This window comes from Hoplias malabaricus, chromosome X1 (assembly GCF_029633855.1).
Source record: "Hoplias malabaricus isolate fHopMal1 chromosome X1, fHopMal1.hap1, whole genome shotgun sequence".
Classification (NCBI taxonomy): Eukaryota; Metazoa; Chordata; class Actinopteri; order Characiformes; family Erythrinidae; genus Hoplias; species Hoplias malabaricus.
Genome location: NC_089818.1, coordinates 13,433,262 through 13,577,440, shown reverse-complemented (window position 1 = coordinate 13,577,440; position 144,179 = coordinate 13,433,262). Strand labels below are relative to the sequence as shown.

Genomic DNA, 144,179 nt, shown 5'->3' with positions numbered 1-144,179 from the left:
AAATCAATATCGCAAGGGTAAAACACATACACACACACCCACTCACCCACACACACACACACACACACACACACAAAGAAAAAAGTTCGAAAAATTGGTGCCAAAATACAGCAAGACCAACACAGAAAACAGAAGGTGAACTGGTGGAGGAATAGTAATCTCTCTCTTTTTACTTTCCAGCCCTTGCCTCTCTCTCTCTCTCTCTCTCTCTTTCTCTCTCTCTCTCTCTCTGCTGTAGCTGTCAGGGCTGACAAATGTCTCAATCTCAGCTCCAAAACATCAGTAGACAGAGGACAAACAATCACCCCCTCCAGGACGTTCCGGCTCCATACAAACAGCAGAAGCGGAGGTCCGGCCCGGCCTCGAACGTGTAGAAGTGTAATAATCAAAATGTTATTGATGAGCCTCGGGCCCCAGGACCCTGTCGCACGTCAGTGGTCGTCCTTTAGTCCACTGTGCCTCGTATTTCACAGAGATTCTGTTATTTTACCAGGAGGGTAGCAAATGGCAAACAGGAGAGAAAACATCTTCTGAATTTCATAAACAGTGTTTTTGATCACAATCGTGAAGGTTGCCTTTAGCAAAGGAGACCAATGCAGAGGAGCACAGCAGTGGAATTTTTCAGCTGTATGTAGTTTATCCTTCCTCCTCTTTATATAAGAATGATATGTTTGGGCTTCCTATGTACCCCAGTTGTTTCCCTGAATTTCCATTACCTGAATTTTAATCCCTGACTTGGATTTGTACCAGGGTGGCACGGTGGTGGTGCGCAGCAGGTAGTGTCGCAGTCACACAGCTCCAGGGACCTGGAAGTTGTGGGTTCAATTCCCGCTCCGGGTGACTCTCTGTGAGGAGTTGGTGTGTTCTCCCCGTGTCCGCGTGGGTTTCCTCCGGGTGCTCCGGTTTCCTTCCACAGTCCAAAAACACACGTTGTTATGTGGATTGGTGGCTCAAAATTGTACGTGAATGTGTGTGTATGTCTGTGCTGCCCTGTGAAGGACTAGTGCCCCCTCCAGGGTGTATTCTCGCCTTGCGCCCAATGATTCCAGGTAGGCTCTGGACCCACCGCGACCCTGAACTGGATAAGCGCTTACAGATAATGAATGAATGAATGGATTTGTACCAAAATCATTTTTACCTGAAAATGTAGTCACAAGAATTTTTAAAACAAAAAATTATATAAAATTTGGATAATGCTAAATTGCACACACTTTTTTTCCCCAGACATCATTGTTCCAGGTTTGGGTTCTAATGGCACTGACCGTTCATTCACTGCTGATATATTCCCCCACTCTCAACAGGGGGCGCTGTAACCAGAACGTTAGTGTTACTCACTTCATCTGTCACTCTTCTCCCCATTGTCCAATCATATTACAGGGCGTGGCCTCTGATGTGAAAACTGGAATCAATTTACCTGTCTCTATAAAAGCAGTCCTGCCCCCTGGTGACTGGAGGGCCCACTTTCTGAAGAAACCGATGACCCATCACTGGCACACAGGCCTGTTGTTGGGGGAAGTGGACGCTGTGATTTCAGAGCGACCATAAAAAGAAAATGAAGAGCCCATCCTCTGAGCTCAGTGCAAAAACTAATCCAGCCCTAAATGGAGCTCTGAAATTGGACATAGAGCAAGCGATTGATTTTTTGGCACCTCAAACGCCTCCTCAACAGCACTTCGAACACCCGCATTGCCTCTGAACGGCAGCAGTTAAACAAGCCCATCGTTTAATCGCGTGGAGAACTGCAGAGTCCTGCCCTATCCACAGTTAATTATAGCCGAGATGGATATGTCTCTCTGTAAACGATGTCCTCTTTGAATAATTGATTAAACAAATAGAGGCTAATGAGGGTCAGATTAAGAGCAAGGTCCAGTTCAGCGCAAAGAAATCTTCACTTCCACCTTAAACAGAAAATAAGCAAAAGGTACATCAAACGTCTGCTTTTGTCATTTTAAATATATCTGAATTCCACTCTTTCGCCGTAATATTCACTCACTCACAACACACACGAACCCGACATCACGGACTGGACCGTTCCCCTTCAGGAGTTAAAGCCCCTCTGTTTGTAAATTGTTATTTGTTTTTGTGTAGCTCTGCTCTTGTTTTATGATTATTTATTTTTATGATTGTCATCCATTAGAGATGGAAGTGAATCATGATGAACACATGAATGTGGAACTAGATCCTAAATGACCTCCATTTTGAGGGCTGTGGTCCTGATGGGGGGAAATGTCCCGAATATATCTCAGAAATGTCTCAAAAACGTACTGGAAATGATTTTGCTGGAGAGAGCCATTATATCCTCAGTGTCTATAAAGCAGAGTGAATGAGTCAGGCCCCTGTGTGTGTGTGTGTGTGTGTGTGTATGGAAAACAAGCCCAGTTCAGTACCAGATTGCTTTTGATTACAGGTGCTATGTCGTTGCTGTTACCGTTATCATACACGGAGGTAAATGCAGTGCGCTGTAGGGGATTGTGGGAAAATAGAGTTCTATCCATTCTAAAGCATATGCGGAAAAAAGGAAGACTGAGAAAATGACACTTTCATCTTCCCTTCATCCCTCACTCCACCAGCAGCGCTCCGGAGGTAACCAGACGGCTCAGCTCCTTCTGCAAATAAGGAAATAACTGCTAGAAACTGGACACATTCTGGAGCAGCTGCGCACACACTGCCTGAGCTCACCAAGCATCGGGTAGGGTGTATTTCACCAAGGAGATGTGGAACAGTGGAACGGTCTTCTCTATAGGGGAGAAACCTCCATCCGTTACTTTTGGGATGAGTTGGAGTGGTGTTTCTGATCCAGAACTAATCACCAATATCAGTGTATTAGCTGTGGCTGAATACCATCAAACCCTCACAGGAATGTTCCAACAACAAGTGCAAAACATACTTTTAAGAACAAGATGAAAGGGAGATAACAACACTCCGGACCTCCACAGAGAAGGTATGATTTGGGTGGTGGATCATTCTGAGTGCTGCAGTGACACAGGCGTGGTGGTGGTGGTGTGTTAGTGTGCCTTGTGCCGGTGGATCAGACACAGCAGTGGATGCTGGAGTTTTTAAACCCTGTTCACACACTCTCCACTCTGTTAAACACTCCTACCATGTTGGTCCACCTTGTAGATGTAAAGTCAGAGACAGTAGCTCTGTCCAGTGTTGTTTGTCCTCTAGTCCTTCATCAGTGGACACTATGACGGGCCCTATAGGACGCCATCCACAGGACGCTGCAAAAATCTAATTCGATGTGACAGACACAGTTTTTTCCCCATATTCATAAAATTCGTCCTCAGCTGAAAACCCAGTCCACTGATCCCACTCATGCACTGAAGCCTGCTGTGTGTAGTGTGGTTCATTAATGTCTCTCACACACACACACAAACTCGTCTGCCACCCGCTGCTCACAGATAACTCTGTACCAGTCGTCTGCTCTAATTCCGAGCTGAAAGGAAGTGGTTTGTTCATCATTTTAATTGGGTCGTAATGAAGGCCGCGTCTGTTAATAAAACTCGGTGCTGTACCTTCGAGCTAATGAACCTCCGGAGGAAGTGATTAAATTTGTTATTAAACAAGTAGAAGCTCAAAAAATAAAAAAGGCTTTGGTGATTAATTCCCCGCAATAATACATTTACTAAGGCACGCTCCCAAAAATAATACAAGTCACGATTTAGCAAACGTTACGCCCCCGCCGGACCTGTGTACCTTTTGGCCGTCAATCAAACTGTAAAGCAAAGGCAAAACAAAAGCATGTATTTATAAATAATTATTCCACCCGACAGCCAATCACATCAGGTTTTGTTCCAGAAGACTGAGCTCAGGTTCAAACAAACCTCTGATTTCTAACTCTCTCCTGCTGCTCCACTGCTCAAACCGTGGAACAAATAAACGTCCTTCAGTACTTTTTTTTTTCACTTTAAAGGGGACATGCTATAAACAAATCCTGTGTTCAGTGCATGTGCACATTAATGTGTAGATCTGGAGCCCACCAACCTGCACACTGTGAAACAAGCCCACTCAGTCAGTTTTCTGTATGCTCCAAGTCAGAAACGAGCTGTTCTGGTTCTGCTCTGCTACTGACATCAAGTGCAGAGACATTTTATAATTGCCCTGCACCCTCATCTGAGTCTGTCCAATCACGGCACTGGATCAGCGTTTATGTGAGAGTGCAAAAACAAGGTTAAACGCAGCAAAACAGACACAATGAGTGCAGAGAAATAAGAGCACTGAGTAAAAACTGACAAAACGAGAACGAAGAAGAAAGAGATCTGAGTGAAAATGTCTAAAATCCAGAACTTCTGCTCCTCACTCCTCACTGCTGTGTGCTTGGGGTCGGGGTGAACAGTGAGAGGCTCATTATCATTTAAAGGAACAGGTGCTGAAAGCGGGTGTTCTACACAGAGCTGTTTAGACGGGGGGGAGAACGCTGCTGTGAGGCTTGTGGGGTTTTAACACGGCCAAAAGGAACCAAGAACATTAATCAGGGACGCGTTCCTCATCTGCTGCACTCTTCTGGAGGTGGGATTTGATGGCATTCAGCAAAGAGAGAAAGAATCACAGACACAAGAGAGAGAGAATCACCTCATGCCAAAGTTATGACAAGGCACTAAAATATTTCTACCCGAGAAACTTATGGCACATTTCCACTGAATGGTTTCTACTCTACTGGACTCTACCTTCTGTTTGGTCCCTTGTTGGTTTTCCACGCTGGTGGAAATGTATCAGGTGTCGTCTTAAAACCATAACAACGGCAGCCGTAACGTTAAGCGTTGTTTACTCATCGTTGTATGAAAAATGGGACGTCTCTCATAAATAAATGAAAAATGGAAAACCTTTATTACAGCAAGCAGTAGCAAGATACAAGGATGTACCGTGGATTCAGTGGATCCAGTGGAAATTGAGTTCTGTCACCTTCTTGTTTAGACTAGTTCCCTTTGTCTTTGATGGTTGTTGACATTGATTAGGTGTTCTGGTCCTACACAGAGCTTCCTGCTTTGCCTGTTCATGTGCTAAATATGTCAAACGGTCACCCTAACTCTGGGAAGACACACTGGTGTGGAACATTTATTATGATATTAATATTGTTGATTGTAGCGAGGTAAGCCAGTCACATTTGGGTCCATGCTGTAATTTCTTACATTGTGTATGTAGAGTTTGCTCTTTCCTTGTTTTCCATGTTGCAGTGTATAGCTCTCACTGGATTCTTTCATCAGCCACCGATCCAAGTAATGTTTCATGGTGTAATTTTACGAGATGCCTTTGTGAGTCGTATTAAAACAAATGTGATTTCTGCTGTCGCTGGAGATTTTAGAGATGGTGAGTTTGTGCTGGACGTCTGCACTGCGTGGCGTAGAGTGATGTCTCTTTCAGGACGATCAGTGCTCTGCAATGTTTACACCCCACGGTTTAGTCCCTACTCGACTCGCTCTGAATCATGAGAGAACAGGGACTAAAAAAGAACCCGGTTCCAGGACCACATCCAAATTTACCTGATGGAGAAGAGTCGAATAAGGACTTTGCAGTCATTAAGTTTCCTAGGTCACACTTTAGTATGGATTCAGGACGATCTACACACCTCCGACTACAGCAGAGTGTGGCATGTGGAGTGGGTTGTGAGTGGGTTGTATTCTCATCTCTACGAGGTTTGCATTGATCTTGCTCAGGTTTCTGCGGTGAGGTGTAATTAATTGTGATGCAGGAGAAGCTTGTCTTGGCCAGTGCTGAAGGTCAGGAGATTATCCTGCCTGTTTAATCTACTGGAGGGAGGCAGACTCATTAGTTAGCATAGCAGCGGAGTGGCAGGGTGGTGTCCTACAGCAATAAAACTGGGCTTTAATTGTGCTCACACTTTCGTCTGGGGCAGGGAGGAGATGACAAGCTCCGATAGCACCTCTCTACTTAGCAAAGGACAGCACGTCTACATCTATACACTCCTCTACATCACACCTGCAGATCTGTGAAATATAGCCTCAGTTACTTTGTTTCTTTAGAAATGCAAGGTATATATACAGATCTGCAGTGAGGATTTGATGGTATTCAGCTGTACGTTATGATTAGTTCTGGATCCCAAACTCTATTCCTCTTTCTGCCTCTGTCTTTTTTTCTGTCTTTCTCTGTCTTCCTCTTTCTCTCATTCTCTCTGTGTTATTGTTTTTTTCTCTTTCTCTCTGTTCCTGTCTCATTTTCTTTCTTTCTTTCTTTTTGTCCTACAATATTATCCCCCGTAGTGACCACAGGGGCAGATTTAGCCAGACATTGGGGTCACCCCCCAGACTCATCCCCATAAAAATGCCCAGAGGTCTTTACTGACTTACAGTGTCCCTGTCACTGCGCCCAGGCATCGGCCTGTTGGCCACACCACCACATCCAGCATCACCCAAGCTTTCCCAAGAGGAGGAGGTCTCCCATTCTGACCCAGATCTGACCCAGACTTGCTGAGCCTCAGTGAATCTGAAACTCCCTCTATGTACGAAACAACCCATCTTTGTTGTGAATACACATTTAGCCTTTAGCATTTAGCCTTTAGCATTAATCTCTAATCCAGCTCGCTATTTGTCATCTGCCATGGTTCCACAGCTTTGCGTCTCTAAAGGTCACAGAGTTTGATTTCTTTTTCTCGTCCACCGTCCCAGACACAAAGTATCGAGTGAACTTCAGAAAGTGTAAAGATCCAGAAGCCCTAGCCTCATCTCCTGTGGCTAAACCTCGTGTTTCTCGGCTCGTTCCTGAGGAGTGGACAAAGGGAAGGCACGATGGCTGCGGGGTAGAAATGTTTTCGAAGAGTTTTTAAATAAGACCCAACTGAGCGGGCGATTTGATGTCGGAGAAGATTAATATCTGGAGCTGTGGCCTTTCCAGGGCTCGTTCATTACCCCCGGCTCATCTCTTCAGGCCTAAATATAAACTAATGAATGAATGAATCAAGATATCTGCATTTCATTGGCCTTTATTTATTCGTTACTTCCCCTTTGGACAAATTGACAAAGTGTTTACAGGTTTATTTATTTATAAATGTATGTTTGGAGAAGCTCCAGCTGAGAGATCAACAGCATTCTGGTTTAAACTCTGGACGTCCTCGTGCTATAAATATCTCATTGTGTAATTGTTTCAGGGCCTGAGTCATTGCTTTGCTACAGAAGAAGATGATGTGATGTAATTATGATAGCACACACTCTCCGGCTTCATAAGCATCTCTAATCTTTTAATTGCATTGATCTCATAAAAGGCTCTGAGCTTTAAACATACTGCAAATCATAGCATTCATTCATTCATTCATCCTCTATAATCACTTCATCCTGGTCGTGGTGGGTCCAGAACTTACTTAGAATCACACAGGGCAGGAACACACACAGACCAGAGCATCACTCACTCACCCAGTCACTCATATACACCTGCAGACAGTTTCACACACTCACCAAGTCTCTCACACCTGCGGACAGTTTCACATACTCACCCAGTCACTCACACCTGTGTATAACTTTACACACTCACCCAGTCACTCACACATTCACACCTGTGGACAGGTTCACACATTCAACCAGTCTCTCACACCTGTGTATAACTTTACACACTCACCAAGTCTCTCACACCTGCGGACAGTTTCACATATTCACCCAGTCACTCACAACTGTGAACAGGTTCACACACTCACCCAGTCACTCACACACTCACCCAGTCACTCACACACTCACACCTGTGGACAGCTTCACACACTCACCCAGTCACTGACACCTGTGGATAGCTTTACACACTCACCCAGTCACTCACAGTCTCACACCTGTGGACAGCTTCACACACTCACCCAGTCACTCACACACTCACACCTGTGGACAGCTTCACAAATATCTAAAATATCTGGAATGCCACTTCCTGCCATGACAATTAGTACAGAATGATATCACAACTCCAGCAGGTCTAATATAAACAGTGAAGCTAAAACACCTCCAGCTTTCATACCGAGGGATTCAACAGCGCTCAGATCTAATCTTGCTATCACTCACCGCAGTCGGAGGAATAAAACACTGCCACTTCATTCATTAACAAGTTTAAAACAGCTGATAATGTACTGATAACACTCTGTCTCCAAAACACAGAAGAGAAAATTCTCTCTTCCCACCATTTCTGACCTAATTATCATAAAATGTCAAGCAATTCACAGCTGCTTTTAAGCCCAAGTGAGACAAGGGTCTTAAGTGCATCTTCTTGCCAAGAACTCAGCATCAGCTTCCCTTCCCAGTTTCTCTGTAACTATTAGTTTTACAACCTGCTCTGATGTTTAGCGGGGTCTGAAAGGACGTGTAGCTGTCTGCGTAGCCCTTATGGAGAAAAGGAAATAGACACAAAAGAAGAAATCCAACAAAGGAGCTGCTGTTTTTCTTTGTTTATGGGGCTGTGGGTTCAATCCCCGCTCCAGGTAACTGTCTGTGAGGACTTTGGTGTGTTCTCCCCATGTACTCGTGGGTTTCCAATACATGCTCCGGTTTCCGCAGTGAATGTTTGAGTGTGTGTGTGTTGTCCTGCAAAGGACTGGCGCCCCCTCCAGGGTGAGTTCCTGCCTTGCGCCCAGTGATTCCGGATAGGCTCCAAACCCACCATGACTCTGCACTGGATGTGCGGTTACAGATAATGAAGGAATTAGTTTATTTTTGCTGAGATCTAAATGAGATAGTGTCAACTAGGTGTGGCATCAGACTCAGATCACTGGAGCACATGTCCCTGTAAAATGTTACTGTGCCTCACTTAAATCCAGACTGTAAAAAGTCAGTTCATAAATAGGTCATAAATATGTTATCGATAATATGCCTGTGACTTTATCACCAGCACTTTCAGTCAGAGCTTCAGTTTTTGCACAGAGTAAAATTTCTAAATATTTTTTAAAAAGGTGATGAGAGCTAATAGCTATATTTCTTGTTTATAGCTTCTTATAACTGTGTATTCATTCATTATCTGTAACCGCTTTTCAAATTCAGGGTCGTGGTGGGTCTGGTGTCTACCTGGAATCACTGGGCACAAAGCAAGAACACACCCTGAAGGGGGCGCCAGTCCTTCAACACACAGTTACACATTTACTCACACACGAGTTGTCAATCCACATACCAACATGTGCTTTATTTCTTCAAGAAAGAGTATGTAAACCGAATGATGGCAATTAAAAGAAGAAACACTAGGCGACACTAGGTGCTATTTTTACCTTAGAATTGCAGCTTCAAAATAATTGTAATAATCCATGGAGCTGTAATATGGAGAATAGAGCCTCTGCCATTGCTACTCCAGGCTCAGCACTGTAGAAACTGCACTGTGTAACTTCTGAAAGGAGGACAGGTGGAAAAAACCACCAAATAACACAATTTACAGGTTGCTCTGTAATGGCTCAGGATCCATAATGCTGATTCTCCTAAAATTCCTTAGGAGAAAAAAAAAGACAAAAAGGAGACATGAGACATAAGGGAGATATAAAGGAAAGAGTAGGGGTTAGTTCATTTGGGAAATCAGAGCACAGATTATGACTTTACTGAGACCTCCACTAAAACTCCTGTGAGATTACTGAGGTCTTTATCTCAGGACACTTCTAAAGTCTCCTTTGTCTTTTCATTTGATCTTATTGCTGTCTCTGAGAAACTGCTGAGATATTAAGGAGTCATCCTTCTTGATTTTTCTTTCCTCTGGGCATGACTGTTTACACTAACTATATCCACAGCATTAGCATGTAGCTGCTTTATGATCAGCAGAGCCTTACAGAGACTCTTATTTTATAGAAAAGTAGCAGTGCAGATCAAACGTTAGTGGGTAAAACTGCCAGAGGGATGATGTAAGGCTTTGTTTTCAGTAAAAGTCTGGCTAGTGCTCAGCGAGGGTTTCCTTCAGCTGACAGAAGGCACTATGATGAGGAGGTACATTCGATACAGAACGACAGCGTAGCATTTCATCCTTCAGAGCCAAGCAGAGCGAGATCATCCTAATGATCCACCTGCTCCAAGCTCAGCTTTATTTATAGCCCCCAAAATGAATATGCCGTATTTTTCATGCTTTGAGCGGCTGGTCGTACACGCGCTGAAGATCCAGCTTTAATCACTTCCTCCTTACTGCTGACACACTGCTTTATCACCCGCCTTTATCAATCAGGACCCCTGGATCTTGCTGGAGAGCTGCAGGAATGACTCTGAGGCTATAAAAAAGACTTGTTTGTTGCCTTGAACTGTATGAGTCCTTGATAATTTACAATGTCTCGCCCGTCTTCAGCTTTCCAGCTGAAATATAACACATTATAACACAGGAGAGAAATGGGGAGGCTAGTCTCAACCAGGGGTTCCCAGCATACAGTTCCTATCTGTTTCCATGGGAATGTAGTCCTGTAAATAATCTGAGAATAACCATGTAAATGCCTGTATCGAATGAAGAACGTCCTTGTTCAGCGGATGTTCACATTAATGTGGTCGCTCTCGAGCGCACCAACCCACATACTGTGAAACAAGAATGCCCAGTCAAAACAACATGGGCTAAAACGAGCTGTTCTGTTTCTGCTCCGCTTCTGACGTAAAGTGCAGAGAGTTTAGGATTGCCCCGCCCCCTCGTCTGAGTCTGTCCAATCTCGGCGCTGGACTTGTGTTTATGTGAGCACGTAAAGACGAAGTTAAACACAACAAAACAGACACAAGTGCGGAGAAATAAGAGTACTGAATAAAAGCAGAGAACACAAGATCAGAGAATAGAGAACTGAGCGAAAACGGCTAAAAACCAAAGGTTCTGCTAATCGCTCCTCACTGCTGTGTGCTCAGGGTCAGGGTGAACAGCGAGCAGCTCATTATCATTTAAAGGAGCGGAAAGTGGGCGTTTCCTCTTGCCCTTTTTAGTGGATCAGCCACACAAGGTGAACAGTTAGTTTGACTGGCTCATGTGAGAGGAGCTATTACCATATTAACATGTATATTGTGACTGACCAAAACAAATAACAATTGGTGAATGTTATTATTTATTTTTATAAAAGTATCACAATCTGGTCTCAGATCAGAAACGTTACTCTGGCCAGGTCCAGGCATTGATCCAACATTTGTTGATGCCCAATATGAATAATTTCGGAAAACATGGGTCAGTACCTACGTTACTTTACTACATCATTTTGAAAATACATCTCCAACAGAGTCAAATTGTGATGGATTTATGCAGACACGAGCAGACGTGGTAGACACTGTCCATTTCTATAATGGTCTTATTATGAGTTCTGTTTAAAAAAAAAACAACTCGACCCCCTCCTCTACCCCCCTCCTTTTGTAACAGCAGCACCACAGAGAGGAATAATGGACTGTCTGAGTTAGTAATGGTCTATAATTGGTGCCCGATGGGAACCCAAGATCAGCACTGCTTGATTTACTACCCAGAAGGCTTTGCACACTGAGCTAATTGTCTCCTGTATCTGACCCAGCAGTGATGCGCTGCCCATCAAAAGTTTGGGCACACAATATATATATATATATATATATTTCAAACAGTTTTCTGTGCGCTGCCTAAGTCAGAAAACAGGATAAAACGAGACGTTCTGAGTCTGCTCCGCATCTGATGTCAAGGGCTGACTTTAGAATTGCCCCGCCCCCTCGTCTGAGTCTGTGCAATCACAGCTCTGGACCTGCATTTATGTGAGAGCACAGAGACGAACAAAACATACAAAACGAATGCAGAGATATAAGTGCACTACACTTATACAGAAGTACAAACAGAGAAAATGACAACGTAGAAGGAAGAGAAGCAAAAATGGCAAAAAAAAAAAAACAGCTTCTGCTTCTTGCTCCTCACTGCTGTCTGCTCAGGGTCGGGTTGAACAGCGAGCAGCTTGTTTTCATTTAAAGAAACATGCACTGAGAGCAGGCGTTCTGAACAGGGCGGTTTAGACTGGGGAGAACACTGAAGACAGTCACAGATGTTTTATTAAAAACAAGAACTGTTTCCTCGTGGAAATGGGGTATAACTCATCCCCTTTAATATATCCTTCTCCAATCTCACAAGGACAAACATTACAGATATTGACCGGATTTAAGCTGACACACTTGATACACTTTTTCGCAATGAGACAGCGCTCCCCTGTTCTTTCCTATTTTCTCTACGCTGCTTTAAGCCAAGGATGTCCAGAAGTGTCCTTTGCAGAAGCTAGAACTCATGTCCCATAATTCATTGCTCATGTAACGTGCTCAAACATGACCCACATGTCGAGGTTCTCTGAAAGTCAGATGAAGGAAGAATCACTTCTGAGGCCTTACTTTACTCCACATTTACTTTTCCCAGTCTGAATCAATGCATATAAGGAAAACTCCCCAAGGAATTTCTTCCCACTTTGAGGTGTTAAGTCTCTACTCTTTAAAACTAGATGCTGGAACATTGCTGTAAGAATTTGAATGCATTCATATTCCCCCTAAAATGTGTCCTGTCTGGTGCTGATGTTGGGAGATTGGTACTGGATCTCAAACACTTCTCTAACCCGTCCCAAAGTAATGGATGGAGCACAGTGAGCGCCAATCACACAGGGTATCACCCACTCACCCAGTCACTCACTCACACACTCACCCAGTCACTCACTCACACAGTCATTTACCCAGTCACTCACACACACACACACACACACACCCAGTCACTCACACACACACACACTCACCCAGTCACTCACACAGTCATTTACCCAGTCACTCACACACACACAGTCACTCACACACACACACTCACCCAGTCACTCACACACACACTCACCCAGTCACTCACACACACACACTCACCCAGTCACTCACACACACACACTCACCCAGTCACTCGCACACACACACTCACCCAGTCACTCGCACAGACACTCACCCAGTCACTCACTCACACAGTCATTTACCCAGTCACTCACACACACACACACACTCACCCAGTCACTCACACAGTCATTTACCCAGTCACTCACACACACACAGTCACTCACACACACACACTCACCCAGTCACTCACACACACACTCACCCAGTCACTCACACACACACACACTCACCCAGTCACTCACACACACACACTCACCCAGTCACTCGCACAGACACTCACCCAGTCACTCACTCACACAGTCATTTACCCAGTCACTCACACACACACACACACTCACCCAGTCACTCACACACACACTCACCCAGTCACTCACACACACACACACTCACCCAGTCACTCACTCACACAGTCATTTACCCAGTCACTCACACACACACACACCCAGTCACTCACACACACACTCACCCAGTCACTCACACACAGTCATTTACCCAGTCACTCACACACACACACCCAGTCACTCACCCAGTCACTCGCACAGACACACTCATCCAGTCACACACACACACACACTCACCCAGTCACTCACTCACACACTCACCCAGTCACTCACTCACACACACTCACCCAGTCACCCGCACACACACACTCACCCAGTCACTCACACACACTCACCCAGTCACTCACTCACACACACTCACCCAGTCACTCACTCACACACACTGACCCAGTCACTCACATACACACACTCACCCAGTCACTCACTCACACACACTCACCCAGTCACTCACTCACACACACTCACCCAGTCACTCACTCACACACACTCATCCAGTCACTCAAACACACTCATCCTATCACTCACACACACACACTCATCCAGTCACTCGCACACACACACTCATCCAGTCACTCATACACACTCATCCTATCACTCACACACACACACTCACCCAGTCACTCGCACACACACACTCACCCAGTCACTCACTCACACACTCACCCAGTCACTCACACACACACTCACCCAGTCACTCGCACACACACACTCATCCAGTCACTCACACACACTCATCCTATCACTCACACACACACACTCATCCTATCACTCACACACACACTCATCCAGTCACTCACTCACACACTCATCCAGTCACTCGCACACACACTCATCCAGTCACTCACACACACTCATCCTATCACTCACACACACACACTCATCCAGTCACTCACTCACACACTCATCCAGTCACTCGCACACACACTCATCCAGTCACTCACACACACTCATCCTATCACTCACACACACACACTCATCCAGTCACTCGCATACACACACTCATCCAGTTACTCATACACACTCATCCTATCACTCACACACACACACACACACTCATCCAGTCACTCACACACACACACTCATCCAGTCACTCTCACACACACACTCACCCAGTCACTCGCACACACACACTCAACCAGTCACTCACTCACACACACTCACCCAGTCACTCACTCACACACTCATCCAGTCACTCGCACACACACTCATCCAGTCACTCACACACACTCATCCTATCACTCACACACACACACTCATCCAGTCACTCGCACACACACACTCATCCAGTTACTCATACACACTCATCCTATCACTCACACACACACTCATCCAGTCACTCACACACACACACTCATCCAGTCACTCTCACACACACACACACTCATCCAGTCACTCATACTCTCATACCTGTGGACAGTTTCACACAGTCACTCACACACTCAGAAACCCAAGACCCCGCAGCTGTGTATTTGTGATCTTAAATTTAAAAAATTGAACAACTAGCTGCTAAACTAGTGCTGCATTTATTTGGAAAAGTCATAAAATTGATTTTATTTTTTATTTCAAGGTCACTGCATGTACTTAAATTAGCCTGAGCTTCCCTGCATACATCAGGATTTACTGTCTGCTGCATCTGAATTATTTATTTGTGTGTGTGTGTGTATGAGAGAGAGAGAGAGAGAGAGAGAGAGAGAGAGAGAGAGAGAGAGAGAAAGAGAGAGAGAGAGAGAGAGAGAGAGAGAGCTGTAGATGGGACATTGGGATAAAAATAAAATAATGTAATAAATATAAATCAGACCTTTACTGAATAAAATATGTCATAAACACAGACACTGTTTATCTTTGAGTGCAGAGCAACAAATAGACTCCAGTCTGTAACTGTAGAGCTCCACAGTCCTCCCGTGTGGTCAGTGGAGCTGAGAGAGTGGACAGTGAGTGTTGTAATGTTATGGCTGTAGTTCTTATGAATGCATTGACAATGTCCGCTGAATTCAGGATTCATAACCAGCCTCCTCCTGCTCCCCAGGTGTGCTAACGCGCTAATGTTTAACACCAGGGGCCAGAAACAAAGGAAACAAAAAGCACCAGCACATTACAAATTCACTACAGCAAGAGTTTACTTTCCTCATCTCCGCTGTGTTTGTTTTATTATTCCGCTCAGAAGAAACCTGCTGATGCTAATGAGAATGACTCGCAGCGGCGCATAAATAACGTGTAAACTGTGTGGCTCACCTTCGCGCTGTGTTTCTCACTCTGGGGCTTGTGGTAATGAGCGTAAATCTCGTATCTGTCTCTAACTTTTTAATCTGCATCAGTACAGACAGAGTTCAGCAGTCTCTCTGTTCCTGTACCTTTCATTTCTCTGTAGTATCACTTTATTATCTTCTCATTCCACCTTAACATCTCTGTATTTCATAATTAATATTTGTGTAATGTCTCCTTAATATCTGTTAAGTTCCTCCCAAATATCTCTTTAATATCTCTGTAGTTCCTCCTTAATATCTTCCATATTATCTCTGTAGTGTCTCGTAGATGGCCCTGAGGTCAGACAGAGAGAGACAGTAAAGACTGTGGTGCTCAGATGCGTATCCTGGGAGAAAGTCCAGTAATGTCCCCAGTGCTTCCTCCTGAGTTTGTGGGGAGTGGAAGTCTCATTGGTGTCTCACACTACGCTCAGCACTGAGACAATAATGTTTCTCTCCATCTGAACTAAACAAAGAGCTCCAACGTTTCTCACCAGCGCTCAAGTCTGCTGATGCTGTTTTGTCTGAGGGTTATTAGGAGAATCTCCAGAGAATTATGAGACAACAACGAGCAACCTCTGAGCGATAAAATGTCCCTCTTGGGAGGGTGAAGGTAACCCGAGACACAGGAGCACTTCCATGTTGCCCTTTCCTGTTCTCCTCCACTTTTGATTATGGAATTGATTTTTTTCTGAGGTCCTGCCTCGTGTCCTGTAATAACAATTTATCTCAGCCCTGTGCTCCATTACTGCTCGCCACTGCTGGACACCGGGAGACGCACACGGCCCTTGATTTATGGCTGAAATTTGCCCGCTGCTTATTAGAGTGATCTACTCAGGTGATCCAGGGCAAGGAATGAACTGCAGCTCTGCCTTGATCCTACAGGCATCAGTGAAGAGAGAGCGAGAGAGAGCGAGAGAGAGGGAGAGGGAGAGGGAGAGGAAAATAGCAGCACTGCACCATTGCATCATCCTCATTTAATACAGCATTGACTTTTGTCTTTTGAGGGCACTAGGGAGGACTATTTGAGAGGTCATCTGCCTCTGTTCATAGGTCACTTTCATGTTATTCAGAGTCATGAGCTGCTGGGATTTGAGTCTCAGTCGATTCCCATGTCGATTTGATGTGAATCTTGTTCAATCAATTCACTGGAAATTGAGCCCAGCTCCTCTGTCACTTGAATATTATTCAAAGTCTTGAGTCACTGGAATTTGAGTCTGAGTCGACTCCCAGTTTGCTTTGATGTGATTCTGAGCTGTGAGTCACTAGGATTTGAGTCTGAGTCAACATGCATGTCTTTTACATGTGATTCGGAGTCTTGATCGACTCCCAGGTCAATTTTATGTCATTCAGTTCCTTGCAATGACTTCGGTCATTTGGACATCTGATTCTCAGTTGATTTGGGGTTCACCTTAAAATGATTTTGAGTTTGGTTTCACAGGAATCAGAGTTAGGTCAGGTCATTAATGTGATTCTAAGTCTTAATTCACTAGGATCAGAATTTGAGTTGACTCGCGTGTCTCTTTTCATGTGTTTCATGAGTCACTGGGTTTGTCACGCCTTCGTCCTGTCAGTCTGTTGTCCCCGCCATGTGCTTTATTCGCACATGGCTATGTTTTGTTTATATCCTTGTCTCCGCCCTCGTCTGTGTCTTGTGTCAGCCCGTCCTCGTTATCTGTCCAGGTGTGTCTCGTTTGTGTCTGTATTTAAGCCCTCTTGTGTCACGTCCTGTTTGTCGTACATTTCTCATTTCTCCTTTCTCATGTCTAGTCGGTCGTGTTTTCGAGTCTGTCCGTCTGTCTCAACAGTTTCTCCGTGTCTGTTTCCCTAGTCGTTGTTTCGTGTCGTAGTTTCTTTTCCTCTCTCGTTCCTTCGTTTACTCTTTAGTCTGTCAGTCCCGCTTGCCCTGTTTAGCTCCCCTTGTTTAGTTTAGCCTGGTTAGCTCCCTGTTTGTTTTCGTTTTGTTAAGGTCTCTGTTTTGTTGTTTTCCTTTATTAAAAAGCTGTGTTTTAGCGAGTGCGTCCGCCTCCCTCAATCCGCCCCTCGCTCCTGACAGAATGTACGACCACCAGGACGCAGCTAGCACAGACAGTTACTCTCGGAGACTAGAAGTCCAAGCGTCCATAATTCGTGCAATGGTAGCCTCTAGGACTTCAGAGGAGCCGAATTATGGACAGAAGGACTGCTACAGCGGGAGTTGCCGGCTCCAGCTCCTGCCTGGTGCTATTCCGATTCCTAAACCTGAGGAGTCGACTCGTGAATCGAGTAGTTGCGCCAGCGGGAGCCGGCGGAAGAAGCGTGCTGGAGTTCCCCCCTCGACGGTGGATTACCCCCTTAAGTCCGGGGAAATTTTTGGGGGGGCGTTAAGGATAGGGGCTGTTAGCCTCCAACGTCGTGACGACGGAGTTGGGGCTAACAGAGGCGCACCTCTGAGGGATTAAATGGGTGCGCCTGTGAAACCCCCTAAACCCTTTACAGCTCCAGCGCGAGCCAGGCGAGCAGCACGAACTCCTGTCCTTGTAAAAGCAGCACCAACGGCCGCGCCTGTCTTCATTAACGCGGCGCCTCCAGCCGCGCCTGTCCTCGAGAGCGCGGCGCGCGCCTCTCCTGTCTCCTTGGACGACGTCGCAGGTTCCCCTGCCCCCGTGGACGACGTCGCAGGTTCCCCTGCCCCCGTGGACGACGTCGCAGGTTCCCCTGCCCCCGGGGACGACGTCGCAGGTTCCCCTGCCCCCGGGGACGACGTCGCTGCAGGTTCCCCTGCCCCCGGGGACGACGTCGCTGCAGGTTCCCCTGCCCCCGGGGACGACGTCGCTGCAGGTTCCCCTGCCTCTGTGGACGACGTCGCTGCAGGTTCCCCTGCCTCCGTGGACGTCGTCGCAGGGTCTCCAGTGTCCGTGATGGCGGCACCCGCCGCTCCAGTGTCCGTGATGGCGGCACCCGCCGCTCCTGTGTCCGTGATGGCGGCACCCGCCGCTCCTGTGTCCGTGATGGCGGCACCCGCCGCTCCAGTGTCCGTGATTGCGGCACCCGCCGCTCCAGTGTCCGTGATGGCGGCACCCGCCGCTCCAGTGTCCGTGATTGCGGCACCCGCCGCTCCAGTGTCCGTGATTGCGGCACCCGCCGCTCCAGTGTCCGTGATGGCGGCACCCGCCGCTCCAGTGTCCGTGATTGCGGCACCCGCCGCTCCAGTGTCCGTGATGGCGGCACCCGCCGCTCCAGTGTCCGTGATTGCGGCACCCGCCGCTCCAGTGTCCGTGATTGCGGCACCCGCCGCTCCAGTGTCCGTGATGGCGGCACCCGCCGCTCCAGTGTCCGTGATGGCGGCACCCGCCGCTCCAGTGCCCGTGATGGCGGCACCCGCCGCTCCAGTGCCCGTGATGGCGGCACCCGCCGCTCCAGTGCCCGTGATGGCGGCACCCGCCGCTCCAGTGTCCGTGATGGCGGCGCCCGCCGCTCCAGTGTCCGTGACGGCGGCGGCGCCCGCCGCTCCAGTGTCCGTGACGGCGGCGGCGCCCGCCGCTCCTGTGTCCGTGACGGCGGCGGCGCCCGCCGCTCCTGTGTCCGTGACGGCGGCGGCGCCCGCCGCTCCTGTGTCCGTGACTGCGGCGGCGCCCGCCGCTCCTGTGTCCGTGACTGCGGCGGCGCCCGCCGCTCCTGTGTCCGTGACTGCGGCGGCGCCCGCCGCTCCTGTGTCCGTGACTGCGGCGGCGCCCGCCGCTCCTGTGTCCGTGACTGCGGCGGCGCCCGCCGCTCCTGTGTCCGTGACTGCGGCGGCGCCCGCCGCTCCTGTCCCCGTGACTGTGGCTACGGCCTCTCCTGTCCCCGTGACTGTGGCTACGGCCTCTCCTGTCCCCGTGACTGTGGCTACGGCCTCTCCTGTCCCCGTGACTGTGGCTACGGCCTCTCCTGTCCCCGTGACTGTGGCTACGGCCTCTCCTGTCCATGTCCGTAGGTCGGCCCGAAGGACTTCAGGGCCGATCCCCAGAACTGTGCCCAGGCTGGTTCCTCAGACTGCCACACAGACATTAGCCAGTCCTGGGCACCGCCCTGTTATTTTGGTTCCCTTGTCTGTCCCTGTCATGGTTCCCGTCTCTGTCCTTGTCCCAGTACCCGTGTCAGCCTTTGTCTCTGTCCCTGTACCTGTTACTGTATTCATGTCTGTCCCCGTAAACGTCTTGGTCCCTGTTCCCCTACCAAGTCCAGTCCTGCCTCATGTCCAGTCCCCTGTCAGCCCTGTCCAGTCTCTGTTTCAAATCCCTGTCCAGTCTCAAGCCCCGTCTCCGTTTCAACCCTCTGTCTTGTCTCATGTCCAGTCCCCTGTTAGTCCTGTCCAGTCCCCGTTTCAACCCTCTGTCTTGTCTCACGTCCAGTTCCCGTATCCGTCCAATGTCCAGTCACCTGTCTTGTCTCCGGTCCAGTTTCCCTTTCAATCCCCTGTCCAGTCTCCAGTCCCGTCTCCGTTCCAGTCTAGTGTCATGTCACCTGTCCTGTCTTCTGTCCAGTCACGTACCCCTGTCCAGTCTAACGTTCCTATCCTGTCCAGTGTCTTGTCACCAGTCTCCGCTCCCGTCCAGTCCCAGCACCAAGTTCTGTCACCTGTCCCGTCTTCTGTCCAGTCCCTGTTTCCATCCAGTGTCATGTCCAATGTCAAAAACCCTGTCAAGTCCCATGTGTCCACTCCTGTCCTGTCCAGTCCGTTCTCGTCTCTTGCTGCCCCCCTTTGTCAGTCTCCTGTCATGTCCCATGTCCCGTCTCGTATATTCGGTCCTGTCGTGTCCCCAGCTCCTGTGTCTGTTCCCGTCCTGTCCTGAGTCCTGTCACCCGTTGGTTTGTTGTCCTGTCTTGTTTTCCGTGCCCTCTCCAGTGCCAGCTCCTGGGGGGTTTAGGAGTACGCGCCCGGGAGTTGCGCGTTCTTGGGGGGGGCATCTGTCACGCCTTCGTCCTGTCAGTCTGTTGTCCCCGCCATGTGCTTTATTCGCACATGGCTATGTTTTGTTTATATCCTTGTCTCCGCCCTCGTCCGTGTCTTGTGTCAGCCCGTCCTCGTTATCTGTCCAGGTGTGTCTCGTTTGTGTCTGTATTTAAGCCCTCTTGTGTCACGTCCTGTTTGTCGTACATTTCTCATTTCTCTTTTCTCATGTCTAGTCGGTCGTGTTTTCGAGTCTGTCCGTCTGTCTCCACAGTTTCTCCGTGTCTGTTTCCCTAGTCGTTGTTTCGTGTCGTAGTTTCTTTTCCTCTCTCGTTCCTTCGTTTACTCTTTAGTCTGTCAGTCCCGTTTGCCCTGTTTAGCTCTCCTTGTTTAGTTTAGCCTGGTTAGCTCCCTGTTTGTTTTCGTTTTGTTAAGGTCTCTGTTTTGTTGTTTTCCTTTATTAAAAAGCTGTGTTTTAGCGAGTGCGTCCGCCTCCCTCAATCCGCCCCTCGCTCCTGACAGGGTTTTGAGTCTTAGTTAACTCTCACATCATTTCTGAGTCATGAATCACTTGCATTTGAATCTGAGTCGATTCGCAGACCACTTTAAAATGTTTCCATGCTAGATATAACTTCACTATTTTGTGGCTGAATGCCATGATATCCTCACAGCAATGTTCCCACAAAGTAGAGATTGTCTCTGCTGCATGTACCCCACTTCAGGTCTGGAGTGTTAGAAGAGACGTGTACTGGCTTTGTCCAAAGCTGTTTGGCTTTTCTAAGCCTCTCCGGAGCCGAGAACGTGTAGTGACCCGAGCCAGCGGTCAGAAAGCACCAGCTGTGCTGTAAAAGGTGGTGAAGGCGAGTGTGTGACCTGTGTTTCACGCCCCATTGCCTGTGCTCCTGATGGACACAGCCACATGGAAAATGGCAGAAAAGGAACACGTCGATGCTGCCCTCCATTAAACCTGTGCAAAGGACGACAAATGTGAGCAACTCAAGCCTGACTGGAGCTGCGTTGGTAGTTGTATTAGTAAGATCAGGTGCTGATGTGGGAGGTCGATTAGTTTTGGATCACAAACATCACTCCAGAGAACACCGTTCCATTGTTCCACAACCAAGGAGCTTTATACCCCTCTAGCCAGCACTTTACACTGTGTATTGTGAGATTCGACTCAACGGGGATGATCTGGAGCTAATCCTCCAACATCAGCACTTGACATCACTAATGATCTCAATGCTCTGTAAGCCATCAAATCCTCACAGCAATGTTCCAGCATCTTCCCAGAGGAAATGTGGGATGAGCAGGTGTGTCCAAAAGATGAATGCAGCTGGTGAACTCTGAGCATCTGCAGCCTCCAGCACTCACTCTCACACCGATAGCCATCTGTAATAAGGCCTTATTAACATGCCATGTGTGTGTGTGTGTGTGTGTGTGTGTGTGTGTGAGATAAGGGCAGCTGTTAAATGTTATCGTGGGCCACAGGAGAGTGCTCATCTCTACTGGAGGAGGGAGAAGCTGTAAAATAGCTTCATAAACGTCAGTTTTTCAGAATCAACCAAAGTCCCATGAGGAGAGACGTGTGGAGGCTACAAACACTGGAGAGGTGGAGCATGTCCTCCACCAAACGTCCACTCAGGGTGATGTTACTCAGGTAAAAGAGTAACTGGAAAAGAATAAAGGAAGAAAAGAATAAAAGAATATAGTCCCTTTAAGTGACGGGGTTAATGTGTGAAACTGTCCTCAGGTGTGTGTGTGTGTGTGTGTGTGTTTGTGTGTGTATGACGGGATGAATATCCAGATTGAAGTGGATGAGGCCTAACTTTACAAATCTGCCTCCCTCCCCACGACTTGCTCCTCTGCTCCGCTCCTAAACTACGGAGCTTCTGAGACTGGAACTGTTTTGCTCGGCTAGCCTCTAGAATACTAATGAAGCTTTAGCATCTCCGGCACCTGTCTGTTCAGCCTCAGCTCGCTGAGATGAGCCTATCCGAGCCGAGACGAGACAAGCTGAGACGAGTGCTGGGAATTCAGGAGGCTGTGGGGCTCAGAGCTGGCGATATGGATTTCCTCTGTATGTGATCTTGCTTAGGATTTGAATAATTTATCATAACCAGCCCCCGTCTCTATGACAGCCGCTGAGGACAGGCGTGTTTACGTATCTCCTTCCCACTTAACGTAAGAGATGCGAATCCATACGAGCTGCCGGTGAATAGCGGGTGGAAAAACGCTAATGATTTTTTTTTTTTTTGCTTTTTTTTTTTTTTTTGCATTTTCCAATTTTGAAGCGGCCACTCCAGAGCAGGAACGTGTCAAAACCTTGTCACACTATTATCACTGAATTATACTGGAGTGGGAGTGCATGAATTTGGATTACGCCGCTCGGTTACTGCTCCGGAGATAATCAAGCAAATTGGAGGAGGCTTTATGCGCATACAAATGCCCGAGACACAGCTGAATGCTGAATTTATTTTTCAGACGCCATGCAGCAGGGCGTCGCATCAGGAAAGTGAGAATAGTCAAGAACAGAGCTAATACATGGCTGAGTTGCCCTTGGGCAAGGCGCCGAGCCCACAGCTGCCCCTGGGTGTACTGCTATACTGAGTCCATAAGTCCTATTAGCCCCACCCTAACCCTAACATTAACCTGAAATTAATTTCAGGTCATAAGTGCCACACCCACTCATCTGAGTCTGTCCAATCACAGCATTTATGTGGGCATGAAAAGACGAGTTTAAATGCAGCAAAACAGACACAATGAGCGCGGAGAAATAAGAGCACTGAGTAAAAATAGAGAAAACAATAATGGAGAAGAAAGAGAACTGAGCGAAAACAGCTAAAAACCACAGCTTCTTCTCCTCGCCCCTCACTGCTGTGTGCTCAGGGTCGGGGTGAACAGCGAGCGGCTCATTATCATTTAAAGGAACGGGTGCTGAAAGTGGACGTTCTGAACAGGGCTGTTTAGAGACGGGGAGAACACAGTCTGATGGGGTTTCGAACACTGCGGAGAAGAGGGGGGATTTGTTCCTTTTGGGACCTCTCTCTCTACCAAATGTTTGAAATGTGGAAAGAATTCAATATCATTATAATAAAACCATTAAAGTGTATTCACCTCCTGTCAGAATCTGTTCTGAGGAACTACACATCCTTCATTCATTCATTTCTCTGCAAACTTTCCAGCCGCTGTAGACACACTTTGAACTGCACCCAGTGTTTACACAGCTGTATGAAAAGCATGGAATGAAATAGGATGCTCTGGAGCTGCTGCACATGAGCCTAATCTCACTGCACCTAAAAGTCAAGTGTGGTTTAAAGAGAGATAAATTCCCATTCTCTGGAGAAACAGAGTTTTGTCCGATACCTTTGTGGTGTTTATGTTCCTAATCTGATCCTCCAACTGATGATTGTGTGGCTGAATGCCATCAAACCCTTTTCCAAAATAGTGGGGACTGTTAAAGGTAACAACAACACTAGGTAAGACTGGTCATTATTGATCCTGGGCTCCCCCTACAGTTGAATGTAAGTAAGTCAGTGTAAGCGCATAGTGTAGTTTCTGCAGTGCTAAGCCCAGAGCAGCAGTGACAGAGGCTCGATTCTCTGTTACAGCTCAGTGGAGCATCACAATGATTTTAACTGTATATAAACAAATAAACAAATAAACAATAAATGAATAAAAAATAAACAAACAAATAAAAAACAAACAAACAAAAACACTGGAAAGCCAGTCATTTATTTTGAGTTGTGAGGCTTTTTAGTTTACAAGCAGCTCTGTAACAAGTGTTACTCTTAGAACAGTCATTACAAATAGTCTTCTACAGCCAACAGTCATTGCTTATGGCCATAGCACTCTTAGGAATCCCGAGCTTGTGCGCTTAGTTAGTACTTGGAATGGAGACTGCCAGGGAACACTAGGCGCTGTAAGCTTTTTAGCTTAAGGCTCCGATTGTGAAGATTGTAGCTACAGTCATAAAGTAAAAATTCTGCCAAGTGTTACTTTAATGCAGTGACCAGGGGAAGAAGCTTCTGAATAGCGGCCTTATTTCAGAAGAGCATTGTTACGATTGGCTTTCAATATTTATCTTCAGAGCTTTGATTTCTGCTCCAAACATCAAGCTGGAGTTCTGTTCCCGGGTCAAGATCCGGAGATAAACTGTCCATCTTCCCTCGATATCTTCAGACAGAGCGGCAAGAGAGACAGAGAGAATGTGGGAGCAGTCTTAGGTGAATATCTCTCCATGCTGTGTTATTAACTCTCAGCGATATTATCTCAAAGAGCTGAGGGCCTTATCAGAGCTGCCATGAAGCTTCATAATCACACAGCAAAGCGATTTCCGCTCAGACACCCTTCATTTCCACACTGCGAGGTTTCAGCACCGGGACAGAGTTGAGGGAAGGACAGAAACAGGGTGTGTTTTGAGCAGATTTTATTTTACACTAAATTCCTACAAAATGGCTCTGGAATCTCAGCAGTCGCTGGGCACTGAGAACAGCCCACTACATCACTCCATTATCCACTGTCTCTTTAATATCCCCATAGTGCCACATTAATATCTATGTTGTGTCTCCTTAATATCATGTAGTCTTTTTATATCTCTGTAGCCTCCTTCCATTTGTCATCCCACCTTCCTTTACAAAAAAGTTTATTGAAGTGTGCTATTAGTATTCTTTTTAAACTAAAAAAATAAGCACGTATACTTTCAGTCTTCTTTTTGTATGTATTTATCAGTGATACTTGGCTTATACTGACAAGTACAGGGTGGGCCATTTATATGGATACACCTTAATAAAATGGGAATGGTTGGTGATATTAACTTCCTTTTGTGACACATTAGTATATGGGCGGGGGGAAACTTTTCATGATGGGTGGTGACCATGGTGGCCATTTTGAAGTCAGCCATTTTGAAGTCAGCCATTTTGGATCCAACTTTTGTTTTTTCAATGGGAAGAGGGTCATGTAACACATCAAACTTATTGGGAATTTCAGTTATTTACAAGTTTCTGACCACTTATAAAATGTGTTCAAAGTGCTGCCCATTGTGTTGGATTGTCAATGCAACCCTCTTCTCCCACTCTTCACACACCGATAGCAACACCACAGGAGAAATAGCATAGGCTTCCAGTATCCGTAGTTTCAGGTGCTGCACATCTTGTATCTTCACAGCATAGACAATTGCCTTCAGATGACCCCAAAGGGTACTTATTGTACCCTTTGGGGTCATCTGTATATTAATAATATTGTATATAATTAATAATATATAATAATTAATAATATTGTATATTGGAGATATCCTTGCCTTACATACATTATAAATATACTGGGCTTGTACTGTAGTTTGCAGTGGAATAGCTTACAAGGGTGGAACTGAACTTGATCTTTTATGTACAAATTGTACATTGATATATATATATTGGCTACAACACTGGCCATTTGATATAAAACCTACGAGACTAGTACACTGAAAAAAATGGAATATTGAGGGTTTTTTTTCATATTACAAATAAGCAATTTGTTAACTTTTCATATTTTTTTTTATGTTTTATGTTTGTCATGAACACAATTAAATCTTAGGAAATTATTTCAGTCTTGACTGATTTTAATTCTACATCATGTTAGGAAGAATAAAAAGAATGAAAAATGTAATATTTTAAGCAGATGTTCCCGCCTCATTTGGCAAGGCTCCATAAACACCCCCCCACCCCCCACCCCTTGCTTCTGCCGAAAAAATGGACTGGATGTGGATGAGGACTCTGCACGGTGGCTGTGTAACTACAGCCTATCACATATCAGTCATAGTTAGAGGTAGTATGATTTCACGCAATGCTTTAAGAAGTTTGGAATTGTGTTTGCAGGAAAACAAATTCCACCTTTAATGCTAGCACTTAATTAGCTCCACTAATCACACTGGAAAAATATCAAAGTTATATTTATTAATGTAATATTTGCATGTGATTTGTTTAGGAGTTGGATATCAAAGGTCCGCCTTTCTGTCAAATTCACATTAGTTGCTTGAACCATAGTAGTAAACAAGCTAATAGGCGTCGTGGGGAGAGTTAAGCTAAACGTAGCTTTGCTTTGAGCTCGGATGTGTTAAAACATGTCTAAGTCATCAAGTCGGGGAAATGTCCATGACTGTAAACGATTAAATGTAACATTAGACCACCTTTTGGCTGTGTGTGCATATTTCGTCCATACAGGGTAGTCTTGTGAAAATACAGAGTTTACCGATCACAGCAGAGGGGACACCACCCAAACAGGCACAGATATTTAATATCTAGAACAATGTATTTTGAAACTAAATGACAAGGTTCACTGAGATTTTTTTTCACAAAATTATACCTGATGTCAATAGAGCATAAAAAGTCATTAATGGTGAACATTCACTGACCTACATCTTGTATAAATAATACTGGAGCTTAAAAAATAGGAGCGTTTTCATCCCTAATTTTTCTTATGACATTTCAGAATGCATATATTCAGTTTACTATTAACTGTATTAACTGCACATTTTTATAGTTTAATTTTTGTGAACCTGCATTCTGCAAGCACAACAGTGGGAATATACATTATTAAACGCCGAGATGTGGATAAACCAGACAATATCAGGATTGTACTCGACGGTCAAGTGGTGTTGCAGGAGGTAGATAATGTTGCACTGGCTGCTGCCATGTTTTTTGGCATAATGTATGCATTGAACCAAAACAATCCTTATGAACTCAAGTATATATTTGACGTGCTTCAGAAGATTATCATGGAGCTGTATGAAGACACTGTCTAAGAAAGCTCAGGTCCTTAAAAACAGACTTTGAGTGAAATTCATTTGGAAGTGAATCACTGAAGAGTTGATTGGCCTCAGATCTGTCCCTTTAAATGTTTATACTCTTTTTCCCACAGGTTTGAAAAGAGCTACTTCCTAGTTCCTTTTTTTGTATGTATTTATCTTTGTAACTTTTTTGTGCATTCACTTTCTGTAAAATTCATCCCATTCATGGTCACAGTGGTTCTGGAGCCATTTAAGAATCACCTTTTTGATTTTGTGAATATGAAGCACTTGCATGCATGTGCCTTTTTAATTTGAACTATTTCTTATATTTTACCTGGCACAGCATTTTATAACTTTGAGGATTAATTCATGGGTTCTCTTAATTGAATACTGTAATGATGGGAACAAGAAGTAGTTCCAGAGCAATTGCACACCCTTATGGGGAATTAATTAATTTCCTATTTCCAATAGTGCATTATTAATTTCCAACTGGTGCTTTAAACTTGTAGTTTTCAGTTTGAATTGTAAGAGTAATGCTTTGTGGTTATGTTTTGTTGACAGTGGGAATGTTTTATTGTTTTGCTTGTTAAAATTTTACCAGTTGGACATTGTATTTCTGTGCAGCATTCTCCATTGATATCATAATTTCAGCACATTCAGTGTTTTATTAGGTACCAACACGAAGGTGCTATTAATAGTAAGCACTTTCTTGATGTTTTGATGCATTGTTTTTAAGGACAGTGTGTTTTGAATATGATTAGTAAAGGCATATTGTTAATAAATGCAGACTGTATTGTTACAAATACAGATTTTTTTTGCCATTTCTCCATTCTTAAAAAAAAGTTAGTATTGTAGGTAAATGATAAAGCTGGATCAAATAGTGATGAATAATGATGTTCAAAATGTTACTTAAATAAGACATCAGCTTTAACATGTAAAAAAAATATGTCACAATATGTAATAGCTTTATCAGGTATTCCAGTTTAAAAGGTCATAACTGACTATCTTTAAAGCAAAGTCACGTTGATTTAATATAATTAATAAGATACCTTCATGTTGGTTTAAAATAATAATTGATTGTCTAACAAATTATAATGTTGGGTGAACAGATCTTTGAATATTTTTAAAGTCATTTAAAATTAAATTATCATCTTTAGAATACAAAATTAATGTGAATTAACAAATAAATGATTATGCTTAAAAAAACCATGTTGATTTAAAAGAACACTAGTATTTCTACCTTAAAATTACAGCTTCTAAATGATTGTAATGTTCCACGGAGCTGTTATAGAGAGAATAGGGGCTCTGTTGCGGCTACGTCGGGTCCTGTTCTGGTTTACTGCACTAAGCAACTTCTGAATCATGGAAAGGAGGACAGCACATAGCTCACAGGTGGATGATTGCCTGGCTACAAGAAGAATCTAGCTCAGTATTCCCAGTATGGACATTATATGGCAGAAAGCAATAAGGACAACAAGAGAAAAAGAGAGAATGAGCGGTCGTACAAGAGTTAATTCTGGACTGAATTTACACAATAGAGTGAGATGAAACTAGAGGTGGCCAAATATCGATACCAACGCTGGTATTGATATTGAGTGATACTCGTGTAGAAATATCGATACTCAAGCTTTTTTCTCTCCCGCACGCACTGACTGCTGCACACGCGGATTCATCAATCTATTCTCTGTCTGTTAGAGTAACAGTGCACTGTGTCTCACAGCACGGAGCAGTGCACCCTCCCCCCTCTCGTCTTTTGTTTTTATTTTATTTTTGTATTGTGGTTTCTCCTTTCCTACCTAATGTTAAGGCAAACTTTGTTTTGTTACTCTTCCATTGTTTCTGAACAAAAATGTTGATTGTGATAATAAAGTATTTTATTGTTATGTACAATGTTTGGCAAAATTCTATCCTAGGTCTTTTGGATCCCTCGGATCTATAAAGCTTAAATATTAAAATGTATTGGTATCGATATCGATATGGCCCTGCATTTACTTGGTATCGAATTGATACCAAAATCCCCGGTATCGCCCACCTCTAGCTGAAACAGACCTGAGGACACAAGTTGGAGCAGTAAGTATTTGTTGCCCTTTTGTCAGGTGTTGCGGTGCTAATTAGTCATAATTTTGTTGACATAAGCCTTATAATCTGTTTTTGAGAGTTACAGAGCAGTGAGCCAGGGTTTGCAGGTGTTAACTTTAGCTGGATTACCTCACTTTTTAGCATTAGACATTGAGTTTGGTAATAAGTGCTTTTTGCTGGTTACTGTGTGGATTAAATGACTGAAGTTACACTTTGTGTCGGTGGAACCCAAGCTTTGTGGAAGACAGTGTTATAATCCAGTTTTGAGAGTTACTGATGAACGAGGTCAAGTGGTAGCTCCTGCTTACTATAGCTGGATTAGCTCAGTTTTTAGCATTGGACATCGATCCATCGATTAAAAGTATAGTTTATTAATTCATTGTCTGTAACTGCTTATCCAGTTCAGGGTCATGGTGGGTCCGGAGCCTACCCAGAATCATAGGGCGTAAGGTAGGAACGCAACCTGGAGGGAGCGACAGTCCTTCACAGTGTGACACACACGCACACACCCCTACGGACACTTTTGAGTCACCAACCCACATGTGTTTTTGTACTGTGGGAGGAAACCAGAGCACCCGAAGGAAACCCACCCAGGGTCCCACAGGGAGAACACACCAAACTCCCGGAGCAAGATTTGAACCCACAACCTCCAGGTCCCTGGAGATGTGTGACTGCGACACTACCTGCTGCACCAGCGTGCCGCCCTTAAAAGTATAGTTGCAGTACAAATTAAAACTTAGATGTGAACTAGTTGTGTAGTCACAATTTTACTACTCTTACACCTAAAGTATACATTTGTAAACTAAAAAGTGTGCCACTTTTGTTCCAAGAACTGTTGAAATAGTAAATTTACAAGTTTACTACTAGTGCATTGATTATATGTACTACATAAAATGTGCTTTAGATGTAAACTAGTTGTGTGTGAAAAATTTACTTCTAGTTTAAAACTAAAGTATACTTAAAATTATAATTTTATAAACTAAAAAGAGGGCCAATTTAGTCCCAAGAAGCACTGAAGTAGTTCTCTTACAAGTTTACTATTAATACATTGATATTAGTATGCTTAGTACATTAAGTATACTGGGGAAATATACTTGAACTTTACTTAATTTTACTTAACAAAAATAACGTTAAATATTTTTGGTGAGGGTTAATATGTTTGTAACCTCCTTAATATTTATTCTACCTTAATATCTCTTTATCCTCCTTAATATATATTTAGTTCCTCCTATTTATCTCATTTGTGTATCCTTAATATCTATGTAGTTCCACCTTAACATGTGGTGTCTCCTTAAATCTCCTGTTTATGTTCTCCTTAATATTTTTATAGCCTTCAGTAGTTCCATCTTAATTCCTTCTTAATAACAAAGAACCTCTGAGAAAAGTTTTGAGAGCCTCTACCCAAAACCAGCAGGGTCTGATCGCAGAATGTTTGTGTGAGAAAGGCTTTGTCACATTGTTGCTAGGATACTAATGCTAATGTTGTTCCAGAATACAGATATGCTAGGCTAATATGCACTAGTCAGAATACAAATACACCAATATTCACTATTCAGAATACAAATACACTAACATACACTAGACAGATGGTACACTAAGATTCGCTTGTCAGAATACAGATGCACTAACGTTCGCTAATCCTATTACAAATACACTAACATCCACTAGTCAGAATACAGATATGCTAATGTTCATTATCCAGAATAACGATACGCTAATCTTTATGTTAATGTTTACCAGCTAGAATACACATACTTACACTAGTCAGAAAAAGGATGTTCACTATAGGTACTATATAGTATATATATATATACACACTATAAAACTATATCTGCGCTAATGTTCTGTAGTCAGAATACTGATATGTAAAAAGATAGGCTAACATTAACTAGCCAGAATACAGTTATGCTAACTATTACTATACAGAATAATTAGCATTTGGAGCAGGAATTCTGGGACAACTCAATTGTTTCTGCTTAAAAATAATATATAAATATAAATGTAGCTTATACTTGTACAGAGAATCACATCCTTCATCTCACTTCCAACCAGAGCTGCTGACCAGTGCTGACACAAAGGATCATGGGAAACATAAGACAACGTAAGATACATCTACAGTGTCGTCAGAAATCAACCAATCACAGTTCGCCAACTTCAGTCCTGCCTCAGTTGATGGTGTTTAGGATGTTGACGTACATGGACGTACAATGCACGTACATGGGGCCTGTGTTCGTGGTATCAGAGCCACAATGGAGGAGTGTTTTATCCTTCGTTTTTTTGGCTTTATCCCTGCATTCTTCCTCTGAAAGCCCTGCGTGTTAAACGCGTCGTTGTGACGACGCGTGAAATTGATGTGCGCTCTCCGCTGTCTCCACAAACAAGGCCTTATTAGTGTCGATCCTCCATAAACCTGCAGACACTCCCCTTTTCAATTTCCCGCTCCAGAGCACAACACACCACCGCAGAACCGAAGGAAAGACCCCTGACTACCCCTCCCTCCCCATCCCCATACTGTAAAAACACATATAGCACATCATCGGCAGACTGTGTGTGAAATGTGAAGTGAGATTTAGACAAGCAGCGCCCTCTACCAAATTACAAGAGCAGATTTAATCAGGTGAGCGCCTGATATCACACCGATATCCGTTACCTGGTCTTTGATGTTCATCGGATGCCCACCTGATAACATCTGGAGCTCCTCACATCGAACCTGGAGTCAGTGAAAGTGTGAAGTATAGGTTTTTTTTACATTGAAATTTACAAACAAAAACAGTTCAGGTTAACTTTTATTCTTTTTCTTCTTCTCTCTCTCCTCTCTTTCCTGTCTTGTCTTTGCTCTCCTCTGCCAAAATGTCTCCTATTTTCTCTCTTCCATCTTTCTCACAAACTCTCTCCTCTCTTTGCCCTCTTCTCCTTTTTCTGTCTTGCACTCTTTCATTTCTCTCACTCATTGCTGCCTCCTCTCTCTCTCTCTCTCTCTCTCTCTCTCTGCTGAGATGTATTGAATGGGATGGATGGTAGTCCGGGTGGTCGTCCATCCACCTGTCAATCAGAGTGACGCTGTGGTCATTAGTCTCACTCTGACTCAACTCGCTGAAAAGGGCAGCTGGGCACACACACACACAGTGAGGGAGAGAAATACAGAGAGGAAAGTCATACAAACATGTCCTTAAATGATGTAATGATCAAATTAGCGTAGCATGTGCTGTGTGTACATGTTTTACAGGGCACTGTACAGTCATTAACACACACTTCAAATATCTGTCAGAATTAGTCTAGAGGACATAGTATGTTCACGCTGGGACATCAACACAATACGTCTATTCAGGGACATCAGCTGGAGGTGGAGACATGTAACAACACCCTGAGGCAATGAGAACGGCTCTGACAGAAACAACAGTGTCACAAAGAACCTGGGAAAATTTGGTCTTTTAATAGAAACTGGTTTTAAATCTCATTTACAGCTCCATCTCCAATTCACGTATCGTCAACCCTGCTGCGGTGTGAGAGCACTGGGGATTCACCTGAGACATGGGAGACATCTGAAAGAGATGGAAAACTGCAGCAAAACACACGCAAGAAGTTAAGAAGACCATATCAGCCTCATTTCCATACACAGTTCTGGGACGAAGATGCAATTAAGTGAAGAGAGAGAGAGAGAGAGAGAGAGAGAGAGAGAGAGAGAGAGAGAGAGAGAAAGTAATTTAAGCTTCACAAACCCTCTGGGTTGAGGTCAGACTGCCATCCGTATCAGGCACAGTGGGCATAATGAAGATAGCAGGGGAAAGAAGGCACACGCACAGTTGAATACAATATATTTGAATGTGGATAAACCATGACAATCTCTCTTTTTTTGAGTATGTTATCCTATTAATGTGTTTATCTGGAGTCCACCAACCCACACACTGTGAAACAAGACCACTCAATCAGTTTTCTCTAGTCAGTCTGAATCTGAAACATGGGATAAAACAAGGCGTTCTGATTCTGCACTGCTACTGAAGTCAAGTGCAGAGACTTTAAAATTGACCCCGCCCCCTCGTATTGGAGTCCAATCACATCGCTGGATCCACATCACTGAGTGTGTGAAACTGTCCACAGGTGTGTCTGTGTGTGTGTTAGTGTGAGAGTGAATGTGTTCCTGCCTTGTACCCAGTGATTGTGGGTAGTGTCTGGACCCAGTACAACTCTAAACAGGACGGAGCAGTTAAAGAACATGAAAGAATGAATGAATGATTATGAACACAGATGCTAAGAAAAGAGGCTGTTTTGCTTTTCAGGATCAAAAGAGTGCTCTCCTTTTTACGTTGTGTTTGATGTTAGACAGAGCTTGAAGGTGTCCCCAAACTTCAGGTGGTCAGTGTGTCCAGTGTCCCTGAAGTCCTCTTTAAAAGTGGACCAGCGATAGACATCAGCCCTGTTCTGACCGAGCCCCTGCCCCAGTAACCCACTGGTTTTCAGTGTGTTTGTTTAAAGCCCAGAGTCTGGGTTCTCTGGGGGTCTGTGGTCTAACGTGTGGGGGTCCGCTTGGCACTGAAAGTTTCCCACTTCGTCCTGACAGATGGCAGAAGCAGTGGAGCGTGATCTCTCACTAGTGGCTTGTCTGGATATTTATAGTAAGGGGGAGTGTGTGTGTGTTGTAGGGGGGCTTTGAAGAGCTCATGGATATTGATGGTGTGGAAGATGTGGGACCCTGAGACACGACGATCATGAGTCCAATTTGAGGACGAGTTTGGACACGGCCTGCTCTTGTTTGACCTTGTTTGTTTTGCAACATCTTGTCCTGCACATATAGTCACAGAGAGCAGTGTTTATTTGTTTATTTCTTTGTTTGGAGCAAAACCTTGACCTCAAGCTCTTGCGACATATACATGTTTTATTGGTTTTCCATGTCCAGTTGTTTGTGTACACCTAGTCCTCCAGCATTTCTTTGCAATGAAGTGTCTTAAAGTTCTCTCTGGTTATTTATGTTCAGCTCTGTGTCTTTTAAGGTGGAGCGGTGTGTTTGAGGGAGAATAACGAATGTTGTTTGTATGTGGCAGAAGTTTAACTTTTTTTTTTATTTAAGTTTTCATTCACAGTTTGAATCACCACAGAAACTCACCTGTAACTCCAGCTGTTTAGTTTTGTAGCACTTTCCAACTTTAGTGATCAGAAAGAGCAAAAAGAAATATAACCCACCTATGGAGTGAGAATAGAGCAACATCCTCATTTCCGCTCATGCTTTTCAACATTTGGAGTTCTCTTCATAGTCTTCAGATGCCTCTGACATGAGGAGAGAGAGAGAGCCTAGCATATCTGACCGACACACTTTGTTTTTGTACTCACTTACGGACACTGGGGCTTCATACACACATTCAGCACAATCCAACAGGAGAGCAACAAACGGTGAGGAAACATCTTCTGTATTTTATTAAAAAAAGTGTATTTTTATTACAGTTGTGGGCATCACCAATTTTAATCCAAAAAATATATTTTATAAAATTCAGAGGATGTTTCCTCACCATTTGCCGTTCTCCAGTCAGTTTACACTGGAAAAAGCGCTGGTGTTTGTACGCAGCCTTGACTGATGAAAAAAATCTAAGGGTTTTGATCTGAAATGGCTCAGGAATTTCTCTCTCTTTCTCTGTCTGTCTCTCTCTCTTTCTCTCTGAGACACGGCTGAGAAATGGCATCCAGAGCCATCCAGAGACTCAATGTTGAAAAACATGAAAACAGAGGAGGATGTTGCTCTATTCTTGTTCCATATGTGGGTAACCCTGACTTAGTTTTTCTGTTACAGTTTAATTACATTTGCTGTTATTCTAACCTCAGGGGAACTGCATGAAAGCAAACACAGAATGAAAGTGCTTACAAAACTAAACAACTTGAGTTACACTTCAGCCACCAACAAGGTACAGTAGCTTCTTACTCAAACACACTGTCCCACCTTAAAAGATGGAATGATACAAACAGGAGGGGGGAGGTTGTTCGGCTGTGAGAACAGTAGTTCATTAGAATCATCTACAGAAGTCAGAGCTGTCTTCCTGATACAAGGACACTGCTGTGAGAATTTGATTGCAGTCTGATATTGCATCATTAGTTTTGCCACTCCAAATAATCTCAAAGCTACTTGATGGAACGCCATTAGAGCGAGTGAGTGTTGTACAGCTGACACTTGGCATTGGGCAAGGTGAAGTTAGACTCATGTGCATCTGCTCCTGCTCCTTAAAGAAGTGTCTACACATATATGGACATCCACAGTCCATCTAATCAAGGCTTCACGAGTGGAGGGACAGCTCGTCTGTCCTGACCCTTCCGTAAGAGATGACTCTTTTGATGGATGATGGTCAGAGGTGAGAGTGATGGATTGATTAGGTCTAGTGATAAGTGAAAAAAGCTTTCCCCCCAGGCCTGACAGGCGATCACAGAGGAGAGAATGGAGATGAATCTCTCAGAGGTGGGTGTCTAACATTATTCATCCTCAAAATCATGCTTCATAAAACAGTGTCGTTAGTAGAGTCAGTGTCTGTCCTCTGTCCATTTTCACGGCTCAGATCAGTGATGCTGTGTCAGAAACTGTCCTGTTCACTGTATAGTGCACTGTGTTGAAGTTTTGTTGTGTCCAAAAACAATGCATGATTTCCAGTGCATTCAAATGTAATGCTAATATGTAGCGTGCAATCCAAATGTAGGTTAAGAATGGGGATAAATGTGGGATAAAGGTGGTTAGGGGTAGGGTTAAAGGGTTAATGGTTAAAAGTGGGGTTAGAGGTTGGGTTGGGGTGGGGTTAAAGGTAGCGTTAGCAGTGAAATTAATAGTGGGGTTAAGGGTGTGTTAAGGATGTGGTTAAGGGTGGATTAGGGTGGTGTTGGGGTGGGGTTAAGGGTGGGGTAAAAGATGGAGTTAACAGTGGGGTAAAGGGTAGGGTTAAGGGTGGGTCTGGGGTGGGGTTATTTGATTGTGTATTGTCATAATTAGGGTGTTCCAGGTGAGTTTTAGGGCAGACAATATATAACTTTATCTTTTTCTTCTACAAATATCTGAAGAACTCACCTTGAACAAATCATGATTTAGACCAATTCTGGAAGAACCTGGTCTCTATTACGGATCACCGCGGTGTTATACAGGACCCGAGAGAAGTCTGGGTAGATGCCGTGTTATGACCCCTTTGAAGTAATTAAGCTGTTTATGCAAATAAAGGCAAAATTAGAGCAAATATGCAAATGTCACCACACTTATTTTAGACTGAGCTGTTTAATTATCGCTTCACCAAGATCAAATACAGAGGAAGAGGGAGAAAGAGAGAGAAAATCACTGATCAGAAGTGTCTCCCTCACTTTCACCTTTTCTCTCCTCTCTTTCCCTTCTGAACCTTATTTTTGTCCCCAACTCTTTGTCCTATTCTCTACGTTATTTGATTCTTTTCTTCTCTCTCGCTCCTGTCTTCTCTTTGCCCTCCTCTCCTTCTCGTTCATGTTTTTTCTCTTTTCCATCCTTTCTCTCTCTCTCTCTCTCTCTCTCTCTCTCTCTCTCTCTCTCTCTCAGAGATTCTGATGAGTTTTTAATCCCACTTTCATTTTCCAGTTTTCTCTATTACTGGTTTACTTGTTGTCTTTTTCTATCGACCCTCCTCCTCTGCTTCTGTCTTTATCCTGTGTTTCTCTGGCCACTGTCAGCAGGTATCTCTCTGTCTGAAACCCATCTGTGGTGCAGACCTTCAGTCAAAACTCTGAAGGTGACCTCTTGGACTTTAGCAACCACAGATCGATGAAAACTCTGCTGAAACTGGGCCAAGTCAATGTGTGGAAGCCAGTTTGTGAAGGAAGGAGTAAATAAACAGTTCTCCGGAGGAGTGTTTTTTAATTCTCAGGCCAGAGGAGAGAAACATGGCCCAGACCTCCAGGAGGAAATGAAGCAGCTAAACCTGAGCTGAAGGTTCCTAAACTCTGGTTAAAATAAGCTGTGTTCATTCTTTTAGAAAGAAATGAAGGGTCTGGCCGCACTCTCTGTGCTCTGATTATCCTCGCGGTCAGCGGCCTGGAGCTGGAGCAAACGCTGGGCTCTCAGGCTGAAAGCTCGGGGAGTATTTTTGTCTGAATTACAGGGAGGGAAGCTGGGGTTCCTGTGTGCTTGGGGTGGGAGAGTAAACAGATTTCAGAACCAGTTCTAAAGTGGTCTGTATTTATTTCCTCTCCTCAATCTCCAGGGAAATGCAGCAGAGCTTTATATTGAATGATGATGATGAAGATGTGTGAATTTAATACGTTTTTGATACAATGCAATGGTCCACCTTAAAAACACCAGCCCAAAACTATAGATGTCAGCAGCTGGACACCAGAACCTGCAGATTCACTAAAGCTTAGCAGGTCTAGGTCAGTTTTGGGATGGGAGACCTCCCACACCACCACCTCCAGCTTGTATGGTGCTGAAGGTGGTGGTGAGGTGGTGGGACCACCAGGGGGCACTGACCATGTGGTCTGTGTGAACCCCAATGCATGGGTGCAGTGAGGGGGACACATTACTGAATAAATAGCGCTGTCCATCGGAGACGTAAAACAGAGGTCCGCTCTGAGGACATTAAAAAACCCTGAGGTTGTTCTGGGAAAGATTGATGGTGTGTCCAGCTAAATCTGCCCCTGTGGTCACTCCCACCATCTCCCAGATCTTCCCCCTGTCCCATCGTCTCGTATTCTCTCTAATGTGTGGCGAGGACACTGGAGAGGATCGGCTGCTGGAGCATCGTCCAGATAAAGGCTGAGGTGACTCCTTAATGTCCCAATGAATGTCCACAGCATTGAGCGTCTAGCTTTCAGTCATTCATTCATGTTTATAGAGTGAAGTCCAACTTTTCTCGATTATACTGTGGTTATATTGTTGTTGCGCCACCTTAAAACATTCCATCCATCTTTAAAATCCTTCTCCGTGATAAAACCTGACCTCAGTCACACACTGAAGGAACCAGGACCTCATTAATAAACACAAAGATGCTAATCTAAGGCTGTTAAATATGCATTTGTAATTCTTAACGATTCAGTCTCTTGGCTGGACCACTCAAGAGCCGTTATCTTCCACAAACACATTTTAGAAATGACCTACTGCTGTTCTCGGTCACTTTTCACATTTGAAGTCCCACATAAACCATCCGAGAGCCATTTTAATCAGCCACTGTTTATTTTCTTTTAATTCCTCAGTTCAAAACAACCTGCAAAACAGTCCTCAGCAGGACGTGGACCTTTCTATTCCAGCCATCTGACCACTGCAGACTGGACGACAAACCCAGGGGGCAGGAGTGGACGCCATATTACAGTCACAACGTACTGCAGCACAACCGACTTTACCTCAGCATTAATGCAAAGCTAGGACCACTTCCTGCAGACGAGGCGTTTGCAGCTTGGTGCTTTATCTGCGAGGGACGAGTGCAGTGTGTTTGATATCCAGTCAGTTATGGAGTCTTCTAATGGCAGTGAAAGCTGGAAAGCTATGGTGTTATTTTAAAGCCAAAATTTGAGAGCATGTTTTTCTAAAATGTGAGAGTGCTGTTCATGCAGCTTTCAAAGAGACTCGTTGCTCTGGTGGAAGATAAATCATTGCTCTCTCTGATATTCGCTGCTCACGCTGTGAAAGTTTGAGCGCATGCAGCACAAATCAGAGCAAGCACCTATTTATTTTGCAAGGGATCAGTGAATCTCTGAAAATGCTCCAGGAACAGCATACTCACGTATTAAAGCAACACTAGGTAGTATTTCTAACTTAAAATTACAGCTTTAAAATGATTGTGATGTTCCACTGAACTGTAATAGGGAGAATAGAGCCTCTGCCATAGCTGCTCAGGGCTCAGCACTGGAGAAAATGCACTATGTAACTTTTGGAGGAGGGGAGGAAACCTTAAAAAAAATCAGCTGTTGTGCTGCTGTCACAATCTTGCCCTGTCTAGTGCTGTTCTCTGTTTGTTTTGGTCCCTTAGCTCCGCCCTCTCATTAATGTTTCCACCTGTACCTCCTTTGTTGCCCTGCCCTCTCCTTTTCTCTTCCAGGTGTTCCAGGTGTATTTATAGTCCCTTGTTTTCAGTGCTCCCTTGTCTGATCTTGTGTGTGTGGATGTGTGTTTCTGTTCTACATGTCACCACCAGCTCATGGTTGTTTTGGTTCTGTTCTGTTACTGTTCAGTATATTCTGGTTAGTTTCAAGTGTCCCTGCTCCTGTTTGTTGTTTGCTTTTGTTTCGTTAAGAAACATTATTTCTCACGTGTACGTCCACCTCATCGTCTCCCTGCAACCGTGACAGCTGCTACTTTTGGCCGTTGTGTTGCTCCAGACTAGTAGCTCCCATGGGCCAGTACCAGTACATGGTGGAGAAGACATTTTCTCCATTGAGTCATCTTAAGGTCATGGAATAGCAATTATACTGACACCTAGAGGCCTGGAAATATCAGAGATTCTGTACTTACTAAGACCTCATTTAAACATGACCCCATCCATGTGGAGGAGAAATTAATAATTCATTGATAAAAAAAAGGCATTTTCTTCATCCCATGAGATAAATATATACAAAAATAGAAGTATAAAGTATCTCTTTCTTTAACAATGTTTGCTGCAGTTCGATGGTAAAAAAAATGACAGACTGCACCTTTAATTCCCATATTCTCTGCTTCTCAGGGAACTTTGGAGGATGATTGGAATGCATCTCCTGTCTGGAGTGATGTCAGCACTGGTGCAGTGTGAACTTCTGAGTGTGAGCTATGGTGCAACACTGACCCCTAGCAAGTGGAGGGAGGAACTGCAGGGTCCCTGGCCCTCCACAGGTTTGCGTTCTGCAGCGAGATTAATCAGCCTGCTGCTCTCCTCCATCAATCTGCCCGAGCGCTCATTAAACTTCTCCTGGGTGGAAACACATAATAGAGATCTGCTCATTCCAAACCTGAGACACTCACTGCACTCCCACTTCCATCCCACACACACACACACACACACACACGAGGGGGGGTGGGGGGGAGAGAGAGAGAGAGAGAGAGAGAGAGAGAGAGAGAGAGAGAGAGAGACAGAAAGTGACTAAGCAAGAAAGAGAACGAGATGGAAGGAGAGTGACAGAGAGAGAATGAAAAGGAAGGAGAGACAGAGAGAGGGATGAGTGACAGAAAGGAGAGAATGAGAAGGAAGGAGAGACAAAAAGCAGGGAGAGTGACTGAGAAAAAGGAGATACAGAGAAAAAACCATGGAAGGAGAGACAGAGAGAAAGGAGAACAAAACAGAGAGAGAGCGAGGGAGAGAGAGAGAGAGTATATGAGGATGCCCTACATTTGACAAGGAATGTTATTTATTTATTTGTTCATTCATTCATTAGTTCATTATTACTTATAAATACACAGCGATCTGTTTTGGGGGATTAAAATGGTGTGTGTGTGTGTGTGTGTGTGTGTGTGTGTATGTCATTCAGTGTGTCCCAATTAATTTCACTTCATTTCATTGTTCATTCACTATCTGTAACCCTTATCCAATTCAGGGTCACGGGGGGTCCAGAACCTACCTGGAATCATTGGGCGCAAGGCAGGAATACACCCTGGAGGGGGCGCCAGTCCTTCACAGGGCAACACACACATTCACTCACACACTCACACCTACGGACACTTTTGAATTGCCAATCCACCTACCAACGTGTGTTTTTGGACGGTGTTAGGAAACCGGAGCATCCGGAGGAAACCCACGCAGACACGGGGAGAACACACAAACTCCTCTAATTTCATTATTGAATCCACTAAATATAAACAGTGCAAAGTCTATGAAAACAAGGGTTTCTAATAAAGTGGCAAGGGTGGGAAAACAGTATTAATGGAACTGCAGATCTCTCTGGTTTGTTTAAGTTCAGAAGCTCTGCGTCTTTTAAGGTGGAAGGGTGTGTTTGAGTAAGAAGCGACTGTAGCTTGTTGGTGGCTGAAGTTTAACTCGTCTTAAGTTTTTATTCACTGTTTGAATTAGAACAGAGACTCATTTGTTACTCAAGCTGTTTAGTTTTGTAGCACTTTCGCTCTGTGTTTACTTTCATGCAGTTAACACACTCCTCAATTAAGAGTTAGTTCCACCTTAAGTAAAGTAACTGTAACAGCAAAAGTATTACCCACCTATGGAGCCGGAATAAGGCAACATTCTCATCTCAGTTCGTGTTTTTCAATGTTTGGAGTCTCTCTTTTGTCTAAAAACCTCCAGAAGCCATGTTTCTGCTGGGAGGGAGGGAGGTGAGGGAGGAGACTAGCATACCGGACTGAGACAATTAGTTTTTTTTTACTCATTCACAAACACTGGGGTTTTATAAACACATTAGATGTGTTTCCAAAGCAAACTGACTCGTGAGCAGCAAATGGGCAAATGGTGTTGAAACTTCCACTGAATTTTATAAAAGGTGTTTTAATACCAATCCTGAATGACGTCTTTAAAACACCCCCCACAAACCCCTAGTTAAAGAGACAAATGTTAGAAGCTATAGGAGCCTAATATTACGTCCCACACAGGCGCACAGAGCCTGAGAGACCCGTTCACTCCTGAAACGACGCATTAGAGCTGCAGCCGCTTTGTCGTTTAGTCGTTTGCTAGCGGCTAATGTTCCAGGCCATTACGAAGAAAGACAAACTCCCTCGCCCGGGTCTAAAGGAGCTCCTGGCTGTTTCATTGTGAGCGTGAGATAAAGGTCTTTAGAAAACGGCTGCTCTGAGACACAGCATGAGAGAGAGATAGAGAGTGAAGGAAAGAGCAGTTTGGTTTCTAAAACAGGAAAAGCAGCTGAATGATAGTTAGCATTTTAGAGCAGCACTGAGGGCTTAGTTTAACTGCCGACTTTAACTGCAGTGATAAACTCAGTGTTGCACGCCCCTTAGTGGTCATCTCAGTGGCAGAACCAAAAGAGACCTACACAGTTAGCGCTTTCCTGGTGTAACTCTGCTCATAGGGGAGTCATGTCGTATGCATCTTCATTCTGTGCAGAGTGAAATAAATCAGGGTGTGTTCCTGCCTTGCACTAGTGATTCTGAGTAGGCCCCGGACCCACCGCGACCCTGAATTGGATAAGTGCTTACGGACAATGAATGAATGGAAAAAGAAACAGAGCTCTCTCTTAGCCCTTTTCCACCAAAATTACTCAGGTTCTTGAACCAGTTTTGTTTAGGATTCCTGGAACAAGAATCAGAACATTTTCCACCATTTTCATTGAAACCAAGGACAGAGTCATGGTTTATCCACAGTTTACATCATGGTCAGAGCAGCATATGATACGCATGTGGAAATGATGCAGAGTTCTGTTTGTTGAAGTCCAACGCACTTCACAGACACAGACACACAGACACAGCATTTTCCTGTTTTTACTTCCTTGAGATTTTCTTTACAAATCAGAAATCGATTTCCTGTCTTGTTTTCCCATTTCAGACTGGTTCCCTGTTCTTTACCCAGAACACCACTGAGGACAATATAACACTCTGTAAATGACCCGTCCAGCTCCACTGTGCCATAATGCTTTATCTGAGGCTCTGAGCTCTTTCTGGAGCTTCTTTATCTCGGAAATAAGACTATTCCTTATTTCCAGCTGGGAATTAACTTTTTCGTTCCAGAATTTCTATAAGAATGTGTTGGTATTTAGCAAAAAATATCACTGTGGTGATTATTTCTGGATATGAGAGAGAGAGAGACCTGCTGCTTAATACGTCCCACCCCTCGGACAACTGCCAGTATAAGTATGTTCATTCATTCATTGTCTTATTCACGTCACCTGTGAGTGGTTTTAATCTTGTGGCTGATGGGTGTTCGTCTAAACATTGCTTCGTATACAAAGCACAATGTCTCCCTCTGGTGGTGAATAAAGGTAAATGCAACACATTTGAAGGGCTAATACCCTTAATGAGTGAAGTGATTACTAATATTTACTCAGATCATTTTCAAGTGTGAATCTAATATGATTAATGTAATAAAATATTTGCGTGGGGTAAAGGAATCTTGTTTACTCCTCATCCTCTCTCCTGCATGTGATGTGATGGAGCACCACTAAATCTGGAGCTTCATTTTTTTTTCTGAGCAGAATGATTCAGAACGATGAGAACAGAGTTGTCCTCTCTGTCCTGAGACACTCTGGATGCTCAGACTGACTGTGTGAGTGACAGGGTGAGTGTGTGAAAGCCTCCGCAGGTTTGAGTCTGTGAGTGACTGGGTGAGTGTGTGATGTCCAGCCTGGAAGTCACTATAGAAATATAATGAAATATAAGAAGCTGGTGAGTGTGAGTGTGAGTGTGTGTGTGTGTGTGTGTGCACATGTAAATATGTAAAGCATCCAGGGTCATGTCCCTGTCTCTCGGGTTCACACGTTGGCCCCCTGAGGCTCTGTGTAGAGAAACAAAGTGCTGGTGGAGCTGAGATGATTGGGTCACAGGCCTGTTGCCCGTTGCCCCAGGCAGGGGGAGGGTGGCCCGATGCCGTTTGGCTGTTGTTCTGATAGGCCCCATGTCTGGCCGGCGCTGGCCTTTTGCCTCTGGTCCCTGCTGCTCTCATCCTATATTTAGTGGATTATGAATATGCAGTGGCTCTGAGAGTAATTCAGCTGGACACGCCACTGTCCAGCCCAATAATGTCAATGTCACCAGCGAGGAGCAAGAGAGCGCGATGAAGGAGGAGAGGCTTAAAACATCCACCCTGTCCACTCTGCTGTCCGTCTGGACGTGTGGCACTGACCCTAGATACGCGCCACATGACCATGGGTGACCTACATTTGGGATGTCCACCAAATCCTTACAGAAATGCAGTCCTTTACAAATAATCGTGTTAAATAACACGATTACTCAAACACACCGTTCCACCTTAAAAGAGCTTCTGAACTTAAACAAACCAGAGAGATCTGCAGTTCCATTAATACTGTTTCCTACCCAAGGGGTGTTTAATACCCCTTGTTTTCATAGACTCTGCACTGTTTATATTTAGTGGATTCAATAATGAAAGGAGAGGAGTTGGTGTGTTCTCCCCGTGTCCGCGTGGGTTTACTCCGGGTGCTCTGGTGTCCTCCCACAGTCCAAAAACACACGTTGGTAGGTGGATTGGCGACTCAAAAGTGCCTGTATGTGTGAGTGTGTGAGTGAGTGTGTGTGTTGCCCTGTGAAGGACTGGTGCCCCCTCCAGGGTGTGTTCCCACCTTGCGCCCAATGATTCCAGGTAGGCTCTGGACCCACCGCGACCCTGAACTGAATAAGGGTTACAGATAATGAATGAATGAATGAATGAATGAACATTAAATCAATGTAATGAATATTTGCTTTTCATTTTGGTATGTTTTCCACACATCTGTGTTTAAAAGTAATCTCATGTTGCATTTCAATGAGAAGTTTATTAATTATCATGAATGCAGTTGAGCAGTGATAACATTTCCTGGTGAACTGTATTCAATTCTGACACTAATTCAGCATTTCATTTCTAAAATGCAAATCCTTATGTATTATTTTTCCAGTGAAGAGGTCAACAATGTAATAGCAGTTTTGCTTTTCATTTTGGCATGTATCCTGCATGTTAGTGTGGAAAAGCAATGGCATGTGTGGATTGCATTTCATTGTCCCACTGCAGTGATTGCTTTGCAATTTGTCACTAATTACTCTCCACGAAAACTGTTGAAATTCAGGTTGCGTAAATTCCACCATTTCAGCCCTGTCCACTTTCAGAAAGTTTATAAATTTTATTCACTCATTCATTATCAGTAACCACTTATCCACTTCAGGGTCACGGTGGGTGCGGACCCTACCTGGAATCACTGGGTGCAAAGCAGGAACACACCTTGGAGGGGGCGCCAGTCCTTCACAGTGCGACACACACACATTCACTCACACTTTTGAGTCACCAATCCACCTACCAACATGTGTTTTTGGACTGTGGGAGGAAACCGGAGCACCCGGAGGAAACCCACTTGGCCACAGGGAGAACACACCAACTCCTCACAGACAGGGTCCCTGGAGCAGTGTGACTGCGACACTACCTGCTGCGCCACAATGCCACCCCCTGTATAGAGTTTATTCATTCATTCATTCATTATCTGTAACCCTTATCCAGTTCAGGGTCGCGGTGGGTCCAGAGTCTACCTGGAATCAATGGGCGCAAGGCGGGAATACACCCTGGAGGGGGCGCCAGTCCTTCACAGGGCAACACACACACTCACACATTGAACTCAAACCATCTAAGAATGCAATCAGCTCAACTGTACTGTATTTAACATCAAGGGTTCTTTAATAAAGGCTGTGGTTCATGGATGTCACGGGTGGGCCGGGATGGGCCTGGGCCTGGGCCTACCCAGATTAGACCAAGGCCCACCCAGTCAGCCAGAGCTAACTCTGGCGAAGGCCAGAGAGTTCACGTTCATGGACAGAGATGGATAGACAGATAGATACTTTATTGATCCTAGAGGGAAATACAAGGCATCCAGTAGCTGATCAAAGAGTAAAATATAAAAACATAACAAAGACAACAAAAATACAAATATAAAACTGAATATATGTAAAATAAGATAATGGAAAAAATAGAAATGAATTAGTACTAAATATAGAATATAAAATATCAAGTAGAAGTATAAATATAAAATAAAATATAAAAAATAGAAACAGATGTGTAACCTGTTGTTCTGGATAAATAGACATTTTTCCTCTGTTGAGATTTTATTTTGAGAACAGAAATAAACAGCCTTTCAGTATTAGACAGGCATCTCTTCTCTCCTCATATCTCCCCTCTCCATATTAGACATGAGTAAAAAGGGGAGAGAGGAACGCACCTCAGAATGCACGCCACATTAATGAATCACTTACAGATTCACAATAATGATTTAAAAACTATAATAATTATTATATAAATAGTAATAAATATCATTTTTAAAAAAGTAACAATTGCTAAGATGTCTGGATAGGGTGTGTACGGCCATGACGTCACTCTACTGAACTTCACTATAATAGCATGAGCGTACATATTTACTGAAGTGAATACATAAGAGTCTATCAGATTTCATATTAAATTCTCCATACCTGAGAACAGAAATAAACTGCCTTTTAGTATTAAATATGCAGTGTGTATCTCTTCTCTCCTCGTATCTCCTCTGTGATTTTACGTTAATATAAATAAAACGTAAGAGATCAGAATTAGATTCTTAGCATAAAGCATGCAGTGTGATGATAGCAACATGAAAATGGGCATGTTTCATCATCAGAAAATATCTCAAGATAATGATTAATAATGGACTTATGATGTATACAAAATAATTTGGTGACTTAAAATAATTTAGAGATATAGGATTCATTCATTATCTGTAACTGCTTATCTAGTTCAGGGTCACGGTGGGTCTAGAGCCTACCTGGAATCATTGGGTGCAGGGCAGGAACACACCCTGGAGGGGGCGCCAGTCTTTCACAAGGAAACACAGTAACGGACACTTCTGAGCCACCAATCAACGTGGAGAACACACCAAACTCCTCACAGACAACCACCAGGAGCTGGAATCGAACCCACAACCTCCAGGTCCCTGGAGCTGTCTGACGCTACCTGCTGCCTCCATATTAAGACAGCGTTGTGCTGCCAACGCCTCGGTATGGAAAGTAGCTATTGGCTGTTGTAATAGTCACTAAATGACATCATCATCAAATTTGCATAATCATCCATTTGTAATTGGCGCTGTAAAAGAGAGGAACAACGTCGTGGGAGAGACGAAAGGTGACTAAAAATCACCCTAAATATGTTTAGAACTACAAATGAACTTTCTTCTGTTGGTTATTGGTTTGATGTTTTATTTTTGTCATTGAAATAGGCCATCACTTCTCAAAATAACTTCATGACTTTAACGCTGTCTAAGCCCACATAACAAATCTGTAAATAATTATGAAATGTTAGAATATCAAACTTAAATCAAAAGACTTATGTAGAGCTAGAAGTTGCACCTCACATCCAACCTTCCTCCTTTATTCAGGCTTGGGACCAGCAAAGTGACATTAAAAAGAACACTCTGGTTACTTAGTTTTATTTTATTTGCCCTGTGAAGGACTGGTCTAAGGACTGGACCTCCAGGGTGTGTTCCTACAGACAATGAAAGAATGAATTATTTATTTTTGTTAAGTTTTCTTAACTTTGGTACAGTTTCAAACATTGTGCTGGCTCACAGAAAGAGTAGGTCATCGACTGAGACGAGACTGAGAAGATACATTTATACATCCCCCTGTGTAAGCCAGGGCGAGATCATCGGTGGCTTTGGGCATGTGTGATTCATCTGCACTTTGGATGTGGAGTAGAGAGGTTGTGGGTCTCCCCTCTGCTCTGACTGCAGTTACTGGGAGATTGACCGCCTGTGAGTGTTTTGGGATGGGGGAGGGGCTCACAACAGCAACCACTGCTCGTTGTGGAATGCAGAATGATATGTGCTGTCACGACACCAGAAAAAGGAGAGTCTTTAGAGGGGTCTGAACACTCACTCAATATAGTGACATAGTTGCTAAGTTGGCAACACTTATTATATGAAATATATATCTATACGACTTTGGGTAGGCCCTGGCGCACCCCTGGCATCACTGGAGAGTGATTACTTCTCATTGTGACACGAATACAGCACTGCTCTCAGCAGTTGCATTTTATTTTGGCACGTTCACTGCGTCTCGGAGTGGAATACAATACAATTGAGCTGATCGCATACATAGGTGGTTTGTGCTCTGACACAAAACAGCATTTTATGCATTAAATGGAAATCGACACGCATTGTTTTTCTGGTAAAAGATAGAGCACCATTAAATCAACATCATCTTCTTTGCCACTTAATTTCAGGGTCGCGGTGAACATTAAATCAATGTAATGAATATTTGCTTTTCACAGAAGTGTGTGAGTATGTCCTCAACAAGGCCCACCCAGACCTTCTATGCCTCTGCACTCTTAAAAATAAAAGTGCTACAAAATATTCAAAATATAATGAGTGACGCCATAGAAAAACCAATTCTGATTTCATAAAGATCCATTTTTGCCGACAATGTTTATTTGGGTAAAGAACCTTTGTCACAGGTGGCGCCGTGGTGCAGCAGGTAGTTGTTGCAGTCACACAGCTCCAGGGACCAGTAGGTTGTGGGTTCGATTCCTGCTCCAGGTGACTGTTTATGAGGAGTTTGGTGTGTTCTCCCTGTGTTTGTGTGGGTTTCCTCCCACAGTCCAAAAACACATGTTGGTAGGTGAATTGGCGACCCAAAGTGTCCGTAAGTATATATGTGTGTGTGTGTATTGCCCTGTGAAGGACTGGCGCCCCCTCCAGGGTGTATTCCCGCCTTGCGCTCAATGATTCCAGGTAGGCTCTGGACCCACCGCGACCCTGAACTGGATAAGGGTTACAGATAATGAATGAATGAACCTTTGTCACACCTTTACTTAAAAGTGTGTGTTATTCAGACAAACATTTGCAGTACTTGACATTACAAGCATATATATTATTTCACTTCATTAGGATTGATGTTAATTAGACTAATACACTCCCTATTTAATGGAGTTTCACACTCTAGAGCCCTAGAACCTGACCCGGGGAAGACAGAAGAGAGACAACTGTACACAAGAAAAAGTCACTGACCCAAAGTGTGAAGTTCTGGAGCGGCAGTGAGTACCGGCCCACTCCCAGCATGGAGCGCGAGTTGTGAACCTGTGTGTTTGTGTTTGTTCAGTGAACGCCAGTTGTTTTCCCTCAGAAATAACCCCCCACATCAGCCTCTGACTTCACTAGCATTTCAGAGACTGCCATCAAACTCTCACAGCAATGAGGGAACACACTTAATAGACTTAATTTCAGAAGAGATTTTAAATGAGAAAGATTTGACAAAGGGTTCAGAAACAACAAAGCTGAATCACCTTCGGGGTTGTGTGTGAGAGAGAGTGTGTTTGTGATGTTCATTAGGTGTGACAGTGTGTGATGGTAACTGGGTGCAGGTCAGTGGGGGTCTCAGCCCTCCTGCTATAATGAGTGTGTGTGTGTGTGTGTGTGTGTGTTGCACATCCCTGTTCAGGTTGTGACACTGAGATGGCTAATTTAAACCACACAAACACTTTAATTATAAAGTGGAGTTCCAACCTTTTTTTTTTTCTTTAATTTTAATTTCTGCCACGTTCAGTGGTGGAGTGGTTGCTTTAACACAGGGGTTTGTCTTTAACTCCACACAGGTTTGTTTCAATTGGCCCATACATTTTTTCATACAGAACATTGGTATTATGGGATTTATTTTTAATTTAATGTGATTCGTGATGTGACTTTTTAAAACTCTTATTTTGTGTTTACAAGAATTATGTTAATTTTTATCTATCCATTCTTTACAGATTTGTACACGGTGTAAACGATCAGTTCAGGTGGTTTTAAAAAGTAAGAAAATGCAGTTGTGTGTAAATTCATTTTAAAGCATTAAGTGTGTGGTTGAGGTGTGTATGTATTAGGCTTGTGCGTGTGGCATAGATGTGTATGTAGATAGGCGTGTGTCCCAGATAGCAAAAAGGACCTGGCCCAGATCAAAGAAATGTTCTGGCCTGTATCCGTTAAACAGATCTGGCCCGGTGTCCTATGGATCCAGTTAATGGATCTGGGCCTACACTGGCCCAGTGCAGGGCCAGTTCTCAGTCATCACTCCTACGACCCAAATACTGGCCATATCTCATTTTATATCTGGATCACCTCCGGCCCAGATCTGCATGTTCTCCAGCAGTTTTACTCTTTTAAAACAAACTTAACATAAATCTACTGAAGATAACTACATTATAACATGGAAATAATGGGATCTGCACTATTTAACTAAGACTTTAGATTAAAAAGATTAAATAACAACCATATTTCTGAATTTAAGTACACCACAAATTCTGATTCCTAGCCCTGCAGTACCATTGTTCTGCATGTTTTAATATTTTCATTTTTTGTTTTAACTTTGTTAGTTAGAAAGTTTGCACCAGGCATCAAGTGTCAGAGAAAACACCAGACTATGCACAGGAGATGGAAACCACATAAATACCAACATAAATACAACATAAATACTTCAAAGATATTGCTACAACTGGAGAATTATTACAAAATTTTGTTAAACATGAAACTTTAAATACGGAATGAATTATGTTTAACTTGAGTGACAATGTCGTTCAGCACAGTAAACGTTGATTTAATCAAACACTATTACGTTAAATGTGTAAAATAAATACCTAGATCATTTGTTAGATGGTCTTGACAGCTTTAAGTATCAGGCATGAGGTGGCTTCAGCAAAAAATAGCTAAAAAACCCAAACAAACAAAACAGAAAACTGATTAGCCTGGGGATTACCCGCTAGGAACAGACTGAAGTTCTAAAGATGCTTAAAAGAATGTCGGATGGATTGTAGATTTCTGAATTTCTACCTCTGGAGCACTTTGTTCTGATAAAACAGCACAAAGAGAAGCGCTAAGGCGAGAAAGGGCAGCACTCCCAGCAAAAGAATAGGCAGTGGATAGACAGATGGAGCTGGCAGAGAAGTTTATAAAGGACTGTTCTCTTCATTGACTGACCAACTGGGGAAGAAAAAGAAATAAGTAAATAAAAGTGACAGAACGAAAACTCAGCTGAGCCCTCAATTTTTCCAAAATCTTTTTAAAAGAAGTGACGAGATAAAAAAAAAACAAACATCCAACTGTCCATTTTAATAATCAAGTAATCTGGATTATTTTGATGTTTGAATAATCATTTCTTCATCTAGGGGCGGCACGGTGGCTCCTGGGCCTGGAGGTTGTGGGTTCGATTCCCGCTCCAGGTTACTGTCTGTGAGGAGTTGTTGTGTTCTCCCTGTGAAGGACTGGCACCCCCTCTAGGGTGTGTTCCAGCCTTGCGCCCAATGATTCCAGGTAGGCTCTGGACCCACCATGACCCTGAATTGGATAAGGGTTACAGATAATGGATGGATTTCTTCATTTAAGTTTTTTTTAATAAACCCTGCAGGAGGGAAAAAAAAGTAAAAAAAAATCTTTGAAAGGATTTCTAATGCACAGACTCCGGTTTGATGGGGGACTTGAACGTTAACCAAACCGTCGTGGTAAAGTGGGTGCTAAGCTATGAAGCAAAGCTCTCCGTTTACTGTTCAGTCTATTTCCCTACCCTCTCCTACGGTCATGATCCATGACTCCGACAACCTCCAGCAGGTCCTCCTGAGGGATTCCCTCAGGTCTTCCCAAGCCATTCAGGACAGTAAATCCTTCAAGCGTGTCCTAGGTCAAGCACCTCCCGGCATGCGACGCCTGGTACACCTACTGTGGGGGGCGTCCAGGGAGCGTCTTTATCACACGCTCGACCCACCTTAACTAGTTATCGATCCGAAGGAGCAGTGATTCTATTCAAAATTATTATTTTTAGGTGCTGATCTACATACCGAAATCTTACTACAACAACGCCACCAAGCTCGGTTGCATTTCTCAGCCGCTACGTCACAGAAGGCTGTTCCAATCTGAAGGATCCTTCGTATACAGCCGAGAAATGCAGCCTACGTTCGGAGTTATCTGAAGGACGCAACAGACATTTCCTTTGTGGCCCTCAGTTACCAACAATCCTCTACGCGTGTACGGCACATTGGAGAAAAACAAGACACGACGAAAAATGGACCTTCAGAGTGTGTTTACCTTGTAAAGTGTAAAATAACTAATTAAGTAAGCTATTTGTCTCTATGCCATGTTTAATCAAAAATAGCTTATTGGCATATTACAGTACCACAGAAAGAATAATATTTAGTAGTATGTTTTTAACCCCAGTTGAAATGGTTTAAAGACTAAGTTTGAGTGTTTATAGATTGAAGTATGAGTTTTAATATTTTTAGTAGTATTGTGTTGCAGGATAATACTAATGAGCAAATACAACTTCTTTTAACTTAGTCATGTTAGTGCTTCACGGCAGATAAGACGTTTTCGGTGACGTCACGACACAGCCTCCTTAGACCGTTCCAGAGCCGCAGAGAGACTAAAAGTGATTTGAACCTTAAAGTTATTAGTGAAATGGAAATGCCAGTCTCGATGGCTAGCTGGTTGGCTAAACTAAATACATTCATATCTATTAAGATAAACATTTAACAGTTAAGGCTGAGTGAATACAAAACAACAACAGCCTTAAGTATATTAATAACAGCTAATGCATCAGCTGTTTTTTTATTTTTAAAGGGCAACGTACCGCTTGGTAAGTAATGGTAATTCATGTGTTCCAATGGGCTGAACGTATCATGTTTGGTAGTATTCACCACCCCCACAACCCGGAAGCTCCTTAGAGAAAAGTCTCTGCCCCCTTTACAACAGTTCCCTATGAGTGTCGCCACTCTTGTGTCTACCGCTCTGGACCCTTCAGTTTGTGTAATAAAACACACTTGTTTAAATTTACATTGCATATATTTGTAAAGTCTAAGTCTCGAATTTAAAATTTATTTGTAAATTGTTGAATCTGCGTTTGTGAATCAAGTCGCTCACGTGTTTTACGCGATGTGTATTTGTTCATTTCCTCTCGCGGGTTTTTGGATTTTGAGACTTTCGTTTCGCATTTAACCCGATACAAATACAAATGCAAACGCAAATGCAAATGCAAATGTGGCCAGCAGGCGAACAAGCCGTTGTTTTCCCCAGCGTCTCAGGACTAAACTGTTGCTGTCAGGGCCGCAGCAAAACAACCCCCTGTAGGCGGAACTGTGACTCCATTGGCTGCCGCACTAAATGATAGACAGCTAACTCTGGCTGCTGATTGGCTCAATAAAATGATGGCCAATGAGCAGCGCATTCCAGTCTCAAAAATACGGAACACAACACGGCTTTCAGTGTCCAAATACGGTATGATTTTAAGGTATTTTATTTGACAGCCCTAATCTGCAGCGAAATGACAACCACATTTGTGGATGAGGATCTACTGAAATGCGAAAGGAAAGTCTCAAAATCCAAAAACCCGCGAGAGAACATAAAGAAATGCACGTCAAGGAAAACAACCACGGTAAAGTGAGTTTTCTTTTCGATATTCGGTTTTCCGGCGTCAATACCTTTTCAAAAGAAGGTTATATCTCCCACAGGGTTACATATTCTCAATAATATGAACACAGAGAACAATGCACGCCGTTTTTATGGACCCTCCGATGCATTTTATATATGCTCCTTTTCCTTTCAATAGCTAAAAAAACAGACTGTTTTTGACTGTTTTCGCAACAGCAATGAACACCATCGTCTTTCAGCCTAATTTGCTTAAATACGATTAAATACGTATTTTGCTGTCGCCGCTAACAACAGAAGACAATCTTCAATAGCTTCGTTTTCACTGTGTTTATAAACATCAGATTGGCCGTGGTAGACACTTGGAGTGATGGAGAAGGATGCACAATAAATGTGTTTTCATACTGACCGCTCATCAACAGTTAAATGTAGGCTTCAGAATTTAGGTCTCTCTCTCTCTCTCGCTCTGTCAGTCTGTCTCACTCTCAGTCTGTCTCACTCTCAGAGTGTCTGTCTGTCTGATCTGATTCACACAGGAGGGGTCAGGTAGTGAGGACTGTGGACACAGTGAAGAATAGCAGACTGCGAGAAGTAGTGAAGCAGAAAGCTTTATTTAAAGAGAATATGTAGCTAACCCTGTGGCAGATATAACCTTCTTTTGAAAAGGTATTGACCCCGGAAAACTAACTTTACCGTGGTAGGAAACCACGTGAGCGACTTCATCTACAAATGCAGATAAAAACCTTAACATAAAATTGTGATATATCTATGAAAACCAAAAACATGTATTTATTAATTTAACTGTTTTTGTACAAACTGCAGACTGTGAGACACAGATTGGGATGTGTTGATTTGTGAATAGTACAATGTTTGTAATTTGTGTTTAATTTATGGTTTAACGTCTACACATTTTTAAAGTATTTTGAGATTAATCTCTCTCTCCATACTACAGGCTTGTGTGTGTGGTGTAAACTCTAGAAGATGCTGTGTTGTCTTTTTCTACCAACTGCTGGGTTGATGAGTTGGGTAGTTTTATGGTATTTGTGTATTAACTCTATAGGGGAGGCACAGTGGCAGCAGGTTAGTGTCGCAGTCACACAGCTCCAGGGACCTGGAGGTTGTGGGTTCAAGTCCCGCTCCGGGTGACTGTCTGTGCACTGTTGGTTCTCCGTTTCCTCCCACAGTCCAAAAACACACGTTGGATTGGTGACTCAAAAAAGTGTCCGTAGGTGTGTGTGTGTGTGTGTGAGTGAATGTGTGTGTGTGTGTTGCCCTGTGAAGGACTGGCGCCCCCTCCAGGGTGTATTCCCGCCTTGTGCCCAATGATTCCAGGTAGACTCTGGACCCCCGCGACCCTGAATTGGATAAACGCTTACAGATAATGAAGGGATAACTCTATATAACTCCGTGTTTGGGTTAAAGTGACCCAGAAGCGGGATTACTGTGTATTTAACCCCGTTCCCCGTGGTTCCGCCCTTTTTCCCCACATTGACTGTGAGCACCAGAGGAAACAGACAGAGGAGCTGTGTTTGAAATTTAAGGTGAGTGCTTCTAATTAACTGTCATAAATGATCGTTTTTTGAGGTATGTGCGCTGTAACGCAGCCGAACCCTTAGCTAAATCATAGCTTAAGTGCTAACAAGTGTTAGCTCGCTAACAAAACCAAAGTCTTAACTGAAATATTTTAAAGTGTGTTGTCGAAGCCCTAGTCGTCACCTAACGGTCGACAGACAGCGGTAACGGTCCATTCCAATTCACTCCGTGCTCCCTCCGTGTTTCAGAGCAGAAATGTTGGCGTTTACACGCAAACAATGGAGTATATATTAATAAATTGTGGTATTCGCATGTGTCTGAGTCCCAAGCCGAAGTATTATACACAGTTTGAGCGAATAATGTGTGTTCCTAGTCCGTAGTGCACTAGTGTAAGGAGAAGTGAGCGGTTTGATATTCAGCCACCGTGCGCGCGCGCGCGCGCGCGAGAGAGAGAGAGAGAGAGAGAGAGAGAGAGAGAGAGAAGCGGAGCCCAAACCAGTGCACACAGTGTGTGTGTGTGTGTGTGTGTGTGTGTGTGTGTGTGTGTGTGTTGGGGTACAGATATGAAGGTCAAACTATTTTATTAATAAATAATTACAATTTATATCATGTTATTTGCATCTATTTGTTATAAATAGCTGATGCACTTGGAGAGTAGGGCTCACAGCTTGAATCACACCCTAATTATCATTTGATCTTAAGGTCACCATTGGACCGAAGACACTGCAGCAGCAGCTTTACACACCCTGTGTTTATCCATCAGCTGTGGAAAAGATTGAACTGCTTTTGCTGGTGTAAACTGGTGAGTAAAATATTAAACTAACTCTAACTTTAGCCATATCAGTTTCTATATTCAGAAGTAAATTCATCACTTACTTTATAGAGATTAACTGCACAGCAGCTATAACACAGCTTCCATTTAAGGCTATTTTCTCTGATCTCAGACCTGTTTATTATTCTTAGAGCAGAATCCAGAGGAAACGGAAGAAGCTCTTCATCTTGGTACAGCAGCATGGCACTGTGAACTGAAGGCATTTTGTTGCTGTGAATCAGCATTCATTCGCTGGCTAGGAAGTCAGTTTATAATTTTGAGGGTTGGATATTCTGTTTTTATTATTATTATTATGTTTTTATATATGTTGCTGTCAATAAATCAACCCTGCATTCAAAATCAGGTTAACACGCTAAAGCAACCTAGTTACAATGAAGCTCAAATTAGAACACCCCAACAAGGCTCTGGTTTATTCGTTTACACTTAGTGCCCCAAGTGATCGACCCAGCGAGCGGAGCCATGCTGGGAGACGCAGTGCAGCCTTAATTTTAAAGCAGAAGCTGATTTTCTGAAAAATAGGGTTGGCCCTAAATATTCAGGCATTCAGATACTTGTTTGTTGGGTAGGTATTCGGTGTCTAATTTTAAGATTTGGATATTCAGCTTTTGGAGAAATGTGGCTATTGATTAAAAACAACGCTCCACTCAACACACATTCAGGCTCCAGCTGTAAAAACAGTGATCTCCCCACTCCACCCATATTCAGGCTCATCAACATAACATTCTTTGTGCAAATAGAAAATGTTACATAAAACAGTCCAACATGCTAAAACAACACATTTACAACAAAACAGAGTGACACCACAGTTCTTTCTTTGTCAGCTTTGTGCATGAAATTAGAGCACCTCCGCTTAAACGGGTTAAATTTTGTATACTCGTTGCCCTTGGTTACTGAGCTGGTTAGCAAGCGTAGGTAGCAAGCAAATAGCCACAGTGCAGCCTGGAGAGAGGGATATTAAAACGGGTCTGAAGCAGATTTTGTTAATGACGATATACACCCCTCCACTTCCCAAATATTTGAATATTCACCGAATATCCCGGCTGAAGCTCTGAAGCCCTAAAAATATTAACTGGACAGCCCTAGTGTGTGGTGTGTGTATATATATATATATAGCGAGTTAGTTAAGGGATAAAGCACAAAAAGAAAAACACCCCCAACCTCCTTCAACCTCCTCCACTTCCGCCAGCATCTTTGTCTGATTTTCAAGGTAAATACACTTAACAGAACCAGTTTATTTCTTTACATTCTCTTATTATGTATTATGATGTTTTATACATTATTTGTTATTTCTAAAGTACATTTTTCTTATTTAAAAACATAACAAATTTGGTGATTAATAGCATTCCAATTCATTTTAATGGATAATTTAATTTGAAATACAAGCTAATTGAGTTACAGTCACAGAAATAATGAAACTCGTAAGGCAAGGGATTACTGTTTATAGGTGTGTTTATGTATGGGCTATAAGTGTGTATATGTGTGTAGGTATGACTTAGAGCGGGGTTTGGGATCCAGAACTAATCAGTAGCATCGTGTGCAAAGCCAACCCCTTTATCTAAAGATTTTTACAGCATGATATAGTCAAAAATGCAGGACTTCACATAGTTAGTGTGTGTGTGTGTGTGTGTGTGTGTGTGTGTGTGTGTGTGTGTGTGTGTGCGTGTGTGTGTCTGGAGGGGCTGGGGGAGGGTCAGTTATAATTGAAAGGTGCAAGACATGATGCTCCCAGGGTCATTTAAGTGGGAGATGTGTTATAAACCTGGCTGTCCTCTGAATCCTTTCCCTCCTGATGTTTTCTGGGGCTAGAGTCCCCTCTGAGAGTCCTGACCTTGACCCAGTTTGACACATCAATGTTCATAACGAGGGAACAGTTAGTCATAACCTCACACACTCCAATCACATTTAGCTCAGTGTTAACCCCTCACTGATACTTTAAAGCCCCTCTCCAGTCCCAGAAGAACCCCCTATAAACCGCCCATGTTCAGAGTTACAAATGAAGATGTTATTTACAACACTCCTCTTAAGTGACAGCACTCCATCCAATGGACTCTACTCTACTGGTCTCTATTCTGTTTTGTCCCTGGTCTCTGGTCACTTTTCCACTCACATAGCTCCCCCCAAAAATTTTTCCAGTGTTGTCTCAAAACCCCGTCTCTCACAGGGACAGCAGGCCTTAGAAGCCACAACAGTTTTGTGCTGGACGTCTGCGTTGCGTGACGTAGAGTGTCATCTCACTCTGGACAATCAGCACCCTGCAATGTTTACACGTCACGGTTTAGTTGCTACACAGCTCGCTCAGGACAGGGATTAAAAAAGAATCTGGTTCCAGGACCGGGGCCAAATTTACCTGATAGAGAAGCAGGAAAGACCAGTCATGTTGAGTAGAGACGTTTGAAGTTTGCGTGATGTTTGTGAACCAGGACTAATTCCATTGCTGCCATCCGATCCTCACAGCTATGTTCCAACATCTACTGTAAAGCCCTCCCAGAAGAGCTCTTCATTTCTAAAGAGATGTTGGAAGAGAAAATGTCACCAAAGCTTTGGCCATATATTGATCACTGATTTAGACAAATTGATCTTATCAAATAACTAACATTCGATTTAATTTTCAGACATTTTAATGGTCAGCCATTTTATTCCACTTCTTCTTCTTTATGTTCTGAACAGATGATATACTGACACCTAGTGACCTGGAGGTTTCAGAGATTGTCTACAAAACCTGTTTTATACATGGCCACCCCAGTATGGGGAACCCACCCTATGGAGCATAAATTAGTTAATTCAGAGATTTCAGAGCATTTTGAAATCACAAATCTCATGTAACTTCAATCTTGTATAAAATTTAAAAAGTTAAAAAAAAAAAAAACACTTTATTTAAAAAAGTATTGCTTGCTTCCTTTGCAGTAGAATCACTTATTGATCCTTTAAAAAGGTCACTGAGGGCAGAAAATCTAGGGGTCAGTTTAAACCCACATAAACAAAGCAGGGACTAAATGTCCAGATGAAATTAACCTAATGACTTCCCCTTTTAAGTGGATTTGGATCCAGTGGACAGAAAAGGAATCTTGTTTAGCCAAGTCTCTGAGGAGAAGGACGTATATATTCTTTCAGCTAAAATGACTTTCTCAGCAACGTTTGTTTCAATTACGCAGCGAAGCTACATTAGTTGGACATTAGCACCGAAAGCTGCCCTCTTTCTCCATTACTGTTCGTCTTTATGTTTTTATAAAATTAGAAAAGCTGCTTTTTTACACTGGGTTTAAATCTCAGGATCAACACCAATAGAAACAGTACAGATTTATTTAGAAGTTTGGTTTCATTAACTACCATTCAAAGTTAACACTTTTTTTACCATTGGTTGTAGGGCGTTGTTCATAAGGTGACATTACACTTTCTTAAGCCTTTTATAACAACTGACCTAAACCTTTATAAACAGCTATAAACAACTAATTACAAACAGGGAATGCCTTTAACACTCTCTCTGTCACTCACACTCACACCTGTGGAGACTTTCACCCTCCTGGTCCCCTCTGATCAACTTGTAAAAAGAAACAGAATCCTGTTTTTCTTTTATTCATTTTGTTTTATTTTCAGGTTAAAATCCAGAAACGTAAAAGATAAAAGAACACAAGACAAATTTAAATACATACAAAGTGTTTCATGTGCACTGTTCTCTCTCTCTTTAATCTTTTTTATTTTTTTGGAGATTTATGATGTGTTCTTTTAATATGACTGTGACAATCCAATGTGTTTTTGTGACATCACAAATCCTGCTAGAGTAAAATGTACAATGTAAAAAATAATTTGGTGTTGTAAGTTAAATGAAGCCAAATAAAATATAAAAGTTAATCTTTATTATTTTATCCGAAAGCTAAGTTACTTTGATGAGGTTAAAAGAAACCTTTATCCATCTGTTATTAAAGAAAAGATATTAAAGGAGCAACACTTAATTTTTTCCATGAAAAGCCATGTAGCAGAGATAAAGCATCTATTTTAAACACAGTGTCCCCATGTCGGGGACCCGCTGCGTGGACTGTAAACTGATTAATTCAGGGACAAAAAAGTAATAAGATTGTTGTGGGTTTGTAGAAAAGGCATGACAAGATAAATAACCACATTTTGAATAATGTTTTGTTGTTTTCTGTGGGAGAAATGGCCGATTGCCCCTTTAACTCGACAATAAAATATGACAACTTTCTGTATAGTCTGTGAATTTCTGTGAAATGTGAATTTTCACTGTTTTACAAATACTACATGAAACCGAGAAGGTCTAGTGAGAGAATGTACAGTGAGAGTGTGAGGCTACACTTCTCTAATTACAGATATAATACAGGGCTTTGGGTTTAGAGCAGAATTTCACCAATGGCACAAACTCTTGCTCAGTTTCTGCAACTTTACACTCACAGTCTGTTCACACACAGGAGAGCAATGGAATGTGTTTGTTTACATGTGGTTCAGCTTTGTGAGCGCGCTCAGTGCAGGAATAACCACAGAATGTTATAAATGGAAGTGGAATGAACGTGATGCACTGAATTTGTGTAATTCAAATGTGTACATCTATGTGAATAAAATACACGTTACCCTCCTACCCCGCTCCCAAAGTTTTATAGTGCAGTTTCTGCAGTGCTGAGCCCAGACTAGCAAAGACAGAGGCTCTGTTGTCCCTTTTACAGCTCAGTGAAGCACAATGATTTTGAAGCTGTAATTTTAAGCCCAATTTTGGACAAAACTGCAGAGACGGTGATGACTCCCCATTAAAAATAATTTAAATTCAGGATTAGGCTTAATCTGGGCATGAGAAACTTTCTCACACAGTAGATTACGTCCACATCCAGTTATTATTATTATATTAATATGAAAATTATGTAAAAGTTTAAATTTAAGTCAATTAATAATATGTTTTCCTTACCTTGGGCCTTTTGTCTACTCAAATAAATGGGAAATGCTGCAAAATCTATAATCTAGTGGATATGAGATATTTCTCATTGCCAGATTCATTCATTCATTCATTCAGCGTCCTGGTGAGGCGGTTCCAGTCAATGACTGAGAAATAATTAAATGAGGAATATTGTAAAAAAAAAAAAAAAAAAAAAAAAAACCCTCTTCAGTGCATGGGCACATTAATGTGGATCTGGAGCCCACCAACCCACACACTGTGAAACAAGACCCCCCAGCCAGGTTTCCATGTGCTCTAAGTAAAAAAAACATGGTATAAAATGAGCCATTCTGATATTTTCCATTTCTGACGTCAAGTGCAGAGACTTTAGAATGGCCCCGCCCCCTTGTCTGAGTGTCCAATCACAGCGCTGGACCTGCGTTTATTTGAGAGCACAAAGACAAGATTAAACGGACACAATGAACGCAGAAAAAAAAAAAAGAACCGAGCAGAAAAGGCTTTAAACCAGAGCTTCTGCTCTTTGCTCTTCACTGCTGTGGACTCAGGGTCGGGGTGAACAGCGAGCGGCTCATTATCATTTAAAGAAACAGGTGCCGAAAGCGGGTGCTCTGAACAGTGCTGTTTAGGCAGAGGGAGAACGCTGCTGTGGGGTTTTGATCAAAGAAGGTCACAGATGTTTCATTAAGAACCAGAACAGTGTTCCATTGTGGAATCTCATAATGTGACATAGACATATTTACTAGATTCAGGAAGATTTCTTTCAAAAATAAATATTTTTTTGCAGTGTGTGATGATACATTCCCATATAGAGGTGGATAAACAGTTTACTTTCTGAAAGTGATATGAGGTGAGAGTGGACACTGAGGTAAAATTAAATTAAACAGGAACCATAAAGACTTAACGTTCTCTCCTTTTCCGCTCGTCGTCGTCTCGCTGAACATAGAGAGCTCAAAACAAACAGAGAGAGGAAATGAGGCGACTGGGATCTGCGTCAGGAACAGTTCAGCCTTTAATGAGGCTTCAGAATTATTCGGGACGTTTCTCCTTTATTTCTAATGACCTCCTTGATTAAACGCTCACTGTCCACTCTCTCAGCTCCACTGACCACACAGGAGCACCGTGTACTTCTATAATTACAGACTGTAGTCGATCTGTTGTTTTGTATACTTTGTTTTCCCACCATTTGCTCAAGACACCCACAGCAGCGTCCTGTGTCCACTGACGAAGGACTAGAGGACGACCAACACAAACTGTGCAGTGACTGATGAGCTATTGTCTCTGACTTTAAATCTACAAGGTGAACCAATGAGGTCGGAGTGTCTCACAGAGTGGACAGTGAGTGGACACACTTTTTTAAAAACTCCAGCAGCACCTGCTGTGTTTGATCCACTCTCATCAGCACAACACACACTAACACACCACCACCACATCAGTGTCACTGCAGCGCTCTGTGGGGGTACAGGGGGAAAGGGGTTTAAAAAAAAAAAAAAGTATGCAGAGCAACCAATGGACTTAAGTTCATAACTGCAGAGTGACCGGAGTGGACAATGAGTTTAGGAACGAGGAGGTCATGAAGAACTTACAACTGAATTCAACTTAAATGAATAACTGAGAAACCTGGCCGCCTTAAAATCTTTTAGAAGTCGCTAGAGCAAGATGATACTTGTATCTCTGCCTGACAGGGGAAGCGAACCCTGCTTTGCTGTGTGTAAAACAGACGTGTTATCCACTGTGCTACCGGTGACGGTCCATGTCAACAAATGGGGACTCTTATTTTTCTGCATTTGAACAAACAGCAACCTTATGTTCATTTGCTGTGGCCTTCGCTAAAGCCCTGCACTCACTTTAAAAACTTTGTTTTAATTACAACTTCCAACATCCTCTGCACTTCTGTCATTTTACGGTAACTCTTGTGTAGTATTAAACATCAAACAGGTAATCAATGGGTTATTCTTTGTTGAATAAAATGAGAATTGTGAATTTTAATACTACAAAAAAGTACTGTAAAAGAACAAAAGAGCCGGAGAATGATTATTATACAATTATACGTTACACAAAAAAACACTTTAAAACGTATTTAAACCCCTAATATTTACCTCAGTTCTGCACAACAATTCCACCACCCAAAACCTGTTTCAAGTGCAACACACGAACTCTGCAATTTTAAGGTAGCCAGGTCACAGCCGGGTCAGTTTTGTCCTCCCTAATTTTAAGGTGGTATGACACACTGAACACAGCAAACATTTCCACTCCATTTCTTCCTTCTGCTCTTATTTGTAAAAAAAAAAAACCAAACAAACACAACAACAAAAATATTACAAAAGTAGCATGTACGTGTTGTATATAAAAATATACAAAACAAAAGAGACACAAAGATGGAACATAGCGTACCGATAAAAAGAGAGCTCTCGAAAGTATCTGGACACTGAAGATACAGGTGCTTTCTGGTGCTGGTAATGGCAGAAAAACCAAGCCTGCTGTTATTTGACACTGATTTCTTTGTCTTTTTTCTGGGAGGTAGAATGAAGCACTAAAAATGGGAAGAGGAGGTTTCTGCTTTCTATTTGTCCCATCGCAGCGTGAGAGCCTCATGAAGGGGAAGTGTGTGCATCTGAAGAAACTCTAGGGTGTTGGGATGCTGTGTGTTTGTGTGTATACCTAATCCCCAGGTGTGGGTGTGTGTGTGTGTGTGTGTGTGTTTAAAGTCCTTGGAGGTTAGTTGGAGGTGTCAGAATGGACGCTGCCTGGTCCTTCTGTGGGGGAAGTCACTGAGGAGGGGGTCGGAGCGTCCTGCCAGCCGCCGTTCGCCTGAAACACAAAAGAAATAAAATAAGACATCAGAGTGAGGCTCAGGTCACATGACATCACTGGATTTTGGGTCATGATACATTCCTGATACAACTCCAGATGTTTATTTAGCTTTTACACTACTGTGCAAAGTCTTATGCACCTGAAGTGATTTGGGGTTTGAGCATGAAGTGATAGAAATTCTATTGTTCTTGTAAAGATTTTTATTCTATTATTTTTCTGCATTAAAGAATATTGCACAGCCCAAACCATGAGTCCCAACGATATGTAGTAGGCCCCTCCTGCTACTCAGACACAGGCATACACACACACACACACATATCAACAGCCTCAAGGGGGCGCTACAGTGAAGGTTAATGTTTGTCCTACATCTCTCCTACCACCTGAGGTATAGAGACAAAATCTTTTTCCCCTGATTCATTGGGACCTGGCAAATCAAAAAGGTACATAGAAGCCTTAAGCTCCGCCCCCTTTTTTTGCTATTATGCATAATTTAAAAAAAACAAAATATTTTGTGGATTTTTGTCCAATTCTCTTGTTATTAATACTATTTAAAATATCTTCTCATTGATCATGGCTCTTGTATAAAATAATGTACAACTACAATAAATACAAAATTATAAATAAATACAGTAACAGTAAAAGGATTTTTTCCCCTAAAAAGTAGTAGCTGTGTTGTGAGCGAGTGTAAAGAATAAAGTTTGGTTACAGATGTTCTCCTTGATCGTATGGGTTTGTTAAATCAGCTGCACACTTGTTGACGTGTTGATGCCATTAAAACTGTAAACCTGTTGTAAAAACTCTAAAAATCTATGCATTAGTTTATAGTGTTTTTATTTTATATAAAGATTAAAAAACGAAAGAAATGAAACACACAGCATTTTTCCGCGAGAACCTGCTGAGAGCCTCGGGAGTGAGACAATCGCAATCAAACCACGGCAAATGAACCATGAGACGAGTCATTTCCCCAACACTGGGTCTTTTATTTTTCAGAGACGGATGATGGAGGAATCAATTATTGCAAATTATCACACTGGCTAAAGGAATGAAAGTATAATGGGCACCTAAAAAACGAAGGCCATTTCATATCCAGGAGACAGGTTCGCCTTAAAGAGCATTTGGAGCATTAATAGCAATTTCCATGCCATTGGGACAAAAAACACAGAAAGGGAGAGTGTGAAAAAAAAAGCTTTGGCAGCCTCTTATTTTCACAGCCTGTTATTTTAGACAGAGACAGTCTGTAATCAAAGAGAGGGAGAGAGAGAGAGAGAGGGAGGGAGGAAAAAAATAACTTTCAAATCTTAAGCTTCGGTGACACCCTCCATCTGTTCCAAAGGCATAATTACACTCTCCGCCCGAGCCCCATCATTATCAGCAATGGGGGGAAAGTGGAATGAGTTACAAACGGGAAAAGAATAATAGGCAGAAAACGCTCTGATTTAGAACAGTGGACGGTCCCAATGCTCCTGACGTTTTCCCTCTCACCTGTGTCACATACCGTACTTAAATGGGTCAAATTATTAAAAATTCCTTGTTCAGTGCGTGTTCAAATTAATGTGTGGGTCCACCAACCCACACACTGTGAAAGACCACCAAGTCAGTTTTCTGTGTGTTGCATAAGTCAGAAAACGTACTGCTGTACGCTCGGGGTCGGGGTGAACAGCGAGCGGCTCACTATCATTTAAAGGAACAGGTGCTGAAAGAGGGCGTTCTGAACAGGGCTGTTTAGACGGGGAGAATGCTGCCGTGGGGCTTTTGGGAACTCTTCGGCGAGGACGGGAATGTGTCTGATATCTTTAGTATGGGCCATTAAAATGAACCAATGTCTGAGCTTTGCCTGAGAGAGTGGACTAACATCTGTATATGTATGTGTGTGTGTGTGTGTGTGTGTGTGTTGTTAACGCTGATGACCCCTGACAGGTCGTGATCACCTTGGCGATTGTTACCGGGCGCCCGTCGCCAGTAGCAAAGCTCACCATCACGACAACCATTCAGCTCCATTGAGCTGGGCTTAAAGTGACAACATTAAAACTGGACCCTCAGGCTCAACAGAGTCAGGATTACAGCGTGGCTCACTGGGTTCTGTTTAAACCTCAATCAAAGAGACATTTTCAACTGTTTGGGAATATCAAGAGTATTTGTAAATACTCATTTTTTCAAATCAAATGTAGATCATTACTGAGAGGCGGACAACTCCCCCTTACCTTTTATTCATTCATTCATTATCTGTAACCACTTATCCAGTTAAGGGTGGCAGTGGGTCCGGAGCCTACCCTGCATCATTGGATGCAAGGTAGGAACACACCCTGAAGGGGGCGCCAGCTCCTCTCCTTACATTTTATTCATTCATTCATTATTTATCTGAAACTGCTTATCCAGTCCAGGGGCGCGGTGGGTCCGGAGCCAACTCTGAATCATTGGGCGCAAGGCAGGAACACACCCTGGAGAGGGCACCAGTCCTTCACAGGGCAACACAGACACACACACACATTCATTCACACCTACGGACACTTTTGAGTCGCCAATCCACCTACCAACATGTGTTTTTGGACTGTGGGAGGAAACCGGAGCACCCGGAGGAAACCCACGCGGACACAGGGAGAACACACCAACTCCTCACAGACAGTCACCCGGAGCGGGTCCCTGGAGCTGTGTGACTGCGACACTACCTGCTGCACCACCGTGATTTGAAATTGTATTTATTTGAAATATATGGAAAAACTGAGATACAGGGTTTTATCGGACTTAATGATGGCAGCATCTTGTTTATCCTCTGTTTAACAATTGAATGAGAGATCGTACCCCAAGTGTTCATTTAGCAGTGTCCATGATCAGCCACAAGTTTAAAACCAAAGACACTGATTGACACTGATGTGTTAGAGAGTGTGTGTGTGTGGGTTAATAATCAATGTCATGGACTCCCATTATAAACACTTGGTTGCAGTATAAAGGGATAATGAAGGATGCCATAGACTCACACTGATGCCCTGTGGACTGTAGATTTGACCGGCAGCGAGACTGTCATTATATCCTCCTGCTTGACTGATAACATGGCGAAGAGTATCCACCTGGAAAGACCACCAAAAACACACAATGTAAATAAAAAAGAAAACAACAGAAACAATAGAGCAGGTGAGAGAAGAGAGCCTTGGCTGAGAGACACTGGCTCAGTCAGGAGAAAGGTCAGAGAGATAGCAGCAGGCCTCAGGGAACAGGAGAAGGTTATCAACAAAACGTCTCTGTCTGTTTTACACAAACACAACAATAAACCCGACCTGCTTGTGAACTGATTATGAAACATGACACGGATCACATTATTCCGAACAAATGAGCAGTGGGACGGGAAGAAACCAGGAGAGAAATAAACACGTGTTTCACAGGAGCTTCTACTGACTCCTAGCTCACTGGGATAGGAGGAACAGCATTTTAATTGGGTTACTTAGGAAATAAAAATATACTAAAGAAACTTGAGTACACGGCATAAAAAGGTACTGTGAGAGTGAACGTAAAAAATGTATTATTTTAGATACTCGGGACAATACAAATCCATCGAGTAAATATTAGGAATGGGCGGAATCTCAAAATATTATCACCGTATACGGTATTAACGTGGGTTGGGGGTTGCACTGTCGGAGTGTGTGACCCTCATGTGAGTGTGGGTTGAATGAAGGGTTTTCGGCGTGGTGCAGTTCAGCTCAGCACAGCTCTACAGTGCACACTGTCATGTGCTGACGATAAAATAAAATTCTGAGAGCAAATTTCAGTGACTGGTTCTAGAGGAACAGAAAATAAGTGAAATAAGACACTGTTTAGAACAGGCCCTTGTGGTTTAGCACACCACAGCAGATGATTTTCCAGGGAACTGAGGCTCAAACCACACATTTACAAATAAAGCCTCATATCTGTGAGCACAAAGTCGAGTGAAGTGAGTATTTTGTCTCTTTTTGGCTTCATTTCTCTCTCTTTTAACCCAAACTTAGCGCTAAACTCAGAACTGTGGTGGGCTACTGGGCTTGTGTTTTTCTCCACCAGATTTCAGAGTGTGACATCACCAGTCAGTGAGCTCCCACAGTGCCCCCTCCCTGTGGCTCTCTTAAATGTACATAAATTAACTTTTTGGCTGTGTTCTTAAAGACACGGAACAGAAATCTGACACCACACAAACTTCATAAATACCACCCTCATGTTGAGGTACTGTCCACCTTTTTAAATACTGCAGTATACAGTATTATTGTTATACCACACAACCCTAGTAAATATGTGCAGGTTTATATTAAATAACTAAGAAAACTACTATTTACTACTGATTTCAGAGTAGTTTCCATTTTTAAAGTACACTTTAAAATGTAGTTCCATTTTAATAACTGTAACCAAATGTCCTTGTGTTAAAGGACGGCTGTGAAAGCACAACATTCACACCAGAGAAACTAGTCAGAAAACACTCCCTTAGGAAACTGTCCGCTGAATATATTAATATTCATGAGGAACCAAAGCCTGAGGAAAGTTTATTTAAATGACAAAAGGAAAACCGAGAGGAAGAAGAGTGAGACTTGGGGGATGAAGAGTGTGTGAATGTGTGTTTGTGTTTGGAGAGAGAGAGAGAGAGCCTGGCAAGGTCGAGTGACACTAACACTATGACGAGAGCTGAGCTGTGTCCAACACTGTCCACTGTACTCTCTTCAATTAGAGGTTGACAATAACTGAGGTTTGTAATCTGCTCGGGGCAAATGCTAACCTCCACAAGGTCAGGAGACAAAGTATTCAAACAAAAGATCACAGGGAAGGACTGTCCGGAGTGATGGGACGTGGACACATGGAAATGTGAAAACAATGTAGCTACAATGTGTAGATGGTGCTGTGGTCACACACTTCAGGTCTGTCTCTAAACCAAGTGCTCCATCTACACAGCGTCACTGTCCACAGAAAAACGTGTATCTCCAAGTTTGTGGACGTTTAGTTTCATGATGAATGGACCAATAGAAACGCTCCAAAATTACTTGGAATTAAATCTCTTTACATTGACTTTTATTGAAAGATTTTTCCTTCTCCTGTAAAATTACTATTTTAGTGAGGCACTCTTTTCTTTGGACAGTGACGACATGCTACATCAGGGCTCAACTGTGGAAAATGGCAACATCCTTGCTATCTTCCTTGCTGGGCTTATATCTACCGTTGTCCCTAGTGTTGTTCTTACTAGGCGAGGACTCAACACTAAACCTGAGTATTTAATAAAAGAGAATAATAATAATAATAATGGCTATGCAATAAAAATTCTAAATGTCTTTATGAATTTAAGCTGATTTTAAAATCTGTATTTTCACATTTTTTAATGAATGTGTATACACTGGACACACTTAAAAATGACGGCTCAACAAGGCAAAGAAAACGGTTCTATATAGAACCCTGAGCCTTTGAAGAAGTATTTGCATGATTAAAGGATTCTTTGCATCATAGTACCTTTTAGAAAAGTGTTCTATTCAGCACAATCTGGTTCCTTTATTTTAACAAGCTTAACATCGTAACCATAGAGGAACCCTTTTTGGTGCCATATATATAACCCTTCTATAAAAGGTGCTGTATAGAACCATCTACATTCTCCATCAATCTGAAGAACCCCTTCATGATGCAAAGAACCCTTTAATCATGCAAGTTTCTTCAAGTGCTCAGACATTGATATAAAACCATTTTCTTTAATAAAAACCCATTGTATAACCATAATTTTTTAAGAGTTGGTCGAGCTACTTCCAGACTACACAGTGTAAGTGCAGCCCCTGTTGAGCAGTGGACTGAAGCCATTGACTATTAGAGATCTGTCAATTTAAGAAAGGCGGTGCTAAGTGTAAGTTCTTTAGTTGTTTTTTTTTTGTGATGTTTCTTTGTTAAAAAACAATATAATAATAACAATAAAAATACATGAACAAAAAATATTTTAATTATAAATAAATAAATAAATACAATTCATTTTAAAAATTGTGACATGAGGACCTCCCCCGCTCAAGACCAGTGGTCTGTCTGGTTCTCAGATTTTAGGGGTGCAACGATACACAAATTTCACAATACAATACATATTGCTGGTTTTGCTCCACGATGCAATACATTTTCAATACAACATGGAGAAAGAACATGATTTTAAAGTCCCTTTTATTTTTTGATGTAGAGGTCAAAGAGGGCAATACAAATAAAATTTTAATTTAAATTTAATATAAAAATGTATTTAAAAAATGGGGACATGGTGCTAACACAAGTTCTATCTAAAAAGCAGAGCTTTAAACTCCCAGTTTTTCAGCACTGACCTGCTGCTCTCAGAGCCGCAGCAAAACAAACCCCCTGTAGGAGGGACTGTGACTCCATTGGCTGCTGATTGGCTAAATGACGACCAATGAGAAGCGCGTTCTCTGTTTAGAAGCCGTGGAGTATCTGCCCCTTACTAGGGGTGAGAGATAGAGAGAGAGCTGTGTGTGTCTCAAACCATCGCCATTAAAGTGTGACCTCCATAATACGGAACAAAACGTGTCCGGTATCGGTTCATATTTTAGAGTATATTTTACGGGACGGTTAGCAACACTAGTTCCAGCCCAGTCTGGTTCTATCCGCTAGCCATTTCACATCCAGTTAATCATCCAACCAAAACAATATGGCGTAGTTTCCCATAAGGCATGTATTCGATTCACAGCTCGTATAGTATCGAAAAAAAAAAGAATAATACAATGTTTATTGTGACACCCCTATTAGACTTAAACACGATTTCCAAGACGTCTGATACGTATGATATTATTAAGGCATCATCAAGATTACTTTTAAAACCATTTGAACGTGTTGACCCTTGAACACCCCCCACCCCCCAGTAACTTCAGTCTTAACTAAACTTGAGTATTCATTACTAACTTTAATATTCACAATGAAATTAACATAACATCTATATTAAGTATTGATGAAAAGCTTCTAAGTTCATTATTAATTTAAGTAGATAATAAACTCCCTTAAATAGCCGCAAGGTCTTAAGTGAGGTCTTGTGGCGCCCCCTACCTGTGACTGAATGTTGGCGCCCACATGAGCCCCCTGGTACGAGTCTCCATTTAGAGACTGAACACTCATGAACAAATCCCCAGAGTTGGACAGGTTAAAAGAACCAGCAGAACCTGAGAGAGAAAGAAAGAAACAGAGGGAGGGAAATGGAGAGAGGGGAAAAGAGGGGAAGAAAGTGAAGAAAGAGATTATAGAGTCATGCACAGCACAGATAAAGCTGTTAGTGAAAAGATTTCTTCAGCAGCAGGAAATACGTGAAAGTGATTTAAAAAAAAATAAAAAGCACAAATATTTTGCTTCAAAAGTTTGGAATCAATAAGAGAGGAAAAAATTAATAAAATTCAGTAGAGAAAATGTTTAATAAAAGGTAATTTCAGGACTAAAATTACAGTAAAGTCATATACAATACAATATATCCTCATATATAGTCCCGCCTTCACTCCACCCTCTTGTCACTGTCTCCATCTGTGTCCCCTTTGTAATCCTGCCCCTTTGTTATCTGTTTCAGGTGTTCTTGTGTGTATTAAAGTTCCTTTGAGTCTGTACTTCTTTGCTGGACGATTCCCTTTCCCTCGCCCTTGCTTTGCTTGTTTGGTTGGTCTGTTTCTCTCCTCTGTTTCTCCTTCCTCACGTGTGCTTCTTTGGTCTGTCTAGTTCTTATTATTATTCTACTCCTTGTGCTTCGTGTGATCATCTGGTTTCTCTCTCTCTCTCTCTCTCTCTCTCTCTCTCTCTCTCTCTCTCTCTCTCTCTCTCTCTCTCTCCTTAGTGTCTCTTCTTAGTCTGTTAGTTCCTTTGTCCTCCATTGTCAGTCCTAAGTCTCTCTATGATTCTGTCTCTCAGTCTAGGTCTCCATATATCTCAGTATCATTATCCAGTCTTTGTCTCAGATCTCTGTTAAAGTATCTCTTAAGTGTTATCTCAGTTCATTATGTGTTCTAAATAAAGTACTGTGTTATAGGGTTGGGGTCCGCCTCCGTCAGTCCTGACATTTCAAGTCAAATTATTTTGCAATTAATGAATTACATAATAAACATGATATACTTCTTAAATAGTTTGTTTTTAATTGAAGTATTGAAAACTAAATTTTTAAATGGTATACATTTGGATATTAGGTTTATTATATAATTTTATGAGGCAGAGAGGTATTTTCTGAGGAGAAGATCCGTGGTGAGGTCACGGCCGAGTCGTTTAGGAAGTGCTAATCGAGTTAGGGTGGGAATAAAGGGAGCTATTTGCACTTTAATGGACGACTGATCCCCACATGTTTAAGACAGCAGCTCTTTAACTTCGTTTCCCTCAAATAACCACCGAGCTCTAATCGGATGCACACGGGTCTCTAATCACTTCAGGGAAGTCCACAATGTCCACCAGGTCACGGCTTGGACATTTGCGACCACAGGCCAAAGTATCTGGTCAGTCCTGGGGTTAAATGACAGTGTTGAGTTGATTATATAAAAGTACATAAGACCCTTCTCTACAAAGAAGCGACCATTACTTGGCTCAATTTACAACAGCAGTCTGAGATTGAAGATTGAGTTTATACTCCACAGAGTGGGTCCTCCACATGTGGACAACTTTGTTATAACGAGGACATCACAGATTCAATCCCTGATGAGGCCTCAGCTCCACTGCATGGTTCCTACTCTACAAAATGTATCTAGTGTTGTCTCAAATCCCAGTCTCTAACGGGAACAGCTGGCTTTGGATGCCACAACAACAGAGGTGGTAATGTTCAGCCTTGTTTACTCATTTTGTATTGGCGTGTCGTTGTTTTTGTTTGGGACTGAACACAGTTCCGTCATCAGTTCAGACAGATCAGTAGAGTTTGTTCGTTCTTTGTTGCATCTTCTTTGTTTTCAGCATCCTTTCATCAGCCACTGACCCAGTGATGACTCTCTCTGGACACTCAGCACTTTACAACGTTTACACGTCACTGTTTAGTCCCTATCCTGCTCAGTCTGAACCATGAAAGAGCAGGGACTTATAAAAGAACCCGGGTCCAGAATCAGGACCACATTTAGCTGATGGAGAAGCAGAATTGTCGGGTAGAGTCAAGTAGGGACCCTGCAGTGGAAACTCGCCATACGTAAAGGAAGGCTGATTAGGGCAGAGTGAACTGAAACTGAAAGTAGAGAGACTTGTTATTGTGGTTCAGAATAGAGATGGAGTTAAATTAGGATTGTTATTGATCCACAAACTACTGAGATCTGTTTTTGCCAGAGGTTTTCTAACGCTAAAAGCTCTCTCTAATGAGTATGGCATGTTTAATTCCTGGGTTAATTTTCAATTATTGGTATGGAGTCTAATCATATACAGACTTCTCTGTAGTATTTCCCAGATAATTAACTACGACCTGTTGGGAGATCACTGATGCTTTATCATCAATGTTTTAAAACTTGGTCAGTTTCACACATTCACTCACACTCAAACCTGTGGACAGTTTCAGTCACTCCACCAACACACACAGACACAGGGAGGACACACCACACTCTTCACAGGCAGTGGCCCAAGGTGAGGTTTCCTACCCTCCTTGGGAAGTTACATAGTGCAGTTTCTGAACTTGCCAGGGAAGCAACGACAGCGGCTCTATTCTCCCCATTACAGCTCAGTGGAGCATCACAATGATTTTGAAGCTGGAATTTTAAGGTAAAAATACCACCTATTGTTGCTTTAAACTGCGGTGTCTGCCCGGCTTACAGTGGAACTTTACAGTGGAAGTAGCTTTCTGTTGGGTGTAGTGAAAGTCTTATGAACTTATTGTAACTGTCCAATGAAAAACAGGTATCTCCATGTTTGTGGATTTTCAGTTTACATCAATATGAACACAGCAGCTGCCATTTACTTTGTGTGAACATTTCATGATGAATGGACCAATAGAAATGCTCCAAAATCACTTTAAATAAAGTCTTTTTACACTGACTTCCTTTGAAAGTTTAGAAGTTTTTTTCCTTCTCCTTTAAAGTTACTATTTTGGAGATAAATATTTTTCTTTAGACAGAGCCTGGGATAAGGGCCTGAACTCAGAGTGAGTTTGGGTGAGAACTCAGTGAAATCTCCTGTCCAAAAACTCACCGGCTGAGTTGGGGGTTGAGGGGGAGTTGGCCTGGCTGCCCTGAGCGGAAGCGGTTGCCGCAGTAACAGCTGTCCGAGCAGCATACATGTTCGCCTCCTCCTGGAATTTACCAATGTTTTTCTTATATCTGATCCTCTTGTTTCCAAACCAGTTAGAGACCTAGAGGACACAGGAATAAAGACAACATTGAGTGAGTGAGTAATGATGGAGACTGTAGAGAGTAAAATGAGATGGATGCTGTAGAGAGTGAGATGCGCTGGAGATAGTTGATAGTGGGGTGAGAGGAGACTGTAGAGAGTGAGATGAGACAGTTACTGTAAATAGTGAGATGAGACAGAGGTTGTAAAATGTGAGATGAGATGGAGACTGTAAAGAGTGAGATGACATGGAGATTTTAGAGAGTGAGATGAGATGGAGACTGTAGGAAGTGAGATGAAATGGAGACTAAAGAATAAGATGAGACAGGTTGTAAATATTGAGATAAGTGGGAGATTGTAAGGAGTGAGATGAAATGGAGACTGTAAAGAGTGAGTCTTAGGCTGCAAATAGTGAGGTGAGATGGAGGTTGCAAATAGTGAGATGAGATGGAGACTGTAGAGAGTGAAATGAGCTGGAGACTGTAAATAGTGAGATGGAGTGAAGACTGTGAAGAGTGATATAAAGTGAACCTGGGAGACTGTGATGGAGCACTTCTTGGCAAGCTCCTCCTTGGCCTCTTCGCTGGGGTAGGGGTTACTGAGGTGAGAGTAGAAATACTCATTCAGGATCTCCGTGGCCTGTTTGTTGAAGTTTCTCCTCTTTCGTCTGTTAAACAAAACACAGTGATAAACAGAACAATCTGTTTCTCTGCATACATTGGTACATCCCTTTCCCCCAATTCTTCAAATCTCAGGACTCCCACAGAGCAGGTATGATTTAAGAGGTGGATGATTCTCAGCACTTCATTGACATTATTGGGGCAGTGGTGTGTTAGCGTATGTTGTGCTTGTACGAGTCAATCAGACACAGCAGTGCCGCTTGAGTTTTTAAACCCCTCAATGTCACTGCTGGATTGAAAATAGTCCACCGACCAAACACATCCAGCCGACAGTGTCCTGTGTCCACTGAAGGACTAGAGGACGGCCAACAGAAATTATGCAGCAACAGATGAGCTACTGTCTCTGACTTCACATCTACAAGGTGGACCAATGAAGTAGGAGTGTGTAACAGAGTGGACAGTGAGTTAACACAGGGTTTAAACACTCTAGCAGCACTGCGGTGTTTGATCCACTCGTACAAGCACAACACACACTAATACAACTTGACAGTGATCCTGTGTGGTCAGTGGAACTGAGAGAGTGGAGTGGAGTGTGTGTGTGTGTGGTAAACCTTGCGTCTAGGAAACGGGAGCGGAGGATCATCACGGCTTCACACGTGCTCTGTTTCAGCTGCATCTGTATGGAGCTGAACTTCCTGTGGATGATGCCGACCATGCGCTCAATTTCTTTCGGTGAAATCGGCCTCGTGCGAGACTGTTCACGGAGGAGGTTCATCACGTGGGTTGTGAACTCGTTACATGCCTAAAAAACATGCATTAAATACAATAAACTAATTGACAAATTTAATACAATAATAAAACCTTACACTCTCACTTTTTAGGAACTCCTCAAATTGACTCCAGAGATGCTGATAAAAACCCAAAGCCTTGAAATGTTGGTGAGTATTACTACACTAAATCATCATTCATTCATTCATTCCTCATTTATTTGCAAAAAAATAAATGTCCTTTATGTCGCTGCTGTAGTCGTTCGCATGCTTGGCCACTGGAGGTCGCCTTGGCTAATGCACTAGTTTTAGTGGGTGAAGCATAACAACATAAATAAACTTTTTTAAACAAATTACCTTGTGCACCTTTTAATCACAAACTGCAATGGAATATGCATAAAATAACCAACTCTTAATAAATTTTATTTATATGTATATAATATGGGCAGCACTGTGGCGCAGCAGGTATTGATGCAGTCACACAGCTCCAGGGACCTGGAGATTGTGGGTTCAAGTCCCGCTCCGGGTGACTGTCTGTGAGGAGTTTGGTGTGTTCTCACTGTGTCTGTGTGGGTTTCCTCCAGGTGCTCCGGTTTCCTCCCACAGTCCAAAAACACACGTTGGTAGGTGGATTGGTGACTCAAAAGTGTCCGTAGGAGTGAGTGAATGTGTGAGTGTGTGTTGCCCCCTCCAGGGTGTATTCCTGCCTTGCACCCAATGATTCCAGGTAGGCTCTGAACCCACCATGACCCTGAACTGGATAAGCGCTTACAGATAATGAATGAATGAATGAATGAATGAATGATTTAGGTAATTTGGCAATTTAGTTATGGCAATTTAGTCACCCCAAAACCCAGTTACACAAACTGCACTTCCACTCCGGGACAATGAGGAGCACATGCTTCCTCTGGGTCATAAACCAATAACCTAACATCACTGGACAGCTTTCAGGAGAAAGTGATGCCAATGCTGTCTAACACTGTCCTTGTGATAAGAAAGGGGGGCAATCCACTGCACCCAGGGCTCCCGGCCTTGGACAGCTGGGGCAACAGCATGGACTGAAGCAGTCAGGAGCCATAAGAAGTGCTTGTTTTGGAAGTGGACCCCAGAAGGGACGATGTCTTGTGGAGCTTTTCCACTGCAGGGTCGACACTCTACTCTACTGTACTCTAAACCCACATGTTATACTGTCTGCATTAGTAACTGATCTGTCTCCCGTACTTGTCTCTGATCTCAGACCTGTTCATATTTCTCCAGCTCTGTGTGGTAGATCTGCCGGATCTGGGAGAGCTTCGCTCTGTAATCCGAGTGCTCTGCCGAGTTGTCTGAAGCTCCTCCGCTTGCAGCCGCAGCCGCTGCAGCTGCAGCCGAGCCACCTCCTTTCTCTGGCCCTGACACGCCCTCAGCCAGCAGCATGTTGTCCAGACGCATCAGCTGGGGGTCCGGGGGGTCTTCTTCCTGAGCCCCTCGGATACTCAACACTGCACAGAGAAAAGAAAGGGAAGAGACACTGGTGAGAAAATTTAGGACTCACTGTCCTCCAATACTGCAGAGAGAACACCGAGTAGAGAAACTACAAAGAAACATGAAAGGAGATGGGAAAGTGCTGAGAAGCTACTGAGAAATCAATCCTCAGATCCTCAATACAACAGACAGGAGAAACTACAGAGAAATAGAAAGACTCTGTGTTTATAATACTCTGGTGATACTTAAACACCACAGGGAGAGAATGGTGAAATGGAGAAACTACTAAGAAACTTCAGAGAAGTAATGTCTCAGTGTCCTCAAAGCCCTGGACATACTAAATACTACAGAGCAAACAAGAGGAATGAGAAACTGATGAGACCCATTTAGTGTTTTTCATGAATGCATGTGGTGTATCGTGATTTTTTTTGTTGCGGTATCTCTTGCTCTTAAGAGAGCATCTACATGGGTCTCATATTTACGGCCTCATAAAAATAAAAGAAAAATCAATGTCCAGACTGGAATAATAAGTGTGATGGAGCTCTTGGTGGTTTCTCAGTGTTCGGAGCCTGATAAATGACCTGTGTTTTAATAGCTCTCTTCACTGGGATAAAAATCTGAGCTTAAACACAGATCCTGGCAGGACACGAGACGATAAAACCACCATTTCATCGACTCGCGACGAAACGTTGAGTAAATAATTATGACCCGGGCCTCGTTTATCTTCAGCAAATGGAACGATGAGACTCAAACGAGACAGAGACACATTAAACTAACTGTGTCAGCGCAAAATTCCACAAAAACACAAGCAAAACCAGAGACAGGGTCAGAGTGAGTCTGTCTGGTCCAATCCCACAGAAGAGCAACTGCAGCACGCACTGCTGAAAGAATTAACACTGCTCTGATAGAACCGGGTCAGAATACACACTACTGAAAGGGTTAACACTGCTCTGATAGAACCGGGTCAGAACACACACTGCTGAAAGAGTTAACACCGCTCTGATAGAACCGGGTCAGAACACACACTGCTGAAAGAATTAACACTGCTCTGATAGAACCGGGTCAGAACACACACTGCTGAAAGAATTAACGCTGCTCTGATAGAACCGGGTCAGAACACACACTGCTGAAAGAATTAACACTGCTCTGATAGAACCTGGTCAGAACACACACTGCTGAAAGAGTTAACACCGCTCTGATAGAACTGGGTCAGAACACACACTGCTGAAAGAGTTAACACCGCTCTGATAGAACCGGGTCAGAACACACACTGCTGAAAGAGTTAACACTGCTCTGATACTCCGGTATATCAAATAGTAATGTGTGAGTGTGTGTCCTCTTTTGGCCACAGTTTGAACCTGAATCCTGCCCCCTGGAGTTCACACCCTCCGACCCCAGACAAGTGTGATCACAAGCCTCACAGGCGTCCTGCTGAAGTGTGTGTGTGTGTGTGTGTGTGGCACGATTTTGTTTGTGAGGATCTGTAACTCTTATCCAGTTCAGGGTCGCGGTGGGTCCAGAGCCAACCTGGAATCATCGGGCGCAAGGCAGGAATACACCCTGGAGGGGGCGCCAGTCCTTCACAGGGCAACACAGACACACTCACACTTTTGAGTCGCCAATCCACCTACCAACGTGTTTTTGGACTGTGGGAGGAAACAGGAGCACCCGGAGGAAACCCATGCGGACACAGGGAGACCACAACAACTCCTCACAGACAGTCACCCGGAGCGGGAATCGAACCCACAACCTCCAGGTCCCTAGAGCTACGTGACTGCGACACTAACCTGCTGCACCACCGTGCCGCCACCGTGCCCCCAAATTTTACTTTGTGTATTCAAAATATTATACTGTGCACCATGTTACATTTGAGGTTCCAGAGAAAATGTACTGTTGGTTACAATGTTTCAGTATTTCAATGGAGGTTCTCACAAGTATAGCTGGACCAGCTTGTGTGTGTGTATGTGTGTGTAAACTTTGTCCCAATACACACTGACAGCACAAACCTTCACAACCAACATTAACATCAGTGAGGGGCTGGTGCTGATGCTGGAGAATTAGTTCTGGATCCAAACCCCACCCCAACTCCAGAGCATCTAATTTCACCTCAGGCTTTTCTAAAGAGGTTAGAGTTGAGCTCTCTGTTTATAAGATGCTGTTTTTTGAGTGATATAAAGTGTAAGACTCCGTAATAGTACATGATAAATTTCTACCTGATTTTAAACGGACTTAAACTGCCTTGCTCTGATTCTATCTCCCACTAGATGTCTCCCTCAGTTCTCTTTATGGACGAGAGGGACATCAGCAGCTGCTGCCATCACCAGACACTCATCTTCTGACCGTAACAAAAAGAAAGGAGCTGTCGGAGAGAAACAAGAGCATAAACCATCATTTCTGTCTCTGCTGACTGTACGCCTAACATCAACACAAACACAACTCACTATTTACTTATAACAAGCCCAGCGACATCATTTATGGCTCATAATCTGAGAATATGAGCTGCTTTAAATATAAAACCTACAAGGAGTCATGCATTCTCAGTAAAATGTCCACAGAGACAGTGGTGGAGCAGTGTGCATTGTAGGTAGAGATGTCATTGTGATACAAGCCAATGCATTTTAGATGATGTAGATGGATGTAATATGCAAATGAGCTCTCCAACTAACCAATAATGTATAGAAATGCAAATTAAAGGGGTTTAGATTAAAGGTGCCATACTCCCCTCTCCTCCACAGTGGAACACAGTTCTGGTTCTTAATGAAACTTCTGTGACCTTCTTTGGTCTAAACCCCACACTCAGTACTCAGTGCTCGTTGTGCCTGTTTTGCTGCATTTAACCTCGCCTTTGCGCTCTCAGATAAACATGGGTCCAGCGCTGTGATTGGACAGACTCAGACGAGGGGGTGGGGGAATTCTAAAATCTCTAAACTTGATGTCAGCAGCGGAGCAGAATCAGAACGACTCGTTTTATCCCATGTTTTCTGCCTTAGAACACACAGAAAACTGACTGGGGGTGTCTTGTTTCACAGTGTGTGGGTTGGTGGGCTCCAGATCACCACATTAATGTGCAGAAGCACTGAACAAGAATTTCTTCATAATATCCCATTTTGTATAAGCCACAAATCACCATCAGTCCACTCAGGGGTCAATGGTCATATTTAGGGGATCGAATATCTCCAGGGACGCCTCAGAGCTGAGAGAAAAACATCCAGCTTCATTAGTTTGTCTTCCGCAAGCCGTTACGGAGCGATGGAGCGATCATTTTCCTGCACTTCTCTCCTCTCTGAGTTCTCTGAAGTCTGGCCTGATCTCAGCGGACCGAGCTCGATTGTGTCTTAAAGAAATAAAATAATAAAAAACTCTCCCGTCCAATTCCTGCCTCGTCTCGACTGTCTGCCCACTCAACTCTTTCAGCTCAAACAAGTGTATATCAATAACCACACACACACACACACACCCCTAATATATCTCTCTCTGTCTATTTCTCCTGATATTTCCCCCTTATACTCTCTTCCATTCTCTCTCCTTCACCCTACGCTCCCTCTCTCACTTTCTCTTTTGCCCATTGTCCAAATAAAGGTGCTTTATGGAACAAAATGTTGGTTCTTTACCAACACTCTCTGGTTCTTCGGATCAATAATAAAGTGTATCACCATTTTCCATTCCACCTTAAAAGGTGTAGCAGCCTAACCTTGTCGTGCTTAGGAACTACTAGAACACACCTGATGTATGGTTTAGGGCGGAATGGAAAAATCAAAACCAACGCTTTAGGTGCTAGAATGCAACTGTGACACTTTTTAAGGTGGAACAGGCCAGAATCTTCGAAGAACGTGTCCTGAATTTCAGTATTGTTTCTACACAAAACAAACCAATTCACCTAATTAAACCTTTTAAAAGTGCTCAGGAGCTGAAAGACTGAACCCTGCACAGAGGACAGAACCCTGGGGTTCTGTACAGAACCTGTTCATCCATGATCTCCTTCGGACTCACAGATCCAGAGTTGAACGTGACTGAGATCTGGAGGAAAAAAAACAGGATCCAGGCCCAAGAGTGAGCCACGTTCGTCTGGAGAGGGACTCTAATGAGGCAAATAATCATGCACTGCTTCCAAGCATATCCTCCAGTGCACAATTAAATGCATGAAATGGATTAAATAAATACAATAAATACAGATAATCATACAATTCACTTTGCTGTGGCTTAATTACCCCAAACCGACGCCATGCACTTTATTTATTTTGATTCAGTAATGGCATGGCAATCGATTAGACTGTAATGCTGCCAGCTGTTTTCTCTCTCTCTTTCTCTCCCTCTCTCTCTCTCTCTTTCTGTGTGTTTACGAGCCGAGGCTCATGCCCAGTACTACTGCATTGAACTCCACTGTGCTGCGTTAATATCTAAATGATCCTCTCTGAGTGAATATATGCATGTAGGAGTGTTTAATGCATATACATGTGTATTGTATGAGTGTGCAAGCGTGTGTCAGTGTGAGTGAGGGCCCAGTGTGTGTGTGTGTGTGTATGTGTGTGTGTGTGTGTGTAAATGGTGTGTGTCGAGCAGCGCTTCTTGGAAGTCTCTAATGGACATGTTTTCCCTTTTGGAAGCGATTCAGACATGACTTCTCGTTAGACGAGGCTTAATTCCTCTCTCCAGCTGCTGGCTCCTGAGTGCTTCCCTTTTGGTGCAGATTACAAGCCCCCCACCAGCACACAGCCCCCGAGACAATTACACGCTCCTCCTTGCTGCTACAGCACAGCCGCAGGGCGGAGCGATACATCGGTTACATCACGGAGGGGCCTGCTGCATTTAGGGATGCATCAAAACTGAAAATGGTCAGAAATGTCATGGATTTTGAGGTTGGGAAAAAAGGAAGGGCTGCATTACATTAATTACATTGTTTGTAATTAATATCATGAGAAAATCTACCACTATTAGGCATGCATCAACATCATGAAGAAAATAGGTGTGAAAATGTAAAAATATTAAAATAAAAAGAAACACATCTTCTTCTTGGTTAAAAGACAAAAATACCAAGATTACTAATTAATAGCTAGTTGTGATAATGATAAAGATAATCAGTGATACAGAGAGAGAGACACAGAGTGTGTGTGTGTGTGTGAGTGAGAGAGAGAGAGATAGATAGATAGCAAAACATTCCTACAAGCAACATCATTGGAAATCAACACGTTTGGAGGGGATCCCTAATATACTATTGTTGTCTAACAGACAACAGCACAATTGAGGGGGGCATTCCTGTCATTCTATGAACCAATAAAAATAAAGGGGGCGTTACTGTCTTACCATGAGCCAATTAAAAAGAGGGAGGTGTAACTGTCTTACCATGAGCCAATTAAAAAGAGGAGGGCATTATTATCTTACTGTGAGGCAATATAAACAAATGCGGAGTTAGTGTCTTACTGTGAGCCAATAAAAACAAAGGGGGTGTTACTGTCTTACTGTGAGCCAATAAAAACAAAGGGGGTGTTACTGTCTTACTGTGAGCCAATAAAAACAAAGGGGGTGTTACTATCTTACTGTGAGCCAATAAAAACAAAGGGGGTGTTACTATCTTACTGTGAGACAATAAAAACAAAGGGAGTGTTACTGTCTTACTGTGAGACAATAAAAACAAAGGGGGCGTTACTATCTTACTGTGAGACAATCAAAACAAAGGGGGTGTTACTGTCTTATTGTGAGCCAATAAAAACAAAGGGAGTGTTACTGTCTTACTGTGAGACAATAAAAACAAAGGGGGTGTTACTATCTTACTGTGAGACAATAAAAACAAAGGGAGTGTTACTGTCTTACTGTGAGGTAATAAAAACAAAGGGGGTGTTACTATCTTACTGTGAGACAATCAAAACAAAGGGGGTGTTACTATCTTACTGTGAGCCAATAAAAACAAAGGGAGTGTTACTGTCTTATTGTGAGCCAATAAAAACAAAGGGAGTGTTACTGTCTTACTGTGAGCCAATAAAAACAAAGGGGGTGTTACTATCTTACTGTGAGCCAATAAAAACAAAGGGGGTGTTACTGTCTTACTGTGAGGTAATAAAAACAAAGTGGGTGTTACTATATTACTGTGAGACAATAAAAAAAAAGGAGTGTTACTGTCTTACTGTGAGACAATAAAAACAAAGGGAGTGTTACTGTCTTACTGTGAGCCAATAAAAACAAAGGGAGTGTTACTGTCTTACTGTGAGCCAATAAAAACAAAGGGGGTGTTACTGTTTTACTGTGAGCCAATAAAAACAAACTGGAGGGTGTTTCTTTTCCAGTACAGCAGTACTCTGTATTGCCGTCACACCTCATCGTCCTGGAGGTCCAGTGCTAAAGCTGTGGCTGAGAGTGTAGCCGACATGCTGTGGTTGTTAAAGCAGTTCACATTGTTGCGGGTTGTGGAGTGGGGTGGGAAGGGCGGCCTCCACAGTGTTTAAAGGAGATGTGAAGATATAAAGGTGAGTTATAAACCCACTGCAGTCCAGCGCTACACTCAGAGCATGCAACACCGTAAACAAACACTAACGTCACACCCGCTCCCGGGGAGCCTTCAGTGAAACATGTTTAATTAACGTCGCTGGAGTCCTCTGTCATAATTAAGAAGACGAACGGTCCAACAAGGCGTCTGTGAAAGGATGGACCTGGAGTCTGGAGGAGTTTACTGCATTTTCTGGATCTGATCCAGACACACACACACACTCTCTTTCGCTCTCTCTCTCTCTCTCTCTCTCTCTCTCCCTCTCTTTCACACACACACACACACACACATAATCAATGCCTTAACATTAGATATAAACAAATGGACACACACACACACAGAGATTCAATACAGTAATTTTAGTTTTACAGAAATGCACACACACTCAGCCAATAATGTAAAATTATACAGAAACACACACACACACACAGTCAATATGGTACAGTTACATATACAGAACAACACACACAGACTATAGGAAAACATGTACACACACATTTACAGGCATACACTCATTAAAACTGTAAAATGAGGTATACACACACATCATAACAAACACACACACTCACACACACACAAACCCACACACACACACATTGTACTGTCCTGGGGTCTACAACCAGTACAGATACACACACACACACAATTACAGGCACACATACCACACGCATGTCAAATAGCATAACATGAGGTATACACACATCCATCATAACAAACACACACACAAATCTACATTAGTGTTCTTAGTAAACTCTGGTCTATTATCACACAGACCATTTACATTCATATTTAAAGCACTTAACAGACGTTTATTTTCTGGAGCAACTGACAAAAGTGCATTGTGTAGATTTACAATGTATTGGTTTCCAGCATGTGGCGCTGTTTCATGTGAGTAATTAAAAAAAAAAGACAAAATCCTTGTTGTAGTGATTTACAGAATCTCTCCTGAGTTCCCAGTGTGTTAGAAAAACAAACAACACACAGTGGCTTCGAGGAGAAGATTCTATTGTGTTTTTTCAAAGCACTCCAGTCCTGAAAAATAGGTAAACAAAATCCCACATACACATAAAGTGTGTGTGTGTGTGTGTGTCGTCGCTTGCCTGTCGGTGGCACGGTGGGCCTGTCACTACTCAGCAACCAGGACAGACACACACATTAATGTAACATCGCCGTCATTCATTACAGCAACCGGTGACACACTCACACATACACTCACACACACACACACACACCGTACTCTTCAGTATGTCTCTGAGCTCTGGGAACTCTTATCTCCGCCGTGTGACAACCACATGCTACGAGTCTCTTCACATAAACACCAATCACACCCGCACAAACACAAGCACACACACACACACACACACACACACACACACACACACACACAAAGGTGTGCAGATTCCCCTTTAAGCAAAGAGTAAGGGCCAAGCTCCAGAACAGCAGAGAAACACGAGAGAGACTGGGGGAGAGATAAAAATGAGGAAGACAAAGGATGAGACTAAGAGAGAAAATGTAACAATGGAGGAAGACGAGAGAGTGGAAAAGGAAGGATGGATGGAGAAATAGGGGACACAATAGATGCGATAGAAAGACCAAGATGGAAAAAGAGAAGAGAGGAAGAAGTGACAGTGGGAAAGGAAGAGGAGAGCAAGAGAAAGAGAGAGAGAGAGAGAGAGAGAGAGAGAGAGGGGTGTCAATTAAAACAATGAACCCCGGTGTGTGGTGGTGCAGACAGCTGGTGAGAGCGGAGTTGACAGGCGTCACTTAGGCCCCTCCCCCTTCTGCCCCCCAACCCCCAGCCCCACACCCCACGTTTGGCCCCCCCTCTTTCCTTCCCAAGTGATGTCACAAAAACCATCACATTTACAGGTTAAATTTGAGTTTAATTTTAATAAGCCTACAATAAAATCAGTAAAGATTTATTCCAGTTAGTGTCAGCTGTCGTAAAGCTCCGTCCAAATTTGTCTCCCTGCAGAGTGTTATAATGACTGACACTGGTTGGAAAAGGCTTATAGATCTTTGTATAGGTTTATATAAGTGAATAAAAGATGCAGTCTGGAGTCCACCACCACACACACTGAGATATAAGAACACGCAGTCAGTTTTCTGCATGCTTGATGTCAAAAAACATGGGATAAAACGAGCCAGTCTGATTCTGCTCTACTTCTGACGTCAAGTGCTGAGACTTTAGAATTGCCCCGCCCCCTCGTCTGAGTATGTCCAATCACAGCGCTGGGCCCACGTTTACATGAGAGTGCAAAGACAAGGTTAAACATAGCAAAACAGACAAGCCGAACACAGAGAAATAAGTGCACTGAGTAAAAACGAACAAAATGAGAACAGAGAAGAAAGAGAACAGAGCGAAAAAAGCTAAAAACCAGAGGTGAAGGGAACAGGTGCTGAAAGCAGCCTTTCTGAACACAGCTGTTTAGACTGGGGGGAAAACACTGCCGTGGGGCTTGTGGGGTTTGATTGTGTTTCCTCGTGGAGAAGGGGAGAATAGTTCCCAGTACATTACCACGCGAATGTGACGTCTGAGAGGACATAAATAAGTAAACGGAGGATATGTGCTCTTTAAAGCTGCTGTATTAAACAGTGTGTCTGTACAGAGTTATATTTGGTGTGAGACAGTTTTAGAGCTTTGTTCTCCTCCAGCTCTTGGCCTCGAGCTTCTCCGGCTCGTTTTTCCGTGAGAATCTTTTGGAGACAGGATCACGAGGGCGAGAGCAATGAGAGGCTCATTCAGCTCCCAACGGCAGGCTGTGAAACAATGACCACACAAAAAACCCAACACAAAAATGTCCATTATCCAGAAACCGAGGTCACTCCACAGTTAGCAGTTAGCAGTGAAGCCAGACACGGAGACGAGAAACGGACGAGAAAACGCGTCTCGCATCAAGTGAAATCATCTTTAATCTGGATTAAACACGCAATATCTCCTCATTCCCCTCTCTGTTCACATTACCAGGCTGCAGTGACTCAAACCTGATTTTGTTTTTTTTGCCTTAATGTGACCAGGTTTTTTCAGGGCTGTGTGGGCATCATATCCCATCATTCCAAACCAGATTTAAATCACTTTGAATATATTCACATTACAAGCTTCATTAATCAGTCCAGATGTTTTGCCCAGATGTGATCTGGCAGATCGTGACAGTTCACTTTCATAAACGTAAGTGACTTGTATCTGTCTGTAATGTGAACAAACCTGTCCCCAAATCTACTCATGCACACATTGATTCTTTTGTGGCTCTGTCCCAAATGAGTCCCTAAGCCCTGTGTAGTGCACGATGTATGTCCTTAAATAACGGCTCCTACACCTAAGCACTGCACAAGTTGTCTATCACACATCTGTTTATGTTCAGGTCTCACCTGCATGGCTCCTTTCTAACATTCAACATTCTGTAGATTTTGGAGCAGAAGACAGAAGTTGTCTTATCCCCCACTCACTGCCGGTGCTGGTGGATGACCACAGAACTAAGCACCTGCGTACAGGCAAAAAGACGCATGAAATTTGATCTGTCCGTTCACATTCATATCACACATCCATGACTAGAATGTGTATGATAACGTAGGACTGGCGCCCCCTCCAGGGTGTGTTCCTGCCTTGCGTCCAATGATTCCAGGTAGGCTCTGGACCCACGGCGACCCTAAACTGGATAAGAGTTACAGATAATGAGTGAATGAATGATAATGTAGGACGAATTTTGCTGAAAATAGTCCAGGAAATGTCAATATTTAATATGCTACATTTTTAATGTCTAGAACCTTTTTGTGACAATGTGGGGCTAAGTCTGTTGATATTAGCACATTACTTCAGTCATTACTGTATTATCGGAAACGGTTTGAATAAAAATGTAGGTTGTTTTTACTATACATTGTCATTGTCTATACAACTGTCACTGTGTTGGTACCTTCAAGAGTCCGTATTCAGTACTTTTAGTTACGGAACATGATTGTACCTTACCTCTATTATAACTACACTTTAAAATAGTGTTGATTTCTAACGCCTCTTTTCTTCCCCAGGACTTGTGTTGTTTTATTTGTCACAGGTCTGTAATGAAATATTAGATTTCCCTCTCTCCTTTTGGAGAAGAGAATGTAATGAACCTTTAGGGAACACAACTGGACTTTAACACCACTGCTGTGCTTTTATAGGAACATTACACTGCGTGTACCTTTAGTGACAATACATTACATGTCCTCTACCTTTATTTCTGACAGTGTATGTATAATCTGTTCTGTTAATATTATTGCAGAAAGTTTGTAATAATTATTATTATTTTTTAATGTAAGGGTAGCGCTAATGTTGCTAGCATTAGTGATTAATTGTTGGTATTAGTTCCCTTTATTTTAGTCTAGGAATATGTATTTTTAAGGTCTTTTTGGGTCTTACATAAAACTCTTGAGAGACGATGAGAATTCAGGGCCGAATTTGTCAACACTGGTGCAGACACAGCCTTTTGAAGAACTGTGTAAAATTGTTTAAAGGTTTTAATAAGCATAAAGGATCCTGTCCCAAAGGGTCCAATCTAGAACACATTTGGATGGGGTTTTGCTCATATTAGAACACTGCTGATGTAGAAATGCAGGGCTATTTCCAGTGACATTAGCAGAAAGCTTGTCTTTTTTTGGGTCCTTGATATTGGAACCTAAAGCTAAAGTCGTTCTCTAGCAAGAAACCTCTGATAAGAAGACCGAGCTTATTTTACTGATGTCTCAGGAACATGTTTAAGGGGTTGTCGTGGCGCTCAGAGGCGTTTGAGTGTAAGATGGAGGGGGCGGTCGATCGTGTAAAACCGGCCCTGGGTTCAAGCCCACTCGGTGCGTTGTGAGCCCGCGACACGTGGCATATTTCATAAGGAGCTGCTCTCTGACTGGAGACGAGTTTATGCGAAAGTAATTAACAGTAATTAATCTTTAATTACCATAATTAGCAGAGTCGCAGTAAATTAAACCACATCTGGAGGCGGATGAGATGGGGAGGAGGTTATTTATTTATTTATTTAATTTATTTATTTATTTTAGGTGGTGGTGTTTGAGGATTCCAAAGCCAGCTGACACATTCTCATCACTCCACTGAGCGGGAAAAAAAATTATGCATTTCCATTATAATCCCCCTTTTTTCCCCCCTGTATCATCCAAACAGCCAGGATTTCCAACCGGAACCGAGCGAAGAAATCATCAAATACGGAAATGAAGCTACATAGTTAGAGTTATATACAGCCACTACTTTGTCCATATAAATATCTCAAGTAGACCTCAACTAACACATAACCTGATCTGATGAAAAATTAATATTAGCTCTTCTCACCCTAGATTAAAATCACATACAAGTAATTACAAATACATAAAAATAAGAGTGCATTCGGAGTGAGGAATATTAGAGATATTCTATTGGATTTAAGCTGATTTCACTTGGTCAGGGGTCTGATCCTCGTCCTGCAGCAGAGTGCAGGGTTAGTTATTTTTAAGAGGAGGAGCAGAGTGTGATTGGCAGCTGGGAACAAAACAACCCCCCAAATTTTTCACTGAATTTCTCCAGGGCTTGGAGAAAAAATCTGTATCTGCAAAACGCTGGTCTCTGGTGGCTGCCGATGGAAGTTGTAATGAAGTTTGATGGCTGATGCTGTTTTTTTTCTGGGAGTTTCTGCTCGGAGCTGGGTTAGCGGAGGCAGCAGAATGTGGACCACAGCAAATGGGACGTCCCAGAGGGATCCACTTACCCTGACAGATCCACAGCGGATCACACAGGCTTAACAACACCCTGAGACCAACTTCCCCCAGCTCCTCCGCGGAGTTCTCCTCCTCCGCCTCCGTCGAGGCATCGCTGATGTCCTGTTTTAATTGGCTTCACTGTGGAACGTGAAGTCTGAGCTGGAGAAAACTTCTCTGCTCAGTGTCTCCAGTGTTTCTCACAATTTCTACACACTTTTATTTGTTTCTGTATCAGTTTTTGCTGAGTTTTCTCCCAATCTTTCCTCGTCTCCAGGTCCACTTTTCCATTGAATTCGAGGTAAATGAATGAAACCTGGACTGTTTTTTACATTTTTTTCTCTTTTCCTCCTATATTTTTCTCCTCCATCCCTTTCTTTTCCTTCTCACTCTCACTACTTCTCCATCTTTTCTCTCCTCTGTTCCTCTCTTCATCACTTTCTCTTGTTTCTCTATCTCTCTCTCACTTCCTTGTCCTCCAATTCTTTTCTCTTTTTCTCTCCTATGTTCCTCCTTTTTCATCCTTCTCCATTCCTTCAAATATTTCTTCCATTTCACTCTCCTTCACCCTTCTCCTCTTTCTCTTCTGTCTCTCTCTCACTAATTTCTCCATCTATCTCTGCCTCTATCACTCTCTTCCTGTCTCACTCTCTCTCCTCCATCTCTCACTTTTCTAATTCTGAAAGGGAAAAATATCTTCTTCAGTTTCTTCTTCATAATGAAACACTGACACCTAGTGCTTTGGATGGATCGGAGATTCTAGGGGCCCACTCCATGGAGCATAAACTTGTTCATCCAGGGAAGATAAATTGGTTTGACTCTTCATCTCGTCTGAGCCGCACTTTATGAATCACTAGCCTAAATATCGTTTGCTACTTTATTTGGGGGCTGCAACGTCTCCTCACTCCTTCAAAGGTTCCGTATCCTCCGTTTCTCCTCGTATTTCTCTCTGTGCTTCATTCACCGTGTCCTCTGCCAGATCCTCAGAGTATTTCCTTACACTTTTCCTGCGTTTTGTCATGCTTTTCCGATGCTTCTTGACGTGCGTGGCTTATTTCCGGCCGTGTTTAAGCAGCGAGGCGTTTATCTGATAGGCTCCTGCGTTTGGAAGGAGAGGGGGCTCGTGTGGTTTGTTGACTTTTTTGTTTATTTATTCCGTGTTTTTTTCTCCGGAGAGGCAGATAGGGAAGCGTACTCCAGAACATCCGAGGCCTCGGGGCGTGGCGTGTGGCCTAATCCTTCTTTAATCTGCACACACTCTGAGTAAAGAACTGATTTAACAGTGACACACAAAGCATCATCGAACATTCCCAGCCAAGAGCTGTGTGTTTATTCCATCCCTCCTGCTTTTAAAGCGCATATGTGGTTGCCAGTGCCACCTAAAACATGCTTTTTTTTCTTTTTTTGAGGCTGGGGTTTATTTTGGAGTGTGTTTTGGCAGCAAAGTGCTCAGCCAGTGAATCAAACGTCTGTCATCCACATTTTAAAATAAAGTTAAATAAAGTCGACGGCTATTTTCAGCTGAAGATCAATCTCCAGCCGTGGAGACTCGCTAAGGGAGCGGGAAACATGCTCTTCATTTCAGAGAGTGTTAACGTAAAGAGACGCTGGTGGTAGTGGAGTGTACGTTCTCATCTGTCAGTGCTTTGTTGATTTTTTTTAACAATCAGAAACTTTACAGAAGAAGGAATACTATCTTTACTATTTGCAGGTTTACCTGAGGACCTTTATTCTGATTCTTTAATCCATCCACCACAATATATAACTGCACACAGTGTTAAGGACTAGCACAATGATATCAGAATTATATCAGTATCGGCAGATAATTGCTTTTTAAAAAATTATCGCCATCGGACCGATGCTTTGATTTTAATGATATTTCAAACAGATAATTGCTGGCATATTTATTTTATACTTGGTAAAGACCGGGTGACAATAAAAACTGGTTCAGATTCTTCCCCTCTGACAGTCTGGAGAAGCACAAAGGCAGTGCTGAAGCTCTTATTTCTGTATTAATGTGTTGTAGAATATTTGTTATAGGTCTTCTGGTATTTATTTGTGTTTAATCCTTTGTTTTATGTTAATATCAGTCTTATATTTATTATTAATATTTTTATTAGTTTGAGGAGATCAGTGAATTAAATTAACTTGAAAGGATGTGAGCAGTCTCTGTAAGGAAGAGTTTGCTAAATAAATGTGGCTAACAATTTTCTCAGGAGACTTCTTTCATTTTATTGTTTGTGTACAGTTGGTTGTAAACATATTACGTGTTACTTTGTCAGTAATGCTAATCTGGAGTGTCTTATCTTTCTGTGTTTATAAATGTGTATATCGATATCGGCATCGACCCAGAATTCTCATATCAGTGCATCTTATTAAGGACCACTGCCATGTTCGGGTGATGTAGAGAAATGGACAGTGAGTGTAGAAACGTGGTATTCATTTCAATGTTTTGGCTGATTGGTTTATGAGATGCAGACGTAGACACAGTGAAATGTGACTGCGCTGAATAAACGCATCACTCAATCATCAAAACATGGGATTCTTCCTGAGCTCATTGTTTTCGGCTGGGGATTAGCGCAGAGGCTAATCTTGCTAATTGCTGTTAACAGCATTAGCAACTTGACTCCCCAGTGAGAAGGTGGGTGGGGGGGCTTCCTTGGGATCAGAGCTTGGCTCAGAGACGCAGATCCGGAAACTGAGGGCTATATCAGTATCAGCCGTGGGTTCTGTACTGTATTGAAAGCAACAATATGTAATAGTATTACCTTAAAATCACAGCTTCAAAATCATAATGAATATTGTAAACCGGTGTTGAGATCGGTACAAAGTCTCTGTCCTTGCTACTCTGGGCTCAGCACTGCAGAAACTGCACTATGTAACATTTAGAAGAGATTAGGAAACCATCCTTCACCCCACTGATTTCAGTACAGTGCTTTTAAATTGTATTACACTAGGGGAAGCCCGAGGAGCATAAATCCCCAATCTTACCTACTGTTCCTTTAATATCAACCAATACCAACAAAACCTTTGCAATTTATATCAGCCTTTACTAATCTAAGCTATTAGCAATTAGCTATTTAATTTCAGCGATACTAATGCTAAACTAAGTCACGACAGCCGTTCCTGTTGTCAACATATTGTCCCAGAAATAACTGCAATCAAATTAAAATGCAGTTTTAACCCCTGTAAAGAGCAATGAACTTTTAGCAAAAAACTCATTACGAATATTCAGACACTGGAATTCGAACAAAAAAATATTTAAATATCCGAAATAAATAAGCCACATAACGGCTCCAGAACAGTGAGAAAACCAGAGAACAGAACAGAGCGAGCAGCTAAAACATGGGAGACGTTAATTCTTCTGTAAACAAACACACAGTAAACACAGTGGACAACACTGAGATCAGCAACAATCACTGAGGAAATGTCCATATACTGTATGATGAACCAGTAATGTATTTATTAAGACAAGCCCATGCGATACTAATTTTACCTTATGTATATAATATCAGCTGAAACTATAATACATGTTTTAAACCTTATTTATTACTCAGGATAATAGTTTGTCTCAGAAGTTCAGATCTGAAGAAAATGGAGAGAAATTAAAATAAGCCCTTTACAATGTGAGCTGTGGAGAAATATCCTCAGATAAAAATAAAAAAAGCTCAGGATAATGACCCTTCCATCACTCTCTCTCTCTCTCCCTCTCTCTCCCATTTATGTGGGTCGTCACAGCAGATGTAAATGTGGGTCATGGGGAACCCCCACTGTCAATCAAGACAGAAGTGAAGGGAGGGAGGTCATTTGTGTTCAAACTCATTAAAGAAGTGGCGGGGGGTCATCTCCCGTCTGTCCTTCAGGACATAAACATGAGAAATGATGGTCACATGACCCTGAGAAAGGTCTCAGCTCAGGTTAGGACGGTGATCCAATAATGTGTAACATCAAACGCAGAAATACAGGAGATAGAGGACTCATACCGAGACACTCTGAGACATGGACTCTGAACAGTTCGGCTGATATTATTTTACACCGCACTGAAACATTCAGAAAAAAACACTGAAGGGGACTTTTTAAAACATCTACATTAATGTGTTGATCTGGAGCCCACCAACACACACACTGTGAAACAAGACTTTCTAGTCCGTTTTATGTGTGCTCCAAGTCAGAAAACATGGGATAAAACGAGCCGTTCTGATTCTGCTCCGCTTCAGACTTTAGAATTGCCCCACCCCCTCGTCAGAGTCTGTCCAATCACAGCACAGGCCCCTTGTTTATATGGGCTCGTTAGCTGACATAACAGATCTGGGCAGTTTGCATTCTCCTGCAGGTGTGATGAGCTGATCAGCGGTGTTCTGTTAGCAACAGGTGGAAAAGAAGTGGTAGCTAGCTTATATAGCAATTTATATTTAACTATAATTTGTGTTTATTATTATTGATGGTTATTCAAGGGATTTATTATGAGGAGCGTTTTAATCCTAGTGTTACCTCAACCTAGTGTTAGACTCGAACAGAGGCTAAAAATAAATAATTAGTTAAATAATGTTATTTTTTACTTTATCGGCTGATATTGATATTTTGGAAAGTAAGTATCAGCTGAAACACTGTTCTGAGTCCTTTGATAAAAACATAAGCATAAGCAACAACAAACAAACATTCAAACTAAACATCTCCCCACTGAAGCTCAGTGATGTGCACACACTGTCGACAGGAATGGTCTATTTCCCAGAAAACACCCTTTTACCTTCTGCCTTTTCTTTTTTTCTCTGTTCTTCCCTCCCCCTCTCCCTCCCTCTCTCCCTCGCTCCGAAACTTTGCAGCACAGCCATCTTTCATCCTTAAAAGAGGTAAAAAAAAATAAATAAATAAATAAATAAATCCGCCACAAATAAGCCATGCATGAGTCGACACAAAAGGAAATTGAGCGAGTTGGCGCGGCATCTGTTGTGAGGGATTGCAGAGCGACTAAATAGGCAGCTTTCTGTCGGTCAGCTCATACACACACACCTGCCTCCCCAGCTGGACTCCTCACACACACACACACACACACACACACACAGACACACACACACATACTCCAAATAACTCCCAGCTGCCGGCTGTATTTTTAGCCCTGGCTTTTATTTCCACACCTGCGGCGAGTGTGTTCTCGGGCTTTTCCTCCTCTGGGATCAGACAGGTACAGTACACACAAACACATGGTGTTTACCAACCCGCTTCAGAGATGGAGAGATGGAGGGATGGAGGGATGGATGAAGGGGTGTAGGGATGGAGGAGATGGAATCCATAATAACTTGAGGCTAGTGCTGTGGTTGCACTGAATTGGTATTTTTCCACCTGGCCCCCGCCTACAATGGCAGAGTGTAATTCACATTTTCAGCACAGTCCTGAAGTAAAGGGAGAGGGGTGAGAGATGGTGGAGGTTACCTACAATTACATAGTGTAGTTTCTACAGTGCGGAGCCTGGACTAGCAAAGATGGAGGCTCTATTCTCTCTATTACAGCTCTTTGGGGCATTACAATGACTTTGGGGTTGCAATTTTAAGGTACAATAAATACATAGTGTTGCTTTAATGCTTCATTTATCTTTGATTCACGTTTTAAAGATTCATTTAAAGTAGTAACAAGACTACTTTAGTCTTACTATTTCTCAGTGCCTCATCAAAATACACTCACAATGCACTGTGCAGCTGTAAAATGTGTGTGTGTGTGTGCGTAACAGAGTGATGTAAAGAAGGCCTGACTCATAAAGGGTTTATGGAGAGTTATGGTGATGATCCATAACCCAGGTCTCTTTCTCTTACCCTTTCTCTCTCGTCTCTGGAGCTTTAGCAACTAGGTCAGTCTCCTAACGAAGCCTAGCAAAGTGTGTACTACCAGTAAGCAGCTGATACTGAGCTGAAATGGAGGGATGGCGGAAGGATGGAGAGAGAGATATATTACCACATGTTTCAGCATGTTTCTCATCCTCGCTCGCAGAGCTACTGAGAAAAAAACGAGTCTGTTTCAGAAAGCGCAGAAATGAGGAATACATGGCCATTACTGTCGCACTCCCACATCTCGTATGACTCTTATTCTCTCTCTCTCTGTCCCACCCTCTTTCTTTCTGTACTGGTTCCCTCTGTCTCTCTCGACTCTCCCTCTCTTTAACCCAGAGGAAAGGAAAATCAAAAAGGACATCCTTAATATCTCAGTAGTTTCTCCTAGACAACAACGAGATCAGATAAAAAAAAGACAAAGGGGACTTTAGTACAAGTCTCCTGCCACTCAAGTGTGTCTCTTGAGACACCAAGACCTCTCGCAAGTGTCTCATCTGGAGTTTTAGCGGAGATCTCAGTAAAGTCACAACCCTACACTCCCCTTAAACTATAATTCCTGTGTCTTATGTCTCCTTTTTGTCTCATTCTTCTTCTCCTTAAGGATTTTAAGAGAATCACTGTGATGTCTCCTGAGCCAATACAGAGCAACTCTCTCAATCACTTTCTCTCTGCAGACTCTGTCTCTCCCTCTCTGTTTTCCCTCTTCCTCGCTGCACTTTGTCCCTGTATCTCTCTTCTCTCTCTCTGTCTGTATTCAGTGGATGTCTCAGAGACTCTGTGATGAATGTCATCCACCTTAAGCTCACAGGTGCAATCCCCCTCTTTTCCTCCTCCATTGCGACATGAATATTTCAGTGACGCCTCCTCTCCTCCTGGAAGTGAAAGATCACCAGAAATGAGAGATAAACCCAGTCCAAACTCTCTTCCCTGGATATAGAGCACAGAGCTTTAATCCGGCCTGGAGCTGGAGACCAAGCCTGGGATACGATCGGATTATTTTCCACGACTCTCAGGCCTGGATTCTCATAGAACCTTCAAAGAAACCTGGACTGTGTTTCTCAAACACATCTTTGAGAAAACAAAGAAGATCCTTAAATGGTAAAGTGAGCATCAAACTAAACACTCTCTCTCCCTGTGACATCAAAAAATGTAAGATCAAAGGGTTGTTCAGTGCCAATGAATTGATCAGGTTGAGAATAAACTCACACAAACACGTTTAACAAACGCTTTGGACATGAAAGGAAAAAACAGATAAAGAAATAACGAACAGACGCAATGGTGTGGTAAGATGCTTTAGCTGCAATGACAAGCGGTTCTGCTACTATCTATTGAGATTTGGATCTGTATCCATGACACAAAAGCTCTGATTGGTCGGTTTTAAATTTTAACATCTGCTGAAGAAGAGGGGAGTAAACACCAGTCCTGTGAAGTTAGAGGAACAAGCAGTGAAGTTCTCTACTGGACTGTAGTAGACTCTAGTGGCTCTCTGTTTGGTCCCTGGTTGGTTTTCCATTCCCACAGCTCCCCCTGAAATGTATCTGGTGTCGTCTCAAAACCCAGTGTCTAAAGGGAACAGCAGGCTTTGGAAACAACAACAAAAACGGCAGCGGAAACATTAAGCGTTGTTTACTCATCATGTATTGGCATGTTGTTGTTATTGTTGTTGTTTGGGATTTTCGCCATCAGTTCAGACAGATCAATGGAGTTTGTTTCTTCCTTGTTGAGGCATCCAGCTCCCACTGGATTCTTTCGTTGGATACCAATCCAAGGAGCATTTGAACCTCTTTAAAAAGCAACATTGTAATTTAAAGAGCTGCTGTTGTGAGTCGGATAAAAGCAAATATGATCTGTGCTGTAGCTGGAGATTTTACAGATGGCGAGTTTGTGCTGGACGTCTGCATTGCATGGTATAGAGTGACGACTCTCTCTGGAGAATCAGTGTTCTGCAAGGTTTACACTTCACAGTTTAGTCCCTACTCAGTTTGCTTGGAACCACGAGGGAACAGGGACTTAAAGGACCAGGACCAGGATCAGGACCAGATTTACCTGATGGAGAAGCAGAAAAGGCTGTAGAGTCAAGTAGGGACCTTGCAGTGGAAAAAACCCACAAGATGAGCTAATGAGTTAGAGCGCTGCTTCTGTAGCTCACTAGACACTGGGAATCAGTGTGTGTGTGTGTGAGATGTTTGACTTATAGTGAAGAATAAATACAAATGCATTCACAGCTGAGGATTCGATGCATAGAATGAGAACCGTGTTGATCTCTCCCTGTCCTTTTTTTCACTCCATCATCCTTCATTCTCCATTATCTTCATCCTCTCTTTCTCTTTTCCATACCCTTATTATTCTCTCTCCTTCCTTTCTCTTTCAGTCTGTCTTCCTTCTCTTTCTCTCCCTCTCCATAATATACAATCCTTTTTTCCTCATTTCCACTGTCCTGCCTCCATCTCTCATTCACTAACACCATATCTCCTTTCTCTCTTAGCTCTTGCTTTCTCTCTGCCCCCCCCCCCCACCCCCACCCCCACCCTCTCTCTCTCTGTCTTTCTCTCAGCAGGTTGTTATCAGTCTGATTGTATGTTTTTCGGTGTTGGGGGCTGTGTGAATGTGCTGGAGTCAGATTAGCTGCAGCTCTGTGCCAAGGTTATAAACAGAGTGTTATCAGTTGTTTCCCAAACAGGGAAAATCCGCACAGTATCAGCATCCGAACACACGGTGGTCCGCACAAAAGACCCCGGCTCCTGACGGACACCTCGCTTAAACTGGGACGAGGCTGAGGTTACAACATCTCCCCCTCCTCCCTCTCAAAAGAAATGACAAAAGAGAAAAGATTAGAGGGGGGGGGGGTGTTCAGGGTCCTTCTTCATCTTCACGCTTTCATGTTTGAACCGACTTTTTTACTGGGTTTAATTGATCTTTGTTAAAATGCTGGAAAGAGGACCGTGGTTCTCACCTCAAGAGGAAATGGCATGTTTAGTATGTTCATTATCTTATGAAAAGAAGTTTTATTAGGAGATTTATTTTGACAATTTGTGGACAGTTTCACACAGTTATCTACCAACATGTGTTTGGACTGTGGGAGGATAGCGGAGCACCAGGAAAAAACCCACACCGACACAGGGAGAACACACCACACTCCTCACAGTCAGAGAGAGGACAGGATCCCATCCAGGGCCCAGAAACCCTGCAGCTCTGTGGGTTTGTCGTCCGTATTAAAACAAGCCAAAACTGATAATAAAAAAACAGAAAGACAGTGTTGGATATTGTGATACAGTTGATTTCTGTGGAAAATATAGATAAATTGATTTTTATTCCGTTTATGTCTTCCAGTTTAATATACAAACAGGACTGAACAATAGATCAACAGCCGAAGACAAAAGAGGAGTGGGAGCTGCCTTTTTGGCCCAGAGATGATAATAGCCTTTGCAGCCTTTATGGAGGATGGCTAGACTGAGAAGTAATGGGTCTGTGGTCACCATGGAAACATTATCGCTGTGATAAAATGCTACAATGAGAGTATGGCAGATCGATAAAAATAAACAGTGTCAAAAATGTCCAATGTTTGGATGACAACCCTGCTGATTGAATGTGTACACTTATTTTGGAAAACTAGCATAGACTCAAACTACAGGGTCTGAGATGTTGTGTTTAATTTTAATACTAGGACTTTTATTTTGAAATTGCAAAAACTCTTACATTTCAAGGAGCTGGTACAGTTGCTGTTCTTCTATCATCTCTTCTGAAATAAAGGGCATCTCTACTCTTCTGCGAAGGTGTTATACTGGATGTTGGAACATTGCTGTCAGGATTTGATTGCATTCAGCCTCAGGTCAGGTTCTGAGTTAGAAATAAAGTGCTATAATGTGTTATTTTTTATAAGGACTTTTATACTGAAATGCTAATGCTAACACCTCATCTGCTTCTCGTCTGTGAAAGCCGTCCACTGCAGTCATAAATTCCTCCGTGTTTTATAAACTGTCTGCAGATTTAAAAGTCATGTTCAATAAAAATTTAAAATGTCACAGAGGGGCAATAACCGGGGGCTCGTATAAAAGCCCCCACCGCGGGGCTATGCAGAAACCATAGCATCCTCCTCCTCTCCCTGCAATAAAGTTTTATATGTTTGAACAGGTCGTAAACAGGGGCTCTCGCTGCAAACGGGGGGCAACTTCGTAGAGTTATTAATGTTTACCAGCAGGACTTTATCTGCATTTTATATACTGGCTGAATAACCAACCGACTAATTTTTACTGACTGACTGATTTACTGACTGAACGACTGAAATACTGACGGACTGATTTATTAATAGATTTACTGACTGACTGACTGATTTACTAAGTGATTTACTGACTGATCGAGTGATTTACTGACTAAGTGATTTACTGATTAACCGATTGATTTACTGACTGAATGACTGATTGACTGACCAAGTGATTTACTGACCAAATGATTTATTGACCAACTGATTTACTGACAGACCGACTGATTAACTGACTGAGCGACTGACTGATTTACTGACTGAATGACTAATTTACTAACTGAGTGACTGACTGACTGACTGATTTACTTACTGAGGGACTGACTGAGTGACTGACCGACTGACTGATTTACTGACTGAGCGACTGACTGAGCAACTGACCAACTGACTGATTAACTGATTGAGTGAGTGATTTACTGACTGACTGAAAGACTAATGTATTAACTGAGTGACTGACCGACTGACTGATTTACTGACTGAATGACTAATTTACTAACTGAGTGACTGATCGACTGACTGATTTACTGACTGAGCAACTGACCAACTGACTGATTTACTGAATGAGTGACTGATTTACTGACTGACTGACTGATTTACTGACTGAGTAACTGACTGATTAACTGATTGAGTGACTGATTTACTGACTGACTGACTGATTTACTGACTGAGTAACTGACTGATTAACTGATTGAGTGAGTGATTAACTGATTGAGTGAGTGATTTACTGACTGAGTAACTGACTGATTAACTGATTGAGTGAGTGATTTACTGACTGACTGAAAGACTAATTTACTGAGTGACTGACCGACTGACTGATTTACTTACTGAATGACTAATTTACTAACTGAGTGACTGACCGACTGAGTGACTGATTTACTTACTGAGAGACTGACTGAGTGACTGGCCGACTGACTGATTTACTTACTGAGCGACTGACTGATTTACTGACTGAATGACTAATTTACTAACTGAGTGACTGACCGACTGACTGATTTACTTACTGAGCGACTGACTGATTTACTGACTGAATCACTAATTTACTAACTGAGTGACTGACCGACTGACTGATTTACTTACTGAGCGACTGACTGAGTGACTGACCAACTGACTGATTTACTGACTGAGCAACTGACCAACTGACTGATTTACTGACTGAGTAACTAACTGATTAACTGATTGAGTGAGTGATTTACTGACTGACTGAATGACTAATTTACTAACTGAGTGATTGACCGACTGACTGATTTACTGACCGAATGACTAATTTACTAACTGAGTGACTGACCGACTGACTGATTTACTTACTGAGTGACTGACCGACTGACTGATTTACTGACTGAGCGACTGACTGAGCAATTGACCAACTGACTGATTTACTGACTGAGTGACTGGTTTACTGACTGAATGACTGACTGATTTACTGACTGACTGAATGACTAATTTACTAACTGAGTGACTGGCCGACTGAATGACTGATTTACTGATTGAGTGACTGATTTACTTACTGAGCGACTGACTGAGTGACTGACTGACTGACTAATTTACTAACTGAGTGACTGACCGAGTGACTGACCGACTGACTGATTTACTGACTGAGCAACTGACCAACTGACTGATTTACTGACTGAGTGACTGGTTTACTGACTGAATGACTGACTGATTTACTGACTGACTGAATGACTAATTTACTAACTGAGTGACTGGCCGACTGAATGACTGATTTACTGAATGATATACTAATTGAGTGACTGACCGACTGAGTGACTGATTTACTTACTGAGTGACTGACCAACTGACTGATTTACTGACTGAGTGACTGATTTACTGACTGACTGAATGACTAATTTACTAAATGAGTGACTGGCTGACTGAATGACTGATTTACTGGCTGACCGACTGAGTGACTGATTTACTGACTGAGTGACTAAATCAGACTGACCTACTGACTGATTGAATGACTGATCAATCAAGGAAGTGCCTTACTGACCTAGTGACTAACCTAGTGATTAACTGACCGAATGACTGACCGACTGATTTACTCACCAAGTGACTGAGCGACTGACTGATTTACTGACTGAGTGACTGATTTACTGACTGACTGACTGACTGATTAACTGATTGAGTGAGTGATTAACTGACTGAGTGACTGACTGAATGACTAATTTACTAACTGAGTGACTGACTGAATGACTGACAGACTAACTGATTTACTGACTGAGTGACTGATTTACTTACTGAGCGACTGACTGAATGACTGACCGACTAACGGATTTACTGACTGAGTGACTGATTTACTTACTGAGCGACTGACTGAATGACTGACCGACTAACTGATTTACTGACTGAGTGACTGATTTACTTACTGAGCGACTGACCAACTGACTGATTTACTGACTGAGTGACTGGTTTACTGACTGACTGAATGACCAATTTACTAACTGATTTACTGACTGACCAACTGAGTGACTGATTTAATGACTGAGTGACTAAATCAGACTGACCTACTGACTGATTGAATGACTGATCTATCAAGGAAGTGCCTTACTGACCTAGTGATTAACTGACCGAATGACTGACCGACTGATTTACTCACCAAGTGACTGAGCGACTGACTGATTTACTGACTGAGTGACTGATTTACTGACTGACTGACTGACTGATTAACTGATTGAGTGAGTGATTAACTGACTGATTAACTGATTAAGTGAGTGATTAACTGACTGAGTGACTGACTGAATGACTAATTTACTAACTGAGTGACTGACTGACCGACTGATTTACTTACTGAGCGACTGACTGAATGACTGACCGACTAACTGATTTACTGACTGAGTGACTGATTTACTTACTGAGCGACTGACTGAATGACTGACCGACTAACGGATTTACTGACTGAGTGACTGATTTACTTACTGAGCGACTGACTGAATGACTGACCGACTAACTGGTTTACTGACTGAGTGACTGATTTACTTACTGAGCGACTGACTGAATGACTGACCGACTAACGGATTTACTGACTGAGTGACTGATTTACTTACTGAGCGACTGACTGAATGACTGACCGACTAACTGGTTTACTGACTGAGTGACTGATTTACTTACTGAGCGACTGACCAACTGACTGATTTAATGACTGAGTGACTAAATCAGACTGACCTACTGACTGATTGAATGACTGATCAATCGAGGAAGTGCCTCACTGACCTAGTGACTAACCATCTGACCTACAGACTGAGTGACCCTGTGTGTGTGTATGTGTGTGTTTGGGTGGGGGAAGGCGGTCTCTGTCTTTATCAGATCAGTAGCTGCTGCTGTGTCTGCCAGAGGAGCTTTTAATGCACTTCTGCTTCGGCTCAGTGACACAAAAAAGCAGTCTGAGTCATTGAGTAACACACACAGCACACACACACACAGCATTGGGCATGGTGACGTTAGGCTCATGTGCAGTTGCTCCAGACTGTCTTAATAAATTTCAGGCATTTCCATCCATTGAGTAACTGAACAAGAGAGAAGCAGGATTAAAAGTGTATTAAGAACAAATCTTTTAAACACACACACACACACACAAACACAGGAGCATTCGGTTCCAGTGCGCTGCGTTAAACCATTACCTCTCACCACATTGCCCTGCCAGCTCATATACTGGAGCCTCAGCTTTCCCATGAGTACACACACACACACACACACACACACACCTCCACTCCCGTCTCCAGCACCCCCCAGGTGTATATATCACATTTAACACTCTGACAGTAACAGTCTATAATGTTTCAATTCTACAAAATCACTCTGCCAACTCCGGGATAGCCGAGCAGAGACGGGGGGAGATAAATAACCCCCTCAGCCAGACTCCAGCCATTCCAGAGAGGAAACAGAGGGATGAAAATGGAGGAATGAAAGAGAAAAAGGGGGAAAATGAAACACTGCTTCAGTCCCTTTAATGTTTTCCTGTTTCCAGTCTGAATAACTGCAGTGAAGGAGCTTGTATCAGACCCGAGTTTTAAAGTACTTGTGTGTAACATTTATTTGTAATTCACCATCCATTCAAAACATTCTATTCTCTCTATTCTATATATTACAGCTCAGTGGAGCATCACGATTTTAAAACTGTGTAATTTTGAAACTTTTTTGTTGCTTAAAATAATAATAATAATCATGAAGTATTGATTTGCTACATTCATGATTATTCAGAAGGGCGGCACAGTGGTGCAGCAGGTAGTTTTGGGTTCGAGTCCCACTCGGGGTGACTGTCTGTGAGGAGTTTGATGTGTTTTCCCTGTGTCCGCGACGGTTTCCTCCGGGTGCTCCTGGATTGGTGACTCAAAAGTGTCCGTGAATGTGTGAGTTTGTGTCGCCTTGTGAAGGACTGGCGCCCCCTCCAGGGCGTATTCCTGCCTTGCGCCCAATGATTCCAGGTAGGCTCTGGACCCACCGTGACCCTGAACTGGATAAGGGTTACAGATAATGAATGAATGAATGATCAGTTCCCCAACAAAACTCTCCAATGCTTTTGGATACGATATTATCCCCAAAAACAAAACAAATCCACCACATGCTTCTACAGCTCTTTTTCTTGATGGAGTTCATAACAAATGCAGCAAAAAATAAATTCTTCACTCACCATTTCCACCCCACTTCATTTTTAGGTTATTTATTTGTTGAATAAAATAATAACTGTGATTTCTAATATGACACAACAGTATGAGAATGACTAAATTCGGAATTATGATTATATGCTACACAAAAATGAGGTCGAGGTGACCATAGTCTATGCCCAGCATAAGCTAGAGGACTCTATGTATGTACCACATTGTAAACAGTGGCTGGAAGCAATAGAAAACAACAAGAATGGAGATGTGAGGTGATTTCAGGGAGTGCTGACGTTATTTAAATATACTCATATTAATAAAATAAATGTAGCCTCCACTATGTTAGTGATAAAGACAAATACTGAGTGAACAGTATTATTTTTGGTGAAATATGCTTTTATAAAAGATATAAATCCTTCAGAACTCTAAAGATGGGATCATTTCAGAGGCACTGAGGTTTTCAAGATCGTTCCACGTCCAAAAACAACCGTCTGCGAGCGTTAGTGTTCTGGCTCTGGCTCTTTGGGGCCATTAATTTAAATTCTCTCCTTCCAAACACTTCAGTTTGTCACCGTCCTTCATCGCTCACGCTCGGCCGAGTCAACAGCCGCCACAAAGGGGACGATTTCTCAAAAGCTAATGGAAGCAGAGCCCTGCTGTTAAAAGCTAAAAAGGCTTGGTTTTACGAAAAAGCCACTCTGAAACGTCGCTTTACAATATGAGTCTGAATTATTAATTACAAAGGAAATGTGCCCCCCTGGGAAGAGAAAATTATATGTGAATGAATACATGTTTATGGATATGGCTATTCAGGCCACAATGTACTTCTAGAATATCTCTGCATACATTATCACCCCACTTCCACCTTTTCTTCAACACTCAGGACCCCCACAGAGCAGGTATGAATTGATTGATGGATCATCCTCAGTGCTGCAGTGACACTGACGTGGTGCTGTTGTGTTGGTGTGTGTTGTGTTTATACGAGTGGATCAGACACAACAGTGACTGCTGGAGGTTTTAAACCCTGTGTCCATTCACTGTCCACTATGTTACACACTCCTACCTCATTGGTCTACCTTGTAGATGTAAAGTCAGAGACAGTAACTCATCTGCCTCTGCACAGTTTGTGTTGGGCATCCCCTCTAGTCTCTTATCAGTTGACAATGAATGCTGTCGGCTGGATGTTTTTGGTCAGTGGACTATTCTCAGTCCAGCAGTGACACTGATTGGTTTAAACATCAGCAGCACTGCTGTGTCTGATCCACTCGCACCAGCACAACACTAAACCAACACCACCACATGAGTGTCACTGAGGCACTGAGAATGATCCACCACCCAAATCATACCTGCTCTGGGGGTCCTGAGTATTGGAGAACAGGTGAAAGGGGGCTAACAAAGTATGCAGAGCAAGAAATGGACTACACAGTGCTCCTGTGTGGTCAGTGGAGTAGAGAGAGTGAGTGTAGGAGCAAAAGGGGTGGACTCTGTGTGAATGGCTGTGTTAAATGAATAAAAAGTAAAAGATAACGTCACGTTGGATCACATCACTGCACCCTCGAGGTGGAGCTCATCCGTGATGCGGTGGAGGTGTGGGGATGGAAGAACGGATGGAAATGAACCGGTTCCAGCTGCCGGTCCTCCTCCTTCACACCATTTTATTTGCTGACCCTTGGCCTGGGGTCACAACCTGCCGCCCTCCTGTCAAATCAGAGAGCTCTCGCTTCCCAATTACGCACCACACACACTACACGCCACTGTGATTCATTACTGCACAGAGACAGACGCACACCACTCCGGTCCATGACCTCATTTACAATCAATAGCCCGTGAAGCAGCAGACGCTGCTGGACGAGACTCGACGAGGCTGAGGTCAGTGTCTCATCTCTGAGCCATGTCAGGCTCGCCATTCTGCAGTCGGTGTAAGTAAGGAACATTAGCGCCGTCAGAAACAAATCTGGAGATTAAACGGGAACTGAAAAACCCTAATGTGTTTTTGTGAAATGTGAAAGAGAAGTTTTTTTTATGGTCAAACACACACACACACAGTAGTGACACCTGGAACATCAGGCAACTAGCAGGGAGCATTTTGGGCAGAGGGAAAGATAGAGAAAGATAGAGAGAGAGAGAGAGAGAGAGTGAGAGACTGTGAGAGAGAAACGAGAGAGAGAGACTGTGTCTATGTGTAAGAGGGAGAGAAACTGTGTGAGAGTGAGAGAGAGCAAGACTATGTGGCAGTGAGGGAGAGAGAGACAGACTGTGTCTGTGTGTAAGAGAGAGAGACTGTGTGAGTGAGAGGGTAAGAGAGAGATTGTGAGAAAGAGACAGACAGAGAGTGAGAGACTGTGCGAGAGAAAAAAGAAAGACTGTGTGTGAGTGAGAGAAAGAGAGAGAGAGAGAGAGAGAGAGAGAGAAAGAGAGAGCGAGAGAGAGTGAGGGAGGGAGAGAGAGAGAGAGAGAGAGAGAGAGCGAGCAAGAGAGAGAGTGAGAGACGGGAGGAAATATGGGAGAAACCTGGAGCTCATTACAGCTGATGTTAACTGCTTCTGAATCTCATTTCTCATCTTGTCTCGTCCAGCTTTGGACACCGGAGACGTCAAGGACAACAGTCTGCTTTGGTCTAACTAGGTAAATGTCTTCTTCGGAGGTGATCCGATTCTGAAGAGGAGACAGGAAGCTTGTCTTCACGTCCTCCAGATGTGCAGCTGAGAATTACTGTCCCTCCTCAGGTTCTAGAGCACCTTACCTCCGTCCCGAAGTGCTCAGAGTCTCACCGCGGCTGCTTATAAACCGCTGCTCCACCTGCTTAACGGCGGCTAATATCCGTTTACTGCCTTCTGCATGTATTTATTCACTGAATCATCCATCTCAGGCGAGGGTGGAGCAGCGCTGAGGCTCCTGCGAGGACCCCGGGTCAGAGACACGCTTCTTCATCTGTTTATCTTTTATATTCCTCTCCTCCAGACCACACTGCGCTAATATTCTAATATCCCCCCATTCCTTCAGAGGGGCCACACTGTCTTTATTATTTAATTAAGTCCCTGGGTCGTTACATTAATAATTGAGTGTGAGGAGACCCTTTCGAAGCCCCCCCGGCGAATAGCACCCGCCCCTCCTTCATTTGCCCCCTTTTTTCCTGGTGCGGAGTGTATTAAAAACGTGTGTATTTATGTCCCCGGGGAGTCTGTCCTAGCTGCATAAAATTGAATTGGTTATATCTAATATATCCACCCCCTAAGGGCGAGAGAGAGAGAGAGAGAGAGAGAGAGAGAGAGAGAGAGAGAGAGAGAGAGAGATGATTAAAAGATATAGAGGGAAGTACAAAAAGAGAGAGATGGGTTGAGAGAAATATTGCTGAAAGAGAGATAGGGAAGGAGAGGGAGAGATGGAGGAGTGGAAAGGGACATAGAGAGATGAGAGAGAAAGGGGAGGAAGAGAAACAGGAGTGAGTGAGAGAGAGAGGGATAGAAAGAGGGATAGAAATAGGAAGGAGAGGAGAGGGTGGAATATATTGCTAAGGGATGGATGAAAGGAAATATAGATGTATAGATGAGAGTGAAGAGAAAGGGAAGGGAGAGAAACAGTGGAGTGAGTGTGTGTGAGAGAGAGACAGAGAGAGAGAGAGAGAGAGAGAGAGAGAGAGAGAGAGAGAAAGAGAAAGAGAGAGAGAAAGAAAGGCTAAGAGAGATAGGACCGAACATATACAGGGAGGTTAGAAGAGAGAGGAAGAGGCAGAGAAAAAGGGAGAGAGAGAGAGAGAGAGAGAGAAGCTCTTTGTTCTCGCCGGTTTGGGGACAGCTTTGTTCGGTGAAGGCCGAGACGTGAGCGTGGATTTCATCTTAAAGAGGATTAGCCCCAAAACAAAAGCTCAGTGGCTAAACGCATTAAAGCCTTCCAACACGCTGCTGTTCAGGGCCACGATATCGGCGTGAAACCAACATGAGCTCCAGGAAGGAGCCGTGTGTGTCCTGGATCTCAGCGAAACACACACTCCAATATTCCAGAACTTGTCCGTTACAATGAAATATGTTCCCTAATTTCCTACTGGGAAAATATACATTAAGAAATTAATTATTCCACAGATTAATTATCACTAATCAATATTTAATAAAAAACACAGGAAGCATTACACCTTTTAAAATCCAAATCCCACTTAGTAACACCTTAAAAACACCCAATCCCATGCAATACCACCTTAAAACCTCCAATTTGATACTACCTTAAAAACACATCACCCTTGCTCCAAGCCACATTAAAAAAGCCACATCTCATGCAATATCACCCCAAAACACAACATCGTATGCAATACCGCTTTAAAACACCACCCCCAATTTGATACCTCCTTAAAAACACTTATGCCATTCACTATCAAGTTATGAAACACAGCCCATTCCATACAACTTTAAAACATGTCCCTATTGCTACTGCCTTAAAAACACCACATTCCCCTTGAGACAACTTTAACACCACATCCTATAACACCATGTCATTTTAGAAATACCACATCTCATTAAATCCCACCTTGTAAACAAAACATCCTACTCCATGCCACCTTAAAAACACACATCCCATTCATTACTACCTCAAAAACAACACATCCCACAACTTACCACCTTAAAAACACCAAATCCCATTCAGTGCCAATTTAAAAACACCATATTCCACTCTGTACCACCTTAAGAACACCCCAGTCTGCATATACAACCTTAAGAATACTACATCCTTTGCCAATTTGCAACTAAAAGTCCACTAAAAAAAACAAACAAATGAAGCAGAATTAACATCTATTACATTAATATTAAAATGTTTCATTCCACTTTAAAATAGTGAAGCGGTTTCATTTGTGTGCCTAGACGCTTGAATAGATCCTGTACCATTTAAGGTGGAATAGACAGTTCTCTAAGAAGTGTAAGAGCCAGAAAATGGTCAGCTTCTATTGTTGTTTGTGAAATGCTAAGCTGCAGAGGCCAGATCGCTCCCTTTCTGTTCCTCCATTTGTGAGGTTTTCTTTCTTTCTGTTTTTTGTTCATTCAATGCTTTTTTTTTTCTTTCCTCTCAGTGAAGTCCATTTGCTGCTGTGCTTTTAAACAGCCGTAGCCCTGGGCTCTCCAGACGTTCAGCTTTTAGCGCTAAAGCACTGAGGCCAGGGCCTAAATTATTGATCCACTGCCTCCCATCAGCACCACGCTCACGTTCCAGACTCAGAGAAACCCCAGCAAAGACTCAACAAACACTCAGAGAAGACTCCATACGAGACTCAGTGACAATCCAAAGGTTTAAAGCTGATAATTAATGAAATAATCTTTTGTTTGGTGCATATCAAAATTAATGTGTTAATCTGGAATCCACCAACCCCCACACTGTGAAACAAGTCCAAAAACGTTCTGATTCTGCTCCACTTCTGACGTCAAGTGCAGAAACTTTAGAATTGTCCCGCCCCCTCGTCTGAGTCTGTCCAATCACGGCACTAGACTGGGTTTATGTGAGAGCCCAAGGTGACAATGTTTGTTACGTAGAGAGTAAGTACAAATGATAAAATATAAGATAATCCTATGACCACATCTGAGATTGAATTAAAATATGTGTGTATGTGAGGGATGGAGAAAGAAACAGAGAGAGAGAGAGAGAGAGAGAGAGAGAGACAGAGAGATAGTTGATGTTCGGGGGTGTTTAATTTCCCCCTCCCTCCACTGACTGAAATATCTCTCTCATCAAATCCCCCCGAAGCGCCTAAAGATGACAGGGCTCATCTCAGGCTGAGTCCGGCAGATAAGGGAATAATAAGAGAATAATGCGCAGAAAAAGAAGGGAAGAAGAAGAAGAGAAAGAAAGAGGAGTGCACTCGGCCCATCGCTTTAAATAAAGACATGGCTCCGGCCGAGTAATGAATTCTGAAGGTCGGGATCAATAATATCAGCACCAGGACCTTATGCATACACGAAAGAAAGAGAGAGAGAGAGAGAGAGAGAGAGAGAGAGAGAGAGAGAGAGAGAATATTTGAGGAGTTACCAAGAGATTAAAGGAAAGCAGAGAAAGAAACACGAGTGGGAGAAAGAAAAGGGTAGAGACTGCAAGAGAAAAGTGAAAGAGTAAGCAATGAGAAAAGAGAGCGATAGAGGAAAGAGAGAAAGAAAGAAAAAGAGGACAGAGACCAGCGACAGATGAGAAAGAGACAGAGACAGTGAGAAGTGACCAAAAATATCAAAGGAAAAATCCTGAGAGAGAACAAACAGAGAATAAGACAAAATGTGTGTCAAGAAAAAAGAGAGTAAAAAATAAGAAAAAGAAAGATTGAGAGAGATAGAGGAGAGAGAACCCAGACAGGCAATAAGACACAGAAGAGAGAAATAGAGAGAGAGAGAAAGAGAGAGAGAGAGAGAGCGAGAGGGAGAGGGAGGTAAAGTCTGTAACACTCTGTGAAAGTCCCAGCCAGCTCCACTGCGCTATAACAGTTTATTTGAGGCTCTGAGTTCTTTCTGGAGCTTCATTATCTCGACTCGCCCACGGATTACGGTTCACACAGAGGAACTATTCATTGGTTCCAGCTGGGAAAGGTATACCATTCACATATATATACCAAGGTATGAACACAAAAGGTACCGCAAAATGTTGAGGTATGAGCATGCAAATGCTGCATGTACAGTGCAAACCAACCAATCACAGACATCTTTCTTGACTGCGAGTGCTAATGAATGCTTTGAGGAAAGTGAGCGCAGAAAATAAACAGCAGAAATCAGTACAGCAAAAGACAGCCGTGCAGATTTGAATTGGTGTCAAATTTATTTTAATATTGTCATCGATGTGTTTAGTCTAAATACCGAAGTATGATTTTCTTTTGTCCATATCGTATAGCCCTCCCTAGATCCAAATTTTCTCGTTCGCTAAAACAAGTTTAAGTCGGTGGAAACGCGCTGAACGGGAACTGATCCAGATTCATTACTCGGAAAAGCAATATGAATGGAGCTCCATCAGCTCAGAGAACACAGCCCAGAGCTGGGGGGCTTTACACCCCTCTGGCCCACCCTTGCCATTGAGCATGGTGACATGAGGCTCATGTGCAGCTGCTCCAGAGTGTCTTAGTTACAGAGTACAGCTACAGCTATCGGAAATAAACTCTGCACCGCACAGCCTGAGAAATACAGGGGGCTGAAGACCATCCAGAGTGGAGTCTGCAGCACACACACTCACACACCCTGCTGAGCTGATGGAGTGAACTGGTGTGGGGGTGGGGCTTTCTTATCTGCAGCGGTGAGATCACACAGGCTGAGGCCGAAAAACACTCAGCACTGATGATCCTAACACACACACACACACACACACACACACACACACACATACACCTGCCTCCATGATGCCAGGCATCACACACTGTTCGGGGGTGGTGGGGGGTCCTTGGTATCAGGAAGATAAACAGACAGACAGACAGACAGACAGACACACACACACACACACACACACACTGCTCTGGTGGAGTAGGGGTACCAGTGTAAGAGAGAAAGGAAGACACTCTCACACATCCTTACACACTGCTCTGGTGGAGGGGGGACTTCGGTGTCACACACATCTTCACGCACTGCTCTGTTTGGGGGGCACTGTCAAGGAAAGGAACACACCCACACACCACACACACACACACATATACATATATATATACTGCTCTTTTACATTGTGAGGGATATCTGTGTCTGGGAGAACTGAACACACCCTCATACACATCCTCTCACACTGCCGTGATGGTGGGCAGCTTCGGTGTCATACACACACACACAAAAAGGTATCTCACACCAAAGTCACACAAATGCAGAAATCCAGAGAACAATGCTAGGCTCCGTGGCTGGCGGCGATAATAGACCTCATTATGTTCTCATTAGAGCGCGATGGCGAGGTTATAATGATCCTGCAGAAGCGCTATGAACCTGGACTTGTTGAACCCCCACTCCCCCCCTCAGTGAAGCCCCCCGCTTTAGCACCATCTCCCATCAGCCCACGGAGAGCTGCACCTCATAGAAAAGGGCTTGAGCTTGATGTCGGAGCAGCACTACGCTCCCCGTGTCTCTCTCCTTCAATCACTTACAGCTTCATTTGATCGGAAAACCATTTACTGATCAACATTATCAATACTTACAACCCAGACGCCCCTTGTGAACGCTCCACAGACACACAACGCTAAGCTAACCATGCTCAACGCTAAGAGTAGGCTAAAGGAATTACAAGCCCTCCAGGGGATTTCGTGGAAGAGTGGAACTGTGTTCTCTGGGTTGACGAATGGTGATGTTCACGATTTTAATCCAATTCACTTTTTATAACATTCAGAGATCGTTTCTTCATTTTTGCTGTTCTCCACTCTTTGTGCTGGAAAATGGTCCAGCGTTTGTACCCAGACCTGGCTCTGTAAATGGGGAAAAAACGTTTTGATCCGAACTGGCTCAGAAGCTCTCTCTCTCTCTCTTTCTGAGCCGTGGCCGAGAAACACAATCTGGAGGAAGTGTTTTCTCAATAGGTAGGTAACACTGACTTATTTCTGCTGTTACAGTAACATTACTTAAGGTGGAACTGACTCGAAATTCAGGAGAGTGCTAACAGCATGAAAGCAAACACAGAGCGAAAGTGCTACAAAACTAAACAGCTCAAGTTACAAATGAGTGAATAAAAACTTACAGAGTTCAAATTCAGCCACCAACAAGCTACAGACGGTTCTTAGCCAAACACACTGTTCCACCAAACAATGCAGAGCTTCTCCCTCTCTCTCTCTCTACGTCCTTTCCATATTTCCATCTGTCTTTCTTGATCTCTGCTCTCTTTGTTACTCTCTCATTTTTTCTCTTCTCTTCCTCTCGCTCTCCCTCTCTCCCCCTCCATGGCAACGCGCTCCTTGATCGCTCACAGAACGGCGGCCTAATGGTGTTCCATTAACATAATTGCAGACACAACTAGTGCTCGATATCTGAGGGAAACTCACTATCCTTCAGGAGGAAAACAGAGGGGGGGGGGGTGATAGTGTAGAATAATACAAAAGTAAAGGAAGCACTTTTAAGGAAGCAGGAAAGAGAAGGAAAGGAAAGACAAGAGGGGAAGAGAGAACACCGGATTAGAAAGAAAGACAGAAGACAGTAGGGAAAAGACGGAAGCAGCAGGAGGGGAGAGAGAGAGAGAGAGAGAGAGAGAGATGAACAGAACAAATGACACTAGAAAATATAAAGCAGTCCCAGTGTCATTACAGTCAGAGTTACAGAACAAAGAGAGTAAAGAAAGGGAAGAAAGGAAAAGAGAGTAGACGAATGAGAACAAACCAGAAAAAAATAAAACACAGAGGAGAAAAAAGCTGGATTGGAAAAGAAAATGCAGAAAAAGAGAGAGAAAGCAAGAAATGAGAGAGAGAGAGAGTGAGGCAGAGAGTGGAAGAGAGAGAAGGAAGGAGGGAGAGAGCAAGGGATAAGAGCTGTAGCTCGAGTCTAAACGCTGCCAAGCCGAATGAAATCCCCATTATTTTTAATTAATCCCTAATTAAAATATATTACTCCACAGATTCCGCAAATCTCTCTTAATATGCAAATGAGGCCCAGTGAAAGATATTTACATATCATTAATTAAGGCGGTGCATTCTTTCACTCTAACGAGCTGCGGCCTACACTGCCAAAGAAAACCCTGAGAGAGAGAGAGAGAGAGAGAGAGAGGTGTGTTTTTAGCTCTGTGATGATGTTTGTGTTGATTTCACCAGTTCACTCCCTGTGTATATTTCTAGGTGGGATTTTTTTTTCCTGATCCGTGGATGATATCGATCAATGTTACCGACCCACCACTGAATCAGTCTAGACCCCACCCTCCTCTGGCGAAAGGACGAATCCCTCTGCACTGAATCTCCTCTGTGTCTTGGAGAAAAATGAAGCAACAAATGTGTGCGAGACAAGTTTTAGAAAATAATTATATACAGCAGTGCTCCCATTTCCCTACTCACAGAGAATGACATTTTGTCTCTCTCTCTCTCTTTCTCTCTCTCTCTCTCTCTCTCACACACACACACACACACACACACCTTGTATTTTATAAGGGGATGGGGAGAAAGGTGTGGAGGAAACTGGGCAGAATTCATTAGCCGGACGACCGCAGGGTGTGCTCTCCACCACACACACACATACACACACACACACAGTAATGACTTCTGAGGTTTGGGGGCAGGAGGAACGAGGGAGAAACTGAGAGAGAAAAAAAAACGAGAGGGAAAGAGAGGCAAAGAGAAGCCGAGAGACAATAAACAGACTCAAATTCTCTACAAACCCACAACAGGAAGCAGGAAAGGGAGCGAGACAGTGGAACAGCTGCACATGAGCACATGAGGTCACCACACCCAGTGCAAAGTTTCAGCAGGAGGGGTGTAAAGCCCCCTAGGATTGGGCTGATCCCTGGAGTGATGGATGTCAACCTGAAATCTGGGAGGAGCTAAAGCAGCAGATCTAATTCTCCGAAATCAGCAACCGATAATATGTTCAAGCCTTCCCCTGAAGAGCAGTCACTGCAGCAAACCCCTGCATCACGTTTATAATACTAGCCATACTCACTAAAGAGTAAGGGTAATTCCCATTTCCTTTTACCCCTACCCCTTGTTTTGGAGTGTCCTCTCGCCCCTGGAGCTGACTTGCTGGGCGTAGTGGTTAAAATCTCCCCCGATGTAATGGGACGAACCCTCAAGACACATTATAAGAACACAAAAACAGCAGTGCTTCAGCGGCGCTCTGCTGTCGGTCCAGAGCTTCTGGACTTTAACGTGGTTAAATTTAGAGTGTCATGCTTTTAAAAGCGTTCAACACTCATATCATCACCCACTCCTCTCTCCAGGATATGAAGCTGAATTCAGGTGCTTATTCGGCAGCTTTTTACTGAAAACCTCCAGTTCTACCTTAAAAATTTGCAGTAGCCACAGGCATAGTTCTCGATTGTAATCAAAAAACGCTTTTTATAAAATTCAGATGTTTCCTCACCAGTTACTGCTCTCTAGTCAGTCTGCACTGGAAACCAGTCTAATGTTTTTACAAAGTTTATAGTCTTTCTCTCTCTTTGCTCATCGCAGAGAAACGCATCTGGAGGTTTTTAGTCAACGTAGAGAACAGTGGTGAAAAGCACAAACAGGAATAATAATAATAAGCTACATTTACATAGTGCCTTTCACATACCCAAGAGCAATTTACAAAAAATCTCAGACAGACAGAAAGCATTATGGAAAGAGGTTAGATGTGAGCTGATATTTGAAGACAGAACAAAAAAAGGAGAAAGGAATGGAAGAGGGTAAGGGATTCCAGAGTGTGGTTGAGGATGTTGCTCTTTCCCTGCTCAATAGGTGGGTAATATTGACTTATTTTAGCTGTTTCTGATCACTTAAGGTGGGAATGTCTCCAAACTTGGGACACGACTAACTGTATTACTGAAAGCTATAAAACTCTACAGCTCAAGTTACAAATAAGTTTCTGCAGTAATTCAAACAGTGAATAAATCTTACAGACAAGTTCAATATCAGCAACGCACAAACAACAGATGTTATTTTCCCTAAGACACACCGTTCCACCTTAAAAGTGGCAGAGCTTAGAATGCTACGTTTAAACTGAACCGGCAAACAATTACCAATGTTTTTCTAAGGTAAAGGGCCATAATCCACTAAAACTACATTAAACTAAAATAATACACTGGTGATCATATTGTTTAAAGAATAATAAAATAAAATACTGACATCTGTGCATTTCCCAGTGATACACAAAGCATCATAACCCACCTTTGGAGTGTAACTCTGAAAATTCAAGTTTGAATGGGTTTACAGCACTCCCCTTTGACCCTACCACTCTTTCCCAACAAGAATTCAATCATCAAAACTGTGGGGTAAGGCTAAAAATACGGCTAAGGGGTGAAATGTGCCTAAGACTCAGAGATCACTGGGGGAGTCTTTGATTGACAGCTCTCTGAGCCAATCAGACGGTGAGAAGCAAGTCTGAGGCGGGAGTGACAGGCCTGGGAATGTGGCCATGTAGTGCTAACCGCGGCTGGCCTCCACTTTAAAAGCCCATTAACATTAATGAAGGATGGCTTTAAAAGTTCTGCCGCAATCAAAGCACGCCAGGATTTACGAGACGAGCCATCCGCCGTTAAACGGTGAGATTAACGTCCGGCTCCAGAGACGGAGAGATCTCGCCTCCTCTCTGAGCGCTCGCCTCGTTCCCTGAGCTCTGACTGACACTTCCATGTGAGGAACCAGAGGGAAAAGAGACTGGCTTTTCACTCCCTTCTTCAGCTTCTTGGAAAAGAAAGAGAAGTGGAAAGTTTCGCACTTGAAAAGAAATTTGGGGTCAGCGCTTAAAGAGAAACCCCCCCTGAGAGCGAACGCAGCAGGATTACTGTCTATATTCACACACACCTAAAATAGACACGTCTGGATACGTGTTCTAGATCTCAAAGAGTGATGTAATGTATTAATATCTATAATCTTTAAAGCAGACAATCCCTTGTTCAGTACATGTCCACATTAATGTGTGTCTGGAGCCCACCAACCCTCACACTGTGAAGCAAAACCACAGTCTGAAATCATGGGATAAAACGAGCGCCTGGGTCCGTCTGATCACAGCGCTGGCGTTTAAGTGAGAGCGCAAAACATACATAACAAGCATGGAGAAATAAGAGCAATGAGTAAAAATGGAGAAGAACTGAGAAGAAAGAGAACCAAGCAAAAACGGCTAAAGCTGCTTCCTCACTGATGTGTGCACAGGTCGGGGTGAACAGCGAGCAGCTCATTATCATTTAAAGAAACAGGCGCTGAAATTGGGAGTTCTAGACGGGAGCAGAACACTGCTGTTGGGCTGGTGGGGTTTTTGACCAAAACAGGTCACAGACGTTTCATTAAGACCTGAGACTGAACTGTGGTTCTCTGTGGAGAAGAGGGAGAACATGTCTCTTCAATGACAAATTATTTGCTGCTGGTTTATAACACGGTTTAATGGTAGATGTTTTATTTTGACAATTCAGTGCACACAAGTGTTACATCACATGTAGCATAAACATAGCCTGATTTATAGCTCACCTGCAAACAAGCTTCTGAACCTTCAAAACAAAAGCTCCTACAGCTGATTGTCTCTGGACTGGTGCTGAATCCTCAGGAGTCCAGGGCTTTGTTATTAATCCGTTTCCAAACTGTAAACGTTGTAATTATAAGCCCTCCTCGCTGCCAATTAGCTTCATAAACAGCCACTTTCACAACCGGCAGCTAGCAGCGGTCACACTCCATAAAACACACACACACACAGACACACACAACACACACACACAAACAAGCGCTTTTGTTTTCATACCAACAAAACTCATGAATATTACCAGGTCTGGCCCGCCAGCAGAATCTCTGTCAAATTTTACTCACATACAAACCCACACACACACACACACAAACAAACACACACATTTATACATATCATGAACAAAAAGCTTAAAAGCTGTAGGCAAAATCCCACATCTCCCTTTATGCTGATTCACTAGATCATAATAGGGATATTTTATAAAGAGAATGAGAGATTCACGCTGTTATTAAATTATTATATTTTACATTTTCTACTTATACACATATTTACAGCAGAAAAATATCCTTCATTTTAAACGGAAGTCAATGCAGTGCTGTACTGTTTAAAGATGCAGTGTGTGAGATTTAGGGGACCTATTAATAGCAGAAACCAGAGAACAGTATAGAAAATATGTTTTCATTACTGTACAATCACGCCAACTACGCACCGCTGTTTTTCCATTAGCTTAGCCATATGAGCCTTTCATATCAACACAGGGAACAGGTTCTTTTCCAGAGGCCCCCGTGTACTCACTCTACTTGACTCAACTCGGCACGGTTCGGTTCGGTTCCACTAGAACAGCTCCCCTGAGAAATGAAGCCGGTGACATAGATGGTGGTAAATGTAGGTGCTGTTTACTCATTGTGTATTCGCGTGTTGTTTTTGTTGTTTTGGATTCAACACGGCTTCACCATCGGGTTGGATTCAACCAGAACTTTCACAGATCAGTTTTACTTGCTGTACTTTCGACTTTCGCTGGACATTTTCTTTGGTCTTCTTCTACATTTTCCAAGAGCAAACAAACCTCTTCAATCCACCTAAGGTAAAGTTACGAGCTGTCATTGCGAGTCCAATAAAAATAAACGTGAAAGCTGCTGTAACTTAAGAGATTTTACAAGTGGTGAGTTTGTGCTGGATTTGAATGTGCTCTGCATTTTGGGTGATTTAAATCACATTTCTTTGATCAATCAGTGGTCTGCAGGGTTTACACATCACCATTCAGTACCTACTCGGCACGGTTGGAACTCGGAGTGAGCAGGAACTAGGCGAGTCGAGTAGAGTCTTGTAGGTTTCATGCAGTGGAAAAGTGCCATTAGTGTTTTACTCTGAACTGGGTGCTTGGAAAGACAGGCAGGGGTGAGGGAGGGGTATTCAGTTGGACTTTGCAACCTCACCATTAGATGGCACTAAATCTTACACACAGCACCTTAAAACAGACAATCTGCTTATTGAAATAGGATATATTTAATTATCAAAAAAAAACATCTGTGTTTCTGATCAAATCGGAGTGTCCATTTGGGACAGAGCATTCATTTACAGCTGTGTTCATTAGAAAACTGACAAAACCAAGCAGTGTATGGATTTAATTTCCTTCTCTTTGGCTGAGAAGCAGAAACAGACTGCTGTCACTTTTAATTACAAAGGACTAAAAGTGTCAGGAGTTTTATTGCAGCTACAGTGACATTCATTCACACTGATGTGTAACATTTACAAACTCGCTCATATTCATTTATTGCATTCAGAGATTCACTCGTACCATTTAATTCAACAAAACATCTGCCAGTTTGTTTATAATGATTAGTGACTGATTATTTGGCGCAGTCCTAATATGTTGATTTTGGATTCTAAAATCCAAATTGAAAAATAAAAGGGCATTGTTGCCCTTGTGCTTTAGATTATTTCCAGTGTTTAGAGTGTGTGTATATTGTGTGTGAATATATGTGTGTGTGTGTGCTTATATATCTGTAGAGCATCTGTACATTTGTATAACGAGCGGAATCCCAGTGGCGTACAATTCATGAATATTTCCACATTAATCTTAATAACATTTGGAGTTCATGTTACATTTCAAGGTTCAATCATCAATGAATAACTTTCATTCATTGTCTGCAACCACTTATCCAATTCAGGGTCTGGAGTGGTGGGTCTGGAGCCTAACCGGAATCATTGGGCGCAGGGCAGGGAACACAACCTAGAGGGGGCGCCAGTCCTCCACACTGACACCTAAGGATACTTTTGAGTCGCCAATCCACCCACTAACGTGTGTTTTTGTACCGTGGGAGGAAGCCGGAGCACCTGGAAGAAACCCACGCTGACACAGGGAGAACACACCAAACTCCTCACAGACAGTTACCCGGAGCGAAACTTGAACCCACAACCTATAGATCCCGGGAGCTGTGTGACTGCAACACTACCTGCTGCGCCATTTACTTATGTCATTTCTGGAAGCATTTTTCTCTTAAGGGCCAATAATGTGAATTAACATAGTATTACTGTCTTTACAATAATTGCAATATTAAGGGAACATATCCCCCCCGTCTCCACAGTGGAACACAGTTCTGGTTCTTTATGAAACGTCTGTGACCTGCTTTGGTCCAAACCTCACAAGCCCCACAGCAGCGTTCTCCCCCCTCTCTACACAGCCCTGTTCAGAACACCCGCTTTCAGCACTTGTTCCTTTAAATTATAATGAGCTGCTCGCTGTTCACTCTGCCCCGAGCGCACAGGAGTGAGGAGCAAAGGCAGAAGTTCTCTTTGTTTGTTTTTTTCTTGTTTCTGTTCTATTTCTTCTCCATTCTTGTTTTTACTCAGTGTTGGGAGTGGGCTCTTCACATACAAGATCCATCAGTGCAACATTATGCTTACAATAAAAATGTGTTTAACAACGTACATCAGAAATACTCCCCCATAATTCCCCCATAAAAAAGAAGTGCAAGTTTACCATCCTCTGCATTTCCTGTCAGGCAGCTGTCTGTTGTTAAAGAGATCAATAGCAGTGTTTTTTCCCTCTGTCACATCTGCATACAGCTGGGGATTGTTTGATTTCCCATTACCCGGAGTCCTCTGCGTGTCTGGGCCGATAAGCCACTATCGATGAGGCGAGGGGAGATAAAGCAGCGAGGGTTAAAAGCTTCGTGGATAGTTTAACCTTGATTTAACAGTCGTTTCAGCAACGGTGATCCGGCCTCATCCATCTTCATCCATCAGAGCCTCGCGGAGGAACGCAAACGAGAGGAGAGCGGGAAATGAGCCGTCACCAAACACACACCACTGAGAGAGCACTACACTGTCAGTGTGTGTGTGTGTACAGTGTACAGATATACCATCATACACACACACACACACACACACACACAGATCTCAGTCCTAGGCACACTCCAAACTAGGCCTGAGATGTTTGGGGAAAGCATTTTATGACTTAAATGGGACATATTATGTGTTTGCACAATAGTGTATGTGTTCAGAGCCCAGTCAGTTTTCTGTGTGTCTGTAAGTCAGAAAACATGAGATTAATCGAGTCGTTCTGATTCTGTTCCGCTTCTGACGTTAAGTGTGGAGACTTTAGTATTGCCCCGCTGCTTCATCTGAGTCTGTCCAATCACAACACTGGACCTACAATTATGTGAGAGCACAAAGACGAGGTTAAATGCAGCAAAACAGACACAAAAGCGAAAATGTTCAGCTGAGTACGAACAGCTAAAAACCAGAGCTTTTACCCCTCACTCCTCACGGTTGGTCGCTCACAGAATTTGGAGCTTGTTATTGATTATCTTGATCAGAGTAACAATAAAATGTAGCTGATATGTGACCCCTTGCTCCCAGTGATTCCGGGTAGGCTTCGGACCCACTGCAACCCTGAACTGGACAAGTGGTTACAGACAATGAATGAATACAATTCATTCACAATCGTGACCTATACAATTTAAATTTTCAGTTGGCTCAATTTCTTACACTCTTTCTTTTTCAAAATGAATGCAACAGCATCAGAGGCATCACTTACATTTTCCTAGTGCACATTGTACAATTTCCAATTACAGAAATTCAAAATATCAGTTAACATACTGTGTATCACAGAGAGATCTAAAGTTATTCCGATTATATTTGTATCGTTTTGCCCACTCTTTAAGCATAGGACCCCCAACGCCGTCAGAGACATGAAAGGAGACTAAAACGAGCAGAACTCGATAAGGTCTGAGACGAGGGAGACCATGGAGGTCGAGGTAAACTCCTTCGCAAATGCCTTGACATCTCACTGTTCCTTTTTCTGGCAGGAGACTTGAGATGTAATATATCACCAGAACAGGCTGCTTCCTCCCAAGACACACACACACACCTGACAGCAGGGCTTCCCAGACGCTAGGCAGCTAAATGCAATGATGTAGGACAGAGCAGTACAATGCTGATTATGCAGAAGGCAAAAAAAGAAAATGGATGTCATTAATAGAACAGCAATTGGGGTTAACTGTCCATAACTAACGCTGCCAAAGGCAAGCTGGCAACCAGAAGGGCACAAGAACAGGAAAGCAGCAAATACCACAGCACACACACACACACATATACATACACATACACACGGTCACCCAACAGAAGCCTATTTACACCACCAAACATACAATTAGCTGAAGGCTTCGAGTCTATTTTATTGCTGCTTGCAAGGTCAACTACTTTGTCAAAGCAGTAAACAACTGCTGCTCATTTTCAAAACAGCAGCAAAACAACTACTTTCACACAAACAGGTATCATATCTACTTTAACACTTTAATTCTACCAAATACTAAAGAAATATTATTCAGGATTTTACATCTAAGTGAACGTTTTGGTATGTCTACATTAAAGGTGAAGTATTCTCGTTTCCACAAGGCAAAACCTTTCTGGGGTCTTAAAGTAGCACTAGTTAAGATCTGGTATTTTTGGTGTACAGTTGCAGAGTGCAATTCACTTGTACAGCACTGTTAAGATATTAAAGAGTGGTGGGAGTAGAGGGGTGTGTGTGTGTGGGGGGGGGGTCCCTACCCTCCTCCAAAACTAACATAGTGCAGTTTCTGTAGTGCTGAACAATAACAGAGGCTCTATTCTCACTATTACAGCTCAGTGGAGCATGACAATGATTTTGAAGCTGTAATATTAAGGCAAAAAGACTACCTAGTGCTTTAAAATATCCCCTGGTCCATTGTAGAAATGTGGAGGACACAGACTACCCTCTAGAAAAATAAATTAAAGGGTTTCTGACTTGGTGCAATTAGGAAATGTTTCGTTTTTACATGAATAAAAAGTGAAATGTGTGTGTGTGTGTGTGTGTGTTCTCTTCCCCCCACTGATCATAGAGAGAGAGAGCGTTGATTAGTGTTGATTTCATTGGACGAGCGAGGGGCGAGTGACAGTCTCTCTAAGCCTCTGCGAAAGGCTGCCATTAATCTTGGTCTGGTTTAAGTAGCGTATATTAATTTGTGTCATTTTTTACTAAGTTGGCCTGGGAGAGCTCTCTCTCTCTCTCTCTCTCTCTCTCTCTCTCTCAGCACGCAGGGTTTTGGGGGGAGAGTCGGTGATTTGGTTTTCATTCAGCGCTTTTTCCGCGACACTTTTGTCGTCAAATGTGGAGCAGCAGGGCGCTGAGTTAAACTAAATGAACTCTGGGGACGTTGGTATGGCAACTGCAGCCGAAAGCAGCGTACATTTTATTTCCTTTTTAACACTTTTTAACGCTGACAGCATGTAAGGTAGTGAATGCATTATGAAAACGTGTTAGTACCAGGGAGGGCACTGGTCTGGCAGCATGGTGGAGTGTTAAGGGAGTCTCTGGGTGCTTTACGATTTGATTTCTATTTGGTCTGCACAGCTGCGAGCAAAACTATTATTATATTATGACATTGTACAATGCTGCAGCAAGATACGACTGCACTGGTCTTTAAAGAATCAGCACAATATAACTTTACCCCGACCTCGAGTGCACAGCACTGAGGAGCAGAAACTCGGGGGGTTCTTTAGCCGTTTTCGCTTCGTTCTCTTTCTCTTTCCGTTCTTTTTTTTTTTTTTTTTTTTTGGCGCAGCAGGTAGTGTTGCAGTCACACAGCTCCAGGGACCTGAAGGTTGTTGGTTCGATTCCCACTCCGGGTGACTGTCTGTGAGGAGTTGGTGTGTTCTCCCCGTGTCCGCGTGGGTTTCCTCTGGGTGCTCCGGTTTCCTCCCACAGTCCAAAAACACACGTTGGTAGGTGGATTGGCGACTCAAAGTGTCTGTAGGTGTGAATGTGTGAGTGTGTGTTGCCCTGTGAAGGACTGGCGCCCCCTCCAGGGTGTATTCCCGCTTTGCGCTCAATGATTCCAGGTAGGCTCTGGACCCACCGCGACCCTGAACTGGATAAGAGTTACAGATAATGAATGAATGAATGAATGTTTTACTCAGTGCTCTTACTTAACCCCGTCTTTGCGCTCTCACACCAACGCAGGTGCAGCGTTGTGATTGCACAGACTCAGACGAGGGGGCGGGCAATTCTAAAGTCTCTGCACTTAACATCAGAAATGATTTATGAATTATATATATTTTTTATATTATATAAATTTTGGCCATATTATCCAGCCCTAGGCAGCACACAGGAAACTGACTGTATGGTCTTATTTCACAGCGTGTGGGTTGGTGAGCTCCATTTTTTTTAAATTCCCATTTATGTTATTTAGGGTATTGTAAACATTTTTTTAAAAAATTCTGTGTAATGCGTTTTATTATCCATAACACACATCAGTACCATGGACACGGTGCCTTTTACACACTGTCCTCTACTCGGAGGAGACTGTAATGTTACTGAATTCTCTCCAAAGCCTTTTACCGTAATCCAGTTGCTTACTCCTTATTTATTTAAATTTTACTGCGGCCAGTAAACAGCGCCGGTCACTAACATCAAACAGACAAAGAAAAACACAAGCTCTGGCATATAATCTCCTCTCGAAAGCCATTTCTCTTGCTGCTAAGTGAGTAGACGTTTCTTTTCCCTGTAATGGAAGAACGGCTAATATCACGGCATCAGATAACCACATTAAATCACGCAGGAAAAAGAAGAGCTGCATGAATTTAGATGCATTCTGGGATATCTCAGGGACATATTATGGAAGTAAAGCACTCCTTCTCTCTATGGACTTCGTTAGGGAGCACTTAAAGAACAACAGCTAAAATGCTCATTACAAAACTGTGGTTAAACATAAGGTATGTTTTATAAATGCAGCAAAGAAATGAAAGAAATTCTGTGAGCTTAAAATCCATGTAAACAACTGTAGATTCTCTTCCATCCTGGAGGATTAATGCATGCCATGATGATGCCCTTCATATAAACACTCTCCTCTTGATGAAAATTTACAATGACACACTAGAAGAATATATATATAAAACGAACCTACAAAGAACAAGACATATATGCTGTGCCTCCACTGCAGTTTTTACTATGTTTAAAATTTTCTAATTGCTTATAAGGGCGGCACGGTTGTGCAGCAGGTAGTGTTGCAGTCACACAGCTCTAGAGGCCTGGAGGTTGTGGGTTCGATTCCCGCTCCGGGTGACTGCCTGTGAGGAGTTGGTGTGTTCTCCCCGTGTCCGTGTGGGTTTCCTCCGGGTGCTCCGGTTTCCTCCCACAGTCCAAAAACACGGAATTAGCTCACCTCTTTTAGAGGCACCTATTGTTGACACAGTTGTTTAGTTCTTATAATCTCTAAACAAAAGCACAATCAACCCAGTAATGCACTGTTCACTGAATGTGAGATTGTGGGGTATGAAACCCCCAAGCCCCGGGATGTGGAATGTTAGAGATGAGTTGGTGTGGTGTTTGAGATCCAGAACTGATTCTCCAACATCAGCATTTGACCTCACTGTTTGTGTGTTTGCCATCAAATCCTCACAGCAATGTTCCAATTCATCAGCTGTGAAGCATTCCAAGAGGAGCACCATCTCAGTAGTACTGTGCGATATGAGCGCAAATCAGTATCACAATTATTGGAACATTTTACCTCGATTATGATCACTAAAGCAGCGGTCCCCAACCACCGGGTCGCGACGAGTGATTTTTTCTTTTTTTTAATTATCAGTCTAAATGTTGTTTTATTTTGAAAAGTGACTTCTGTGCGGAATGACGCACAGACGCATACATGCGTAACCCACGGACGGCGAAAGTATGGATCCGCAACCCATTTGTAAACAAACCTGGTGAATGGAGCCTGTCCGTGCTAGAAGAGGATCAACTGCTGGACATTGCAAATGACGGTGGCCTTAAAAGTATGTTTCAAACAACAACTGTGCCAGTGTTCTGTGTTAAAATCGAGGCAGAATAATCCTGAGATCGCCCAAAACGCATTGAAAGCCCTGCTTCCATCTCCAACCACCTCTCTTTGTGAAGCAGGTTTTTCTGCAGTGACCGCAACCAAAACGAAACTACGGAACAGACTGAACGTACGGAACACACTTCGGGTGTCACTGTCTCCCATTACCCCGAGATGGGACCAATGAAATGACCAGTATTGTCACTTGAATCGAGTTTAGTTTTTTATTATAATTATTTCTTATTAGAAAGGATTTTCGTTCAAAAATAAATATTTTCATTTACAGAGATGTTGTTGATTATTAATGTATGAACAAAAGGTTGTTTATTGTGTGTTGATGTTTGCATTTGACATAAGACCACTGTGGATGATTTATTATTAGATTACGTCATTAACGATTATCGTCTCTGTTTCTGAGCTGTGCTCTGTTCATAATTGGTATGTGATTGTTCAGTTTTAAACAGACTGCAGATTAACTTTGGTCGGAAACTGTTTTTTCTCAGTGTTCACATCTTGGCTTCACTAAAGTCAAAACACGTCCAAACCTCAGACACAGCGTTTTTCCTTGAAACGACCTGCTCGAGTTGCTCGGTCCCTCTCTGTGTTTAGGTTCTCCTCCATGTCACTTCCATGAGTCATGGGACTACAGTGTGGTTGTGTGGTTTTAGAGAGAGAAGCATTGCTTTCCTCCTGCGTCGCGTTTGTGTCATGGAGATGTGTGGAGAAACATGGCGTGTGTTTTATTTGGACGCTGATGTCTAATCATCCTCTGGGCCGTGGAAGTGGACATGCCTCAGCGGCGGCGTAATGCTTCCTGTGCATTTGTGTGATTACTCAGCTCCTTCCTGCAATTACAGAGCCTTATAAATTATGCAAATGATGACTGGCGTAATTGAGACGTGTTAATCATGTTTTAAGAGCCTAATTACAGACGTGCATAACGGAGGTGGGAGGCTGTAATTAGTGCCGTTAACAGGTTGAAGAGCCAAACGCTGTCCTGTGTCTTTCAGATGATGTGTTTTCCCTTTTATATCCCCTCACAAATATACAACTTCAAGTTGTTTAAGACCTCACCTGCTTGTCTAAGATATTTACTGTAATTCATTCATCCATCCTCTGTAAGCACTTCATCCTGTCCAGGGTCATGGTGGGTGCAGAACCTACTCGGAGACACTAGAAGCAAGTAAGGAACACTTTCAATCACACCTGTAGACAGTTTCACACAGTGACTCCATCTACAAACATGTGTTTGGACTGTTGGAGTACCCGGAGGAAAACCACACAGACACAGGGAGAACACACCATAAACCCCACAGAGAGTGACTTGAGGAGAGGATCCCTCGCAGGACCCCAAGACCTTGCAGAAGCCTGTAAATGCCGTTACCGTACAGTGCACAGATATTAAAGAGAATCCAGATGTTTGCAGTAACTTGTGCTGAGTTCCTCTGTCAAAGCTAAAGCTGATTAATCACAGCCACTGACACACGCTGGAACAGATACAAGCTTCTGTCTCTCATTCGACAAGAAACACACATTGGGACACGACGGAGTGTGTGAAGAGTGTGTTCGGGAATAAATGTGGGAGGCAGCTGTCAGGGAACAGGACTGGTATTTAAGGCCGGAGTCACCTCTTACGGAGAGTTTACAGTACAGTGAGACACTTCCCCTGTGTTACTTCATACTGTATTTAGCTCTACATGCGTTGCTACCCCTCTTTCCCCATGTTCATCAATGCTCAGGACCCCCACAGAGTAGGTATGTTTTGAGCAGTGGATAACTTTCAGCGCTGTAGTGACTCTGATGTGATTTTGTGTTAAAGTGTGTTGTGCTGGTACGAGTGGACCAGATACAGCAGTTGCTCCTGGAGATTTTAAACCATGTGTCCACTCACTGTGCACTCTGTTAGACACGCCTACCTTGTTGGACAACCGTTTAGTGTTGGTCATCCTCTAGCCTTTCATCAGTGTACACAGGACTCTATCATATGGATGTTTTTTAATGGTTGGTGGACGATTCACCACATAAATCATAACTGCACTGTGGGGTTCCTGGGTGTTGATGAACAGGGTCAAAAGGGGGTAGCAAAATATGCAGAGCAACAACTGGACTACAGTCTGTAATTGTAGAACTACAAAGAGCTCCTGTATGATCAGTGGAGCTAATAGTGTAGAAATAACGTATCGCATATATACGTTTGGCCATTAACTAATAATGTAATGAGTTTTGGAAGTGTATTTTTTTGACCTCATACACAGGGCCACGCTGTCCTTACACTCTCAGTGTGAGTGACATGGCCACACAGGATCAAATCGCTCTGGACGCTACTTTATCATTTCCAGGAGACGCCCCAATAAAGACACGGCTGTAAATCCTGAACAAGAGTTCACTCACTGATACCGGGAGCTTGTTGCTGTCATTTAAAATGGACATATTCCCCCTTTTCTCCACAGTGGAACACAGTTCTGGTTCTTAATGAAACATCTGTGACCTGCATTGGTCAAAAACCCACAAGCCCCAGAGCGGTGTTCTCCCCTGTCTAAGCAGCCCTGTTCAGAACGCCTGCTTTCAGCACCTGTTCATTTTAATGATAATGAGCCACTCGCTGTTCACACTGACCCGAACGCATAGCAGTGAGGAGTGAGGAGCAGAAGCTCTGGTGTTTAGCCGTTTTCTCTCTGTGCTGCTTCTTCTGCATTTTTGACTCAGTGCTCTTATTGCTTGTGTCTTGTGTCTGTTTTGCTGCATGTTACCTCATCTTTGCATGCCCACATAAAAGCAGGTCCTGCGCTGTGATTGGACAGACTCAGACAAGGGGGCGGGGCAATTTTAAAGTCTCTTTGACGTCAGAAGCATAATCACAAAGACCCATTTTATCCCATGTTTTCTGACTTAGACACACAGTAAACTGACTGTGCATTCTTGTTTCACATTGTGTGTGATGGAATTCTCGTAATCCCCATATTAATGTGAATATGCAGTGCACAAGGGAATTTATCTTATGTCCCCTTTAATGATAAACGAACACCTCTGCTGTAACTCTGTGCAGCTGAACTGAAGGTAAACTGATCCACTACTATCACCTGCAGTGAGAAAGTCAGCAGCTGAAACACAACACTTGGAAATGTTCTATTCACACACACACAAACATACACACCAATGTATGTACATACACAAACTGCCTCTGTGCTAATAATCTGAAGTACTCCAAAAACTAAACCCTCATTGAATCCAGCTCTGTGTTTACACTTGGTCTTCACAGAAAATTATATGAATACACCAACAGAGCATTTCTATTCCATTCTTCATGAGTAAAGAGCAGCTGATTTTAATTTATGTAACAAAATGTAAAGATTCAAGTCTTTTGCAGACTGCACATGCACAGAAATTTTAATATATATATATATATCTCCATCCATCCATTATCTGTAACCGCTTATCCAATTTAGGGTCGCGGGGGGTCCAGAGCCTACCTGGAATCATCGGGCGCAAGGCGGGAATACACCCTGGAGGGGACGCCAGTCCTTCACAGGGCAACACAGACACACACACATTCACTTTCGAGTCACCAATCCACCTGCAACGTGTGTTTTTGGACTGTGGGAGCACCCGGAGGAAACCCACGCGGACACGGGGAGAACACACCAACTCCTCACAGACAGTCACCCGGAGCTGGAATCGAACCCACAACCTCCAGGCCCCTAGAGCTGTGTGACTGCGACACTACCTGCTGCGCCACCGTGACATATATATATATATATATATATATATATATATATATATAAAAATTTAAATATAGTTAAATATTTTTCCCTATATATATAGGGAAATATATATATAGGGAAAATATATATAGGTGTGTTCTCCCCGTGTCCGCGTGGGTTTCCTCCGGGTGCTCCGGTTTCCTCCCACAGTCCAAAAACACACGTTGCAGGTGGATTGGCGACTCGAAAGTGTCCGTAGGTGTGAGTGTGTGAGTGAATGTGTGTGTGTCTGTGTTGCCCTGTGAAGGACTGGCGTCCCCTCCAGGGTGTATTCCCGCCTTGCGCCCGATGATTCCAGGTAGGTTCTGGACCCCCCGCGACCCTAAATTGGATAAGCGGTTACAGATAATGGATGGATGGATGGATATATATATATATATAATTTTTTTACAAGTAATCCTGATCTTTCAGCTTTATAGCTCCTGGTCTCAAGCAATGTGTTTGTTTGTTTGCATGTTTTTGTTTGTATGTGTGTGTTTGCCTGTGACATGTTGGCTCAGCTAAGCAACATAAACACAGCAAGTGTCTGGAGCTCATAACAGAACTGTCTTTCTCTCTGCCTGTCCCTTTATATGTCCATCTCCCTGTCTCTTAATTTGTCCATTTGTCTGCTGTACGACTCAGACTAGGACTCATCAGATGAACTCTGGTCCTTCACATATTCTCTCCAGCCAATTTGTGGTCATTTGTTCGGACTGTAACCATGACGACAGAGCTCTGACTGGTCGGCCAGATTTTGTACAGATACATTGATCAAGAACATAGTGCCCTCTTGTGGAGTGGTGACAGCTTATGAAGAATTTAACCATGAGTGAGTGTGTACGTGAGTGAGAAATTATGTGAATGAGTGACTGAATGTGACAGTGTGTAGTTATGTGAGTGAGTATGTATGGGAATGAGTGAGCGAGTGAGTGTCTATGCACTTATATGTGAGTGGGTGAGCTAGCATAAATGAGTATGTATGTGACTGAGTCAATGAATGATTCAGTGGAGGTACGGTGGTCAAACTGGTAGTGTCGCAGTCACACAGCTCCAAAAGTGTCCGTAGGTGTAAGTAAATGTGTGCGTGTGTGTTGCCCTGTGAAGGACTGAAGCCCCCTCCAGGGTGTATTCCTCGTGCCCAATGAATTCGGGTAGGCTCCTGAACTAAATAAGTGGTTACAGATAATGAATGAATGAAGCAGTGATTGACTGAGTATGTATGCAAGAGAATGGGTGTATATAGGTGAGTGAGTTACAAGTCAGTTTCATGAGATGCTTCTTACGTAAAAAAAAAAAAAAGTCACACAGCTCCAGGGACCTGGAGGTTGTGGGTTTGATCCCCGCTCCGGGTGACTGTCTGCGTGTTCTCCCTGTGTCCGTGTGGGTTTCCTCCAGGTGCTCCTGTTTCTTCCCACAGTCCAAAAACAAACGCTGGTAGGTGGATTGGCGACTCAAAAAGTGTCAAAAAGCCATTCTTCTTGCAGGATAGTGGCCAGGTCACTACGTGATGCTGGTGGAGGAAAACGTTTCCTGACTCGCTCCTCCAAAACACCCCAAAGTGGCTCAATAATATTTAGATCTGGTGACTGTGCAGGCCATGGGAGATGTTCAACTTCACTTTCATGTTCATCAAACCAATCTTTCACCGGTCTTGCTGTGTGTATTGGTGCATTGTCGTCCTGATACACGGCACTGCCTTCAGGATACTATGTTTGAACCATTGGATGCACATGGTCCTCCAGAATGGTTTGGTAGTCCTTGGCAGTGACGCATCCATCTAGCACAAGTATTGGGCCAAGGGAATGCCATGATATGGCAGCCCAAACCATCACTGATCCACCCTCATGCTTCACTCTGGGCATGGAACAGTCTGGGTGGTATGCTTCTTTGGGGCTTCTCCACACCATAACTCTCCCGGATGTGGAAAACAGTAAAGATGGACTCAGAGAACAATACATGCTTCACATTGTCCACAGCCAAGATTTCCGCTCCTTGCACCATTGAAACCGACGTTTGGCATTGGCATAAGGTTTGGCTATAGCAGCCCGGCCGTGTATATTGACCCTGTGGAGCTCCCGACGGACAGTTCTGGTAGAAACAGGAGAGTTGAGGTGCACATTTAATTCTGCCATGATTTGGGCAGCCGTGGTTTTATGTTTTTTGGATATAATCCGGGTTAGCACCCGAACATCCCTTTCAGACAGCTTCCTCTTACGTCATCAGTTATATATATATATATATATATATATATATATATATATATATATATTAATGATATATATTAAAATTTAAATATAGTTAAATATTTTTCCCCTGTAAAGGAATAGCAAAGGGTAGAACTTAATGAAATTGTGCCGTTGAGTCTGTTTACGAACAAATCTCTGGATTTAACTGCTCCCATCCCAAAGCTCCAGAGACTCCCAGCTAAAACAGCCAAGAACAGAACAAGTCTGTAATAAACAATGACAAAAAGAAGAGAAACAAAAGGGGAAAATCTGAATTACTGGACAGAACGAGTGTGTGCTAGTGTTTCCGGTCGATCAGAGCTCGGCAGATTTTCAGTAAATGTCATAGCGGCAGAGATTTGAGAGGCTTTCTGGTCGTCGGTGGATTTTAGCAGCGTCTGTGTGATAGCAGTGTGAAATTACACCCTGCGTTAAAGGCAAATAGAGAGTTGCACAACTTTCAGAGATGATTCTGAAGAGGAGACCACCGCAGTCCACTGAGAAAAGATCTTTACAGATTAAACATAAGCTTAAAGCCATATCTACACATTCACACACACACACCTCTATAGCAGTTATAGAGAGAGCCATTTAAATTCAGAATGGATGGACATTTATGATTAAAAACCTAGTGTCTTTTTTAAAAAAATAGTGCACTTTCTGTCTCTCTCTGTCTTTACGGCAGAAATAAAAATATAAAAGGCAAAAGGTGGCGGATGTAAAAGAGGGCAGGTGGCGAATACACTTTGAATTCTTATTTATTAAAGCATTCTACTTATTATTAATAAATAGAATGCTTATTTATGAAAGTATTCACTTTTTAGTGCATATCTGTACATATTTACTGCAGAATAAACCTGGGTTAAAACATAAATGGAAAAGTGTCTGTTAAAAATTAGCTATGAATTTTAACACAGTTTTGGAGAATATTGGAAATAAAATAAGTACAATTATTTAAAAAAATAATAAAAAAAATTAAAGTTTGTTTTTATTTAGTATTTTGCACCACAACAACAACTTGAAGTTGTTGGACATTACTAAATACACACCAGGCAGAGCTGAACAATATGAAAAAACACCTAATTGCTATTGTTCTGGCCAATATTGCAATTGAGATTTAAACTGTGATGTGTTTTCCAGAAATTATGGTCCAGGTCTATATTTAAAGCTAAGACCAAGAAGATCTGGGGTTAATTGTGTAGAGCGCCATACGGTCAGTCAGTTGTGGTTGTGGTCATGTCCACAGCACAGCGATGGCTGCCTCTGATTGGTTTAAATCTGTTATAGAATCTAAGCATCCTCCATTTAAAAGACATTAGTAAGACATTAGCCATCAGGCTAGAATTAAAATGGCAGCTTTTTTATATTGTGAAAACACAAACTTTCAGTCCTAATACACTTCAATATTTGAACATTTTAATGATCAGTATGTAAGTATTATGTATTTATTTGTGTGTGTGTGTGTGTGTATGTGTGTGTGAGACAGTGAGAGAGAGAGACAGATGTGTGCTAGTGCATATGTGAGAACGATGACATGCATATGCGCAGTTCCCAGGGCAGAGGCGAACACTTCACTGAAATAATGATGGCACCAAAACGATACATAAACACCTGCCACTATAAACCCCACAACAAACCCTGCACTCACTCACACACACACTACATCAACACACACTACCTTATTCTAAACTGAACATCAAGACCTAAGATTAATGTGCAGCCGTTTGTGTCCCATTCTATCGGTAAAACTTTTCTATGTATATTATATTTGCTGTGTGTAAAAGCAATGAAAATCACTCTTTCAAAGAGATGTCAATACATTTTTGGATGCGTAGTGTACCTCTCCTTTTCTTGTCTACAGTGGGCTAATTTTAGCATGCACGAACTGGCTTCAAATGACTGGAAAATGACTGTAGAACTTAAACACGTCCTTTCGTAGCTTTCCTCACACCTCATTTTTGTCACAAAGTGTAAACACAAAAGTGAGGGCTCTAAAAACTCAGCATTGCAGGCTCAGAGCTTTAATGACTGTTTCTAAACAGACGCCCATCACACGTAAGCAGCACACTTCTGATCGGATGCATCTAATGAAGTCCTGAGAGAGAAAATCAGCAGCAGAAGTGCAACTGAAGAACCTGATGGTTGTGATTACATTAAATAACAACAAAAACAAAGGCTCTGTTTAGTTTTTGCTTGGGTTTTTGGGGAGAAAGGGAGGAGGCGTATATCAGCTAAGTGCGTTGAAGTATGAAACAGATAATCCCGACAAAAATCAGAGCACCAGACAAATGTTTGGTGATGTCATGTGCTGAAAAAATGAAAACCAAAATAATGTAAACCTAATCCCGTCTTTACCCTGTCTTCCCATGTAAATCTAATCCAGTTTAACTGCATCTCCCCTGTAAATCTAATCCAGTTTAACTGCATCTCCCCTGTAAATCTAATCCAGTCTTTACTGCATCTCCCCTGTAAATCTAATCCAGGTTTACTGCATCTCCCCTGTAAATCTAATCCAGTCTTTACTGCATCTCCCCATGTAAATCTAATCCAGTCTTTAATACATCTCCCCCTGTAAATCTAATCCAGTCTTTACTGCATCTCCCCCTGTAAATCTAATCCAGTTTAACTGCATCTCCCCTGTAAATCTAATCCAGTTTAACTGCATCTCCCCTGTAAATCTAATCCAGTCTTTACTGCATCTCCCCATGTAAATCTAATCCAGTCTTTAATACATCTCCCCCTGTAAATCTAATCCAGTCTTTACTGCATCTCCCCTGTAAATCTAATCCAGTCTTTAATTCATTTCTCTATGTAAACCTAATCCAGTCTATACCTCGTCTCTCTATGTAAACCTAATCCAGTCTTTACCTCGTCTCTCTATGTAAACCTAATCCAGTCTTTACCTCGTCTCTCTATGTAAATCTAATCCAGTCTTTACCTTGTCTCTATGTAAACCTAATCCAGTCTTTACCTTGTCTCTATGTAAACCTAATCCAGTCTTTACCTCATCTCTCTATGTACATCTAATTCAGTCTTTACCCTGCAATTCATTCATTCATTGTTTGTAACCGCATCGTGGTTGGGTCCAGAGTGGTGTTGTGGTGGGTCCGGAGCCTACCAGGAATCATTAGGTGGAAGGTGGGAACACACACTGAAGTGGGCGCCAGTCCTTCACAGAGCGACAAACACTCACACAATCACTCCCTTTACCCTGTCTCCCCATGTAAATCTAATTCAGTCTTTAACCCGTTTCCCCATGTAAATCTAATCCTGCCTTTAACCTGTTTCCCCATGTAAATCTAATCCAAGGAGTTGCTACTATGTTTATGAGGTATTACTCCTAGCCTTTTGGAGCAGAGGCTCTCTCTCTCTCAACTATAGAAGCTCGGCAGGTTTGTCGTTGCCAGGAACTGTGGGAAGGGAGTCTGGAGCAGGAAAGTTAAAAAAAAAAAAAAAAAAAAGCCAGGAAGAGGTCCAAGTCACTTTGTTCTTCATCTTGGAGACGAACTCTGAGTGAACCCAGCCAGTTCAAAGAGCCAGGCATAACTCTCTCACTCTCTCATTCTCTCTCACTCCTAAACAAGACCAGGAGAAAAGCCTTCCCACCAGCCCCCTGTTCACTTTACTTTTTCCACAGCAACCCGTCCAAGCGATCTTCTCTGGGTCAGAACTTTACTCTGATTGAGAAATGCAGGGACTCTACTAATGCAGCTGCTTTTACCATCTGGAACAGAGCCAGGTTCTACTTCTGAGCAGCAAAAACCTAAATTACACTTTGGAGGTAATCAGGAGGAAAAAAGCTTTCCACAGTCATTACGATTTTTCATGACAAAAATAAAGAGAAATTAACCTCTCTAGAAGAAACACAGTGAATGCTGTAGCGTACAATTTGCTTTACATTTGTATGTTGAAAACAAGTTTTTTATTGTCAATGTTGTGACACAACCTCGTATCTCCTACAATATTTGAAAGCATTCAAAAGGGGCTAGTGGTCCTTTATGTTATTCAACAGTATCAGTATAAATCGGCCGAAAAATTTTTATTGTCCCCAATATATTTCCACATGAACATCATAATCCCAGTTTACGCTCTATAAGAAGTGGCTGTCCTACTTTTGAGAATAAATGCTGACATTGCAAATCTTCATGTGGAAATGAACATACATATTTGACTAAATTAACTGAACTGAAACAGCTCAAGAAAATGCTGAGGTGTTTGTCAAAGCAGCAGCAAATGTTATTCCAAAAATAACATTTCTAAACCATTTGAGCCAGCTGTTTTCGACCCAACACAAACAGCGAAGCAGCCATGTACTTTGTAAGATTCGGAACAAAAACAAAAATCATGTATCACCTTCTATAACTATTTTCTTCACAGAAAAAAACATACTCTTTTCTCCAGAATTATCTGAGACATCAACTATATGAAGTATTTTTCCCATGCCTTTGCCCAAGCATCTCAACACACTTGGAGGAGAATAGTAAAAAAAAAAAAAAAGAAATTAGGATTCAAACCACAATATCAGCACCAGGATTTACCTCTGCTTGCTATTTTCAACATAACCTTTTAGTTTTTAATAACATTTAATAATAAAATGAAATGTTCTCACACAAGAAAGGACAGCAAAACAACATAGAAAGATGCACAGAAAAACAAGACTTGGTATTTTATCTTGTGGTATTTAAAACTGTGGGCATAATAAACCAACTGTGTTGAGTTTTAATCAATAATAATCTAAGAAAACATACAAAGGGTTATAGTTTCTCAAACTCACTATTAAAAAGTCTTTAATCTTTAATAAGATTTAATATAAAAAAAGTCACTTCACTTTTTATTTTGAAGAAGAAACCCTTATTATAATGTAATAAGCCTCAAAATAAATTTAATTTTAATGGTTAAATATTCTGACACACATTGTCACAAACACAGCCAGAGGACAAAATAATGGGATAAACTTGTATATTCCTTAGACACAGAAATTGAAGGTAATGTCAGTCTAAAGCTCAATGCAATAATCCAACGTCTAGTCAATAAAGTGCAAAAACATAGCACCACACATATTCCTGACACATTTCCATGTTTATACTTAAACATCAAGTTAAATAACACCAGTCAACATTATGTAAGGTATCCAGTCTAAGCCAGTTGTACTCCTACACTTATACATATTTTAAAACCTGTATTTAGAGTAGAAATCCACTGTGTTATGTGTTTTATATGAATAACTTTAGTGCTGCACCTTTTGACGGCAGAGGATGTAAAAACATGAATGGACTCACCAGTTTTTTCCTTAATTTCACACAAAACGTTGAAAAGTGCAGGTTTCATTCTGTGGCAGTTCAGCGCATGTTTCCTACAGATAAAATAATAAAATAACAATGCTTCAGAAAACGTGACCTGTCAAGAGCTTTTCAAATCTGTAAAAATAGAAAAACTGACATTTAAAAGAAGTGACAGCTTGAGCACACGACAAACAGGTAAATTAAATACGACCCCGCAGTGACAAATGGCAGGAATTGTGATTTGCTCTCAGTCAGCCATCAACGCCTGAAGAATGAGCGACAGAAACACTGACAGAAGCAGGAGGAAATGGGTGGGAAGGCTTTACTGTAGGTGTGATGTGGGTTAATTTTGCTTTACACATTTTATTTTATTTGTAATTTGTGATTACTCCAGGTTTAACCTCTTAGTACTGGCAGAATCCAGTACAAAGCTCTGCTGTTGGTTTTGAAGCTGTCAATGGACCTGGCCTGGGCATAGTGTGGACATGCTCTGTGCTTATACTGCATCAACATCTCTCAGTTCAGCTTCCTCTAACTGTTTCCTGGTTGGTCTCTGCTTAAACTAAAGGTGGAACATGCATTTGCTGTCGATGCTGGCACACAACTTCAGTGATCAATTTTTAATACAAGCTTAAAGCTTTCTTCTCCCGGCCAACGTTTGGTAACTGCTGCGAGCGTGATGCTGATGAAGCATTGTGTGATGAGGTGTCAGTGTGTTGACCATGTGTAGAAGAAAACTGCTGGGAGAAATCGTGCTGTTTCAGTGAATTTAAATGTGCTAAATATATAACAAAATATATATTCCGATTTACTACGTCTTTATGCTTTCCTAAACTTTACAGATTTCATTCCATAAACATGCTTTAATTCATCCACCAGAAAGCTAGCATTAATCCACATCTTCAAAAAAACAGAATTAAAGCGTTCACAGTAAAAGAACACAAAGTAATTTTTAATAATATAAAAAGTATTCTTTTACATATTCATGTTTACTTAACTCTGATTTGTTCAGTTAAGCATGTTTCTAAATCAGATTTAAGATTCTTTTCTTTCACCAATATACGTCTTAATCCAAAATTTAGTCTACAAAATTAAACCTAAACCCAAAGTAATTTTGCCATATTTAGATAAAGTGCACTTGTTACTGAATATTTGGATTCACACTGAATGTGCTAATTGTACAAAAATCCAGATTACACTGTTTATATTTGCAAAATAAATGTTTCCTTTTGTTGATGCAGTGATAGGGACAATTAATGATATTGTGTGAAATTTATAATCATATGACAATCAAAATACTTCTGTTTTAATATTGGAAAACAAACAGGTATGTGTGAAAAATGGTGATTTGGAGCTCAACTGATCCTCAATATAGGCAATTTAATATTTATTAAAGGCTGGTGTGTTGATAAAAGACAGATGAAGTAGAATGGAAATCCAGGAGTAGTGTTAAGAGTGGGAATAACACCAATAACTAGAATATTGTAGTAATAACTAGTAATTAACAAGATTTTCAACATGATTCCTATAGTATCATTAATTTGCAAATAAATTAAAATATGACACAAAGGTATTTCATATTGATATAAATTATAGGAATATTATGAGACAATATACAGTTGTCCACAAGAGACCACCCTTTATTCATCAAATTTCAAGGCAGAAAAGTAATAGTTATTTATTATTCAGAAAATAGTTCTTAATATATTTGGCCTAGATATGAGATTATCTATTTGCTTAAAAGACAAAAGTCAAATATATTTTCAAAAAAATTCAAAGCTTTAAAGTGGGGACCCATAACAGTCGTGAAGGCCTGTCTTCTTCACCAAAAAATGTCCACATCAAATAAACATTAAAATGTTCATTTTAGAGACAGAGGAGTAAATCCAACTCCCCTCGCTTCAGATCTGAACCCATCCACAGCTGCGTGTTTACACTGTTCATTCACTGTGAGAATATCTCAGTATGGGTCTGAAAGGATGTGCCGCCCTTATTGAGAAAAGGAAATAGACACAAAAGATTGGGAAAAAAAAGCAGCTGCATTTGTTCCTAAAGAAACAGATTGGCCATGCCAAAGTCTGGATGTGTTTGTACATTGCGTGATCTTAAAAACGGAGAATGAAAACAACTTCTAAGACTTTGGAGGTGTGTAAAAATAAAGTTGTGTGGGGGAAACTGAAAGCAAGAAAACTGGACACATTAAATGCTGAACATGAATTGAACATTATATTTTCTTCTGAAACTGGTATTAATTTATTATTATTACTATTATAGGGTGGTCTCTGGCTTTTGCACCGCACTACAATAACACGGATTTGCACAGCACTAATTAGATGTTTTTTAGAGGTTTTAACCCTTAATACACATCGTATAGGTTTCTTAATATACCAGCTAAAGACACTCAGACGCTTCATAAGCTCACCTGGCTTGAGCTTCGTCCAAACTCTGGTCTGTTATGGTCATAATTTGCTGTAAAATATCTCCGATGTCCTGTTTCCGACCCTCGGGCTCGGAGCCGTCCGGGATGTGCTGCCCGAGGCCCGGGTGTCCGGCCAAGCCCACGCCGTGAGAGTGCATTAGCCTCGTCTGCTCGTCCATCCTTCCTCCGTGGTCCTGTATCTTTTTTTTTTTTTTTTTTGCTTGTTTTGGGTTCTTTTTTCCTTTCTGTTTCACACAAAAAGACACCACCACCTTCTCCTCTTAGACCCTCTCACACTTCTTTATTGATGTGTTTTTCTCCTCAGGAAAGAGAAGTGAAGTTACAAGAATCTGGGGATTTTTTTTCTCCTCAGGGAGGAAAGAAAAGAACACGAACTGACTCCTCTTCTCTTCTTTTTCTTTAAGGTAAATATATTTATTTTTGCCGCCCCCTCCACGGTTACAGAGAAACAGACAACGAGAATAAAGAAGATAAAGAGGGAAAAATACACAGAGAAAGAGAGAGAAACAGAAAAAAAGAAGAACGTGCCGCCGTTCACAGCTGTTTTTTAGTGGGGAAAAATCTCTGAAATCTGATCAGGCGCCAAGAAAAACCAAGAAAGCCACTCCTGCTGAGGGGAAAAATGAGGAAAAACTTTGAATACACCCACTGTCCATGCGTTTAAGTCGACATTCTTCGCTTTTGTGACTTTAAATCCTGATTTTTTTTCGAGTTTTCGGCTACGAATGCCGCGTCTCTGAGAGGAAAGCTAAAGATGCTAACAGCGACAGAAAAATACGCCGAACTGAAGCGCGAGCTCCTGCGCGTTCGTTCGAACACTAACTGACACACACCACATAACAACACAAGCCCCGCCCACCTCAGCCTCTCCGCGATATGATTCGACAGAACACGCATTCTGGCCCCGCCTACTCCGCCTCCCCACATGTCAATCATGCGCAGAAGTGGGCGTGGTCTCCCGTCAAAAGCTGGACAATAACAGAGAGCTGAAGGGAATGTGAACATAAAAAATACGTAGTTAATCCATATACTTCTTTATATACATCAATCAGCTGTAACATTAAAACCACCTCCTTGTTTCCACTCTCTCTGTCCATTTTATCCGCCCCTGCATTCCTACAATTACAGACTGTAGTCCTGCAGTTGCTCTGAATACTTTTTTAAAATATTGGTCAGGACCACCAGAGTGCCATTAATTTGATATGTTAGTGTGTGTTGCTGTCTAAATGAATCATACACAGAAATGCTGCTGGTAAAGTGGACAATGAGTGTAGAAACACTCATTTTAAAGTTATTGGTGATTGATAAATAATGATAATCTGTTCAGACGTAAGATACTTTAGCAAAATTACTGATTTGTTAAAAGGTTTATCAGTTCCCATTCATTGCTGGTGGACTGCTGTTGTTCACATATAATAATACTACTACTAATAATAATAATAATAATTATTATTATTATTATTCATTTATTCATTATCTGTAACTGCTTATCCAGTTCAGGGTAGTGGGGGTTCCAGAGCCTACCTGGAATCATTGGGTGCAAGGCAGGAATACACCCTGGAGGGGGCGCCAGTCCTTCACAGGGCAACACACACACACATTCACTCACACCTACGGACACTTTTTGAGTCACAAATCCACCTACCAATGTGTGTTTTTGGACCGTGGGAGGAATCCAGAGCACCCGGAGGAAACCCGAAGCGGGAATCGAACCCATAACCTCCAGGTCCCTGGAGCTGTGTGACTGTGACACTACCTGCTACCTGCATGCTGCCCTGTTATTATTATTATTATTATTAAAATATCTAGATAAGTGTGAAATTCTTGTGCTTCTCTCTGTCAACTGTCAGCATTGGCTTATTCACAGGAGATCATTAGTTCAATCCTCTGTAATGCCACAGCCATTTTTAATTAGAGGTCTAAGATATCCCCCATCACCCCTCATCACAAACCTAAGAAGCAAATTTTCAGACACCTCACAATGTCTTAGATTATTGACTATCTATTTCTGAAATCTCAATATCATTACAGCAAAAATGGATGTTTCAGAAAGGAATGGCATGAGGCAGACTCGGGTCCCATCACTTGTCCTTTTTGTGTCACTGCGAGGGTCAAAACTATCTATCAGAATAGTAATTAGGGTTAAGAGTAGGGGGACTGGTTAATGTTGTGGTGAAAAGGCCCTGGCTCTGTCTGGTGTCTAAAGACCAATGGTGTGGAACAGACAGACGGAGAGAGACTGAACTCAATCAACAGAAACATGACTTACTGACATTGTACACAGCCACAAATGACACTATGACTATCTTGCTATCCATCTGTTATATATATATATATATATAAAACAGACACACAATAAAAAATATCCACCAATATTTTACGGTATGTACATACTTTTTATTTTATATTTTTCTACATAGTTTTTAAATGGCATTTCACTTTTAAGTAAAATGAAACAATAGAAATTGTATACATAGACTTACATTGAAATTTAAGAACAGTTCATGGCATCACATATTATTTCCATGTTTGATTATGCGTTGTTGCTTTTTGGTTCTCATATTGCAGTCAGCAAGTTATTCTGCCAACCACACAGTCACACAGAACATCGAATTCCAAAATGAAATTACTAGCTCATGTAAAGCTTTTAATATTATTGTGAATAAAACTGTGCATTTAGCTGTTTGAGAGGTATAGAAGCACTGAATTTAATTCCAGCAGGTTTTGGACGGTCCAGCGTCCATTCAGAATTCCCAAAGAAGTCCGCTCTCAGGGAGAAACGAGTGTGGAGTGAATTTTGAGTAGCCTGCTTTTCCTCACAGATCAGCACATCAGCACATCTGAATCCCTAGAGTTCCTCACAGCAGCTCATTGTGCCACCATTCTGCTCACTCGCTTCGTTCACGTTTATGCTAGCTCATCTGAATCGTTCTCTAATAACGAGTGATCTGCATACTCACACACATATCAAACACATTCATCTTCCTCAGGCTCTGGAAAAGATTCAAATGCTTTTAAAAAGTTTACTTTCTTTCCTTCTTTCTATTTTCCTTTACTTTTTTCATGGTTGTTTGCTACTAGCCATGGTAGCATTTGTAGACCGCTGAAGCTGAGGGAGGCTCAAGTGCCAATATTTCACCAATATTTCCTTTACAGTTCCTGAGATATTAAACATTTTAAGGATTTACTTTCTTTCCATCTTTCTTTCCTTCTCTAGTTTCATGGTTGTTACTCTATGATAATGCTAATTATCTAATTAGCATTTGTCAAATAAAATGCTGTAGCTAAAGGCTCAAATTCTAGCTTCCATTTAGAATGTAAATACCAGTTATATTTATTATCTTAAAGTGAATGTGACCAATGTTTGCACCACAGTTCCTGCAATACTAAATGTTTAAAATGTAAACACAGTGACAGAGGTTGGGGTTTGTTTTGGTGTGAAATGCTCTGTTCTAGAGAAACTGACTCTGATTCAGATTAGTGACAATGATGATGAATGGAACAAGACGTCATATATATATATATATATATATATATATATATATATATATATATATATATATATATATATATGCATACAAGAGATAACCTGTGAGAAGAGCATGGAGAGGTCAGTCCTTATGATGTGTTATTTTCTACAATCTCAATAAGTACAGTCTCTAAAGAGAAGCATCCACCAAAACATCAAGACATTCTGGACCCCAAGATCATCAGGCTCAATGAAAAGCATGGGCCAAGGAGGAATATAGCCACCCAACGCTGGGATGTGGAGCAGTGGAGTGTTCTCTGTGATAGATTTGAAATGTCATCCAGAACTATCTATCCAAGAAGGGTATCTTTAATAGACATCAGTAATGTTCCCATGGCTGCCATCAAGTCCTCACAGCAGTGTTCAAACATCTAGGGTAAAGCCCTCATGGACGAATAGAGACTGATCTTTCAGGAAAAAGGAGCACACTCCTAATTTCACATTTGAAATAGAGTAATAGTCATAGCCATTCAAGCTCAAGGTTCACAGCTAGACAGAACACAAAAATAAAATAAATAAATAAATAAGTAAAGCCCCGAAATTCCCCATGATGCACTGCATAATGAATAGGCTCCGATCAAAAGGCCCATCTCCGCTCTTTACTCTTTCTGTAAAGCCACGGGGGTCATCAAAGAAACAGCAAAGTGCTGAATCAACTGCTGTCCCACAAGCCATTTGTGGCTCGATTAAACTTTAATCCCACCATCTCCATCACCACACACACACACAGACACACACACAAGCAGGAGCTCAGGTTTGGCCTTGACTGCTCAGGTCCTTCTGCTCTTTATTCATGCTTCAGAAATATACAAGGGGGACGGGGGGGATCAAAAGCAAGAACGTCTACAGCAGCTGATCAACACGCTCAAGGCCAACAGTAATCAATAGTCCTACTCTCCTATTGGAACATTTCTGTGGGATTTGATGGCATTCAGTCACATAAACTTTAATGAAATCAGGTACTAATGTTGGATGATTAGTTCTGGATCATAAACACCGCTCCAACTCATCCAGAAGGAATTGCATTGAGTTCCATCTCTCTAGAGAATACAGCTCCATTGCAACATAGTCCAGTTCTGTGGGGCTTTAAACCCCAAAGGTCAAAGCTTGATATCAGACATGGTGACCTTAGGTCTCCTGCAGCTGCTCCAGAGTGTCCCATTTATTTCATGCTTGTCTGTAGAGATTATACACACTATGCATGTATACATAAACATCTGGGTAAGCCTTATGAAAGCTAAATTCACTCAGAGAGAGAGAAAGACAGAGAGAGAGAGAGAGAGAGTGAGAAAGTGCGATAGATAGAATGTCAGGGGATGAAGCTGGAAGGCCACTTGGCGTCTGCTGCATCCCTCCGGAGCGGAAAAGGCCACTCACGGCATCTGCTGAAACAGCACTACACTAAACAGAGAGAGAGAGTGACTGAGAGAGAGAAAAGGAAGGCACGGAGGGAGAAAGAGGAAAGCACAGGGAGAAACACACACAAAGAGAGAGAGAGAGAGTAGCTGAAAACATCATTTATCAAGTGATGAAAATAATGGATGAAGGTTTAAAACGTTGTGCTGTTCCTGGCTGTTGGGAAACAGATGGAAAACTGTGTCCTTCTGAAGAATCCACACATTATTTCCCAGAAGGCTTCTGGATTTCAGTTACAATGTGAAAGTTTGATCCACATATCATCACGGTCCAAAAAAAACATAACTTTACAGGAGAAGAAAAAACCTTCTTAACTTTCAATAGAAGTCAATATAAAAAATGTAATTTAATTTTGGAGCATTTCTATTGGTCCATTCCTCATTACATATGCACACTGTGAACGACAGCTGCTGTGTCCAAACAATGTAATAAACTAAAAATCCCCAAAAGTAAATGTCCAGCAACTCTGGGGCAGTGTATGGCCTCACTAATGTGTGTGTGGTTGAATTCCATCAAATCCTCACAGCAATGATCATATCTAATGTGATGTCTTCCCAGAAAAGTTGAGAGTGTTCCTGCAGCGAAGAAAAACACCCTCCAGAGTGGTCACTATGTGGTCAGACTAATCCACGCAGGAAGGTTTCTTGTTGTCTGTGAGTGGCATAGCAGTGAAACACTGCAACCAACACCTAAATTTCAGCTCTGGCGACGCCCCTCTCCGCATATTTCTGCCTCATTTGCATTAATGAAGAGTCTGTTCCTTGTCACAGCGATTTCTTTCTTTTTTCTTCCACTCTGCCCTTGTTTCTTCTTCCGTCTCTGAACTCCCAGTGAGACTCGTGTGTATTTTCCAAAGAGGGAATCCTGCTGTCAGCCGCTGAGTGACTGTGATTGTGGAGAAGAAATGGCCCAGGCTTCGAATCTGAATTAATAAATCTGAATAAAACACATACGCATAGACAGTCACAGTAATGAGTCTGTTAAAATTAGTTTCTATAGTCAAGGAAACAAACTTTTATATTTAAATATAATTAACTATGTTGTTATTAGATACCATTACAAAATTGACTGTATTTAAATACTAATCTG

The 144,179-nt window shown here is 42.5% G+C and overlaps 1 protein-coding gene and 1 long non-coding RNA gene across 4 annotated transcripts; one reads left to right on the top strand and one right to left on the bottom strand.

The window, feature by feature from the left end:
• Window positions 1–52,874: 52,874 nt before the first annotated feature.
• Window positions 52,875–55,817, top strand: LOC136675383 (uncharacterized). Of its 2 annotated transcripts, none has more exons than XR_010796181.1 (3): window positions 52,875–53,055; window positions 55,284–55,383; window positions 55,550–55,817. It is a non-coding gene; the product is annotated as an uncharacterized lncRNA (long non-coding RNA). The 2 variants fall into 2 exon arrangements; XR_010796182.1 differs by having other exon boundaries at window positions 55,545–55,817.
• Window positions 55,818–63,017: 7,200 nt separating this feature from the next.
• Window positions 63,018–138,914, bottom strand: LOC136675660 (pre-B-cell leukemia transcription factor 1-like). 2 transcript variants are annotated; one of them, XM_066652349.1, is made up of 9 exons: window positions 138,128–138,914; window positions 135,703–135,776; window positions 75,984–76,225; window positions 74,589–74,779; window positions 73,889–74,024; window positions 73,220–73,379; window positions 70,145–70,257; window positions 66,097–66,186; window positions 63,018–63,118 (listed from the first exon to the last, which is right to left on the bottom strand). In XM_066652349.1, the coding sequence occupies exons 1-9, from the start codon at window positions 138,301–138,303 to the stop codon at window positions 63,026–63,028; spliced, it is 1,275 nt and encodes a 424-aa protein (XP_066508446.1). In that variant the 5' UTR covers window positions 138,304–138,914; the 3' UTR covers window positions 63,018–63,025. The 2 variants fall into 2 exon arrangements, with proteins under 2 accessions (XP_066508446.1, XP_066508447.1); XM_066652350.1 differs by lacking the exon at window positions 70,145–70,257.
• Between the last annotated feature and the right edge of the window lie 5,265 nt (window positions 138,915–144,179).

Bases quoted from the DNA above. Each gene is read 5' to 3' on its own strand.
- LOC136675660 (XM_066652349.1), bottom strand. From the start codon at position 138,303: ATGGACGAGCAGACGAGGCTAATGCACTCTCACGGCGTGGGCTTGGCC. The intron at 74,025-74,588 runs GTTTACCACACA...TTTGTTTAACAG, and splicing joins TCCCGTTTCCTAGACGCAAG to ACGAAAGAGGAGAAACTTCA. The intron at 66,187-70,144 runs GTAGGGGGCGCC...TGGTCTTTCCAG, and splicing joins GCGCCAACATTCAGTCACAG to GTGGATACTCTTCGCCATGT.